Here is a 121,896-nt window from a genome sequence, read left to right on the forward strand (position 1 = left end):
ATTCATCAAACTTTTCAAAAGTTGTTACGAAAACAAACAAAAAAAATTGTTTGGCCCACTGCCATTAATTTTCCCAAAGAGAAAACGGTCTTCTTTTGAACCCTCTTAGTATGAAAAGCGCTAGGTGGCTTTAGTGCGAATAGGATCAAGTTGGCCCCAAAGCATTGCAAATATTGTTTTTGGCTCGGTGTAAATCCGTCCTACCGTTTTTTAAAAAGTGTGATGAAGAAGTGGGTGCCCCGTCAATGCAAAAGAGCTTTCTGGCCATCAGAAGTGCAGCTTTATGAACACTTTGAAGTAACCATGACCACAGGTACCAATTAGGGGGTAGGGGTATTTGCCCCCTCGCACCCCTGCCTTCCCATGGACTATATTATGCGCATGTCCTTACTGGTTAACTGGGCAGCAGGTGAGAGAGAAAGTCAGGGGGGAGAGAAAGAGAGAGAGAGAGAGAGAGAGAGAGAGAGAGAGAGAGAGAGAGAGAGAGAGAGAACGCACGCCCGAGATCCATCAGCCACTTTGAACTTTACCCCACATAGAGTGTGTGTGTGCGTGTGCGTGTGTGTGTGTCGAGGGTGGCCGGGATGACCCCTGTTTCTTAACAGAAGGTGAAATGACTGATCCCTCGCTGGAGGCAGAAGCGTGACCGGTCATTTCACAGAGCCTGACGTTAGAATGATGAGTCACCTGCAGAGTCATCCGCCATCAAGACATTACACATGTGCCCCTCGTGTCCTAGGTGCCGCACTGGGAACTGTGGAGTGGGTCTCCCCCTCATGCACGCCCCACCTTGTATCTCCACTCCATAGCTAGTGTCAAGTGAACACCTTCATTCCCCTCCCCCCCCAGTCCAGACTGTCTCCTCCACATTCACCACCGCAGCTCAAAACGCCCCTCCCCCCTCCCTCCCAGTGGCAGACCCAGGATTCTGAAACGGATCTGAAAGATTTCAAGATTGGAAGCCGAGATGGCAGAAGAGAGTGGATGTTGGCACGATGGCTAGTCTCTGCCCCAGCCCACCCGGCCATTCTGCGTTTTTGTGAGCGAAAATCGTTTTTGTTCCAGGCAGGATCACACGATTTTGGGGATGTGTGGAAAGACGTGACAGAATCGCAAAATATGAATTGTTATAGCAAGCAAACTGAATATCACCCTTCCCTTCCAAATAGACCCTTCTGCCCATTGAGCAGAACTGTCATCAATGTCCTATTTAAATCAAGAACAGAGTGCAACATGAATTTCATTTTCAATTGTTGTTTTGCTGTCACTTGAGATCCCGCCAAATACGGCAGCCTGTTATATATTTCTCCAGGGGAGCCATGCAGCAAAGGTCGACGTTGCTCTGCACGAACAAAGGCGCAGGTCTCCCTCCCACTGGGGCGTACACCGTAAATGGCGAGGGTGCTTATTTTATCCTCATTTACATTGGAAATGATTTAAATCCCTCCTAATCCCGCATTCAAGAGGTTGGAGGATATTATTTTACATGGCACAACATGGTAGCCTCTTAATCCAGGCATGGGTGAGTCATTTTGCTTAAGAGAATGCCTTGCCGTTGATCCCAATGTTGGCATGCATGGTCTACCGGAAGTGACTATGCCCCTCCCCTTTCTGCAATTGGCACAAATGGGCCCTACGGCCTAAAATCTGCTACTCACCCACAGGCAGGAAACAGAAGGCAAACATAGCTGAACAATGAGTCAAAATCGACTCAACTTAGTTGTGAATTAAAAGGGCAAATAGCCTGCATATCTATTCAAACAAATTGAGAGGAGAATTGCCTGGTATTTTGGTGCTGGACTGCCCTTGCGGGTGGGACAAACAATGATATGAAAATTGACATTTCCCCTCTGTGAAGGGTACAGTGAGCTAAACCGTGCTTGTAAACCCTTCTGAGTGGATTACATTCCATAGAACAGGGTATTTGACCCACGTTCGTTCTCAGTCTCGTGGGGATAGCTCAGCGGCAACGTGCTCGCTTTGCAAGCAAGTGGACACGGAGCAACACAGGGTCGATGTCCGCACTTAGAAACCTCTGGGTATTAAGCGCGTTATAAATAATCAATCATATCATTAGAGGGGCTCCCAAACTCCTCTTCTAAATTGAGAGCCTAGTTGCCCAGCGAAAGGCATGTGTCCTTTAAGCAGGCGTTTTCACCCGCCACCAAATTGGTGGCCATCTTAAGAGATACTCAAGGGTTCATTGTTGCACAGGTCTCGCCTTGCCACCTGTTTATATAAGTACCTGCACCACCTCGCCGGGTTGGCTAGTGGTGTAATTGGGCATTGACTTGAATGCTGGGTCTGCAGGCTCCTTATGTCTCCTGGTCTCTCTCTGACTATGGCCACCATCTACAGGCCACCTGGCCAGGCTGCCCTCTTCCTCTCAGAGTGGGCCGACCTCTTCTCTCCTTGCCGCTACCTCTCAAATTCTCCTCCTCTGAGACCTCAACATCGACCTGGATGCTTCTTATCCCTCCACAGGCCTCTTCCGCAAGCTCTGCAACTCTCTCTCACTCGCCATTCTACCCTCTGGTCTGACACACACTGCCGGACACACATTGGATGTTGTCATCTCCTCAGACATCCCTCTTCTTAACCCTCTCACTACCCCTCTCCAGAGGAGTAGCCAGGATTGTCTAACAAGTGGGGCTGAAGCTAAGGTAGTTGGGCCCACCACAGTGACATTAACATCTGCAAATGCCCACACAGTGCTGCCGAGTAGGCATTTACAGATTTTGGGTGGGCCTTGCCTGCTCTGTCTACGTCTCTTCCCTCTCTCTTGGACTGACCACTTTCTTCTTTCCTCTCACCTGACACTCTCTGTCACCCAGGCAACGCCCACCCCAGCACTGCCACCTACCTTCTCAGTCAATCGGCCCATGAAGCTTGTGTCAGTTAATGCCTTTGCCTCTACCTTCTCTGCTCCTCCTACTCATGTGGCTAACTCACACCCTGACACATCCCTCTCTAATCTGCATCTTGCCATTTCCAACTCTCTGCACATCCTTGCCCCTGCCATGAGAATCCATCTGAAGCCTACCTCCAAGTGCAACTCTTGGTATGACTCCGACCTCGCCACCCTGAAACGCAAGTACAGGGTGGCTGAGAGGAAGTGGAGGGTTCCGGGTTCATCCTCTGACAAACTGGCTTGCCGCTGAACCCAGAGGCCCTTTTACTCAAGGTAACATGTCGTACTTATGGATGGGATGGAGAATAACTTTTCAAACTAAATAACAAGACCGACTCAGGAAGTTGGCAAATAATTATGTTTTAATATCAATTGTCTAAAACAAGGAGTACGCCGGACATCAACGGACATCGCACAGCATAATCTCAACACATCTCGTAAAAAATCACATATATATATACTAAAGGTTTGTCATAAGTGACATCATCCTACATGGCAACTAAGAAAACCTATGGGAGATTATAATTGGCTCAAGGGGAATGTCTAAGTATATCTTCTATATGGGATAGGATAGTGATTGGATCTCTATAATCAGGTGGGCACTCATGCCCTCCCCAAGTGCAAGTCATAGTGCAAGTCATCTTCAAAAGTAATTAAAACACAGCATTTAATTGGCTTTTAAGCTAGGCTCTTTGTTATACAATCTTTTACAATTGGCTGGCACGCTTGTTCTCTTCTGGAACATTCAGTGCCCTAGCAGCACTTAAGCTAGTACCCCATGTGCCGGTCGGTGAATTTAACCTCATCTCCCAACCCAATTTCTCTGCATCTCTCATCACTCATGCCGCCTGCCATTCACATTGTCTTTGAACTCTGCCTTGTGGTAGCTTCTTGCCTCTGGGAATAGAAAGGAGTGCAGGCACTCGCTATCTTCAACTTGGTGCACCATGCTCTCCGTCTATTTTCATCCTCAACTCACGCGATCAGAGGCCGAGAATTTGCTTGTATTCTAGCATTTAATAGTCTTTAATGAAGAAACTTGTAGCCCATGGTGTTCCTTCTTTGCAACTTATTAAGGGATGCCTCGGCTTCTCACGTTTTACTGTTCTTCGCAGCTGATAACCAATTCTTGGCTGCTTCCAGTCCTTGAGACCAAGCCAGGCAACCTCTTTGGTCTTTGTTTTGTTTTGAATTCAAACCTATTCTTTGCTGTGACACACATCTCTTTCAATCCGTCTTCTTGCATGGAGACTTGCTTACTAAATTGTATCATCGAATGTCGTGAACTCTATATTCGTATGTTGGCGGCACTGCCTGCAGTATGCATACTACATATAGCCAGCCTTAAGAATACTTAGTCTACTTGCATTACAGCATCTGTACAATTGTAAAATGGCTTCTTTTCTGCAGTGCTCTTCACACATGTAATTTTTATTTCTCACATGAAAGTCTTACTCAATTCTTTATCTCAACATCAGTTTCCATACATTCTGCACGTCTTCTCCTTCGACCATTCTTCCCAGTGCATCACTCTCATCTTTTTCGGGACATCACCAGCTTCTTCTCTTCATGTCTTCATACTTCTTCAGGTGTTCCTCTGAGGAGACCATTGGTCTTTCGGAAATGCTTCTCATGAGACCGTCTCAACGGATACCTCATTCCAAAGACTCTTCACGGTATTGGTATCATTACTGGCGTTGCACATGTGGCAATTTCCGGTTTCCAACATATAGGCAACATAGGCGCGGGGCTTCCTGCAGAGGCATTTGGCTCCTCCTCTTCACAGCCTGCTCCAAAGGCCAAGACGAGATTCCACATCCAAGCACGTATCTCTGGGGCCTCTAAGAGCACCGCCAAACACTTTAAAATCTGCAAGTAGCAGGCCAATCCTTATGCATTCTCCACCTGGCCTGTTCCCTCCCAGGCCCTCTGTGGAGCCCTGGCTTCTCACATTACACCTAAAACTCAGGACATTCTGTCCTCCTCCTCTCCCTCTCATCCTCCTCTCCCTCTCCTTCTCCTTTCTCCTCTTTCTCTCTGACAACACCTGACAATGTCTCTAGACAAGTCTGATCGATGAAAGTGTCATCCAAACACATGCTCCGCTGCTCCTCATTAAGGACCACATTGACACTCTTACTCCAGCCTTGGCCAATTTCTGCAATCACTCTTTCGCCACTGGTCTATTCCCCCTCTCATCAAGCACTCTCTTGTGCACCCCCACCTTAAAAAGCCTTCTGCCGATCCTACCTGTCCGGCTAACTATCGCCCAATCTCTATCACTCATTTCCTGTGCAAACGCCTGGTAAAACTGGCCATCTCCCAGCTTACTCGCCACACTGAACCTATTAGCTGTCTCCATGACCACCAGCCTGGCTTCAGAGCAGCCAGAGCCATGGAAACTGCTCTCCTGAACACCCGTGAAGATCTGCTCTCCAATCCCGACACCAGCACCCCTTCTGTCATCATCCTTGATCTTTCCTCTTCTTGCAACGCCGTCAATCACACCATCCAGATGAACCGACTCCATGAGATCCTTGGCATCACAGATCAGGCCTGGAGTGGCTGACCTCCTTCCTCTTAGACCGACCCACCCAGGTCCACTTCGGTCCTTTCACTCCACCACCTCTCTTTCCACATGTGGTGTTCCCCAGGGCTCTAATCTCCCACCATGGCTCTTCAATCTCTATGTGGCCCCTCTGGCCCACCTGATTGCTACCTTCTCCTCTAACTTCCAGTGTTATGCAGCTGACACTCGGCTCTTTCCAGCTCCCTACAGCCTCTTCTCCTCTCTGGCACATTCCAAACTGTCTAAGCGCGATTCAGGCTTGGTGCGCCTCCAACAATCTCTGCCTTAATGCCAGTAAAACAGAGATCCTTCTCATCAGGACCCCCGCTCTTCCTTCCCTCTCTCACTCTGGCCACCCTCCATGGGCCCTCTTCCCCTGCCTTCCTGTGAGGCAAAAAACCTTGGTGTCATCTTGGACTCCACTCGCTCTTTCTCTCCTCACATCTCTGACATCTCTAAGAAGTCTAACTATCAGCTGCACCTCCTCAGAGGTAGTCTTTCTTTTCCCACTTTCCCCCAGAAGCTCATTGCCTCCAGAGCCCTGATTCTTGATATGTTGGACTACTGTAACAGAGTCTTTCTCAATCTACCTTCCTCCACTCACCGCCCCCTGCAACTAAGCCAGAACCGGACTGCAAGACGTAGCCTTGACCTCAAGACTAGGGACTGTATCTCTCCAGCCCTGAATTCTCTGCACTGGCTCCCGGTGGCTGCAAGGATCAAGTTCAAGACCTCTGCATCATTCACAAGGCTTTCTGGGGCCGGGGCCCACACTACATTCAACAAAATCTTCCTAAATACCTTCCTACTCAAGCCCTTCACTCTGTTTCCTCCAACTCTCTGAGGGTCAGACGCTTCTCCAGGCAGAAGGTGTGGGGTTAGATCTCACGCCTCTGCAGGTGTCTCCCTCTGGAATGGCCTCCCTGCCCCTCCTCTCAAACTTGAGCCGGACCAGCTGACTTTCTGGAAGCAGCTCAAATCTTCCGTTTCTCCTCTGCTTTCTGTCCTCCCTCCCCTGCTGACCTACCGATTTGCTGCACGGACTGATTGCTTGGTTACCCTCAGAGTCTCACTGGGTACATGGCTCCTCATGACCGGTCTCCCCTGCACTGCCCCTGAGCCTGTCACGCACTATGGGCTGTAACTGTAACCTCTACAGTGCCCCGCCTGCTTGCTCTTAACTACAGCCGGGCTGTCCCGGCTGCACTTACTCAGATCAATGCTGCCCTGATTGCACTTTCCCCTCCCCCTTGCACTTCCCCCGTCCCCTTCCCCTGCACTTTGCGTTCCGCACTTACACAATCTAAATGACACAAGGCCTGTGAGATCGTTTGTCTTGTCCTCCCTCTGTACACTCTCTGTGTTGTGGCACCTAGAAACACATGTGTACAGGTGTGCTATCAATGACTTATCATGTTATATCAAGTTGACATTATTAACTCAGTTTGAGTACACCCAATCCGATCAAACCTAATATTGGAAGTCAAACAAGACCCTAGCTAGATCCCGGGGAAGTAGATGCACTCAAGCCGTACCTGGCAGTGGAACAACCACATTGACTAGCACCCACTGAGCTGGATGAAACATCCACGGGAACCCTCTCCTGCTTAATACTCTGTATCACCACAGAGGACAATTTGCTGCTCTATTTAACCACCCTACCGGCCAAGAAACTCACAATCTCCGGGGGCCAATGACCACCAGAAGTCAGAACATCGCATGACTGGAAACAAAGACCCGCAATAGGGCGAAAACTAGGAAACAGGCCTTTTGCTGCTGTGCACCTTGTCTCTGAAACAAAATGCAGATACCACTGGCCCCCTCCATTCTACACACCATGAAGCACCTGAAGACCCCACTCTTCAAAGAACATATCGCCAATCGCTGATTGCTCCTCTTAACCCTACTTCCCCTCTACAGGTGCCCCGCCCAAAGTCCACCCCTTCTTCCCAGCAACCGCTCCTACGGCCACACCCTACCTGTGCTGTAGGGTTCTGCTGCTTTGTTCTAGGTTTGATCTTTATAAATCTTATACTTGCATATAAATATGCAGGTTACATGGATTCCGTGTGCCACCGCAGGAGATTGGGCGTAATTCAGGATGGATTCAGTGCGCCGCTGCAGAATCACATTGGGCCTAATTCAGGATGGATTCAGTGCGCCACCGCAGGAGATTGGGCCTAATTCAGGATGGATTCAGTGCGCCACTGCAGAAAGACATTGGGCCTAATTCAGGATGGATTCAGTGCGCCGCTGCAGAAAGACATTGGGCCTAATTCAGGATGGATTCAGTGCGCCGCTGCAGAAAGACATTGGGCCTAATTCAGGATGGATTCAGTGCGCCACCGCAGGAGATTGGGCCTAATTCAGGATGGATTCAGTGCGCCACCGCAGGAGATTGGGACTAATTCATGATGGATTCAGTGTGCCGCTGCAAAAAGACATTGGGCCTAATTCAGGATGGATTCAGTGTGCCACCGCAGGAGATTGGGCCTAATTCAGGATGGATTCAGTGCGCCACCGCAGGAGATTGGGCCTAATTCAGGATGGATTCAGTGCGTAAATGCAGAAAGACATTGGGCCTAATTCAGGATGGATTCAGTGCGCCACTGCAGAAAGACATTGGGCCTAATTCATGATGGATTCAGTGCGCCACTGCAGAAACACATTGGGCGTAATTCAGGATGGATTCAGTGCGCCACTGCAGAAAGACATTGGGCCTAATTCATGATGGATTCAGTGCGCCACTGCAGAAAGACATTGGGCCTAATTCAGGATGGATTCAGTGCGCCGCTGCAGAAAGACATTGGGCCTAATTCAGGATGGATTCAGTGCGCCGCTGCAGAAAGACATTGGGCCTAGTTCAGGATGGATTCAGTGCGCCACCGCAGGAGATTGGGCCTAATTCAGGATGGATTCAGTGCGCCACCGCAGGAGATTGGGCCTAATTCATGATGGATTCAGTGCGCCGCTGCAAAAAGACATTGGGCCTAATTCAGGATGGATTCAGTGTGCCGCTGCAGAAAGACATTGGGCCTAATTCAGGATGGATTCAGTGCGCCACCGCAGGAGATTGGGCCTAATTCAGGATGGATTCAGTGCGCCACCGCAGGAGATTGGGCCTAATTCATGATGGATTCAGTGCGCCGCTGCAAAAAGACATTGGGCCTAATTCAGGATGGATTCAGTGCGCCACCGCAGGAGATTGGGCCTAATTCAGGATGGATTCAGTGCGTAAATGCAGAAAGACATTGGGCCTAATTCAGGATGGATTCAGTTTGCCGCTGCAGAAAGACATTGGGCCTAATTCATGATGGATTCAGTGCGCCACTGCAGAAAGACATTGGGCCTAATTCATGATGGATTCAGTGCACCACCGCAGGAGATTGGGCCTTATTCAGGATGGATTCAGTGCGCCACTGCAGGAGATTGGGCCTAATTCAGGATGGATTCAGTGCGCCACTGCAGAAAGACATTGGGCCTAATTCATGATGGATTCAGTGCGCCGATGCAGAAACACATTGGGCGTAATTCAGGATGGATTCAGTGCGCCACTGCAGAAAAACATTGGGCCTAATTCAGGATGGATTCAGTGCGCCGCTGCAGAAAGACATTGGGCCTAATTCATGATGGATTCAGTGCGCCACTGCAGAAAGACATTGGGCCTAATTCATGATGGATTCAGTGCGCCACCGCAGGAGATTGGGCCTAATTCAGGATGGATTCAGTGCGCCACCGCAGGAGATTGGGCCTAATTCAGGATGGATTCAGTGCGCCACCGCAGGAGATTGGGCCTAATTCAGGATGGATTCAGTGCGCCACTGCAGAAAGACATTGGGCCTAATTCATATAACTTTTTGGCCAATGCAAATTGACTTTGCACTGGTGCAAAGTGACCTTGGACTGCCAGGAAACAGCCTGTTTCACAGAACGGTGCAAAGTGTATTTTTGCAGTGCAAAGACACTTACTTTGCACTGCATAAATCCACTTTGCACTGCTCTGTGAATCAGGGTGTTTGTTGGCAGTGCAAATGCTAGGAGTGAAAGCCACTCACCCACAAACATTCTTGGGGGGGGTAAGGGGGGTGGAGTGGGAATTAATTCACCCCAAGGAGTCTGCCATGTTCACTTGACCTCAGCCTGCAAGATTTATTTATTGGAGCTGTGTAACCCACCAGTGGTTTGGACATTTGGAGAATGTGTCGCGGTTGTCACCTAGAGCAGTAATAACTACTCAGTCCCACTGATTGCATCATGACGTTCACAGGCGACTGATCTCACCCCAGCTCTCCAAGCCTTTTTTCATGCAATCGACTTTAAGCGGGTCTCCTGATTTCACAGTTCCCAGAGTACGGCTGCTGGTCCTTGCTCTCAAAGAGGCCCATCAGTGCCACCAGAAGCCAATGTCAGACCAGGCCTGGTCTTCTATTCTTCTTATTTTCTGCTAAACCGTCTAGAATATGTATTGTGCTGGAAAACTCTTTGCACAAAGACCCTGGTAGAAATGGCAGCTTATTCTATACGTGTCTTTAAGATAGTTGTTTAAATGTTATTTATCATGTTAATCATTCTTCCATGGTGAGTTCTGATAGTACCAAAAAAAAGCGATGAATGGTTGGCTTTGAATTAATCATAACCACTGACGCTGCTCTGGGCAGCTTTCAGTCCATTATTGTGTCGACCAGTTGCGTCAGCAAAGACGAGGGCCTGCCTCGTGCAAACCAATCTTGCACCTGCCACCGTTGGGTGTAGTCGGGACGGCACTGCTAGTCCTCGTTCCCTTTTCAGGGAAATGAAATTACATGTTTCGGCCATTTTGGGCTTCATCGAGGAAGGACATCTTTTTCAATGTAATAAAGCCGGGAGTATTTCCATGTCTTTGTCCAGCTTCTCATCTGTCATTTGCAGAGAGCCTCTCTCATGGCATACGGTGTCAAAGTAAATCATATACAAATGCACTTTCAAAGACCTTTCATGAGCTTTAAAACACCCCATGTAAAAACAAAACTTTTGTTAATAGTTTTTTGTGCGAAGTGGATTCCATCTCACATTTGCCACCGAGCTGAGCTTACTAGATGACTCCATAATAATGGGGAGACACGGGCAGTCATGAGCGTCCCTTGACTGCCTAATGGATTCTGGGAGATGTAGTTTGTGGTCACATTGTTTGAGCTGTTTAAATCAAAGAACCAGATCACAAATTTGTAAAAATGAAAGGTTAACACTGGAACCTGCATGTTAATGGCATGGGGGCATCTGTAAATAAAAGAGGACTCGTCAGCACCATGGATGTCATGTTTCTAGTGCTGGCAATCATGTCGAAAACATGCATTCTGGGAGTTGTGGTTTTTTACTTCAATCGGAGTAGCCAGTAAGGTACACACATGCCACCATTATCCATTCATTTCAGGAGACAACAGTCCAGTCCTGGTTTTAACTTTGCATTCTGGTACTTGCAGTCTGGGGTTCATAACAGGAAAATCCAGGACTACAAGTCACGGAATGAAAAATGTAAAGTATTAAAGCATCCCGAAGGGAATGGGTAGCGCTGGAATAATGCACGCTATGAATCAAGGAACTATACTTCACAAAAAAAAACTATTAACAACAGTTTTGTATTTAATATGGTGTGTTTTAAAGCTCATAAACGGCCCTTGAAAGTGCCTTGTTATATGATTCACTTTGAGACCGTGGGCACTGAGAGAGGCTCTCTGCACAGGGAGAAGGCGTGCATTTCCGATCAGAGCCCACGTGGCCCTGTGGTGGGGACATTGAGTTCAGCGGCAGGCGCCTTGAACTTTCCCCCACATGCGTTGCAAATGAGCTGTGTGGGAGTCTGGGTGCGAGGGGGGACCTTGGGAAAGGTCACCGAGGGAAGCCACGCTGTAACCTGGGCTCCCGGCGTAGCTGAAAGTAACAGTTGGTTGATAAAGGCGGCAGGCGCGTGGGAGCTCCGGCTGGACGGGACTGTGTGCTTCTCTGCAACCAAAACTACTGTGCAACGTTCACCCACACTCCCTTCTCATCTGGAGCAACTCATTCGCCTCTAAGTGGTTATTGCTTCCAATGTATTCATGTTGTTTTATGTAAAGCGCTTTGGCATAAAGCGCTATATAAAATGTAATAAATACAAATAAGTGCCAAGAGATAATGACGATAGCAGCAGGGCGCTATGTAAAACTTGAGAGCAACACCAACACCAACAAGGCTCTTCTGAAAGCCCACATCTCCTCTCCAGTCACTGCCCGCCTAGATTCGAGTGCCTAGAACGTAAAATGACATGCCTACCCCAAGACCAAACTCCTCATCAGAAAAAAGTGTTTAGAACTGGCTTTTTAGGGCCGGGGGTTGAAGAACATGTGCTCAGCAGCCCTGCAAGACATAAACAATTTTCACGCGTTAAAGGCTTGTATTTGGTGCTAACGTGCATACCCACAATGCTTTGCTCATGTGGTGCTGAAGTGGAAAATAGCCCCCAGTGATGGCTGGTGAGTTCTCCTGCCGGGGCACCCTGCGGTGTGACTAGCCGGAAGCCGGGGGCCTAGTCGCGCAGAGGCAATGAGACACGTCACACTGGTGTAAGTTACACTCCCGAACCGCCGGGTTTCCGGCTGCCCGGTCCTTTTATTACACCTCACGTCCCACTGCGCACGGTGACGTGACGCGTCCATAGCAATGGCTACTGGGTGGAGCTGTGGAATCTGTGAGCCGGCTCAAATGGCTAATTCTACTTTCAGAAAACAAAATTGCTTAAAAGTGACAGATTTTCTTCCAGCTGTCAGAGCAGCTGAGGGGTTAAAAAGATACATAAAAACATCACCAGGCCTGCCCCATGAGGAGCACTCACGTGTGTAGTTATCGCCCCAAGCACTTTCTGTGCCGAGACTTAAAGCACCACTCATTAGTAATACAGGCCTGCACGACCCAGAATGCAAAGTACCGCTGAATACCCCCATCCATTCCTCCGCCCCCCTCAACTCCTTCTTCTCTGAGCTTGGCCATCTCCTACACTGTCTGCATTCCCACTGAACCCCCACCCATCAAATTGACCTTGACTATTCTCTCTCCGACCACTCCCTTACACCCCCTCACACTCCCTCTTGACCTCCATGCCTTCTCCTCTTTCCTCGTCAATCTCACTGTTGCCCCCCTCTCTCCTCCTCGAGACCACTCTATACTGCTCTAAGGATGGCCCCCTCACACTCTCACCCCCTTTAAGCACTGCCATCCCTCTCGCTCCTCCATATACTCAACCCCTCAGACCTAGCATTGGACCACGCCCCAGACCTGCCTTTTCACGATAAACAGCCAATAGTAGCAGTAAACAAAAACACAATAAAAGGTGGCCCGTGGGAAAGGATGGAAAGGGGGGTGTCTGGAGTGGGATGGTAAGGGAGGTGTCTGGAGTGGCCTGTGGTAAAGGATGGAAAGGGGGGTGTCGGGAGTGGGATGGTAAGGGAGGTGTCTGGAGTGGCCTGTGGTAAAGGATGGTAAGGGGTGTCTGGAGTGGGCTGTGGTAAAGGATGGTAAGCAGGGTGTCTGGAGTGGGATGGTAAGGGAGGTGTCTGGAGTGGCCTGTGGTAAAGGATGGTAAGGGGTGTCTGGAGTGGGCTGTGGTAAAGCATGGGAAGGGGGTGTTTGGAGTGACCTGTGGTAAAGGATGGTAAGGCGGGTGTCTGGAGTGGGATGGTAAGGGAGGTGGCTGGAGTGGCCTGTGGTAAAGGATGGTAAGGAGGGTGTCTGGAGTGGGATGGTAAGGGAGGTGTCTGGAGTGGCCTGTGGTAAAGGATGGTAAGGGGGTTGTCTGGAGTGGGATGGTAAGGGAGGTATCTGGAGTGGCCTGTGGTAAAGGATGGTAAGGGGGTGTCTGGCCTCCCATAAAGCGTGTTCTATAGTTTGGACACCTCTGCAGGCTTAGCAGAGGGGGGGGGGGGCGCTCCACTCTAGAACACCACTGGTAGCAGACACAAGAAGGAGGAGCCCCCTATCCGCCCCCTCCCAGGGTGTGAATGTAGCCAGTGATGTAAACAAAGGTAACATGGCTTGTACAAACATGGGAGTCAGGAAAGAACATGCATTGTCAAAGCCACCCCTTTTGGCTTTGATGTAGGCATTGAATAGGCCTTTGCCAGGCACTTTCCTAATGGTACTTCCTGGCCATCAGATGGCAACAGCTGCAGAACTCTGTGAGAAGCTGCACATATGACAGCAGAGCCTGGCAAAGGCACATCTTATACCCATACAACAGCCAAAACTGTTGGCTTTGCCAGTGCTTGTTTTTAGCACAACTTTAGTACAAGGAACAGAGGCAAGGACACACATATTGCTAATATTTCAAGTAGCTGAAGACAAAGTTGGGTAAGGCATTTTTATTGCAGAAGGAGGGAATGTACAGCTGTGATAAAGGCATTGCCTGATTCATGGAACGTTTTCCTATGGGACTGTGCCATTATAAAACACTTCTCAAAAGGCAGCTCAAAAACACTGGCAAGCCCTAGCAGCGCAGGGTTCATGCTCAAAGAGACGGATGGGGGTTAGGCAAGGGCTAGACAGGCAGTGAGTGGGTCGGGCTGGTCCTAGACATTAGCATGGCTATGGGAAGTCAATGGTAACTAAGCAGCCATACAAAATCCAAAAAAATGGTGCCACTCCTCACATCCCATCTTCCTCCTATCATTGCTCCAATGCTTTAGTTTTAAGTTACATCAAACACCACCTAATAGCTAGAAGTAAAAATGGCTGAACTTTAAAGTACTGTATTGTGCATGAATTGCCCGTTACTGCCACATGTAAACCATGTGCGACAAAACAGCATCCAATACGCGTTCCATATATTTTTCGTATATTATTGGCAAAAAGCTACCTAGGAATCTTGCAAATAGAACAACCGAAGACGGTACGCCACAACGGTAATGCTTTAATGATGAGGCTGCAGCGCCCTCTACTGGTTAGAATTCAGATTGCAAGTGTGAATGAAACGGTACATTTGAAGTACAAAGGCAGCCCCCTCACCATCGGGTCTGCAACCTCTGTCTGGCTCTACCGATGGATCATACTAAAACTCCCATGATGAGGGAGGATAGCTCCGGGGCAACACGTTTGTCTTGGAAGCAAGACAATACAGCGCAACACAACTTATGTTCGAATCCGGATCCCTTGCTTAGAAACCAATATCGGGCAATAAGCACGTTATAAAAGAACAATTATAATTATGATCTCGCGATATAGCTTGCTAGGGCCGATGGGAGTTGTAGTTCAAAGCATGTCGAGAGCTGTAATATTCAATTTCTATGGCCTCCAATTTCCAGAGGAATTACACTCACCTCAAGCTTTGCGTTTCCTTTTGTTATTTTACACAACATTTGCACCTTTGAGGGTGCTAATAGCAAGAATACCCCAAAAAGGCTTTGCCGGCCAGTCCCAGCCTGTGGGTCAAGTTATATTGTTGCTCCAAAACTATAAAGCAACATAATACTAATAACAGTGGCTAGTTTTATATTTCCCACAACAAGGTTATTTGCTTCCTGACTTACTCGTGGCATCTTCTTGCAATGTCAATTAATCACCAGCACATCCTGTGTCTGAGGCACTTCTCTGCACAAAGGTTCTTGTGGACATATTGTGTAATGTCGGGCACCCTCCATGGGCACGGGCAAAATGGGCTCTGAGCTTTAGGAGGTTAGCGATAATGTTCAGATGCTGGCATGGAAAGGGGTCGGGCGGAGAGACAGACAGACTGCCTTCATTGGATGGGAGCCAGTTTCGGACTTTTATAGGGAGGCTTCAGGTCAGGGGAAGCTGCAGTCACTTGAAACTTTGATGGGCCGCACAGGATGGGACTACAGGAACCAGTGCCATGGGGGGAGGGGGGAAGTATGTTGGGAGCTGCAGCAACAGAGTGGGAAGCTGGGAGGATAACCACTTACCCCTTGAGCAAAACGTTCCCAAGTTGCCACCGGTTTGCTCCCCACTACTGGTGCCACGAAACAATGTATAGTCAAAAACAAGTGCCAAGGACAAGTATGCTCGTCCTTTTTGCATAGACTTGCGTAATAGCCGGGCACTTAAGTTAAGCGGTCAGCCTAAAGGAATGCTGATGGGAAAATGGCATCATCATCTCCCATCAGCCCCTATAAGGCTGATATCTGGCCCCGCCCCAGCCAATCAAAGAGCTGTGCAAGTGGTAGAGTAGCGGAGCACAGGGTCAGGCAGACGGCAACTCCCCCTGAAAATGCATGCACTCCTTCATCTGGGAAACCTTTGCCCAGAGTCAACCAGGCTTAGGGCAGCACTCATTCTTGAGACAGAGGGTGTAGCTTTTCAGGCAACCCATGCCGTGGGCTGGTTGTGTTGCACAAGCAGGGCTGGGCTAGAGCCACTGGTTTGGCCCTGCCCGGCTCGAGCATTACATGACGTGCCCAGCTCTGGTATTTTAGGCTTTGAAAAGCTGACTAGGAGTCATTATTGAGGGGTTTTGCATTCAGTGGCAGAGAGAGCACAGTGATGAGGCATTGTTCGTGGTGAACCAATGCTCACTTTAATTCTATAGAGTAGCAGCTTACATTGAAGTTCACTATAGTTGGTGCTGCATCTTAGCATCACGTATACACATTTCTACTGGGGGGGTATGCAGGAAAGCTTCATGTACATGCTGGGGTCTGCATTGCAAGGACAGCATGGACACCGCGCTGTGGCAGTTTCATGGGCAAACACATGGGTAGCACCAGTGTCCACAGCAGAGGCCAATAACTGCTCCGTGTCTATAGGTTCGCTGAATGTAAAGGCTGGTAGACAGCTGGCATCACCCATCAATTTTCCCAAAAAAGCGAAAACCGACTGTGGTGCCTACTGAAAATATTAATAACACTAACACTGCCCCCACTTTTCACTGTAATCTTTACAAGCCAGTGAGATCTTTTGTTGCAGCTGATCGATTGAGTGTGTGCGACGGAGTACGGCAGTAGAGGATGGTGGGGTTGCCAAGGGCGACAAATGCAGCATTCAGAAAAGCATCTCCTGGCTATCCCCACTGATCTACATGCATAGGGTGGGGACAGTCACATTCGCTCAGCCCCGGGCTAGTACTGGGGTTCTGAACCTAGCCAATCGATCATTGCACTAGACCGTCTCAATATGGGTAGCCCTAACTATGCTCAGAAACCTGAGAATGTCCTGCAGGGAAATAATAAGCCAGTCTCTCTCACATTGAGAGTGCCCGCAACCCTTTCTAGACAGACCTAAAGGTTCAGTGTGTGGGGTGCATTCAAAGGCCCCAAACAGAAGTCCCTTTCACATGAACAGCAGGATTTTAAACCCTGAAACCAAAACGACTTGGCCTGTTTTTTTGCCAAGTAAAATTGAAGAGCCATGTGGACAAGGGGCCTACCTGTCATTACCAAAGGAAAAAGCAGCATTTGAATTCACAAAAAAGGAAAAATAAAAGATCCCCTTCACATGGAAAACATGATTTTTAAACAGTGACACCAAAATGGCTCGCACAGGTGTTTGCAAATAAAAGCAGTTTCATTGTGAAAATGTATCACTGCTAACAGAAAAAAAATGTCAGGGAAAAGACATGATGTGCGGGTTGACAAAAAGCAATGTATAATAGGTTCCACATACAAAACTCTAATGGCATTTGAAAAGCCACTTTATGTTCATGAAAAAATGTCAGCAGAAGACAAACCCTTTTTGCTGGCTGTATGAAACTTCACAATGAAATCTCCCACTCCCAGACTAGATGTCACATCTCTCATCTAATAACCAACTGCAATAAAGTGTCCTGCTAAAGGTGTCTAAATTCAGTGTTCTCCAGACCTGCTGACTCTGAAGGCATTGACTGCAGGGAAAGTTCATCTTGGAGCATGACTAATATATGTGAAAATGGGGGCAGCAACTTCAAAGAGCAAGCTTCCAATACAAAGAGACAGATAAAATAAAAACTCTGGGTACATGCTGGCCCAGTGAAAACATATGGCTGGAAGGCAGGAGAATTTCCATTTGTTCCCACATGAAGATTCACAATTAATTTAAAAGGACTGTTATCATTTACGCCTTTTTCTCAGCAACCATAAAACGGATTGATTTAATCTATGTACCATTTGTTATGTAATTTCCAAGCGATTTTGGAGTTATACAATTCATCCACTTGAGACTCAGGGAACTGTAATGGCCATCTAAGATGTGTTTCTGGCTGATCTGAACATGTTCCAAATGTGAGAGTTGGTGAGCGGGTGGAGCATAAAATTAGGGATATGGGTAATACGTTACATATCCATAACAGTTATGCTTTTTATGGTAATGGCAGAAAAGTGCCACATGGCCAGGCTACATGGTATGGACTTGTGGTCGGCTCATCTAATTCCCCATGATTAGCTGAAACAGAATATGTACTTTATGGCAGTAGATAGTACAGTAGATAGTACAATTATGAAACTGTGATACATAACTAGTTTTTGCCAAAATTTGAAAGGAGAACAAATGACGATTACAAATGGGAATTACCATATGTTGCTCCCGACCCCTAAACCAATCCTGACTTGGAGGCTGGGTTTGGTAGGAGAGAGAAGGGTAACTGTCGAATCCTAGTGGCAGGAATTATTGCAGGGTACTTCCCCAAGATTGTAAATTGGTGGTGTCATCACTGCTATATAAGGGGGACTGCACACACACAAGGGCAGACATGAACACAGAGAGACAGAGAGGGCTGCTGAAACTACCACCTGACAGCTGTAAGGAAACACCAGAGGAGATTACTGAGAGTGCATCTGGGTGGAGCGGTCGATTTCTAGGAAGGTCTCAAAGCTGCCTGGGGCCTATGGTGGAGAGCGGGAGGCCATCTTTGAAATTGGAGTGACCAGACACCTGCCCTATCTTTACAAAGTGTCCTGAGATGCAGCTTGCTTTCCTGAACTATAAACAGAGGCTTTCTATGTAAGTAGAACCGAGCCCTGGGAAACCAAAAGGTGGGGGAGTCTGCTTGCCTTAAATCCTTTCCCTTTATAGTGGGAGGATGGAGGGATAACACTGTGTAGCTCCTTAGCCTATTTAACTAAAAATATGAATTATATTAATTCCCTTTTCCTTGAATGTTTGATCATTCCGATAATTTGTGTAACGCAGGTTACTGTGTCCTATTTAATGTGTCCATGGTTATGAATTGATTTACAAGTTTTGTGTTTTCAGAGGTGTCAGATACACTGAGGACTTTGGGCTAGAAGACACTTGTGCGTGCAGCGCGCTGGCCTCAGCCTCACAATGTCCTGCTTCAACCACGTCTGCGAGTTCCTTAAATGAATGTTGTTTCACTCTCCTCTACGAATATCAGGAGACCATTTTAATTCACTCACCTGCTAAACTCGCCGAGGGCCTAGCGGTATCACAGCTATCAGTTTTCATACAACCCCACTGGACCTTTACCGCTGCCCCGAGTGTATTGCTCCTTCACTGCACCTGTCAGCATCTCCTGACAGCACTTTATGGAGCCCATGGCGGGGAAGTCGGTATCAACCAGGCTGGGACCATGCAGATACAAGTGGGAGAGTATTGATAACAGGCCTTACATCGGCCATCTTGGTCACTACCCCCAGGCGCCTGTTCACGTGCCCGCACCGCATGTGGGGGATTTGCGCTGGTAACAGTAGAGGCTTTCCAATATAGATGTCTGACTTTGCAAGCAATTTAACATGATGCTGCCATTTTAATTGTGAGAAAACTATGACAATGCATATTATTTGGGAAACCTCGCTGGAGTCTTGCCGCGGCCGGCCACCGGCATAGGCGAGTTGATGGCCAGCGCACACGTCAGCCTGGGCTTGCAGTGGCGCCGCGGCTGCAGGGGAGTTGTTATACGCTTCACACTGTGGCAAGCATTAGCAACCATCCCCAACACAGTAGCACAGAGTACACCGCACGACCTCAGTCACTTAATTTGTTTTTCATGCCAAAGACAGCAGAACAGGAGCGTCGTGCCGAAGAAACCACACGTGCTGCTGCCCTGACAAAATGGAGGAACCAGGCACGTGGTACCGCTTAGCTGTGGCTATGCCCCCTCCTCCGATTGCAGGAAATGCCAGAGGTTGCAAGAGATTGACAGAGGTCGCTGGCCAATCAGCAGAGGTCGCTGAATGATGTCCCTGGGTTAAAAAGATACATAAAAACAACACCAGACCTGCCCCATTAGGAGCACTCACGTGTACAGTTATGGCCCCAAGCACATTCTGTGCTGAGACTTAAAGCACCAATCTTTATTAATACAGGCCTACAAGACCCAGAATGCAAAGTACTGCAGAATCCCCCCCTCCACTGCCCCCCTCAACTCCTTCTGTGAGCTTGGCCATCTCCCTTACATCCCCTCACACCCCCTCTTGCTCTTGCCTTCTCCTCTTTCCTCTTCTAATCTCACTGTTGCCCCCTCTCTCCTCCTCAATACCACTCTATACTGCTCTAAGCATGGCCCCCTCACACTCTCGCCCCCCTTTGAGCACTGCCATCCCTCTCGCTCCTCCACATACTCAACCCCTTGCCCCTTGAGCTATCCCCCCCCTCATCATGGGAATTTTAGTATGATCCACCGGTAGAGCCAGACGTTGCAGACTCTGATGGTGGGGGAGGGGGGGGTGGTGCCTTTGTACTTCAAATGTTCCTTTTCACTCACAGCTGCCATCTGAATTCTAACCAGTAGAGGGCGCTGCAGCCTCATCGTTCGAGGATTACCGTTGTGGAGTACCGTTTTCGGTAGATATAATGAAAGCGCTTCAAACCTAGACATAGCCTGGATATCCGTCAAAGTTGTGCTAATGGGGAGGGGGGCTTTTTAGATGGTGGCACGGACCACAAACAGCTTTTTGTCAATAGCATACGAAAAATATATGGAACGCGTATTGGATGCTGTTTTGCCGCACATGGCCTACAGGGGGCAGTAAATGGCAATTCATGCCCAATGCAGTGTTTTAAAGTTCAGCCATTTTTACTTCTAGCTATTAGGAGCTGCTTGATAATACTATTGCATTGGAGCAATGATAGGAGGTTGATGGGCTGTGAGGAGTGGCCCACGACTTTTGGACGTTTTATGGCTACTTACTTACCCTCCCATAGCCATGCTAATTTATGGCTACTTACTTACCCTCCCATAGCCATGCTAATCCCTAGGGCCATCCCGATCTGTCTATCCCCTGCCTAACCCACATCCTATCGAGCATTGGCATTAACCCCGTGCTGCTAGGGCTTGCCAGTGTTTCTGAGGAGCATTCTGAGAGACAATGGGCCTCATTACAAGGTTGGCAGTCCTGTAAAAACGATGCCTGTACGGGAATACTAGCATCGTTTACCGGACCGGAGCATTACGACCCGCAATGCTGGTGTTACCGGCATCTTAAGAGACCCGCTGTGACTGTGTTCCACCTTGCCGGTATGAGCGCGGACATGCGGCAGGGTGCCAGTAACACCGGCATGCCGCAAGGAAGAGCACATTAGGAGATACACAGACATACAATTCCCGGCATGCAGATGCCGGCAAGAATGGTTACCATGATGCCATTAACACAAGCATTGCGGGGCAGCCGTTAATAAGAATCTGGTGTGCAGAAACCTGCCACAGGTGGCCACAATCAGCACAGGTGGAGGCAATGGAGTCTGGCACAGCACAAAAGGAGCACTCCCAAGCACCACACCCTTCCCAGATCCAAAATGGTACCATTAGCAGTTGCAATACTGGGGTTGGAGGACATACCTGCACTGTGACTACTTCAGCAGGCAGTGAACCAGGGAATGCAACTGAGGTGCAGGAGGAGAAGGAGGGTGAGACTGGACCAGCACATACCAACAGTGCAGGCAGTTGTACCCCGCAGGCAGCTACCAATCCCTCGCCCAAGGGCCAGTCCATTTGACCTAACCCCTGCACAGATCCACACCCTGTACGGCCTGGACAGGGACACCATATGCACAATAGTGGACCTCATCCATGACGACCTGGTGACTCTCATTAACATCCGGACACCCATCCCATCACCCCTGAAGCACTCCCTTGGGCACCCTCTTCTTAAAAAGCCCTCTGCCGACCCGTCCTGCCTGGCTAACTATCGCCCAAACTCCATCACTCCTTTCCTGGGCAAACTCCTGGAAAAGCTGGCCATCTCCCAGCTTAACCTCCATACTGAATCTGTTGGATGTCTTCATGATCATCAGTCTGGCTTCAGACCTGCCAGAAGTAAGTAAACTGCTCTCCTGAACATCTGTGAAGACCTGCTCTCCAACCTTGTTTCCAACACCCCCTGTGTCCTCATCTTGCTTGATCTCTCCTCTGCCTTTGACACAGTGAACCATGCTATCCTGCTCAACCGTCGCCGTGATAACCTGGGTATCACCGGTCAGGCCCTGGCATGGCTGGCTTCTTTCCTCTCTGATCAACCCTCCCAGGTCCAACTCAGGTCCTTCCTCTCCTCTATCTCTATCTCTACCTGTGGTGTTCCCCAGGGGTCTAATCTCTCTCTCTGGCTGTTCAACCAATACCTGGCACTTCTTGCCCACCGCATTGCCACTCTCTGTCCCAACTTTCAGTGCTATGTGGATGAAACTCAGATAATTTTCAGGCTACCTTCAGCCACCTCTTCTCCTTCACTCATCTCCGACTGTCTGCTATCCAGGAGTGGTGTGTCGCCAATGATCTCTGCCTTAATGCCAGTAAGACTGAGATTCTCCTCATCGGCACACCTGCTCCCTCCTTTCTTGACACTCTCTGGCCGGCCTCTCTTGCCCCTCTTCCTGCTCCCACCTGCAAGTCTAAAAACCTTGGGGTCATCTTCGACTCCACACTCTCCTTCTCTCCTCACATCTCTGACGTCTCTAAGAAGTCACACTACCAGCTGCACCTCCTCAGAGGTATTCTTCCTTTCCTCTCCTTCCCACAGAAGCTCACTGTCTCCAGAGCTCTGGTTCTCTCTAGGTTGGACTATTGCAACAGCCTCTTTCTAAATCTGCCTGCTTCTACTTTCCACCCTCTGCAACTCATCCAGAACAGGACTGTGAGACTTGTCCTTGGCCTCAAGCCCAGGGATCGTATCTCTCCAGGACTGAAATCTCTGCACTGGCTCCCAGTGGCTGCGAGGATTAAGTTAAAAACCCTCTGCATCGTCCACAAGGCATTCTGGGGCCTGGGGCCTCAATACCTTCAACTCTCTCTTCCTAAATATCCTCCTTCTTGAACTCTTCGCTCATTCGCCTCCAACTCCCTCGGGGTCAGTCGCTTCTCCAAGCAACACGTTGGTGGTAGATCTCTCTCTCTCTTCGGCTGGGGCCTCCCTCTGGAACAGCCTCCCTTCTCCCTGAAACTTGAGGAGAACCATCTCCAGTTCCCTAAGCAAACCTTCCTCTTGGCTTCTGCTTTCTCTCCCCCTCTGCACCGGAATTCCTGACTAATGCTGAGATTGCACTGGTTACCTGGCCACCCTTCTGATCTCGGGCCCAGGCCCTGCCAGTTGCATGCCTGAACTGCCTCCCTGGCAACCCCTGCACCTGGGGACTGTTTTCTGTATCCCTACAGTCCCCCTACCAGCACTTATGTCTGCACTTACCTTGCACTTGCCACCAGCTGGCCGTTTTTTATTTATCCTATTTATTCTATTATACCATGTACTGCACTTTCCCCTCCTCCTCACCCCCTGCACTTTTCCCTTTCCCCCTTCCCATGCACCTGCACAATCTGAATGACACCTGGCCTAGTAAGACCGCTGTCTGTCTTCCATCTGTTCCCCCTCCCTTGCCTCGTCGCGCCTTGAAACACTTGTGTATAGGCGCATTATAAATGCCATATCATATAATATCCCCCCCTTGCTGAAGGTAGTGTCTGTGCTACACTTCCTTGCCACAGGCACTTACCAGCACATAGCGGGGCAGCTGCATGGCATATCACAACCCTGTATATCACGCATGCTGAACCAAGTGCTGGATGCCCTCCTGAAGCACGCAAGGGACCACATACATTTACCACGGACTGCGGAGAAGGTGAATGCCACCAAAATAGCATTCTATGCACTGGCAGGCATGCCAAACATTATAGGTGCCCTTGACTGCACCCATGTGGAGATGGTAGTCCGGCATGCCGTGGAGGCAGTGTATCGGAACAGGAAGCTCTACCATTCCCTGAATGTCCAGATGGTGTGCGATGCAAGCAAAATCATAACGCATTGCTGTGCAAAATTCCCGGGATCCACAAATGATGCCATGGTGCTGCGCAACTCCACGCTTCCCTGCTACATGGCACGACACGCTGCACAATGTACCTGGCTGCTGGGTAAGTTTAACCACTGGGCTATGAGGGGTGTAGCTTAGGGGTGGGGGGCACAGGCATAGGCAACCTGTCTGCTGGTAGGGCCATGAGGGGTGTTGATTGCCGGGGGGTGAATCACAAGCATAGACAACCTGTCTGCTGGCTGGGCCACGATGTGTGTTGCTTGGGGGGGGGGGTACCACAAGCATAAGCAACCTGTCTGCTGGCTGGGCCATGAGGGGTGTTGTTTGGGGGCAGGGACACCACAAGCATAGGCAACCTGTCTGCTGGCTGGGCCAGGAGGGGTGTTGTTTGGGGGCAGGGACACCAGAAGCATAAGCAACCTGTCTGCTGGCTGGGCCATGAGGGGTGTTGTTTGGGGGGGGGTGGGTGGCACAAGCATAAGCAACCTGTCTGCTGGCTGGGCCATGAGGGGTCTTGAATGGGGGGGGCGGGGACACAGCGTCCTGGGTGCCTAAAACTGTGACCCCAATGAATTCAACAGAATGTGGGACACAGCCAATGGATGCAGATATGGCATGCCTACACAGCTATGCATAAATGGAAGCAACATACACAGTGCGCACACCAGCACATGCACCTGGAACATCATCAGACATGAACCACAGGTACCACAATGCACCACCCTGCAGTCGCAATGCATGAAAAACATAAGCGCAGCAAAGTAAATCATGGGTCATGCAGCCATGCCTGAGCTAAATGCACCTGCCACACAGGGGAATCTCTGTCACTGCACCCAACCACAGGTACATCGCTGACCAGAATACCTGTCCATGCACCAAATGCAATGGCTCAAGCATGGAAACTATTGCAATCATCAATCAGTCACCACCACTAACATATGATCGAGTGGTGCCAGAACCATCCAGAGTACCTCAGCTCCATCATGCCAGTTTGGTGTAAAGCGCTATATAAACAAATAAATACAAATACACCCAGCCATATCGCAGAAACGTTACCCTTTACCGGCGGACCATACCACCAATGCCATTGTGCCAAAGTCATATGGGGGAAGGCGTTGAAGGACATGTACATGGTGACATCAAGTAGTCGAAAGCATGAATAGCAAACCACTGTGTATCATGAAGCACATCAGGCAAACGTGTCACTATGCGCTGTTCATGCATAGGCCATTTTGTTTTGGAACACACCCATCATATGTGAGTACATCATGGACCTTTTAACTTCATTTGTGTGAGTGCTTTATCTGATGGAAAGGTCCCTAAGACGTGAACGGCACCCATCCCCCCAACCATGGATCATCCCTACGTACACTTACCTGGATCTTACTATAAGGAAATGTCAAGTGCAGTCATGAACAATCTGTGGCATGTGACCATGAACACTGTACAGGCCGTGCACACACGGAATGACCAATTTATTCATAAGTCCACTGTCTATTGCTCCCATGCAGGTGATGCTTGGTATCCCCTGAAACCGTGGCTCCTGACCCCCATCAGGCAACCAGTCAACAGGCATGAAGAGGACTACAACCATGCACGCACTTGTGTCACGATTGAGCAGACATTTGGGCTGTTGAAGGCCCGGTTTCACTACCTCAGCAGGTCGGGTGGGGCACTCATATACGGGCTTGAGAAGGTGGGCAAGATAGCGTTGGTATGTGCCATGCTGCACAACATGTGCATTTGGCGCAAATGTACCCCTGCCCCCAGACATGGACCTGATACCACCTGAAGATGAGGATGGGGAAGATGCTGCAAATCAGCCACGGCACAACCAGAATGAAGGACGTGCAGCACGCCAAAAGTTGATTGCGCAATACTTTTGATGGACTGGGAAACACAAGGCACTGGGAATCGGCACACTGGACACTGGGAATGGGGAATACTGGGCACTAGAAAAAATTAAATTGACACACACTCAAGAAGCAATGTCCAGTCATGTGTTTTTCTTACGCACACCAGCTGTGTTAATTAGATGAGAACTATGTACATTTAACATTAATGAACGCGCACCTCTATCCCAGAATATTCACCAACTAACCCCACCCCACAACACCAAGACCCCACACACCCCAACATCCCCACCCCCCAACCCCACTGTTCCCACTGCAACTACAATTCGACTCCCTCCTGAAATGCACAGGTGAGTCTTACTACTAACGCCCCCTTTTCAGAGGAGGGGGTTGAGGGTCTGTGTGGTGCAAACAACGCAGTGACCGACGCACCGGGCTTGTCTGTGTCAAACTTGCTGGGGTGGTGCTTGATGATGAAGCGGGTTGTGGGTCTGTGTGTGCATTCCTCTGTTCAGTCATGGCGACAACCAGCTGGGTGACAGCCTGGGTCATGGCTGCCATCCCCTCCCGCATGCACCGGGCCACGCGGTACACAGCCCGGCTGACTACCCAAGCATTATCCTGCAGGGCTTCCTGCATGGCCCGGCATGTGACTTCACCGTCCGACACATACTGCCTGACCATGTCCTGCATGGCCAGCCGCCCCTCCAGGTCACTGATGTTTGGTGGTGTAGGTGGCTGCATGGGAAGTGGTGTGTGTGTGCTCCCGAGGCTGTATACAGCTTTGGCCATGTCATCCACTGAGCTGTGGCCACCTGAGCCATGTTCCGGTGAGTACCGTGGGGTAGGCAGCATGAGTGGTGTGTTTTCAGGTCTTCATGCTTGCTGTTGCCTAGGTGTCTGCAACCTCCTCCTCCTCCTCCTCCTCCTCCTCCGCACTGTGTTGTGCAGATTGGGCCGCCTCACCCAGATCACTAGTTGCTGTTGATTGTGGTTCCTCAACATCACTGGCCACTGGGGATACCACCTCTTCCACCTGAGGTGGTTCCTGTGGCCAGAAGTGGTTTTTTGGTGTAGGACCTTTGTGCCAGGGATGCCTTTTGGCTGGTGTGCCGCGCTGCCAGCAGTGGGTCTTTGCTGGGGTGCCTTTATGGGTGTCCGTTGTTGCTGCTCGGCCTGCTGGCCAGCCTGTGTGTCCTCTTGGCTGGGGGGCTGTGGCGTGGAAGCTGTGGGATGCTTCTGTCCTGCCCTTGATGTTGAAGGCCCCTGGCTGGAGGCGTTGTCATCACCTCGGCTCCGATGTGCAGCGGCTTTCTTGGGTGTTGGGGTGTGTTCTGACTCGCTGTCTGATCCTGTGCCTGTGGGGGGACAGTGAGGCGGCGCATCAGTCATGGGTCATCGTACATCCTACATATATCAATGCTAGTACATTCCGAGTCCTGTGCATTCTCTTGGACATGTTGGAGGGCCAGGCATGGTGCTTATCAGAGTTGGAGCGGAGGTGCAGTGTTAGAGCATCCATCTGGTGCAGCCATGTTGTGCATGGTCATGGTGGGTGGGTCAAGTGTGCAATCGGCAGTGGTGATGTGTGCACCGTGCCATGGGATGGCACAGTGGTCAGGCCTGCATCTGTACGGTGATGTATATGTGTGTGTGTGCGCATGCAGATGGTGCATGTGCTGGCAATTGGGGACTCATGTGGGTTGTGTCAGTGGGGTTTGTTAGGTGTGTTCATGGCAGGGATATCAAGGTTCTGTAGGGGGTGACTTTAGGTGGGCAGTGATGGGGCATGTATTTGCTCTCATCTACTTGCCATATGAACGTCGCAATTGAAGTTGGGGTTGAAGGTGTGTGTTGTGACTTCGGTATTAGGCTAAGGGTCCCTCACCATCATCGGCCGATGTTGGGACTCCCATCTCTGCGTGACCAACACCCTCGATTGCCTCCAGGTCCATCACCATGTTGCACGTCTCCTCCCATGGTGCAAGCTTTATTGGGGATGGTGCTCCTCCTCCTGTGGCCAGCCCCTGGCTGCGATTGGCAGAGAGGATGTTGCGGACCCACAGCCGCAGATAATCCCACCACTTTCTGCAGTCACATACGGTGCAGGGTGTTGTCCCCACCGAAGAAACCTTTTGCACCACCTCCTCCAACGCAGCTTTCTTGTACATTTGTGCTCCCCGGCACAGGTCTGCGCTGAAAACAACGTCAGCGTGTTCCACCAGGGTATCTGCTAGCATATTCAACTCCATGTCGCTGAACCTTGGCTTTCGCTGACGCACTGTGCCTTTCCTTGTAGCCATGTTCCTCTGCTTGCTTCCACACTGCCCAGGTCTATGGTCCATGTGCTGTAGGCTGAGGATTGCAATGGATTGCATTTTTAAAGATGGCGGCCGGTGCATTTCCCGTTCCGGCGCAGTGACGTTGATTCCGGTGCCGGTATTACCGCATCGGCATGCTGGTGTTTACTGCATAATCGGTGCGGGTGCCGGCTGCATCGTGGATGTCGGTGTTGAGGGTTTGGGGGCCGTTACCAACATGGCAGTGCTACCGTTACTGGAATGCCGGAATACACGTGCACACTCACTCGGAATCTACCCTATATTCCGGCAGCAGTGCTACACGGACACGGTAAGACCGGCATGCCAGTAATTTGATTTTTGTACCGGCAAACTCGTAATGAGACCCAGTGTCTTTATCACAGTAGTACATTCCCTCCTTCTGTTATAAAAACGCCTTACCCAATGTTGTCTTGAGTTACTTGAAATATTAGCAATATGTGTGTCCTTGCCTCTGTTCCTTGTACTAAAGTCATGCTAAAAACAAGCATTCGCAAAGCCAACAGTATTGGCTGTTATATAGGTATAAGATGTGCCTTTGCCAGGCACTGCTATCATACAGAGTTCTTCATCTGTTGCCATCTTATGACCAGTAAGTACCATTAGGAAAGTGCCTGTCAAAGGCCTATGCAATGCCTACATCAAAGCCAAAATGGTTGGCTTTGCCAATGCATGTTCTTTCCTGACTCCCATATTTGTACAAGCCATACTATCTTTGTTTACATCACTGGCTACATTCACACCCTTGGAGGGGGTGGATAGGGGGCTCCTCCTGTTGTCTGCTACCAGTGGTGTTCTAGAGCGGAGCCCCTCCGCTAAGCCTGCAGAGAGGTCCATGCTAGAACATGCTTTATGGGACGCCAGCCACCCCCTTACCATCCTTTACCACAGGCCACTCCAGACACCTCCCTTACTATCCCACTCCAGACACCCCCTTACCATCCTTTACCACAGGCCACTCCAGACACCTCCCTTACCATCCCACTCCAGACACCCTCCTTACCATCCTTTGCCACAGGCCACTCCAGACACCTCCCTTACCATCCCACTCCAGACACCCGCCTTACCATCCTTTACCACAGGTCACTCCAAACACCCCCTTCCCATGCTTTACCACAGCCCACTCCAGACACCCCCTTACCATCCTTTACCACAGGCCACTCCAGACACCTCCCTTACCATCCCACTCCAGACACCCTGCTTACCATCCTTTACCACAGGCCACTCCAGACACCTCCCTTATCATCCCACTCCAGACACCCCCTTACCATCCTTTACCACAGGCCACTCCAGACACCTCCCTTACCATCCCACTCCAGACACACCCCTTTCCATCCTTTCCCACGGGCCACCTTTTATTGTGTTTTTGTTTACTGCTAATATTTGCTGTTTATCATGAAAAGGCGGGTCTGGGGCGTGGTCCAATGGTAGGTGTGAGGGGTTGAATATATGGAGGAGCGAGAGGGATGGCAGTGCTCAAAGGGGCGAGAGTGTGAGGGGGCCATGCTTAGAGCAGTATAGAGTAGTCTCGAGGAGGAGAGAGGGGGCAACAGTGAGATTAAAAGAGGAAAGAGGAGAAGGCAAGAGCAAGCGGGAGTGTGAGGGGATGTAAGGGAGTGGTTGGAGAGCATATAGTCAAGGTCAATTTGATGGGTGGGGGTTCAGTGGGAATGCAGACAGTGTAGGAGATGGCCAAGCTCAGAGAAGAAGGAGTTGAGGGGGGGCGGTGGAGGGGGTGGGGGGAGATTCAGCAGTACTTTGCATTCTGGGTCTTGTAAGCCTGTATGAATAAAGATTGGTGCTTTAAGTCTCAGCACAGAATGTTCTTGGGGCCATAACTGCACATGTGAGTGCTCCTCATGAGGCAGGTCTGGTGATGTTTTTATGTATCTTTTTAACCCAGGGACATCATTCAGGGGTCGACAGAGGTCGCAAGAGCGACCTCTGCTGATTGGCCAGCGACCTCTGTCAATCTCTTTCAACCTCTGGCATTTCCTCCAATCGGAAGTTTGGGGCGTGGCTATTTTGTCAGAGTAGCAGCACGTGTGGTTTCTCCGGCACGGTGCTCCTGTCCTGCTGTCTTCGGCGTGAAAAGCAGGTTAAGTGGCTGAGGTCATGCACCGCTGCAGGCCCAGGTTGACGTGTGCGCTGCCCACCAACTCGCCTGCGGCGGCAGGTGGCTGTGGCAGGACTCCAGCGAGGTTTCCCAAATAATATGCATTGTCGTAGTTTTCCCATGATTAAAATGGCAGCATGTTAGGCACAGTTCGAATGCAGTATCCTCTGGGAACACTACAAACAACTATGACTACAGGTACAGGCAACCCAACCTTTGGTATAAGCTTGTACTACACAGTTTTGGTAGCGTGTTGAGCAGCCAGGCTTATCTCAAGAGGGGAAATGTGAGCAGTAGTGGAGTTACACAAACCTTCACAGTTACAGGTATTCAAATAAACTCTTACACTCAAGGTTTCTTGCATAAACAATGATTAATTTATTTATCAGTCAGTTATAAAGCCTTCTTTAGAAGAGACAAATGTAATAGTAACACACAAATACACTTCAATGCTGTACACTCCAAGTGTCTAAATCAGACAAGACTCTTTTGGGATGGCCTACAGACACAACCTACACCCACAGGTGACTTCAGTAACAAGGGTGCTATTGACATTAATATCTTACTGTTGGCATTCAGAACACTCCTAAAAGTTGGTAAAAGGCAAAGGTTATTAGAACGCAAGAGATCGCTAATATTCTTAAGCAGGGCAAATACTTTAAGATCCTCTTAGAAGAGTCATACAACTCAATAGGCTAAGCCAAAGTCAATAGGCAAAAGTCTTGTATAGGAAGAAGCACTTCAGGTAAGTAAATGGAAAAGTCTTTTCACAAGTTCTTAGGAGTCTTTGATAAAAAAGAAGAATCAAATGTAGGGCCACGATCTGATTAGACTTGTGAGTTGCAGAAGTTTCAGGCACTTCCACAGTAAGAGGTAAGTTCTCTTAGACTTGTTTTACAGTACCTTAGCAATGAAGAAAAGATGTAGCTGATGACTTCTGACCCTGAGCAGCTCTGCAAACTGTTCCTGGGCCTCAGTCATGGGGACAAGAGGGAGTACGTCGGGGTACTCCTGCACTGCACTGGCTGTGTCAAAGATGGCAACCAGAAAACTTAACTGTCAGTGGCTGTTTTGCGTTTCAGCTCCTTGTGGTACAGCAAATAGCAATAAGCGCATTCCTGGCTGTCAAGGTGGACTTTCCTCACATCTAAGGTCCAGCACTCAACTGAGGGGGGGTTACGGTTGGTTAGTCCTGCTTTGTGGGAGTCCGGAGGATCTTCCAAAAGCTTTAGGCCAGCTTACAAGCAACACACACAATCGGGTGTCCCTCTCCCTGGCTCTACGGTTTCCTGCAGCAACTCTGAGGAAATTCAACCAGCTCCGAGATGGGTATCCAGGTGGCTTACTTGGGAGTTGATTGGTCCCACCAACTCAAAAGGGAGAAGTCGTCCTTGTAGGGCTTCTCTGTCGATGCAAACTTGGCAAGTAGTTACTGCAGTAGGGCTTCACCGGGCAAACCAACGGTCCAGGAGTTGCAGCAGTCCTTCATCGGTTCCTTCGTCCAGTGGTCAACTCTGCCTTCCAAGCCAAAAGACTCGCCTTTTATTCAGTTCACACCCATTCATTCCAGCCTAGCTGTCACTCACCCAGCAGGGTGGCTGTCCTTGCCGGCCAGTCAGCCAGCCCATCAACACAGAGTGCATTTGGGTCTCCTAGGAGACTAAGCACAGGGAGTTTCGGGCACTTCCCTCACTTCCTGCCTACCCCAGACACTCGGGTGCCAGAGGCGGGTTTCTCTGCCAAAGGGCAAATGAACAAAGAAACCAAACCTGGTTTGGCGCACAGAGAAACTGTCTAGGACGACCTTTTCACAAAGACCTGGTGAAAAAAGAAGACTGGGTACCATTTTAGCAAAGATGGCTCGATGCCATTTTGAAAAAGATGGCTCCCGCAGTTAACGTTACCGGGTCTGCGAACGGTTGCGGTAAATGCAAACCTAGGTAGTTCAAAACGGAAACCACTACCACCAACCAGTCAATTGAGGAAAGGGTAACATAAAAAAATGTACATGAGCGTTTAGACACAGGGGATGCTAAGTAACCCCTCCAGCACTCTATTGTACGATAGGGTGTGCTGGGTCTAGCAAGTACAATGCTAAGTAAAGTCAATTTCACTTTACTGCTCTGGGAATCCCAGAGAAGGTATTTAAACCTTGGGAACTCTAAAAGACTTCCCCTGTGCGACTGCACTGAAGGTGCTGTGTGACACAATGTAAAAGATGATGCCTATGGAGTTTGTCACACTCCATAACCAAAAGAAGTAAACACAGAAAACAAAATAGAATTAAAAGTACAAAGTCCCAAAGTTCAGCAAAAGAGCTGGGGGTCTCTAAGGTAGAGAGGAATTAGCACATTTTTGAGAATTCTCCCGAACATCCATGCAGCATCAGGCCTGTGCATGAATAAAGCCTGCACTGCTGCCGTCCATGTGGCATCAGGCCTATGTGTGAATAAAGCTGGCACTGCTGCCATCCATGCAGAATCAGGCCCATGTGCAAAAGAAGCCTGCACTGCTGCCATCCATGCAGCATCAGGCCTGTGTGTGAATGAAGCCGGTATTGCTGCCACCCATGCAGCATCAGGCCTGTGTGTGAATGATGCCTGCACTGCTGCCACCCATGCAGCATCAGGCCTATGTGTGAATGAAACTGGCACTGCTGCCACCCATGTAGAAACAGGCCTATGTGTGAATGAAGCCTGCACTGCTGCCATCCATGCAGCATCAGGCCTGTGTGTGAATGAAGCCTGCACTGCTGCCACTCATGCAGCATCAGGCCTGTGTGTGAATGAAGCCTGCACAGATGCAGTGTCAGGCCTGTGTGTGAGCAAAACCTGGATTGTTGCCGACCATGCAGTTTTAGGTCAGTGTGCGACTGGAGTTTGCACTGCGCCAACCATGCAACTTCTGGTCTGTATTAGAAGGAAGCACACACGGGTGCCACACATGCAGCATCAGGCCTGTGTGAGATTTAAGAACAAACGGTGCCATACGTGCATTATAAGGTCAGTTTGTGGGCGAAGCATGAGCTGTTATCCCTGTGCAATATCAGGCATGTTTGTATGTGTGAGAGCAAAGCAAGAGAGACAATTGCATTGCCGCTGCACATGCCGTGTCATGTCTATTGTGTGAATGAAGCTTATAGTGCAGCTGCACACGCCGTGTCATGTCTACTGTGTGAGTGAAGCTTGCACTGCTGTCGTCCATGCAGCATCAGGTCTATATGTGGGTCAAGCTTGCACGCTGTCCTCCTTGCTTTTCATTTTGTTTCTGACCCTTATGTGACAAATTTTTTAATTAAATTAAATAAATTGTGAGTCATTCGTATATTTCAAAAATGTGCTATGTTTATTTCAAACTGTTTACAGTTATGATTAATGTTACTTTATGTCATTAAAATGAAAATATCTGAAATAGGAATGATAGAGTTTCAACGCAATATTTGATGCCTTTTAAAGCCTATGCCACTTTAATTTCCTTGTTTTTTTTCTTCAAATGCCCTACGCAGGCCTCGCCAGAGTCGTTCTGAGCTATCAGGGTGACTTCCTTACCACGAGTGAGTGAAGTCACATGAACAGCACGCCCCACGGAGTCCACTGTCTCAAATCACTGAACTAATAGGGTGGCAGTGACCATAAATCCATCAAACTACCTCCTCTGCGATTAGTCAATTGGCACTGCCCTCGGTGCCCTCATGAAGCCCACATTAAAAGTGCACAATATTCGATATCAAAGCTCACAGAAATCTCTCCTTCCGATAGAAGTTGAATGATTTATTAATTATATCTCTACAGCGCTCCCCTCCACAGCTGGGCTTCTTGGTGCTGTCCACCTTTCTGGTAAAGAGTACGACTCTGACTACATCTGAAGTAAATCGGGAAGGGGCTGATGGGACATTCCGGCATCATAGGACATGCCGGACTGTTTGCACCTAGAGTTTTCTCTCAGGATTTCGGAGGTGTCTCTGCAGCCTGGACTGAAGATTACACAGCTAGCCACTGGAAGCCAGGGTAGGGAACTGAAAAAATGAGTAGTGACCACCATCCTTGGTGCCCCCACATCACTGATCATTAAGTCGCCGTTCTCCTCTTCCTTAGGGTACTATACTATTATTATAACACTCTGCAACCCGTCCACCTGCCCAACCCCGACCACCAGACAACCTAACAGCTCCTTAGATGCCGTCGGCAATGCATTCTTAATATGTTCATGTAATGGCAAAAAAACATTCTGCTGCAGGATTCTAACACCTGGATCCTGAACTCTATCATTTTTGATGCCAATAGTTGAAGATCATTATTTATCAATACTTTCTTAACATTACCTACTATCATTGTAATTGGCTATTTATAACGCGCTTACTACCCAGAGGTTTCTAAGCACGGGTATCAAGCCTGTGTTGCTCCGCCATTGCCCTGAGCTATCTTCCCGGCCTACAGTAATTCCAAACCACATCAAAAGGTTATATCATGGACCTGGAGCACCATGGAACATTTTCCCCACTCCCAGTGGCAGGTCAGGACTCTGTAGTGGACCCTGTGCTTCCTCATTCACGCGCTCGCTCAGGTCCAGCGAAACACTGACTTATGCCAATATTTTTCTCTTCTTAAGGAAGCAATGGAGATGCTCAGGAAAAACACTGAAAGCCTAGGGGGCATTTTGGCAGTGAGGCAAGACAACATATTTAACCTTGGAATGGGTATGTAATGTGTACACTGTGCTCAGAGAGACAAAGCTTCACCTCACTGATGAGGCCCAACAAGGCTGAAACACGTGTATGGGGTTGCTTTTGGTACCCTTGTTCAGAGAGGAATTGCCATTGCATTGCGGTGCTGGACTGCCCATGTGGGCGGGACAAAGACTGATATGCAAATGGATATATCCCATCTGTGAAAGGTACAGTGAGCAAAAAGCGTGTGCTGCAAACTCTCATCTCAGAACAGGTCATCATGCCATGTTCTTGTGGAGAGGAGCGCCTGCTACCTTCTTTGAAGTACATGTTGGGGAAGGCTGGCACTAGGTTAGAGCCTCACATTCTGTTTATGATTGACGTCCCCTTTATCAGTAGCTATCCAACTGAGTCCCTTGGCTGTGTACAAAATAAGGGCAATCACTTTAGTAGCCTGGTAATCCAGCCACTCACACACTATCCATCTTGTTCCCTAGCCCTGGAGGTCAGTATTTATGGACTCCTCTTGTATACGCAGCGGTAAATTAATCCAGATTAACAATTACATGGGTGTTCTCTGTACAGATAAAAATCACAGTTCTTCCAGTAATACAACTAATGTTTGACAATTTTTTCCATGTTGTAATCTTTACGGATCATGCTGTCCAGGAAATCCGGTGCCCAGTCCCTCAGCAAGAGAGGGATTTTGGTGAACCAGTATTGAAAATACACTTCGCGTTGACGTAACGCTCCTCCTTTGATGATCGCGAGGGCGCACTCTTCTTTTGAGGCGGGTCGAGTGTCAATGCTATCAGCGACTATACTCAAAGCTGAATCTGAAGAAGAGGGAAACAAAGGTAATATGAGTGCAGTCAAAGACGTTTCCATCATACGTTTTATTTGAAGCAATCCATCATCATCATCACAAGACTCATTCTCCTACTGTTCACTGGCGCGCGTAGGTAAGTATCAACTCTTTGCCAAGGATCAATTTCAGTATTGGTCACACTGGCTGGGGCCAGTGGGGCCACTGGCTGGGGCCTCCCTCATGAACAGCCTCCCTGCCTTCCTGAAACTTGAGGAGAACCATCTCCGGATCCGGAAGCAGCTCAAAACGTCCTCTTTACTTCTGCTTTCTCTCCTCCTCTCCCCTACTGAATTCCTGGCTGATACTGCACGGGTTACCTGGCCACCCTCTGATCTCAGGCCCATCTCCCCTCCCCCGCCATTTACACACCTGCACTGCCTCCCTGGAAACCCCTGCACTTGGAGACTGTTTTCTGTACCCCTACAGTCGCCCACCAGCACTTGACACCTGATGTCTGCACTTACCCTTGGACTTAAGATCAATGTCTCTGTCTTCCCTCTGTTCCCCCTCCCTTGCCTCATCATGCCTTGAAACACTTGTGTATAGGCACGTTATAAATGCCATATCATATCATATCGCTTTCACTGCATCTAACAACCAAATCATAGTATCTTCAGTATGCAAGGGGTTTGGGTGATAACATTTTAATTGTTCATGGTGCCTGCAAGGCAGCATGAGAGGTCCTGCACCTGCACACCCATACAGACTAGGGGGTTATTTAATCATGGTTATGGCCATGGGTAGAGGAGGAATGGTGTTCACAGGAGAAATGGTTCTTTGATGAACCACACAAACATTTACACTCCGACAGCAGGTAAATTCAAATGAGCAACAGGTACATTGTAGGATCAGTTACAAAAAGATTTGAACGGAATGTTAATGCATGGATATACAAATGTTTTTTTAAGTACTGTGACGATTCACGAGGTATCGTCAATGCTACCCAGAAGGGAGCCCTTTCCTATGAGGGTAGAGAGGTTAGGCCTCTACCCAATAGTCCCCATAGGGGTGCTAATATGCGGGAGGACCTCATAGGGAGGGACTCCCCCTACTGGGGATAAGGACGTCCACCTGGGGAAAAACCTCCTTACTACCACCACAGCACATAAACCCTGACCCTAATGGTTACCCTTTTCATCCACCCTTGATAGTAGAACCATGTGCTACTGTAAACCCATGACAGTGACAAGTATAAGACTTACTGAGATGAAGAAGAACGTGAGATGCATATGGAGTAACCAGATGAAGAGTCAGCCAAGTACTGTAACGAGGTGGCTCACTGGAGGCATGAAGCGTGTCTTAGAGACTTTTATAGATAGTATTGCCGTTAGGAGAGGGCAGCGTTAACAGTATAAACAGGAAAGCGGAAATTGACAAAGGAGATCTCATTGCGATAGCCAGGTGTATATGAGTGAAGCCCAGCAATTTCAAAGTTGGAATGCTGCAGCTGGAGCATTCAGGTCTCTCCAGGAGTGAGAGAGGAAAGGCAGGATGTTTCCAGAATGTCCTGAGAACCAGCAGGGAGCCAACTCACTTGGTGGTGGTGTGACCACTGGAAGATGGACAATTAGGTCCAGAAATGACACAGAGACCACAATCTTGTTGCCGAGCCACTCAGGAAGCGAGAAGGAAGAGTGAAGCACCCGAGGCAGAACCAGAGCCATATCCCCAAGCCACAGGTAACAGGAAAGGTGGGAAGGCCGGGTGCGGTCCAGGAAGAGGCACAGCTCACTCTGAGTGCATCAGGAGTTATCTCCCTCATCGCAGAGGCCAAACCCATGCCACTGCTTAAGCAGAGTACCTCAGGAGTCAAATCTCTCATTGCAGTGACCAGGCCAATATCACTGCTCCAGCAGAGTGCAACAGGAGTCATCTCTCCCGTCACAGTGGCCAAGCTAATACCAATGCTCCAGCAGAAGTAATCGGGACGCATCTCACTCGTCGCAGTGGCTCAACCATTCCCACTGCTGAAGTAGATGTGTGAAAGGTTTACAAGAAAGATAGAGAGGAGCATGGAACATATACTTATCATCCAGACGTTAAAGGGAAGCCTAACAAAGCCATGAGCTTTTCTACTTCCTGGAAAGAGTTGACGGATTGATGCACGCTTTCTGTAAACGTGCTGAAGGATCGCCATGGAGAACTCTGAAAAAGGAACCAGTGAAAGGGAGTCGTTCCCCTGGCCCTGTTTCGAAGGGACACTAAAAGAAATACTATTAAGGGAAAACTGAAGCAAGACACCAGAAGAAGGGAGTCATTCTCCTGGTGTAGGAACTTTTGTTATAAACTTTTGGTTTAAGTGTTAGGGTTAGATTGCTAAGTTTCTAACAGAAGACGAGGAACATATTTTTTGGGCGTCCTGACAGGTCACTAAATGTTCCTAGGTTGAGGCAGTTCAAGGCCCTTAGAAGTAGGGAGAGGTAGGTTATTTTCCTTCATAATATAAATTTGTAGCCCAAAACATGACCTTTCCCTGTCAGTCTCCTTCTTCTAGACCCTCACAGTACATGCACATCATTACATACATGAATTCCCAATCGGACTCTTCGCTCCAGCAGCGATCGACTGGTGGTGGTCCCAAGGTTTCACCTTCAGAGAGTGGGTAGCAAGACCTTCTCTGAAGTGGCAGGTAAGCTGTGGAACAGTCTCCCTCTTAAACTCAAGTCCGTTGAGAATCACTTAACCTTCCATCACCTACTTAATTGCGGATTCTCCCTTGCTTGTTGTGGCTTGCTATGTACATCCCACGCCAAGATGTCTTTGGGTGTATGTGCGCGTTATAAATTTACCTAACATAACATAACATATCATCTACAAGACCTTTACAATTATGGCATGGACTACATGAAACAGAAGGAACATGGCACCTAACAATGGCCACTGTGATACTCAAAGAAAGGTTTTCTCGGCCATCCTACAGCCCTCCACTAAGGAGAGTAGTAAGTCACATAGGAAGAGCTGAGATGGTGGGAACCGTCTCCATCTAATAAGTGCTCCAATGGAGGTCAGCTTATGCTATCAAGACCTCCACATCTACAATATACTTTATAAGAATCAAAGAGCACGTTTCATAATCTGCTGGCAGCCAAGATGGGTACTGTCTGGGTACCAGAGGTCTCACCAGGGTACTTCAAAGACCACCCTAACCTCTCAAAAGAAATAAAATAGTAGGAAAATAATTAGGGATGAGCAGGATCCCACATGAACACACACCTGGAGGCCCTCAAAGGAAGCACACTACTTCCCAATTTAGCAATGACACATTAACCACCTTGCTAGCAACAAGGCCTGTCCTATAAGAACATTCTATTTTGATGAAGTTGATACTCGCATAACACTACACATGGTGTTGTCTTGATTCAGACGTTCCGGGGCAATTGGCTGGTGGAAAAACACACACTGACACAGAGGTCACCATGGCCATTTGGTCCCCAGAAGAATGAGTGGGTTGAGAAGAGCACTGACTGCCATATGACTGGACGTTTTGTGCTTTGGCACTTTTGAAGCATCTTCTTTGCGCTAGATGGAATAACCAGTAAAATATCTTAGGCCAAATAACTGGACAAACTGAAGAAAGATGGAAAATACTGCTTTAATTCCAATGAAAGAAAGCAGGGAGATATAACAGCTATCAAAAAAGAAGCATGAGTATTCACATCATATTTTGTTCGGTGATGTCATTCTACGTGGCATTGTACAAAACCTATCGGCCGGAGGTATTGGATTAGGGTAACATGTCTACTTACAGAAACATATAAGTTTTAATATTTCATTGGCTACCCCATGTCTGTAGGACATGCCCTGAGCTACTTCTACATACGCCATATTCTGATTATAGCAGAGAATATGGCAGCTGACTAGTAAAAGCAACATTGTACTTAAAAGTGTGTGGCAGGCTCTCTAATTGGCTAGCACCTGTGAGAAACCTGAAGGGGTCTCATTTGCTAGTGAATAGGAGGTCCCTTTAACTGAATGCAGTGGAGACAGACCCCCCCCCCTCACTTAAACCAAGCATAGAAAAACTTGGTGAGGTTATTACTGCCTTCAAATATGAAGAAAACTAGAAATCATAATGCTTCATAGCACAAGTGCTGTTTACCGAGTTATGCTAATAAGGAAGAAATCCAAAAAATGAGGGAAAATGAATTAATTATATATTTAAAAATCCATATCCAGGATAAGCAAGAAACCTTTTTTCAATTATGTAAGAATAGTTTTTTTTAATTGCAAAATCACCTTTGAGAGATAAAATCTTAGGATAATTATGTTTGAGGTAACATTTTAACGGTTTTCAGAAACATCTTTAGTCACTCCTGGGGAAGCCCCTTAAGATTTTTGGTTCAGGATAAGTAATGTTTTTAAGTGTAATATAAGTAGTTTAGGAAGAGTAACAGAGAATGAAAAATAACTCAAGACGTTGAGCGTTAAGGAGTTATTGAAAACTTGTCTTGAGTGTTGCCAAACAAGTAAGAGTTATTGTGAGTGTGGCCGCGATAAGAGTATACGCCTTATTCCTAGATTTTAAATAATGCTAGAAGAAGCTTGAACCCATAGCCCCATAAGCGGGATACTAGGAGACAGTCCCATCTAAAGATGGTTCCAATGGGGTTAGCTTAAGTTCCATGTCAGGAGCAATTTTTAGTAAGGCAAGAACAGGTCTTAAAGAGAAGACTGTTAGAGAAAAATATATCTGGGCGGCCAAGTGTGTCGTTTGTTTGTTTATGTGTCATGTTTTATGTCCCAATGTGTGCACAGTACATTACTGGTTATGACTAAGAAAAAGAAAAATGCATTTTCAAATTGATTTAAAAATGTGGCGTTTAGCCAAGATTTAAAAGTGATCAAATGTAAAAAAAATTCAGAGATGAATAGATACTATAGATAAAAGTAAACAGATTCGCTGTGTTTTTATGTAAAAAAAAAAGACAAACCCTTGTGAGATAAATACAAATTGCGTGGAAGGAACTGCTTCCCTTTAAGTTTTTATAAAATATTGAAGCCCAGCAACTCTGGAGTTAAATTTTTTGATTTTCTAACATTAGACAAAGTAATTTACGACATACACCGCAGAAAACCTAATTTGGGTGATAAAGATACAGTAGCTGGAAGGGAGTGGAGTTTTAAAAAAAAAATAAAAAAAATGAGTGAAATGAAAGCATGCATGAGCACGTTTGAAAAAACACGGTGTGGAGTTGCAAGCAGTTAACGAGGTCAGGCCCTTCAGAAAGATGATAGGCTTTGTACGACAGAAAAATTGCATTTGTTTTATAAATGGTTCTTGAACAAAGAACTAGCATGGGGAATAAAGCGCGTAACGTGGCGAATGTTCAAAGGACATCCAACTGCTATGCAATGGAAATGAGATAAGGCAGAGATGTGAAGCTTACAATGGAAATGAGATAAGGCAGAGATGTGAAGCTTGCCTTTAAGAAGGAACTGAGGGGTTGATGAGATGGTCTTTTAAAATGAGAAAGCTTGTATTGATGGAACACTGGGCTAGAAAAAATGTATGCTATGTTTTGAAGCATGGATAAGGCTATGTGGTGTTCGTTTCATTTATGGTTTTAAGAAAATTGTGTTGTTTAAGAATTTATAAGGCATTTGGTTTAGAAATGATGTGTGTGTGATAAAGGACACTTGTGCAGCTGCAGGCAAAGGCTACAGCTGATTAAGATAGAGATGTTTTTGATGACATATATATTATGTTTAAAAAATTGGAAGGCATGTGGACATGAAGTCAGAGAAAAGGTGCCCAGGAGCACACAATGTGAGAGAGATGTAGCTGAGATTTAAATGGTGTTTCATGTGCAGAATGCAGTAGACGATGCATACAGTATTATTTTTGCATATAGGTTTTTAAAATACTTTTTAAAGTCCATTTTGGTTCGAATCGCTACTCTCAAATATTAAAAATTATCTACACAGTGCAAGACAGCCCCATCCAAGAGCCATCTGAATTTTGTGCTTCAAAATCATTATCTTAGTTTTTTTTCACATTTATTTATAAGTCTAATTTCTTCAAATAATTGGAAAGTGCCACTATTGAGTGCTGGAGTCCTATCGGAGTACAATCCAAAAGGACATGCAACATGTAAGGTATCGACGGAGAGTCCAAACAGGCAGGGAAAGAGTTGACTAGGGCAAGATTTTGCCCTAAATAGGAAATGTGTGCATTTAAAAATGGGGCCAAAAACACACCCTTCTTGTAGGCCACGTCTCGTCTGTAACTATCGTAAAAAATTTCCGTCTCTATCGAGTCGGGTTTCAAATTTGATATCTTCATGCAGATGAGCCAAAATATTTAGTAGCATATAATAGAATATTTATACCAATTACTCAGCACAGGTGGGTTAACACATAGATGACCATGCCCACAGGTATTCTACAAGGCTATAAGAGAACAGGTGTGATAACAATTTTAAACTTCATTCCTGGTGCCTTTGCCATCATGATGTAGGTTCAAACAGACCATCGTCCAATCAGCAACACTCTTTCGTTGAAAGTTTCAGTTAGTGGACAATGAAACCTCTCTATTCACAGTTGAAATCTGATTGATATACATTTTTAGATCATCCTTTGCAAGTCTAATGTTGCTTAGTCCTTGACAGGTCATATCAGTGGAATAGAATTAGTCAGACATTTTAAAATCTTCAAACCTATAGATGGCATAGCTGTGAAGGGTCAGAAATGCGAGACGGACACAAAGGTACAGTTTTCCCACAAAGTGCCATTTAATTCAACATTAAAGGGTAAGACAAACACCTAATTTTCCCTAACCTAACCAGAAGGTCCATGTCTAACAAACTAAGGCTAAAGAAAAATGACCTAGTGTCCAAAAAGCATCTGTCCCTCACAATGAAATATACAACAACATTATACAAGGTTAGTTTGGCAGTCTTAAATCCCACAAGGTAATGTACCAGTTCAACAAAAAGATTGTCAGAAGGACTCCTTGAGCAGGGAGGATTTCCCTTCCCCTGGATCAATTCAAGACTCTCTATAGCAAAGTTCAAGTATAATAAAAAGTTCATATCAGCATAGCTTACAAAGGACCTCATCAAAAGTCTGGCGGTAATCGGGTGCTTTTTTCTCTGAGCAGAAATAGCGTTACCGCCATGACCCGTGGTGCAAATAGCGCTGAATCACAACATAGCAAGCATGTGCATCGGTCCCCGGTGGTAACGCTATATGCGCCAGGCGGAAATAGCGCCAAAACACGAGCTACCGCTGAAAAACCGGGCACAAATAATCACCTGTGGCCGGCGCTACTAGCACTAGCTAGAAATGCATCACCCCCGGGACGGGAAGCACTGTGGTGGCCATTTTGAAAATCGCAATCCATGAAATATCAGAGTTTACTGTAGCCATTGAGACCAAATAACCAGATAGAATGGCACAGGAGGTCAGGGGCAAGGCTGCCCAATATCTGATCAGAAAACCCAAATTTACTGAGGGTAGCTAGTGGTGCTTGCTAATGAGATGGTAGCACAACACGATGAGCTATATGGGTTGAGGCAGCATAAGACATCCGCACAGCGCCGGACAGCCATCAGGCACATGACCAGTGAGAAGGTGTCAGCAGTGTCTAGCGTCCCCCGGGACGGTGAAGACTGACACAAACACTGGAATGACCTGCGGGTCAGGATCCAGGGACTGCTCTCCTTGCACCGGCAGGAGAGCATGGCCACTGGCGAGGGACTGTGGCCCCAGTCAGACTAACCACATGGCAGGAGAAGTGCAGCTCTGTGTTGGATTTCGAGGCTTTTGAGGGAGCCGCAGGTGCAGAGGCGGGTGACAGCAGTCAGGAGGCAGAAGGTGAGTGAACCCCCTCCAAACAAATGTGCATGCAACAATGATAGCCTAGTACAGGATGGTCCAGTGGACACACCCATGAGCAGGGCATTGCGGCACGGTGCAGTGAGTGGGTGCCACATCAGCCACCTACCGAAGCATCCATGTGCCAGTGCACCAAGGCCACCCCTGTGAGTCAGAACAGTGGGGAGGGCAGCCAAGGGACCCATCCAAGTGCGATTCAACACACACCCATGGCAGAAGCAAAGCAGTGCCCCATAGGGACCTGCCAGTGTCATGTACTCTGCCTCCCAGCGCCGCAATGTAAATGGCAGCCATGGAGGTGACGTGGGTCCATGGGGATCAGAAGCATGCATACCTGACAACATCTGCCCCAGCACCGACATCTTCCATCCAAACACTGGCCAAATGCAAGCACCCTTAGAGACCCCCCAATTCTGCACCCATCTCCATCAATGTGAATCCACTCGCAAACACCCCTGACCAAGACTGTCCATCTGCATAATTGCCCAGGACCGTACTCATCACCATGTATTGAATGCCATGCATGCCAAAACACATGGGGAATGAGACCTAACGCCATCACCTATGTACCCCTACAGGCACACAAGCAATGCCAGTGGCACCTGAGGACGAAGAGGCGGCTGGCTCATCTGTAAGTGTGATGTCCCGGCACACAGACACCACCACCACCCCGCAAAGGGGCAGACATGCCACACATAGGCAGAAGTCGGAGCAAGCCACTCCACATTGTAGCAGGAGCAGGCCCAGACCCCGTCAAGCCCATCAGGAGCATGCCCACCCCAACCGATAAAACATCTGCTGCTGTGGACACCAGCACAGAGAAAGCGCCATACAGTCAAGCAACATTGGAGTACCATGTCAAAAGCAGCCCTCACACTGATCATGCGGCAGTGCCAAGAACCCCTGTGCACAGTCTCTGCCAGCAGCCTCCCACTACACCAGAGAGCCCTCCACGCCGCCGGCGATTGTCAAAGCTGGAACAGACACTGAAACACACTCCTTTGGCTCCCCTGTCGCAAGCCCACACCAACAGCACACCCCCTCACCACTGCCGCAAACAGCTACAATCAGCATGCTGATAGAGAGGCTGGGGGACATTGAAGAATGCCAAAGGGAGATGGAGGCCACCGGCCACACCCACGCCGTCCATTTGCAGGCTATTAGCGATGTAATCCAGGGAGCAACACGCAGGATGGCGCGTGACAATGCGAGGACCCAGAGGGTCACAAACCCCATTACGGTTGCACTGAAGGCATACAGACAAAGAGTGGGCAAATGACTGAGGGCGTCTCAGCCCTTGCAGAGGCCATCTGTCAGAGCAATGAACTCCAACGGCAACAGCTCCAGGGGGCTTGCTCCATCCATTCCTGTTCTACTAGGCTTAGCGAGGAATCCCAGGAGAGCACTCCTAGGCGTCATTCCCTGTGCCAGCTGCGTGCCAGATCACTGACTGCAGGGTGTCGGAGGAAGAGGGCACGGCCACGGTAATGGACATGCCACCATTAGGCCTGAGTGGCCATGCCATGAACTCGGAGTGCAAGGGGAGGGGAGACTGTGTGCTGGGGTGTTGTGGTGGGCGGGGAAGGGGGGACTGTGTGATGGGGTGTTGGCGGGGGGAGGGGGGACTGTGTGCTGGAGTGTTGGTGGGTGGGGGCAGGGTGTCTGTGTGCTGGGGAGTTGGCGGTGGGCAAGGGGGGTGATAGTTGGTGCACGAAGTTAGATAAAGGTTTGTCGAACATCATTCTTGCGTGGATGTTCCTGATTGTGTTCATGTGCAGTTTATTCACAGTGGTGGAAGTGGACAGAGGCAGGGTATTGTACTAGAAAAAATGTCTATTAGTGCCTGCTGGGCCAGTCTTCCTTCCCTCCTCACATCATCCCTGGGAGTGGCTGATCTGGCTCCTGCCTCATGCTTTTCAGCTGCGTCTTCCTCCGGGTGTGGCATGTCCACATCAGGGGGTAGTGGTACATTTCTCATCAAGCCAATGTTATGTTGCATTGTGCACACCAGCACAATTTTGCCCACTTTGTCAGGGGCGTACATTAGGGCACCGCCAGTGTGATCTAGGCACCAAAATCGTGCCTTGAGGAGTCCAAAAGGTGCGCTCAACGCACACACAGGTCCGGCTGTGGGCATGGTTGTAGGCGGTCTCGTGTGGTGTCCGTGGGTCACGCACAGGGGTCATCATCCATGACAGCTGCGGATATCCAGAGTGACCTGCATGGGGTGGCATACAGGTACACAGTGGTCGGTGCAATGGGGAAACTACTTAAGGGTGGAAACTAGGAGAGAGGTAATGGTAATGGTGGTGGTGGAAGTACTGGTCGTTGGACACAAGAAAAAGAGCTGCTCTGGCCCTCTAGTGAGGCACCCTCAATCCCGCCATGGACAAAAAAAGGGGGGAGAGGGGGGTTTGCTTGGGGGTTTCTTGTTCCCTGGGGTTGCCTGGCTGTGGACAGGGAAAGGTGTAATAACTGTCTGGGAGGGGGGAGAAAAGGGAGCAGAGTTAGGCTCTCTGCATGTGGGTGATTATGTACCACATGCAGTGTTAGCACCAACAGCTTGAAAAAACAAACAAACAAAAAAGGCCAAAAAAAGAAAATCAAAAAGCAAATGGGGCAACCATCATGGTGGTGAATCAATAACGAGAGGGGGATTGGATCTCGTTGTTGTAGACAAAAATGGTTTTGGCTACCATGTGCAGGTCAGAGACATCGGGATTTCCGTGGAGACTTTATTCACCCTGATGGCTCAAAGAAACTCTTTACATGTGGGTGGTTGCCCATAGAAAAACGTAAGTAAAAGCTGGTTTTCCAGTCAAGTGTTCTGTTTGTAGTTAAAAAACGCACAGTCCCACTAGTCCCTGGGACGTGCTGGTAAACCCATTCAGGTCTAGGTTTGAAAAACAATTTTTTGGTACCCTCCTTTTGGTCTTGGGGGTGCCGTGTGTTGTCGTGGAGGAGCCACAACAGGTCTGGTCGACCGGTTTCCATGGTTATAGATAGTTGAGAACCATCTTCTTCAAGACAATAGAGTTCTTCATGTATTGATCAAATCATATCTGTCCTCATAGTAGGACAGCAATAGCAGGCTGCGTTGAATCCTGAATGGAAAACAAAGGGAGGATCTGCAGGGCAAGCTGTCCAAATCTGAATCTGAGTGTAAGCGTAATGGAGGATCCACAGGGCAAGCTGTCGGAGTCAGCACCTACATCGGTGGAGCGCTCCACCGATGTAGGTGCTGACTCTGACAGCTTGCCCTGTGGATCCTCCCTTTGTTTTCCAAATAACATTGATCTTCTACATTGATACTTTTGGTGGGCTTCTCTCAGTCAAGATGCCAAGGATTACGTATCCTCTTGTACTGTCTGTTTGCAGACTAAGACCTCTCGCCATCACCCTCCCAGAGATCTGGTGTGCATGCCGCTGCCGGATACCCCATGTCAAGTGATTTCAACAGATTTTATTGTGTATCTCCCGATTTCTCATGGCTGCAACGCCTTCATGAGTAGCGTTGATACACTGACTAAGATGGTGTTTTTTGTTCCTTTGCCAGGGGTTCCTTCCGCAGCCAAGATGGCACAGGTGTTTATTGACCATATTTGTTCTCGTCATGGGTTGCCCGATAAGATCATCTTTGACCGGGGCCCCCAATATACTTCCAGATACTGGAGACATGTTTGTGAGATCCTTCAGATCACACACGCTCTCAGTTCTGGGTACTATCCTCAGAAAAACTGTCAGACTGAGAGCCTCAATCAGACGCTGGAAGGATATCTTCAATGCTACATTTCTGCGGCTCAAGATAATTGGACTGAGCTCCTACCATTGGCTGAATTTGCCTACAATAATTCAATTCTTCACTGAAGACTATTCCGTTCTTCTGTTCTTATGGATATCATCCTTCTTGTTTCCCTAGTAGTGGTCCTGTCAATACCCCTCTTACTGATCTAGACCGTCTTGTCTGCCGTATTCAACAGGGTCACGAGGTGGCCAAGGCAGCGCTTTTGAAAGCCCAAGATTGCATCAAGAAGCAAGCTGACCGGCTTCGCTCACCCATGCCGGATCTTAAAGTTAGGCACTGTGTTTGGCTGTCTTCTCGGTTCTTACCTCGTCATTTGGTGCCTTCAAAATTGTCCCCCAAGTACTTTGGGCCTTTTCGCATCCTGGACAGGTGGGGTGAGGCTGCTTTCCCTTTACAGTTGCCTCCTTCTTGGTCCCGTATCCACCCCGTGTTCCATGTCTCTCAGCTCAAGCCAGTGGTTCTGGATTTTTTTTTTTTTCCCGATGGGCTGGACCTGTCCTCTGCGGCCTCGGGTCCTGAATATGAAGTGGCTGGGATTTGTAATTCCCATTATCGTAGGGGCATGCTTCAATACCTGATCGATTAGAAGGGGTACTCACCGGCAGATCGCTCCTGGGAACCTACGTCCACTGTCCATGCCCCTCAACTTGTACGCTGTTTCCATTTGTTTCAACCTGGCAAGCCCGGGGGCATACTGTCATGCAGAGATGTTTCTGATGGTCGCTATGGCACCGTTGGAAACGCATTTCTCATACCTGGTTACAGCCTCCCAATATGGTGTCTTCTGGAGCAAGCAGAATTGCAGCCTGGCAGGAGTCATGTGATAGCTTGACTTCGCCTCCCTTCCTGAGGAATGCATTTCAGTCTATGGAACCTGGAAATCGCTGCGTTGCTACATTCCTTAGCGAACGCTCCATGAGTTTGTATCTTTCTATCCTATGTATGCCTTTGTTCTGTATTCTTGAGCTAATCTCTTTCTATTCAATCTGTAGAATTCCACCATACACATGATCGCCGGTCACTCCTTAACTGCAGAAATCCCCCACGACCCTCACTTCAGGTAGAGCGTCGTTAGGTTCCCATAGTACCTATTAGCGTCCTGACGCGCATTGATTTATTCATTCATTTGTGCCACAGACACCCCACGAAGTACCGAAGAGAATTGTTATCGGCAATATCCCGACATAGCAGGCAGTCTGCTGTGCACTGCGTCGTACGCGACGGTGAACAGGAGCACAACAAACCAGCAACTCTTATCTATAAGATGGTGGGCATCTGAAGAGATGAGTCTCCCCCTCCGGAACGTTCATCTCAAGGCTGTCATGAATCGGCAATATCAACCCTTCTGGTCTGCTAGGTCCCTCAGTCAATAACAATTTACTCCGCTCCCTTTCAACATGGCCGACACCAAGAAATGGCGTGGTCTAGTCTTTCTGTTTCCATGCACATGTTTCCTTAAAAACAGACACGCCCCGCGCTTCTGCAGGTCTCTACCCTCCGCTTGCCTGCACCTTCTTTCCGGCAAGTTTTGTTCTAAGTTCCCAGTCCTTTACCTTTGTGATCCCTTGTGCCCATCCTCTTATCCTTCCCGGTCTCCCTTCCTCTCCCCTTCGCGTCCTCCGCATTCGGAGCCTCGTTACCTTTTTCCTTCCAGACCTGGTTCCGTCCCGGATCCACCCAGGAACATTGAATGCCTTCCAAGTCCCGGAGCTGCCGCGGCCGGGAGTCAGAAACCAGTGTGCTCGCCGTAGCACAGCAGACTGGATTCAGAGGATTCTAGACCTTACCTCTACAAGTGACACTCGTCCAGGAAAAAGAAACCCGCGAACTCCAAGAAGAGATCCACAAGAAACAGGTGAGCCACGAATCCAAAGACTCGGATTCTGACAAAGGCTTACGGATCAGCTCCACAGGGTATGTCCATTTCATACAATCCTTTCACTCACTTTCACGTGTGTTAGACATCTCTTTCTCACGATTTCGTATGCACAGGAAAGAAACCTGCAGAAATACTTTCAAAGCTGCTCCCATCCACGAGTGCTCCTTCTCCCGAGTACACGTTCTGAGCAACTCCCTAATACAGGTCTAGAGGTACAAGCACTCCTAAAGAGAATTATCCATTCTGCTCTATATCTTTCCTTTATTCTTTACGCATCTTTAATCATCTCTATTCTATATCAATACAGCAACTTCCTGATAACCAAGATCCGCTGCTATACCACACCGGCGGAAGAGCTTTTCATCCGCCAAAGAACCTACACTTCCAGAGCTCGCGCTCAGGGTTTTCTTCCCCAGAGGGTTTCCCTGAGAAGCCTGTGTCCCTGCAGCTGTTGCCTGGCGCAGGGGCATAGGGTTTTTAGGGGGATTCTTTATCCACACGCAACTGTCTCCGATCCAGGCTCTCCTTAAGGTGGGTTCATCACAGTGTTTATTCAAGTTATTACAGAAAGAGATCGGCACCCCTGCTCGCTGTTTAGCGAAGAGCTTAACACGCAGAGAGTGGTGCAGGAGGAACGTAAAGATCTGGAGGGAGAGTATTTAGTGATAGCAAGTTGTAGGTAGTGTGGTCCCCAGACAGCCTTGTGGATGATGCAAAGGGATTTGAATTTGATCCTTGCACAGCCAGGAGCCAGTGAAGAGTTTTTAGGGTTGGAGAGATGCGGTCCCTGGGCTTGAGGCCAAGGATAAGTCTTACAGCCCTATTCTCGATTAGATGGCGCGGTCATAGCGAGGCCGAGGGTAGATTGAGGAAGAGGCTGTTGCAGTAATCAAGCCCAGAGAGTGAAGCATTTATTTATTTATTTATTGTTTGCTTGTTAGGCATTTATACAATAAAAAAAATACTATTTCAAAGCGTCCCACAGGGCAGGGAGGGAGCAAGGGTGGGGAATACATAAAAAACACAATATTTGAGAGGAGAGGGGTGGTAGCACAAACCTACTATGCCTTGTCAGTATTCAGAATGTGAAAGTGCAGCAAGGAAGAGGGAAGAGGAGGTAAGTGCTGTGGAGTCCGAGCTCATGGGTGAGCCACATATGAAGTGCTATGATTGTTGAGTGCTACACAGACTGACACAGCAGGAGAGGTGTAAGTGCAAACTTCCAGGGTGAAGGGTGTGCAGATGCAAGTGCTGTGGAAACATTGTGGAAACATTTGCTGTGCAGAATTGGTGTAGGAAGTCAGGGCCCATGAGGATACATAAGGGCCCAGGACACAGATCGCAGCAACTGTGGAATTAGCAGAGGAAAGAAGAAAGGAAGGAGCAGGAAAAGAGGAAAGTCTTAAGGAGCTTCCGGAATTTGAGAAGATTCTGCTCAAGGTGCAGAGGGAGGGGGAGGCTATTCCATAAGAGGGAGCCCGCAGAGGAAAGTGAACAACCACCTACTCTCTGTTTAGAAAAATGCTTTACACACAGAGTTTGTGCCAGAGGAACGTAATGGTCTAGAGGGAGAGTAATTAGTGAGATAAAGTTCAAAATAGTTTGGTCGCCGGGCCCAGACAGCCTTGTGGAAGATGCAGAGGGATTTGAATTTAATTCCTGCAGCAACCGGGAGCCAGTGAAGACTTTACTGCAGAGAGATGCAGTCCCTGGCTTAAGGCCAAGGATAGGTCTTGCAGCCCTATTCTGGATTAGCTGGAGGGGTGCAGAGTGGAAGAAGGTAGATTAAGGAAGAGGCTATTGCAGAAGTCAAGCCTAGAGAGAACCAGGGCTTGGGTCACATTGAGCCTCTGAAGGAAAGTGAGAAAAGGTCAAATTCCTTTGAGAAGGAAGAGCTGAAAGTGGGACTTCTTGGCAATGTCCTGAATGTGAGGGAGGAAGGAGAGAGAGGAGTCGAAGAGGACTCCAAGGTTTCTGGCTTCAGATAAAGGAGAAGGGGGAGAGTCCATAGAAGATGGACAGAGTGAAGAACAGAAAGAGGGAGCGGGAGTCCCAATAGGAAGGATCTCAGTCTTGCTGGCGTTGAAAGACAAAGATCATTGAAAGTACACCAGGCCTGTATGGCAGATAGGCAGTCAGGAATGAAGGAGGCAGTAAGAAGAGAATATTAGGGAAGTTTGAAGAAGAGTTGTGTGTTATCTGCATAACACTGGAAGTTTGGGAAGAAGGTAGAAATGAGGTATGCAATCGGAGCAAGGAAGTTGTTAAAGAGACAAGCGGAAAGGTTGGAGCCCTGCAGGACGCTGCAGGTGGAAATAGAGGTAGAGGAGGATAAAGAGCCCAGGGTAACCTGGGATGGACAGTCACTGAGGAAGGAGGTCAGCCAGTCCAGTGCCCACTCCAAAATACCAAGGGTATCGTGGAGTTGTTCTATGAGGATGGAATGATTGACCATATCAAATACAGAGGAGAGATCAAGTAGAATGAGAACAGCTGGAGAGTTGGAGTCAAGAGATGCGATCAGTTCCTCACAGGTTTTCAGGAGAGCAGTTTCTGTGCCTCTGGATGTTCTGAATCCAGATTGATGGTCATGGAGGCAACCGACAAGTAGAGTGTGCAGGGTCAGTTGGGGGAAAACCAGCTTCTCCAAGAGTTTCCCAAGGAAGGGGTAATAGATATGGGGCGGTAGTTGGCTGGACAAGACGGGTCTGCAGAAGGTTTTTTAGGGAGGGGGCACACAAAAGAGTGCTTGAGGGAAGAGGGCAATGATGCAGTAGCAAAGGAGTGGTTGCTGAAATCAGCGAGTGAAGGGGAAAGGCAGCTGATGTTTTCTTTAATGGTTCTGGAGGACCAGGGGAAAACTTGTTTGGAGGAGACCCTCATGGAGCGGACAACTCTGGTGACCTCATCAGTTGTGATAGGAGAGAAGGAGGAGAGAAAGGCAGAGGGAAGTTGGGAGGCAATAGGAGGCACGGGTGAGGAAAAAGGGGTGGAGAGGCACGCAAGGGTGCTCAGGATGTCCTGGGTTTTTGCAGTGAAGTGTGGGGCCCGTGCACTGCAAGGGGCCTGAGAGGGAAGAGGGGAGGAGGAGAATGCAGAAGGGGTGTCTAGTTCCCTGCATATTTTGAAGAGTTGAGCCGTGTTGTTGGATGCACCAGAGATGCGAACCTGGATATGGGCCCTTTTCTTGGTGCGGATGGAGAGTCTGTATTGCTTTTGTATCAGGTGAGAGGCCAGTTTGTCAAAGAGTGAGCCGGAGGCCTGCTACTTCCGTTCTGCAGCTCGGCACTTGTGTTTCAGGGCTGCAAGTTCATAATCGTGCCAGGTGTTACGCTTAGAGGCATGTTTCGGGCAGACACTCATGACTGAGGCAAGAATGTCAAGGGTATTAGAAATGGCAAGATGGAGGTTGTTGAGAGTAGAGTCAGAGGTAGAGTCTGGAGGAGGGAGAGAGGGGGTCAAGGTAGATGCAAAGGCAGCAACTGACACTTGTTTCATTGGATGGATGTTCGTGAACGAGGTTGGCATGGCTGGGGTGGGTGTGGTTAGAGGGCCAAGAGGACCCAGGTGAGAGGAGGGGGTGATCTGCCCAGGGGAGTAGGTGGTGAGAGGGGAGGATAGTGAAAGATCACTGTGGATGTGGGTATCAAGAGTGTGTCCAGCTGAGTGGGTAGGACCAGACGGGACAATGGGGAGTAAGTGAGGTGCAGGGGTCATGGAAGAGAGTGGATGCCGTGATTGAGGAGTCAAGGTGGATGTTAAAATTGTCCATGAAAAGGTATTTAGCGGTGGTGGTAAACCATATTTGTATAATACCATCTGATTATGAACATTGGCCTAAGCACATTCGCATTGTACAGAGAACCGCATCTAAAATGCCCTGAATAGAATTGACCAAAGCCGCCATCTTAGAAACATCCCCCATTTTGATTCTAACCCCTGCTGTCTGTCATGAAATGATTAACTGTGTTTTCAGCTGCCACTGAGCAGAGTAACCTTTGAGCCTATGTCAATATTAGGGCTGCCAACAGCAGAATGTTTGTTCTGTGCAAAGAGACCTTGTAATCAAGATGAACTGCCATTCAAAGTGTTATCTGTGTCTACAGCCTCATTCTCATTTAAACAATCGCACACAATGCAAAGTAACTAAAGCAGTGTGCTTTGGGTGGAATCCTTTATGCACATCTCTTGGAACAGGACTTGTCCTAAAGCTCAGTGAACTAGGAAAGATCCACACAATGCTGACTACAACAATGTTTGCCAGCATTGCATCGTTAAGGGCAAGACAACATGTCAAAAGTGTAAACCAATATTGTCATACTTGCCATGTGAACTGGGCATGGCACCTATTTTGTAACTTTTTATTTTGGAGTTGGGCTGGGCAATGACCGGGACTGGGTATAAATAAGGCATGCTTTGTAATGTTCAGGACTCTCTCCCCTCACTGTGTCTGCTGGTACACACTACGAGGCGCTTGAGAGCCAGATAGCTATCTGCTTTCATATTTGTACCGATACAGAATAAAAGTTATACTTATATAACTTTGACTTCGTGGCTGGAGGATTTCATTTTTGGTGGTACAAAGCCTCGATATTCCTTGCTGATCTATCAGTGGTTGTGAAAAGAGAGGAGGAGAAATCAGCCCATTCAGAAAGGAACATGTTGGTATAGCCAGGTGGCCTATAGATGATGCCAATGGTCAGGTCAAAGAGGTGGGAGAGATGACTAACTTGCAGACCAGGCTCTCGAAGGAAGTGTAAGGATGGTTGGGTATGAGGGAAGAATGGACCCACTCACAGAAGATAAGAGCAACCCCAATGCCTGCGCGGTTAGGGCGAAGATTGCAGATGATCTTGAAGACATAAAGGAGAAGGAAGTCAAAAGCAGTGGCTGAGCTGGCCTTGAACCACGTCTCAGTAAGAGCAAGGATATCAAGGTCGAGCTTTGAGTGTGGCTAGATTTAAGAGAGCTCTACCTTTGAAGGGTTTCAAAGGAGGGGTACAGGGCCGTGGTACACCAGTCGGATGGGTAGGCCGAGAGAGTGGAGGAGGGGCAGCAGGAGTAGGGAGGAAGTTAATGAGGGATGGCAGGTGCCGTCAAAGAGGAGGAGGTTCGGTTGAGGACCCTGAACCAAGATAGTGCCAGTGTGATAGACATTAATAATACACCTGAATGATGCAAAGCCCACCAAAAGTACTTCCCATTTGGTGCCACCATTAATGGGAGAGGATGCAAGAGGTGGGAGCGTAGAGATGAGATGAGTTGTCCATAGGTTTGGAGAAGGGACAGGGAAAAGGACATCAGTAAAGATCTTTCTGGAAGTTGGGCTGACACAGATGTCTGCGATAGGTAGTCTACGGCTAGTGGTCGGGATATCTTTTTTATGCTTTTTTCTTCCAGAGTTTGTGAGAGAGGGAGGATAGGTCATAGTATAGCAGTTAGAAAAGATGGGGGAGATGGTGAGTGCCATAGTGGTGGAGGAAAGGTCTAAGACAGAGGAGGGCTGCACAGCACAGTACAAGCATAACTCACCAGGTGCCGTAGTAGCCGAGGGAAGCAAGAAGCAAATGCACTGGAAGCAATCAAGGCACACAAACCATATTATAGGGCACCTAAATTCTATATTTTTATGTAAGGTGCTCTAAACACACAAAACATAATTGGCTGCACAGATGTAAAGGCACCTAATCGAATGTATCCCTTTTTGGGAGAGTTGCGCCCAATTCACATCAGTTAATTCGTTGGGTATTCAAAATAGTCAATTTCACCTAGTGGTCTCCTTCGGAGCGCCCTTGGGGTCACCTGCTTCAGAATTCAAACAACCCAGAGACTCCGGGTCACTCCTCCAATTGTAGAGGTGTGTGGCGTCCTACCTATACCCCGATGGGTTGAATAATTTCAAAACACTCAGGTGGGACTAACACCTGTTTTTTCTAGTCTAGAAAGACCATCAAAACCATACGGCATTCATAATACAGTATCCATTAGCTTACAAGGCAGTGACCAATGCACCATTCATACGACAATTATTACCAATACAAAATTATATTCAAAATCAATTATACTATTTGTTAAAAAATCATTAAAAGTACACAGTTTTATTCAAATTCAATTGAACACACTGTAGTTTAAAAAATAAGACTTACAATTCATCAATATACCAAATTCATATAACGTTTAAAACCAGACACATTAAAAGACATTAACAAGTGACTCATTTCATGTTCTGAACACCCTTAGTGCACAAATACAAATGGGTGATAGGAGGGGGAACTTTAAATTAATATATTATCCTCCCTATTTTCATGCTCGACATGTTTCAGTTATCCGGCCCAATAATGGCAAACTTTCTTCAGGAGATTGTTCTTAATGTCACTTCTGAACCATTCTAAACTGACTTGTTACCAGTGCAGTATTTTTCTCTTCCACTCTATGACAATAAAAAACAGGGTACCATTAGCATCAAATGCTGCTTAGTATAAAGTAGGGGGGTTGGGTCATTCCATCCCCCCTTATCGCTACCCTCACTCTAAGTGGGTATCTCTAATTCCAGAAGAATGCTGTCGCTGTTTCAACAGGTCCTTCCCAAACCATCTACACATCGTCAATATAGCAAGTCCATTCTTTTATATAATCCATACAGAGACCATATAAAAGAATGGGCTTGTTATATTGTCGACGTGTTGATAGTTTGGGAAGGACCTGTTGAAACAGTGACTGTATTCTTTGAATGGCTTAACACAAAAATACCACACCTTAAATTCACGATGGCCCAAAGTAATCAGGAGATATATTTTCTAGATATAACAATCTATCATGAAGAATGTAAACTATTGATAAAACCCTATCACAAACCAACAGATAAATAATCCCTTTTACAATACACTAGCCACCATATCAAACATCTAAGATAATTTACCATTTGGACAGTTTCTACAGCTAAAACGAAATAGCAGCACTAAGGCTTCTTTTGAACAGGAAGCAGAGTCACTTTCAAAGGGTACCACAAAAATATCGTGAAAGAAATCGGCAAAGTGGGCATTTAATAGCCACCGAGAAGCATTGCTAGAGAGGACAGCGAAACCCCTCATAGATAACAAATTGATTTACGTGTCAACCTATACAAATCTGAGTTTTAAGATTCATAATATTATGCAGAAAAATTGGTGAGTGTTTGAAAATACACGAATGAAAGAACTTTTTGCATACCGAGTACATCAATTGTAAATGTATGTCGGAGCAGGCTAGGCCCCAAAAAGACCAATGAAAATACTATCCAAAATGTTTGGGGGTTGGACCCTATCACAGGACATTTTCCCGGTGGGAAATGTGAGGTGTGCAAACACACCAACAAATCTAAACCTGTGGAAATTGGATTGAGTAGACCATGGATACAGAAAGGTCTTACCAATTGCAACTCAGACCATGTTGTTTATATGATCATATGCCCCTGTGGACTCTAGTATATAGGGAAGGGTATCCAGTCTTTGCATCAAAACATTTTTCATCTTAACATTTTTCCTCAAATATTTTGCAACAAAAACATTTTCATCTAATGCATTTTTGTGTTAATTTTGTTTGCGAAATGTTTGGGGTGGGTTTTTAAGGGTTATAAATGGGGGTTGCCCCCCCCCAAAAAAAAAGAAAATGCATTCGATGAACATTTCTTTGTTACAAAATATTCAATGGTAAAATGTGTAGATTAAATATTTTCGATGGAAAGACATGGAACCATAGGGAACACTAACAGAAAAATAAAAACATGAATTACGGAACACACGAGCTGCCTGAGTAGTGTGAGCCCCCTTGTACACCATTTCACTACCAAAAAACATAAATGGGACGATTTCAGGTAGACTGTTTTACAACAGATCCACGGTGAGAATATTGGAATCAGGGAGAAGATGTTGATACGAAGAGGGCAAAAAGTCATCTTCATTACTAAAAGTGACAACAGAGGTCTGAATGAAGAGATTGAGTGGAATAAAATATAATTGTCAGTGGGACCCAGTAGACCAGGCTTAAGCAAAGGACGGTGCACTGATCCATGTGTGTTTATTCCCAGTAAGGATCCCTAATATCAATACTCCTGATTGTAACAAGACACAAGATCACACTGCCTGGAATCGGCCATCCTCTATTGGGGATTGCCTAGACTAAGCTAAGTGAACATGGCCCCATTGGGTTTCAACTTGAGATGAGGAAGTCGGCAAAGAGGTAACTGTTTAAAACCTCTGCAGATTAATTGGGTTTAGGGACAGACGTGGGATATTGAAGTTGAGTCCTTTTATTAACTACTTGGGTACATCACCCAACCTCATGGATCAATGCATGATATTAAACCACGAATTGGGAATGCGAGACCTGCACCAAGATGGCTGCCAGGGTGGAACGCAGCGACAAAGAGTATGGAGTTAGACCTAAAATAGGACAGAACAATCCCAGCGCCTGTAGAAGACTTGGGTACCCAGCATGCTGCACATCGGCCACAGGTGTTGGACCCGCTCTAAGATGGCTGTGATTCCAGCCACAGGACCATAGAGATCCGGGAGGGGTTAGAAGAGAAACAGTGTGGGCTAGAAGGAGACTTCCGCCCACACAGTAAAGGAATGATGCGAAGCAAGTGTTTTTGAAACTCCAAGCGGGATCCGACTCCGAATTATGTAAAGGTGAGGATTGTATCCGGTTTGAGCCTTGAGTGCTGAACTATGTTGCACTATAGAATGAACATAAATAGGAGACCTCTCTTTGTAGTTTAGACAAAGGCTAACAAGAATCATTACAAAGAGGTGACAACCCGTCCCCACTAGAGACCAATTAGAAAGGGAGAGACAACCTCCCGATTGGAGATTCTGCTGAAAACCCGTAAAAGGTATGTTCACTGAGGAGACAGTGCACATGTTTAAGCCTGGGTCACTGCAATTAGAGATACCCACTTAGTAGTCCAATTTTTTGATTATGTATTACAGGAGTTGTGAGCAAGAGAGTTAATAGTCGAGGAAGCCTGAGGCTACAGTGAGTGCTAGAGTCTACCTGACAGGTATTTACACTGAGTAAGGGTCGTGAGGAGGGGGGGGGGGATGACCCAACCATCCCTACTTTATACTAAGTAGCATTTGATGCTAATAGTACCCTGTTTTTTTCTTGTCGTGCAAGAGAAAAAGCCTGCAGTGGCAACAAGTAAGTTTAGTATGATTCAGAAGTGACATTATGATCAAGCTCCTGAAGAAAGTTCACCATTTTTGGGCCGGATAACTGAAACATTTCGAGCATGAAAATAGGAAGGATAATACATTATTTGAAAGTGCCACCTCTTATCACCCATTTGTATTTCTGCACTTAGGTTGTTCAGAACATGAAACGAGTCACTTGTTAATGTCTTTTAATGTGTCTGGTTTTAAACGTTATATAAATTTGGTATAAATTTGGTATATTGATGAATTGTAAGTCTTTTTCATAATTACAATATGTTTAATTGAATTAAAATAAAACCGTATTTTTAATTTTTTAATGATTTTTTAACAAAATATATAATTGATTTTGAATACAATTTTGTATTGGATATAATTTTCGTATGAATGGTGCATTGGTCACTGTCTTGGAAGCTTATGGATACTTTATTATAAATGCCGTACGGTTTTGATGTTCTCTCTAGACTAGAAACAATAGGTGTTAGTCCCACCTGAGTGTTTTGAAATAAGTCACCTGCTTCAGGCCAACTCTGTGGCATGCCTTGGCATCTCCCTCTGACACGCTGGTGCTTCTGCAGTTCTCTGCTGCGCCTTCCATGCTTCTGCCAATCTGCTGCTGCTGCACTGCAGTTCCTCAAAGGAGCTCTGACCGCTCTGTGTGATCTCTGGTGCGTCTCCCGTACCAGAGCAATCCACAGCATGTCAGGAGCTCCTCCTCCACATGGTGTAGCTGGCTTCAGAACTGCTTCTCACTGTGCAGTCTCTGCATGGTCACATTTCCCAAACATCTACTGGGTCTTCCACACTGCGTCCTTCTGCCTCCACGACTACACAATCAGCTTTTGCTTGTCCTTGCACCTAATGTCCATTTATACTTTTAAGTATCATGCTCGGGTGCTTTCTCTCTCAACAACTAGACCACTCATGATCTTTCATCAACTCCAAGTCCCTCTTCCTTGTCCAAGTACTATGGGCATTATGGGACTTGGAGTTCACAATTGGTTTTAAGTCAAAAACGTCAGAATATTTACAGTAAGCTATTGAGGCTTCAGGGATATTAGGGGAATCACTTAGAGAGGTCTCCCATTACCCTTGGCATGAGTTCCCTCCCAATTGATCCTCCCGCATAATATGATCCCCAGCATCAGGATCAGGTACTGGCTGCCTTTCCCTGGCCACTTGAGAGGAGGCCCATTTCAGGATCTTAGGGATGATCTCACTAGATTCATCACATAGCCTAAAGATAAAAATAATAAAGCTTCATCTAATAAAATAGTCCTAATCAAATTTGAAGCAAAATGTAGGACCACCAAATCAATGCGTGATTCAACAAAGAATTCCACCTGGAGAAGAACCGATGAGGATAGCAATAAAAAAAAAAGTGATCAGATCAGATGAGGATCTCTTAAAAAAGTGATAGTACATTCTGCCTACTTAGCATGTCTTGGGAGCAAGAGACAAATAATCTTTCCAAACATACACAGAAGTGAGTTGCCCCTTTACACACAACATGTCTATCTCTCCGTGTAGGGCTGTCCTGTATATTTACCCAATGTGAGAGATTAATTCGGGTAATGACAGTATGGAACATCCTTGCCTTGTTCTCGTCATCTTTACATACAGGCTGACCATCTGTTTCTGGTTAGTCACAAGGGCAATATTAAGCAATTTATCAGACAATTCCTCACTACAGGTTGATGGGCCAATAAGTGGAAGCTGTGATAAAGATGATGAGAAGACCTTTTATGTTGTTTTTGAAGGGATAATCCTTTTTTTTCCTGTCTGAAAATTGAGGGATTTTGAAGTTGATGTCCTGCCTGCCACTCCCGAAGCATCTGCAGTGGAGTTATCCAATGAGTTTGTTTCCACAGCTTTTATCGAAATATCTTGGTTATCACCAAAGTCATCTTTTTCTGGACTATTATCATAAAAGTCATCATCCTCCATAGTAGAGTGTTCCAGAAAAAATACTTACATCATGGGAATTCGCTATGGGTTGCTGATTCGCCAACGGCTTTAAAAAATGTGTTATTGAATTTTCCCCCGTAGCCAATTTTGTAGTTGGAATCGTGCCTTTATTTTATATTTTATTTGTATTATTATTGTTTTTTAAATTTTTGCACCAGCAGAAAATTGGTCATTGACTCCCAGGGTATTCGGTCTTGCTTTTGTTTTGAGTGAATTTGCTGCAAGGTCTATTACTTCGTCTCTAGTACAGAGGGTGCGACTTCATTTTCTTACACATTTATGAGAACTTTTATTTTTAGTTTTTGAATATTCTTTCTGATTTTTCGATTTCTTTAATGAGGATTTCAAGGAAGACTCATCTGGAGAGGGATTGCAGGGTTGAATACTAGTGAATATTATAACATCACTTATTATCATGGGGTGAATCCTGGGCTAATCATCAATTTTATCTTGATTTTGAAAATTACAAATGATTGGCTTCCCGTTGATGTTTAGTGTAGTAGAATTAATAGTTTAATGTGATTCACTTCTTCTAGCACAAATAACGCCCTCCAAAAATACAATTTTAGAGTTCATTTGAGTTATAATACGTTTTTGATCTTTGAAATCTTAATTTATGTTCTCGTATAATTTGACCAAAGAATTCATAATGAGGTTTGGAGCAAAAATGGCAGAATTTTCCAGCTGTGGGGCTTAAGTACAATTTATGCAAAAAGTATCTGTGTCACTAAAGGTTGGTAAGAAAAAGCTGATGTCTCAAATGTTTCCGAAGACTCAGAAGCATATAAAGAGGGTGATCTGGTCAGAGAATCGTCCACGTTTTTAGGTGTGGACTCTCTTACAAAACAGATTGAATAAAGGAGCCTGGGTCTGTAGGCATAGTTTGACTTTCATTATCATCAGCTTTATTTAGTTCATGTTTCATGACCTCAGCAAAAGAAATGCTCACCTTGTTACTGTTGGCCTACAAGGTAACTCGACACCTTCTAAGATAAAGGCATCCCCAATATCATTAGTACTATCTACGCCATTCATATGCACTAAGGTGTTTTTCAGGTACACCGTTCATTCATCGTCCATTTTGTTTCGTGGAACTTTTTCCCGAAAAATGTTGGCTGATAACAATGAATTGAAAAATATGGGGTGAGAGGTGGGGGGCTAAGAATACATGAGGGGTAGGGGTGGTGGGAGGATAGGGAATACATACAGGGGAATTGAGGTTTTGGGAGGGTAAGCCCCAATAAAAAAAAGAAAATTCTATGAGTTTTTTCGGCGAAAAGATTTTGGCAAAAAACTCTGCAAAAACAAATCTGGGGAGGGATGAACAAAGAACCGTCTTTCGAGGCCCCCTGGTTATTGCAGCCTCCTTTCATGGCCTCAGACGATAGACAGACAGGGTTGGGCATTGTTTCCCGCACAATGTGATTCAGTTTTGAATTTATAAACGGATCTGGTGTAGGAGCCAGAGCTGCAACAGCTTTGCTTCTTAGAGCATGCATCCACAAAAGGATGCCGAACTGTGTGGCAAGTAGCTCTTATGAGAGTATGATAAAAACACTAAGTTCATTCAACCTAGCAATCCCGCAGAACAAGCAAAAGAAATTGAGCAAGCGAGAAAAGCAAGCATGATTGTGCAGGAGCGAGACTAGGCAGAGGCTGTACAAGGGGTGGCGCAGCAGGACAGGGCAGGTTCACCCCTTTCTTTGAAAGTGATAATACCAGCAATAGCGGCACTGACACTACTCACAGCTCCATTCACGGTTCAACATTCCAACTACAAAGTTCAGCAGCAGTCTACAGCTCCAACTACAGCTTCACGCTGCATAACCGCTACAGCCATAATATATTTGCCAGCATGTCCGATTCCAATCTGTAGGTGCTTGTCATGTCCTGGTTTTTTCTTTGCACTCTGGGAGTTGCAGTCTGAGTTTTATAATGGGAAAAGTGGAACTAAAAGTACCAGGATGCAGAGAAAAAACTGGGACTGGATAAGCAACTACAGATTGAGTGGGGTATGCTGGCAAGTAGGCCACGATGACACAGCTGGGAACACCGTCTCTTGCTTCTGCACAGAATGTTTGCAACGCTCACAGCGAGTGAGGAAAGGACCTCGCTGCATTGAGCACATCAAGCCGCACCTCCTACACCAGTCTGCGAGGCTGCTTCCAACGCTTGTCAGTTCTCCCAAAACGGATTTAGCTCCACCTGCTCAACGGTTTCTACAATACATTATAAGCTTACACAGTCTTTTCTTGCTCATCTCTGAAAGTTATGTTTTCCTATTTTTACAATTCATATTCCATCAGGCAAACTAGTTACTAAATGCGAAACCCCAAAAAATACTGGATGTCAGCAGGTTACCCATTGTTGCCCTGACCTGCCCTGCATTACTGTCAGTATGGATCATTGTTGGGTACTCATTACGAGGCCCTCCATATATTTTGGACTACAACTCCCAACACCCCTAGCCAGCACAGGCAATGGTGAAGTATAATGGGAGTCAGAGTCGAAAATATCAAGCGTTTTTGAAACATACTCTTCATAGATGTTATGTTAATAAATAATTTTTAAAACTTAATTTTAATATTGTAACAATCTTAAAACAATTAATTCAGGTATGAGCCAATACAAGTACAAATAGATTATGAAATTCCAGCTCGTTATTCTATGGATTCACCTGCACACTAGTGTAGTGTGTAGAGAAGGTGGAAGTAAAAGGAGAGCTGGAAAATGAAGGGGGTAAAAGCAGAAGGCTAGTCACAGGACTACATCTAGGGCCTGATTCATGGAACGTTTTCCTATGGAATTGCGCCATTATAAAACACTTCCATGAATCAGGCCCATCATTTTTACCTGTGTCTTCTATGATAGACAATCTCCATTCTACAACTTCAAATTTGACTAAACACATTTCAACATCGGGTTGCCTCCAGATTTAGAGCCTCAGTAACACACTTTTAGCACGCAAATGTGCACAAGAAGCTATTGAGTTTCGTCCTCTGGTACTCTTGTGTGCAAGTCCTCAAATCTGTGCATGATAAATACTTCATATATAGGAGGACTAGTTCCTCCTGCACCCTGGTTGGCCTTACCTGTATCAATATAACTCAGGACACATAGAGTGATGGACACGTTGGTCTTCTGAAAGTAAAACTCCTGCCGCAGGGAGCTGAAGAACCCATCGAGAGCAAACTTGGTGGTTGAGTAGGGAACTGTTAATGGAAGGCCCATTTTACCTAAAGAGAGATAAATGGCATGTACCACATCAAAGAAGAGAAAAAATCATGATAATCTTGCTTTGTACATGATCTTGTTACAGTCATCATGAGATGGAAAGCCACAGACACAGATCTGATTCCAAGTCATAGCTCGCGAAATAACTAAGATGCAATTTGCGGGCTTCTCTCTGAAAATCATCAGAGACCACTCAAGGGCAGATTATTCTTACAGTGCACAGGCGTTTCGCCTCTGATCCCTACTTAGACACATAGGGCCTCATTCCAAGTGTGGCGAACTGGAAACAAGGGTGCCGTGGCATCGGCGGGTTGCCGCTGACCTCGGAATGAGGGACGTAGTTTTGGGTGCAGCCAAAAGGCTATAATAGCCTGCATGGAGGATTCTACTGAAACGGCTATGCACAATTGCGCTTTTAGATATATAGGATTAAACACCTAAATACGGGCCAGAGAGACCGCAAAAGTGAGATTGCAGTGTTACTGGAAGGTCAACCTGTCCCCTGACACAAACTCCATCTTTTAGGCCTAGGTGCTGCACTTTTGAAGTCCACGCTCTACCTTCCGCTCCTTGTTTCATCGTGAAGAACGCCCTTCAAGGTTGCAACATGACTCTCATAATGAAGACCTTGTGCAGCCTCAGAAGCTGGTAGTTGTGGCCATTGGGGATCGGGGAGTCACTCTATACTGTTCCGTGTGAGAAGACTTTGGGGCGTGTTGGATTCAGTAGGGTAGGCCTCTAGGAGAAAGGAGCAAGGATTCTGGCCCCTGCCCAGCGAATGTCTGACAAATGCCTTCTTGGCCTTGCCCATGATGGGAAAAAGTTCCAGCAGGCCACTGGGCACAGGAACTCAGTGTGTTGGGGTTTTTTAGTTATCTCTCAACTTACATACCGAAGAAAGTGAAATGGTTGACTGTGGTCCTCAAATTTCAGGATAAAGCACAACTCTTCGACCCAAAGGTCTTGCTTCTTGCCATTGATGGCAGGAGAGCGATTCCCAGATGTAAAATTGCTGGGGTGTTATTGGTCCTGAAGAAAGTGACTATCTGTATGTAACTGAAACCGGTTCACCTGTTTTGCGGATATCCTTTTTTGACTTATGCTACAAGTATACCACATTTTAGTTTATGTTTTTATGGGTATTGTCGCATGAGACTGCTTTATTATTGTGTGTACTAATCATATGGATGCGCACTTAGGGGTCAGTCGAATAAATATAAAAGTCCCTTCTTTAATGGTCGATGGGTTGGTTTTTTTTAGTTGTTTTTGGATATATTTCATAACCAGTTGGTATCAAGTTGTTGGCTGGCTAGATAATTAGGTTGAGTTTAGAGGAGGGATATATCTCCTTGAATCTTAGTTCTTCCCTTAGGGACAGTGATAGGTTTAGCAAAGGGTTGGAGATTAATTCCAAGCCGTAAAAGGGATTGGTTTCAGTTCTTGGGTCACCTGTGTGTGGTATAAGATCTCCAACCACCACTTAGTACACATCTAGACCCCACTACAGACATCTGCCACGGGTGTAGCTTTTTGCACCACGACTGAGCGAACCACGACTAAGCTCTCCTCTTTAGACCTGTTACTCTCTCCTAGATCAGTGGCTAAATAGACCTAAAGTGCATTAATCCATCAGATCTTGGGCCCTTCTGTATGAATAACATTCTAATGACACGCCACGCATCACAAATTGAAGCGCATCCATTGAAGCCTGGATGGCGAGCACACATACCTACAGCTGAACCCAGCAAAAAAGGAATTTGTCCTACTCAGTCACCCCTCAAAGCAGTTTACCATTCATGGGTGGATAAATGACATGCACCTTCAAAGTCAAATTACTTGGGGTCACCATAAAGAGCACTCTTTCCTTCCAACAACATATCAACAAAAAGGCCCAAACTGCCTGGTAGCTGCCACCCCTCCTCCTCAAGATAAAACCCTTCCATCTACTGGAAGACCTCAGCAGCACAGGCCAGGCCCCGGCAATCTTCCACATTGATGGAGGAAACACATTGATGCCGCCCAACACGCCACGGCATGACTTAAAACATAAACAAGAAACTACCTATGAGTAAACAACCGCTCGAAGGCGTGTGTCAAAACTGGTGTGCATGGACAGAAGGGAGGAAAAATTCCTTCTCCTTCTACTCTCTTGCCTACTGGAATGCCATAGTGGTAGGACCCCAGAATTTGCTCTTGCAATTCAAGAAGGAACTCAAGCACTTACTCTTCAACTAATGCCTTTGGTGCCACCTGGGTTTTTTCATTCCTGCATCACAACCCACCACCATGGCTGGAACATCTCATGCCACATATTGTAAGCCCCCTTGCTTACCTCATATACTACCTTCAATGGCATGTGCAAGGCTCTGTTGCGCCTGGCTAGTTTTGCTCTATGCAAATCCCCCAATACAAATACATACAAACACAAATGAACGGTTCACTAACGGTGCCTCTGGGCACATTGACAGTTCAATTTCTTCAATATCTGAGTCAGACTTACCAGCCACCGACGAGATGACAATAATGCTACCACCACTTTCCTTCAGCATCGGCAGCGCTGCCACAGTCATGGTGGCATAGCTTAGGAGGTTAATTTCTAGAAGTTTCCGAATGTGGCCAACATCGCCATCGAAATAGTTGAAGTAGGTTAGTCCTATGTGATTAAGGATTAAGAAATCCAACCCTCCTGTAAATAGAGACATGAAGCTCATTAAGACCTAGATTATGAGCTTAAAACGTTACCTTTAATTATATATGTGCCCCCCCCACCCACAAGCAGAGGAAAAGTAGCAGCAATTCAGTGCATTACACAACCACCCAAGATGAAAATAGGAGTTTACTCAGGGTTTTAACCAACAACCGCTCGATTATTTCTGTTGGCAAGAAGGCAGAAAATATAAAGTACATTCATAATTGGAACCTAGGGAGCAAAAGACTAACATAGATTGACAATTATTTAATGTATCCCTTTAAGCTGTGGGGTCTGAGACGTGCTCTCACTCTGCATGATGAGTGATTAGCTTGCATTCAAATTTATCCAGAGAGGGTATGTGTGATTTATCATCAGAATGGTGTGATGCTTTAATCGGTTTATGCTGGTTCTCAAACATCCACACACCTGCCCAAACCTGTAATGGTAGAGCTATTGATTGCAAAATGCATACTAGAATGATTCCACCGACACCTCACCTAACCCAAGCCTTCCATACGGTGTGCAGTCAAAATATCGGAAAAAAAATGTCGAAAGAAAAAAAATTTGCGTGTAAAAAAAAAGGTTAAAAAAAAAAAGAAAAAAAGGGGGCTTGGGGGGAACACCCCATTTCGAATAAAAAACGTAATAAAAAAGAAATTCGACTTTTTTTTCGACATTTTCTTTCTCAATATTTTGACTTTCAACTTTTTTGTTTTCGATATTTTGACTATAAACCCTTCCATACATTTGCCACAGAAGTCAATTACTCTTAAAATGCTCCCCCAAGTTCATTCTATGATCACTGCAAGCTGACGCTGCTATAGTCAGAAGGTTGGGTAGCATCACCCAGGTAAAACCCGCATTCTACGCCTCCCCAACTAAGTGGCTGCAGAAGATGGAGAGCCTTCACTGCTGCCTTCTTAAGGCACCATGATGGACCTAACTTGGGATTTGTCATGTTTTCTCTCTGAATCAGTCCCTTAATTAATTGCTAATTTCCTTAAGATCCATCGGGGCTGGGAAATTTCATATCTTATGATCGATATTTAATACATGATGTGCTGCTGTGCTTGCCCGCTAACAGTTCACATGTATTAGTAACACACATCACAAGCCACTCACACAGCCCGAGCACCACTCTCCCCACGAAGCCCACCCTTTCCTGAACTACCCTGCAAAGGCATATTTTATCCCGCCAAAGTATTCAGAGCTCACCGCTAGTGAGTGTATATCTAGCAATGCCATCTAGTGATGAGCGCGTATCCTTATACTTTTAGATACACAGAGGCGTGCAAAAACGACAATATTTCACCATGCAAGGAATAGTATCATTTGGGTGTATTGTTAGTGTGAAAAGGCAATAGGTCCAATAATGATCAAACAGAAGTCTAGTCTAGACAGAGTTATGTGGTATTGCACATTTCATGTTCAGTTCATTAAGGACCATCCAGATTACTCTCATTTTCTTCACCATTCTTCCAGGGGCTGTGCCAGTATTGGTCCTGATGCTAAGGATATGTGTGATACTCATAGAAGGGAGGAGTTCACTAATTTCCCCAAAAGGAAGGACATTAACAATAGTCCAAAAGTCCTAGTTCTGAGAAGCTGAACCTGAGAAAAAATTATTGATTATTCCTGCTTTATCCAGACTTATATGATATGATATGATATGGCAAGTGTTTCTAGAAACACAAGTGTATCTAGGCGCGACAAGACAAGGAGGGGGAAACAGAGGGAGGACAAAACAACAATCTTACTAGGCCTTGTGTCATTCAGATCGCGCAAGTGCAGGGAAGTGGAAGGTGAGATGTGCCAAAAATGGGGGGAATGGGAGGATGGAGAAGTGCAGGTAATCAAAAAGTTCAGCCAGCGGGTGGCTCAGTGCAGGTAATAGAAAATGCAGTCAACGGGAATCTCATAAGTGCAGAGGGAAGGGACTGTAGGGTTACAGATACAGACCACAAGAGCTGGGGGAGTCAAGAGGCAGTGCGAGGTGCAACAGGACATGCAGCGACCTGGGCCCAAGTTCAGAGGGTGGCCGCATGGACCAGACGGGTCATCAGTAGGGGAGTGGAAGCGAGAAAGAGAAGAGGAAGGTCTTGAGTCGCTTACGAAACTGGACATGGTTCTGCTCAGGTTTGAGAGAGACAGGGAGACTTTTCCAGAGGGAGGCTCCAGCCGAAGAAAGAGATCTTCCCCCAACTCTCTGCTTGGAAAAGTGACTGACCCTCAGAGAGTTGGAGGTGGATGAGCTGAGAGCTTGAGAAGGAAGATGGTTAGCAAGAGAGAGTTGGAGGTAGTGCGGTCCTGGGCCCCAGAAAGCCTTGTGTACAATGCAAAGGGTCTTGAACTTGATCCTTGCCAGTGTTGGATTGGCCCATCGGCCTTTCGGCCATGGCCGATCCGAAAACACTTGGAGGCAGGCGAGGGGCCAGTTTGAAGCCCACGCCTGGGCCGGTTTAATAGTGTGCCGTGGTGTTGAGCACCGACTCAGGGCTGGCTGCAGGGCCTGCAGGCAGCGAGACACCATAGCGCCAGCCACCAGATGAACTTTGCAAGTGAAGTGTTACTTTTTTACAAAACGTGTTTTTAAAAAAAAAGTAACACTTCACTTGGAAAGTTAACTTTGGGGCCATGGCCCATGGTGCATGCCCGTCGGCTCTGCTCAGTCAGCTGCAGGAGGTGAGCACGAAAGAGAAAGACCGACAGCAAAACAGGCTTCAGAGAGAGGGGGCTTTCGACAGTCTAGTAGGAGAGAGAGGGATATAGAAAGAGAGAGAGTTGATCAGACAGAACAGGGAGCACACGACAAAAAGGGGAAGGGAAGGGCACCAACAGAGAGGACCCGAGGAGGAGGGGGCGAGAGTTTGCGAGGAAGGAGAGGGCAGGGTTCGGAGAGAGGAGGATCGAGGAAAGGATGAGCTTGGGAGAAATCTGTCCACAGGAAAATACACAAGCGACCACAGAGCCAGATCCTCCCGGGCGCAGAGCTGCAGCCCACAGGCATAGACTGCAAACCTGGAAACTACAGAGGCCTTTAATGCAAAAAAGGGGCAGAGTCTGCAAACTACGATCGGCACGTGACTGAAGAGACCTGGAAGCTGGAGACCGTGGCGATGACGATTGGAGAGCAGAGGCTGCAGAGTGTAGACATCAGAGACAGGGACGTCATTTGGGGGTTACCAGGGGTCGCAACTGCGACCCCTGTGGTCCGAACCACGACCCCTGCCATCTGGCTTGCGACCCCTGTATTTTAAGGATATTATTATAATTTTTTTTTGCAAAAATAAAAATAAAAAAACAGAAGCTGTGGGCTGCCGACAGTGGCATAGCGGGCGCGGGGCCAGGGTGGGTGGCGGCGTCTCACAGACAGCAACAGCAGTGAGACAACCCCATTTCAGTGGGTGACACCAGGTCTTTCTACAGTCTAGCAAACGCAACTGTAGCCAGGCCTGACTGTGTCAAGGGGGATGGGCCAGGCCAGGGACCATTGGCTGAAGGTTAAAATTGTTACAGTTTGCTCTGAAGATGCCGGGCACAGAGCTCAGTTGAGCTCTATGCACGCATCTGCAAAGCAAGCTGTTACAATTGTAACCGTCAGCCATGCTCAAGCACAGAGCAGCGGGACCCATGGCATTGGTGCCCCCTCCTCCCCTCTGCACTGAATCCACAGCTCAGATGAAAAAAAAAAACAATTAAAAAAGAGACACCCAATCTGGTCAAAACTAAGCAATCCAGAGGGCCAGAGCCAGACACACTGGCACACCACCAGCGCTCAGCCACCCATGGGCCAGATACTGTGAGATACCTACACCTGTAGCTTCACAGCTACCCACAGACAGTGCTGCTGCATCACGTGGCTAAGCAGTGTTCACTTAGGAAGAGACACAGACTGCAGGCAGCAGATCCTCGCTGCCAGTCTGGACCAAGCAACAGGAAGGCTTGGGCCACCTGCATGATAACAGGTACGAAGTGCGCAGAACTACTCAGGCTTGAATTTTGGCAGGTTTGCTTGCACTCCCAGCAGTCTCCTGTTTAAATCAGAGTCCAGTTCCATTTTGAAGTTCTGAAGTGGCAAACGTACATGTAAATCCTCTGCTGTGCACATGAAGCTGGAGAGGGCCCTTGCTTTTGAATTCAAAATGTTTATATTTTTTAAATGTTTGCATGTATGCGAAGCACCCATTTTCTACTATCACCCGATTAGGCTGGGCGTCACTTCCCATTATGCATTTTAATAAACACCTCGAAGTTGTATCCTTAACAAGATTAAAGCAGGGCACATGGGTTTGGCAAAGGGGTCCCTAAAATGCACTGCCAATACTCGACTACACTGATTAGAAAGCGATAGAGCAGTTCCTGCCCATGAAATCATGGCTCTTGCATGTGAGACTTCCTACAGAGCCATTTAATTAGAGGAGAATATGGTGAGGCCTTTTGGGGTGGAGCAATAACACTCCTGCGAAATGTGTAGGCACTGCCTTATTCCTTTTCATGCAGGAACACACAGCGATTGGCAGGGGTGACTTTTGATCTCCCGTGTGAGCAATGTTCAAGAGGAGACACTAGTGATTGACTTGTGAAGATAATAAAGTAGTTTTATACTTGTGCGTACAGCTCCTCATCCAGCTGCTGACAGGTGCGCATCGTGGTAGTCGCCTGTGACTACTCTGTCAGGAGTCGCAAACCACATTGGCAGAGACGTTGCGCACAGAATCAATTTTCTGAAGTAGGTACATATTTATATTTAAAGTAAACAATGGAATAAGCGTGCAATACCTTGCCATATTATTCTAGGCATTCGAAAATGATGCGACAACCAGCACCCACAGAAGCGTATGCTTATTGACACACAGGGCCTAATTTACAAATTGTTTTTCAATGGAACAGCTTCATTGTAAAAACGCTTTTGTAAATAAAGCCGCTGCACACACACTAAGCTTTCAGAAAAATAATTTTCAACATTTGAAAAATAACCTGAGCAGAGATGTTCCTACGATGTTGCTGGCAAAGTATTATTTATTTATTTATTTATTCACATTTGTATAGCGCACTTGCAGCCCATGGGCATCGAGGCGCTGTTACAAGTAAGTGTTGGATTCTTAATTCAGCAGATATGCATGAGACGAGAGGTCTTATGGATACATAATTACAGGCATAGTTACAAGTGAAGAATGATAATCATAATACAGTGACAGAATGCAGTCAGGTACTTTTCATACAAAGAGCTTGGTTTTAACCGCTTTGCGGAAGGCTTGGTGGGATTCAATCATTCTGATGTGAGGTGGCAGTGCGTTCCAGTGGGTGGCGGCCCGCGTGGGAAAGCTGGCACCACCGGCGCGCACCTTGCGTGATTTGGGCACCTTTTAAACTCCAGACTCTGTATCAAAATATTTCAAAATATACCTGCAGAATTAAGACCATGTGCTTACGCATTCATGCAGACTTGTGGGGAAGTGTCCTATCTGGGACTGGACTATATCTCACTTTGAAGCCTGGCTGTGGCACTGGTTTAACACGTGCAAACTATTTGTTTTGCTGCCAGCCTCAAAAAACACCCCTCGGTACGAGGGCGGCAGATCGTACGCCATCCCAAAGCATTTGACAGACACAACCCATCTTCTTCCTGTACCCTCGACTTGTGCCCTGCTTTTGGTGCACTGAGACTTGCATCCAATGCTTGTAATCGTGTTGTATACATGTCTTCTTATTGTGTTAGATGTGATAAGTGTCCGGTGTTAATGCGAGGACGTTGATTTACAGAGACCTGTAAGTCCCAATAAATCAGCTGAAGCTGAAAATGTATTTTTCTCGAATCTGTGGAAAAAGCAGTTAGCAGCGGTCCCTGTTGCTGCGTGTTAATAAAATATACACGCGGCGTGGAACGTGAGGAGATCGCATGTTGTATGCATGCTGATATGGGTAATGGCATTTGTTCTTTTATTTGATTTTAGCTAAGTAGGTTATGCTATTGGAGGACTGCGGCTTTTAGTGTTTTGTGTTTTTTGTGTGACACCTGAAGCAGTAACTCATGGTGTCACCACCACCAGCCCCCCCATCCTCCTCCAGGAGGGGGTGAAACCATGAGTTACCGCACTGGGTGTCACCAATATACACAGCACAAAAAGCCAGCAGTAGCACATGGCACACTCTGCCAGCAGGGAGGCACAGTAAACATTGCCATCAATGAGGCATAGCTCTAAGGCCCAGCTGTGCAGACACACAGCATAGTCTGCCATAAATGGCACAAGACACACACTACCAGCAGAGGCAGATACTGCATCCTGTTAGCAGTGACACATAGCATAAGGTGCTATGCAGGCACATACTATTCCATGCTAGGAGTGACACACAGTAAAAACGGCCAGCTGTATTACCCAGTATATAAAGCACAAAGCGACACATGGCTCACTGTTCTAGCATGCACTGTTTTTTAACAGCAGCAGCATTGGCAACCAGCACAACGTGACAACATCTACCAGTGACACACTCTGTCAGCAGACACGACAAACACTGCCAGTTTAATGCATTAGTGATGCGATCTAAATATGTTGCTCATTTGTATCTCTTTATATGGTTTCAAATATACTGTTAATTTTGCTTCGAGAAAGTGGTAATTCCGATGTGTTACATTGTCTACATTCGAATGCACTTTAATCTTTGAAGCAGCACGCGTGGATGGGCACAGCGGGGCACACACTAGCCATATAACGTTTTGGGCTGCCAGCCTGAGCCCGGGCAGGTGGGAAGATGACGAATGAACGGGTTGTTCCCTTTCAGTGTTATTCTCGCTGTTGCTCTCAAAGTATTCCTTAATTAACTTGGCAATTAAGAGAACACACCCTTTTGGCTAAGTGGCACAGTTAGGATTTGATCCCAAGTCCTCAGTTTTGAGAATGGCGGATTTAGTCATGTAGTCAACCTCTTCTGGTGCGAGGTCAAATTACATCACTTCCTGTCATGTCACTTGGGGCGGGGGGCAAATTACATCACTCCTGGTGATGTCATCAGGAGGTCAAGGGTCATGTGATGTCAATTCCACTACCCTGGCATTTTGGTGAAATGACGTCCCTGATCAGAGACTGCGCAAACAGAAAAACAGACATTCAGGGGAGAAGACGCAGAGACTGTAATTAGAGAGTGCAGAAATGGCTAGAAGGCAGTGGAAGCACAAGACTGGAAACCAGAGACAGCCGGCAGGCAGATCGTCAAGGTGAGTGCATGCCGGCTCTTCCATTCACATGTATGGGGGTGGAGTGCCATTTCTGTATGTCACCAAACGTGGTTCCAATTATCAATGAACGCTGGAAAGGGCGCTGGGGGGACGTAGTGTGCAGTGTTTCCCACATCTGAACATCCGTGTTGCCTGGTTTATCATGGGCAAGCTCATTTCCCCATGCCACCCCAGAGTTTGTACCCACCACCCCTAGAGGGATGTGTGCTAAATACAAGTGGGCAGTTGGGCATGTTCTCTGAAGTAAGGGGCGTTGTTTCTCTGGTGGGCAGCCAGGCCCCTTATGGGTCCCCAGTGGTCCCACAGCACATACATGGAGTTTTGTAGTGGTGGAATGACCATCACCCCACAAAGCACTGATATACATAGTCGGGCCTGTCAAATTCTTCTGGTTTTGTGGTGAGGGCGCCTTGAAGCAGGCTCTTAATGTGGGGGCTTAAGTTCTGTTCATTGCTGGGACACGGTGCACAAGGTGCACTTTTCTCACTTTTGTCGGAACACATAAGCGTTTAATTGACATGGTTAGACGGTGTGTTTGCCAGCCCTCTCCTCTCTTGTTTCCAGCTATGCCCTGTTTTGGAGGCCGTGGATGGGATCTGCGACGGACACCGCCAGCCAGCGACAGAAGCTGAACCAGTCGGTAAGTGCGTCTATCCTCCAAACTTTGCTCTGCTGCTCTGCCTTCTTTTTTATTTTGAATGAAGGCAAATAATAAGTGAGTGCTAAAGATAGTTTAGTGGGTTAACTGCTGGTCAAATTGGCTGATAGCAAATGGTTAATAACAGCAAGACTGGTTATTATAGCGCTTTGAAGATAGAGAATATATGGATCATTAAGCACTATATAAATCACTAATATGTTAATGAACAAACCTGTCTTGTAGTCACTAAGATCACGCTACACCTTTACCACACATGAAGACATGATTTACCAACCTTGTTTCAACTGGGTTTTCCCATTGGAAAATGTGTTTGTAAATCAGGCCCGCTACTTTCATAGATAGTGTAGAATGCTGTGGTTAGTCTCTTTCAAATGGCAGCTTGTATGCATATTATTTATGAAGCACTTGTAAGCTTTATAAGGGGAATAGCCCAGGATCACACAACTTGTGCAAGCGTGAGGCCTGTGGTTAGCGGAGGGCTTCAGTGCCACCAGCGTGCTTTTACAAGAAAACACACATAGTGTTTATTTACCCAAAGCGCTTGCTGGTGGACTCTCGGAGTTTCCCAAAATACGAATCACGTTTTTATTGTTACATTTTTTTATTTTTTTGCCTGTGTATGATTTCTCGTGTTGTGGTCCTCTGTGTCATTCCTGGTTGTCGGTCGCTTCTGCATTTTGGATTTGGTCCGGAAGTGGGTGGTGAAGTATGACAGTTATTGGGGCGTTACCCTTAGCTCGCTTGGTCTGCTTTCATTGGCAGAATACATGTGTGCCACACCTAACGCCCAGCCCGTCCATCTTAGGTTAGTGATGGACCTCCAGACTTCACCTCGGCCCCTTCATGGTGGGGAATGTAAACCAGCTCTTGAAATTGCGGCTGACCGGTACTTCACACTATGCTCTCAAATTATATCTGTGGAAAATACTCTTTGCATGACCACGGTACCAAACTAATACATAAGAATATCAGCGCTTACTTCACTTGCCCGCCTCCAGTTTTTCTTAATAATGGCTACTTGTACATGTGGAAATTTGGACAGTACCACGAAGAGAGTGGATTGTTTTTCGGTGCCTGGTATTTACCTCTCTAAAGCATTCCTGTTTCTATAACACTTTGTGCCTGCTTTGAAAAAACAAAAGCACGCAAGTCGAGTGCAAAGTTTGATGCTAAGGCTTGATTAAAGAGAGCTCAAAGAGTTCCCATGAGAAGGTGCTTTGGGCAGGAAGCAGCAAGAACAGGGTTGGCGATTAGCATGGAAATGGGCAGTCGCCCGCACTCCGAATGCCGCTGCAATGCCAGCATCGGAACACACGACAAGCCCGCTGGCCTCTGCTGCCCATCCACCGACCAAACAACTCAAAATGTGCTTGTAGCGCATATTGCCACCATCGGACTTGCCCGCACTCCGAATGCTGCTGGACCCACCTCCGCCAAGCCCCCCAGCAACCCGTACATGCAGTTGACCACCCACCATCTTATCCCAAAATATCACTCGCCAGCACATCACACTTGCAGGCTACTACCCACATGCAACCAGAAGCTCTGCAGCAGCATGGCACATACCACGAGACCAGGGCCCCGCATCATGGCCTTCACCTGTAAAGTCGTGAATTGATGTGATTCACAGATGATGATTTGAGGGCCACTTTTATTGAGGCGAGGGTGGGCCACTTTTTTCAGGCGAGGGGTGGGCCACTTTCTTTGGGGTGTCCGGGCCTATTTCTTGTACCAGTCCGACCCTGCTGGGAGCTAATTAAGAGATTTCAGTTCTGGAGAGATACGATCTCTGGGCTTGAGGCCAAGGACAAGTCTCACAGTCCTGTTCTGGATAAGTTGTAGGGGACGGAGACTAGAGGCAGGAAGATTTAGAAAGAGGCTGTTGCAGTAGTCCAGCCTAGAGAGAACTAGAGCTTTGCAGACAGAGAGCTTCTGGGGGAAGGAGAGGAAAGGAAGAATACCTCTGAGGAGGTGTAGCTGATAGTGTGACTTCTTAGAGACGTCAGAGATGTGAGGTGAGAGGGTGGAGTCGAAGATGACCCCACGGTTCTTAGCCTCACAGGTAGGAGAAGGAAGAGGGCCCAAAGTGGGTGGCCAGAGAGAGAGAGAGGAACATAGGGAACTGTGTTCCGATGAGGATGATCTCAATCTAACTGACATTAAGGCAGAGATCATTGGCGGCACACCACTCCTGAATTGCGGACAGACAGGCTGGAATGAGAGAAGGAGTAGAGGCATCCAATCGGAGCCTGAAAGAGAACTGGGTTTCTTCCCCATAACATTAAAAGTTGGAGCAGAGAGCAGCGATGGAGTGGGCAAGAGGTGCCAGGTATAGCTTGAACAGCCAGGGAGAAAGCTTAGACCCCTGGGGAACACCAAAGTTAGAGAGAGAAATAGAAGAGAGGAGTGACCCCAACTGGACCTGGGAGGGTCGATCAGTGAGAAAGGAGGGCAGCCAGGCCAGGGCCTGATCAGTGATACCCAGGTTATCATGGAGGCGATTGAGCAGGATGGCATGGTTAACTGTATGAAAAGAAGAAGAAAGATCTAGGAGAATGAGGACAGTAGGAAGGTTAGAATCATGGTTAGAGAGCAGAACTTCACAGATGTTCAGGAGAGCAGTTTCCGTGCTTCTGGCTGCTCTGAAGTCAGACTGGTGGTCTTGGAGACAACCAACATATTCAGTGTGAAGATTAAGCTGGGAGATGGCCAGCTTTTCCAAGCGTTTGCCCAGGAAAGGAGTGATGGAGATCGGGCGATATTTAGCCGGGGAGGAAGGATCGACAGAGGGCTTCTTTATGAGGGGGCACACAAGGGATTGCTTAAGGGGGAGGGGAAGGTCCAGTGGCAAAAGAGTGATTCCACAATTTGGCCAAGGCTGGAGAAAGGGTGTTGATGTGGTCCTTGATGGTTCTGGATGAACAGGGAAGATCCTGTTTTGATGAGACTTTCACAGATCAGACCTGTCTATAAATGTCGTCAGGGGTGAACAAAGGAAAGGAAGAGAAAGGAGGAGGAGAGGCAGCCACAGGCAGGCCAGGAGTGGAGGAGGAGGGGGAAGAGGAAGAGAGGGTGGACAGGATGTCCCGAGTTTTAGTGATGAAATGAGAAGCTGAGGCTGTACAGAGGGAACAGGAGAGGTAGAGACTGCCGCAGGATTGGCCAGCTCCTTGCAGAATTTGAAGAGTTTGGCCGAGTTGTTAGATGCCGCAAAGACGTGGGCTTGAATGTGTGCTCACTCCTTGGCGAGGACTGGGAGTCTGTACTGCCTTTGGAGCAGGTGGCAGGCCAGTTTGTCAGCGGGTGCACTTGTAGCCCTCCACTTCCTCCCAACCTCCCTGCACTTACGTTTGAGGGTGACGCAGCAGAGATGTACCAAGAGTTGCACTTGGATGTTAGCTTCAAGCAGATCCTCATGACAGGGGCACGTATATCAAGAGGAGTGTCAGAGATAGAAAAATGAAGGTTAGATAGGGCTGTGCCAGGATGTGAGTCAGCGAAAGGTGCAGAAGGAGGGGAGAAAGTAGCAGCAAAAGCCTCAAATGACACACGCTTCATGGGCAAGATGACAGAAGGTAGGTGGCAGTGCTGGAGGCAGCTTAGTCTGAAGGGTAGAGAGATAGAGATGGGAGGAAGAGAGTGATCACTCCAGGAGAGAGGAGTGGTGAAAGGGTTGGAGAGGGGGAGGTCTGAGGAGATCAGAACATCCAGGGTGTGCCCTGCACACATATATATATATATATATATATAGAGAGAGAGAGAGAGAGAGAGAGAGAGAGAGAGAGAGAGAGAGAGAGAGAGAGAGAGAGAGAGAGAGAGAGAGAGAGAGAGAGGTTGAACGGTAGAGGCGAGGAAGGAGGAGGAGAAGTCTGCGCACTCAGAGAGGAAGGAGGCCACCTGGCCGGGTGGCCGACCGATAGTGGCCACAGTGAGAGAAAGGCCAGGAGACTGCAGACCAGGTATTCAAAGCAGGAGCCGTCCTGCATAGGAATGATAGAAGCAGGGATCCACTCTGGCAAGGTCAAGGCTACACCCCCACCAGGACGGTTGACAAAGGTTTAGAATTTGCTTGTCCCCCTCTACAGGACTGACTTGCCACTGTACTGAAGCCCAAGACATGAGAAGGTCATTTTAGTGTCATTGAGGTTGTACATACCAAGTACCTTCTCCGCCTCCTTCACCACCCGTTCAGCAAACTCCATGTTGTCCATACTTCCGGCTATGTACCGAGCAGATGCCGCCCCTAGCTCGAGGCATTTGGATACCACCTGTCAAAGAACGATCAAGAATTATGAGAGATGAACATCTGTTGTGCTAAGATGTACTTTGTGGCTTCTTAAATGTTGCAACAATTTGGGGATAACATGACCACAAATGAACTCTTGTATTTCTATTTGTTTTATTTGTAACGCGCACCATCAGGCCCGGAGGCATCAGGGCGTAACTTTAGACATGGTTACATAACGCGCATACATATATTCAAACTTTAGATACAGTGCAAAGTATTAAGAGCATACAGCAATATACATCATTTACAGAGTAGAGATTAGAGCAGGCGTTTTACTGGGACAAGGGCTCCCAGATACATAAGAAATCCGAATTTCAAGGCTGATTGAAGAGCCAGGCTTTTATTTTGGACTTGAAGGCACCAAAGCATTCTTCTGATCTGATGGTGAGGGGGAGGGCATTCCAAATCTTGGAAGCTAGGACGGGGAAGCTTGATCCACCCGCATTTTTGTAGTTTGAACCTAGGGATAGTTAAAGAGTGGGTCTGGGCGGTTCTTTGAGGGCGGGTAGGCACGTGGCGGGATAGCCGGCTGCAGAGATACGGGGGGGGGCTTGGTTGGTTTCAGTGAAATTCTCTGTTTGACAGGTAGCCAGTGTAGATTGGATCTAGATTCCGAGATGTGCTGGTTTCGCGGGATGTTTAGAGCCGCTCTAATGGCGTTGTTCTGGGAGATTTGCAATTTGTTCAGATTCTCTTGGCTGGTTACCATAGTCAATTTTGGCCATGATGAGGGTTCTGGCAAGTCTGACCGTGTTTGGGGTGGTCAAAAATGGCCTACAGGCTGCAATGAGTTTGCAGGTGTAGGCTGAAGCAGATCTGACTGCATTTGTCTGTCGGGAGAGGGATAAGGTGGCGTCAAGGTAGACACCTAAGGTTTTAGTGTCTTTCGAAACTTGGATGGTGTTGCCATCGATGATAAACGATTGGAAGGACGGCTCAAGTTTACTAAGGCGTTGCGTGGTGCCCAAGATGAGGATCTCAGTCTTGTCATCGTTGAGACATAACTGGTGTTGTGCCATCCACGCTTGGATGACCAGGTAGACGTCATTCAGGGCCTTATTGTCAGCCTAGTGGTCTCCAGTGATGGGAATGAGTATCTGGGTGTATCAATCAATCTATTGTTTCAGATAAACTTAACATTCTATATGCTGATCTTAACAGGTGGAATTGTGCAGGTATGGTACTAAAGCTAAAACTGCACTTGTGAAAAAAATGTATTCTTTCAATGTATGCTGGCACCAGGAGAATAGTTGCCATAGTGACAGGCACAGGATAAGCTTTGATGAGATCACAAGAGAGAGGCAGGGGGTTGGGCTTGGATGACCCTGGGTGCTGGGGTTCTCTGCCCACTCTGTGATGCTGGTGGCATACAGCGAATGCTTGATGGCCCTAATCCCACCACTAGCCTCCATCAGTGCATGGACATCCCAATTCTGGCACAGAAAGTGTAACTTAGATTTCGAAATGAGGAGCTTGAGGACTTCAGAGCTTGCCACCCACGCGCTGCACGTTTTCACTAGCAAATGTCACTTAGCAGCCCAGAACAGGTACTTGAGCGCTGCTTGGGGGGCCACTGCATAGAGTAATGCAACGAATCATACTATTTTAGGGGAGACCAGTATTCTGCACAACACAATGATGCAGTCATTGAGTCAGGCAGCTAGAAGGGAATTGCAACCGGACTGCAAAATGGCGGATAACCTAGGTGTTTGGAGCTGAGGGGCAGTGCTCTTCACAAGTCATCTCACATGGGGAAACTGTAGCCTACCCAAATATACACCAATCAAAAAGTCAGCTCCTAAACCAAGCACAGCGGCCACTCATCTCACACTTACAGGACCAATTACAACCCGCGCTAGAGTCTAAAAAGCAAACGGCCAGAGGGGAAGCTGGAAAGCAAGTGAGGAGGGGAGAGGGGTTGGAGTGAAGGAAGGGAGCAAACGGGAGCGGTAGGACAGCAAACATATAGAGAAGTTTGAGAATTCCTTTCGGAGGAGAGTGTGGGAGAACATTCTGGAAGGAAGGGCAAAGTCAAGAAGGTGATTTAAGATCTGGGCCAACAGGCTGTTCCGCAGCTGCTAGAGAGTGGCTGGATGAAGGCCCAAAGATATGCTTGAGATGCACACTTAGGATTGGTGACGGCTACTCGGGGGTCAAGCCCTAAAAACAAAATGGGGAGACTCATCATCATCCTCATCATTAACTTTATTCAGAAAATAAATCTCCATTAAAGTACAAATTGCACAATACAAAACATTCAAAACAAAATTTACATTAATATCCACATCGTTCTTGATGTCATAGAATTATTATACACAGAGTATATGTACAATAATAAAACCAATATTGACTTGACATTGCTTTTTAAAAAATCAACTCTCGTATTGAACATGTGATCTGATGATCGTCATGCACATGTATCTTTCTGTCTATAGAGAATCGTAAACGATCACTTCGTCCTTGTAAAAATCACTATGTGATTATACACAAGTAATAAAAAAAAAAATATTGACTTATATAGATCCACCCTTAGTATCACACACACATGTATCCCTGCCCATCCTACTGCTCTGTCAAAATAGTACCTCTTCTAGCCTCTAGCATTCTCTTGTTAAATGCAGAGCTTAAAAACTTAGAGACTGCTAACACATATGCAGTTGGGTGCAATATTTCAAGGCTGACGGGATTGATAGCTGGGCTAGGTGGCTCCAAACCGGGGTGAGCCAACGCACCCTTCCCGGCAATGAGCCCTACAAAAAAAGAAAAGCTGCAGCTCATCCTCATGCCCCTTGCCATAGGGAGGGACGTGGAACAGGACCCACTCTTCCACTTGGCAGATCCATGGGCCAATGGGATTATGCCTAATCAAAACGTTTCAAACCAGCTTTTTAATTTCACTACCATCTGGAGGTCCAGATATACTTTTGACCCCCAGACGTCCTTAACCTGCAAATAAGCCCTAGCTTTTTCCCCATTAGGCAATAATCAACCATCAGACTCATTAACATACAATTGACTGCGGTGTCACCAGAAATTAGCATATCAAAGGGCCCTCGGATAAATGTGTGGGGACTTCATCCACCCGCATGTACCCTCGACTTGAGCCCTGTCTCTACTACAGTAGTATGCAGCAAGGCAATGTCTGTATTTACCAATGTTATTATGGTCCTTCTCTGCCAATTCACAGATCATTGTTGCACGTTGTGTACAATGTAATGAGAGAGAGAGAGAGAGAGAGATTGAATCACTCTGTGGTCCATGTTTGTATGCTGTGTTGTGTCCAACGCCTGACCTTGTTGGACGAGCTTATGGTGCTGGGAAGTGGTGTCTAGTGGAGGAGCCCTTGAGGGCTAATGCGAGAACTCAATGACCCCAGCAGCATCCAAGAGAGAGAAATTGTCAAGAAAGAAAAATGTGAGACAGTATTAAATCCCAGAGACTCTGAGTGGTGTTTGAAGCTCCTGTGAGACAGCCTTGAACTAACAGGAGAGATGAAGGACTTGGGACCACTGTCCAGAAGGAAATTAAGGCTTTGGTTCTGTGCAAGGCAGCTTGTTAAACTGTTCCTAAAACTGTTGGTTTAGTCAACTCCTCATCCCTGTTGTGAAAATAATAAACTGAGCAGAAAACTTCAAGTTGCTTTCAAGCGTCTGCAGAACCCGTGGCCGGTTCATTTCCCTTCTGCAACAATGCATTAAAAGAATAAGCTTTTGCACCAGAGCAGTTTGCTCCATCAGGCTAAAAACATCCATAATTAGACTTGAACTGGTGTAAAATATCTGTAAGGAAGCTGCTAGTTTGGCAAGATGTGTGAAGTTGGCAATGCACCCTGCAGTCATCAACAATTCTATGCTTTGCCCACACAGTTTCGGGAGAGGGGGTATGGCCACTAAAAATGTCCGCATTAGGAGTCCTTCTAGATGGTCTCAGTTACAGATGCAATTATGCGCCTATTCTCAAGGCATTCTCTTAATATAGACTTTGGATGCTGACAGAAAAGGGAGCTGAGGAACAGGATTAGGGAGCTATTAGTGATCGTTTGAGGTTAAAGCCTCTTCCTCGCATCCTTCGAGGATTTCTTTCAATTTATGCAAGTTCTCCCTCATTCATTTTCCTAAATTCTATCTAGTGAAAATGGTCCCCGCCATAACTTTAGGTTGGAGACCATTTTGGTCGACTTGCGTCTATATCTAAACTCTTTGCAAGCGACGTCTCCTACCTGCAATTCCAGGTTGTGCCATTAGGCATGAGTTTGGTTTGACATCATTAGCCACGGTCGTACTCTGGTCTAAATTGTGTCTACTTCGGAAAATTGTAATTCCTACAGACAACTAATTGTTGGGACTGGGGACAACCGTTATCAGGGAATGCCATATGACCCCGTTCAATACACTTCACCCCTTCTCCAATACTAAATCCTCATTCCCCCTCTCTACATAAAGCCAACTGGCTCATTACAGCTTTGCTGGTGCCGTAAAAGTGCTGGTAAAACTGCTGGTAATTCCGGCATCAGCACTTTTACTACACCGCCAAAACAACTTTGCAGGCGGGGCACTGATTTACCGCCAGCCAAGAGATGGAGGTAAATCTTGCTCCACTGGCAATTAAATGCTGGAATTACCGGCACTGGTAATTCAGGTGCTGGGAATTTTGACAATCCCCTCCATGGAGTCCTTTCGGACTCCATTGAATGGGCATTTACCGGCATTCCAAGTGGCAGAAAAGGTATTACCGTTTTGGTAGCTTTCAACCTGATTTACCGACAGGATATGACAAAACTGTAATGAGGCCCAATGTATTTTGTTGTCAAGTCAATCACCCCAAAATATGTGATATGAATGAAATAGCAGATAGAACAAAGTATCATGCATATGGTATTGAAACTGGTACTGTGAAGAAGAAGAAGATGACCGGGAGTTCAAGGATCACTCTAGAGTACTAGAGTGAGTGGTCTAGCTTCTCGAGGCAAGTGATTGGTCGAAAACAGTACAACAATCCCATGCAGGATTTTGAAAGAAGCTCATCTGGGACGCTGGTGTGGAAGACTCTGGTGACGGAGAGCGATCCTCGGAGGATGAACAGCAGGAGCCATGCACTGGAGGAAAAGGAGAACCTGAACGTGGTCCAAGAAGGAAGGACTACTTGGGATGCTGCCGATAAAATCCTCTGGGCGCCCCAGGACCCAGCAAAGTGTGAGAGAGTGATAAAGCGCAGCCAGGAAGAGTCAGACATCTGCAGAGCCGCTGCAGACTCCGCCAGTAACCCGAACGCTACCGCAGCCTCGAAAAGGGATGCAGCTGCCCGGTTAATGCCGGTACCTACAAGGAAGAAACAAACAGGTACGCGGGTTACCTGAGAGGTGCTAGAGGTCCGGGGAAGCAACGAGGTGAACACAGAAGCTGGAAAGAGAGAGTATGGGATCATGAAGTATATAAGAGGTTGAGACAAAAGGGTCTGGGACCCTGAATGTGAAAGAAATAAACCAGGAAGAGTTGTATACTTGGCGGGGAAGGGAGCCAAGCAGACACTATGCTACACTGTCATTCTGGGACCCGCAACCATATGAGAAACCAAAGTTTGAAGTGACCAAGATTAAGAGGGTCTGGGAGCCTGAGAGAGAAAGAGACAGTCCATGAGAGGACACTTGCTTGGTAGGAGGGTGAACCAAGCCATTTAGAATATTGCAAGTCTGGGACCCTCACCCATATAAGAGGTTGAGAATAAGAGTGTCAAGAACCCTGGAACTGACAAAAGGAATCCTACGCTTCATAGCGAACTGTGCCAAGTTGGTAGGATAAAGAAGCGTGAACCCGAGAAGCATTTCCTTGTGAACTGCCCAGCGACATTTCACCAAAAGGGAAAAAAGGGCTCAGGAGCCCTAAAGGAATGGAAATAAGATAAGAAGAAGTCTAGAGGCAAGGAGCACAACCCTAGCATTGGAATCTTGTATTTCTGAACATTATTTTCTATCACTATTTATTACCAGAGAGACTGGGAACTTTTCTGTTGGTTTAAACGACCACGAGCACCTTTACTTTGAGAAGGATTATCCTCACGCCTTTGCTTTAGGTTATCAGTGCTAGGGACAGAGGGAGGTTTTGAGACATGACACTGGGCCTCATTACAAGTAAGCCAGTACGGAAACAATGGTGGCGGAAAATCCGCCGCCCCCGTTGTTTCCGGACCGGCTGATTCCGAGTCCTGCAGGCGGGAGGTGTCACTCCCACCAGGTCTGACCTGGCAGAAATAACACCACCCGCCGGCAGGCGGACATGGAAACACTGGCTCCGTCATAGACAGAACTGGTGATTCCATTGTCCCCATTCCCATGAGGTCCTATTGGACCCCATGGGAATGGGGATTTACAGAATTCCGCCTCCAGGTTTTTCCGGCACGGCTACCGCCGGACTCGTAATGAGGCCCACGGACTTTGACAGTTTCACTCTTTTCCTTTGAGGAAAGGGACACCCCTCTTAGCTTTAGGGGTAGAGGAGCATTGTTTCAACCCTTTCTTGATTAACAAAAGTCTATTCCCAAAAATAAGCCACCATTGTGTCCGAGCCTTACTTCTGCACCCTTACAGCTCCTAGACGCTGTATAGGGAATACAAGCGCTTACCTGGAAGGAAAACAGTGCTGTCTATATATTTCATCCCATGTTCGTAGAGTAGAGGCTCTGATGTATACCTAAGGTTCAAACTCAACCAGCTTCCGATCTTGGAAAGTTTTTGTCCAAGGCTTAAGATACCCAAAGATGAGAGAAGTTACAGACTTTGGGCCTCATTACACGGTAGGTGGTAACCATGGCGCTATTAGAGCCATGGCTACCCCTTACCGGCTTCTGGGTCCGAGTTGGCGGTAGGGGGACTTACCGGGTCATTCCGACCCTTGGGGACCCGGTAAGTCCCCATGCCAAATACCATTACCCATTCCCATTCGAGCCCCAATAGGGCTCAATGGGAATGGGGAAAGAGCTAATAACGGTACTGCAATTTGCGGTACAGTTATTTGCTCTGAAGTCCCTCAGCGGATCCCTTCCTTAACGTGTGGTCTGACCACACGTTAAGGACGGGACCCGCTGAGGGACCTCGTAGTAGGGCGGTAGGGGATTACCGGCACCGGTGCCCTTACCGGTGCCGGTAATCCCTTACCGCCATCCGTGTAATGAGTCCCTTTGTAAAAAAAATGGGGCCGTGAAGAAACACTAAAGCATCTTGTTCTTTCGTGTGAAGCTCCTGTATCTATAAAACACAAGCATTTTAGATTTTTGAATGGATACCTATTGGTGCATTCTGAAGATATTCTGTGGTCTAATTGGCTGATCGGGAATGGCGCCTCAATTGCTGGATTTGTATTGGTTCCTATTGAATCTGTTCAGTATTTTAAAAATCCAAATTTAATCAGGGATGTGATGGCATCAGACCTTGAGATGATTTGATTGAATACTTATCTGTTTTATATTTGATCATATTTTTACTGTTATGTAATTACTCTACTCAAATCATGATAGATATTTGATGAAATGCTTAACTACTTTAATTGTTTTATATAATGTTTTCTGTACATATTTTGTTACTTTACATATAGTGAAAAGGTTTATATAATCAAACCAACTCATTAATAAAAAAGAATAAAACAAATAGAGAAAGTTGACAAGGATCACACAGTTTGGCGCAGTGAAGAAGCTGTAATTAGGACACGTCTCCAGATGCAATGATGTGAGATTGAGACAAAGTTCACCCTGTCGATATGTGTCTGAGCTGAATGCGGCGTGCCCCTTTTTGCTCAAGTTTATCACTTACCTTCCTCAATTTCTCTTCAGTCCTTGCTGTGATGACGATGTGGGACCCCATTCGCGCCAGGTGGTATGCCATCTGCTCCCCAATGCCAGAGCTTGCCCCTGTGACAATCGCCCGCTTCCCTTTTAGCATCTCTGTTGGACAAGACATGGTTAACATTGGTATTTCGGACGTGCAATCTCTTTCTACAGGATTTGGGTACATTTCCTCAATAAATCATTAAGCTCATTTCACTCTATCAACGACTGACTCCATAAATTACTGAGTTTCACCCTCATGACACAGTTTGCATACAAATTCTTTGCAGCATGCACGGAACACGATGAGCTAACTTTCAGACTTATCATATTGTACCTAATAATGCAGGTTTTAGACCTGAACTGCCCTGCTCGATGAGCTTTATTAATATTATCAATAGGAAAATTTCTGGAAGGGAGGTAAAATACCCTGTATTAGCACATGGAAATCGTTACTGGCGTCCTCTGAGCCAATCAGAATGTTTAGAATGCAGTCAATAACTACGTGTGTTGACTGCATTCTGAACCATCTGTCTTCAAAAGCCGATCGGAAAACAGCAATGCAATTTCCTGGCAAGATATTTTTCAACAAGTCTCATCCTCTCTGGGAGGACCTTTTTTTGCAACATGCTATTTAACACACCAAAGAAAAACATTGGGAAATGCTCTCACTTGAAACACTTCGGGTATAATTCACAGAAGCGTTTTATAATGGCAAAACCCCCTTGGAAAACGTTCTGTGAATGAGGTCCTTTATTTGTACATGACCCCTAACGCATATCATGTTAGCTGGTCAGATAGCACAGCCAGTAGAGCACTCGCTTTGAAATCCGTGCAGAGCCGACGCAGGTTTCGAATCTCAGCAGGGCCAAACTCAGCTTTCATCCTTTTGAGGTTGTTAAATGAGCACCGCACACTGTGGGTAAGCAGCGCTCAGATACCTAAGGGTTTGTAGCGCTATATAAAATGCAAAAAAATAAATAAATGTTAAACCTGTTTCAGTTCAACCAAGTTGCGATTAAAATGCTTACCTTTTGAAGACAACCATGTTATTTACATACTAGAAAATAAAACCACATTTAATTGACTAACTCAGTTTGTTTACTTTAAGCAACATGTTTTAACTTCAGCACCAAAACTTCAAACCATGAACTGCTCCTACCACCATGCGCTAATAACCTTATAGTACTCAGGAGGGTTCATTATTGTTTGGGATAGTGATCTGTCGACTTATGGCACTCCCCCTCCCTCAGACAATAAGGCTATAATAGGTGACCAATGTATCCATAATGTGTAGAAGCAGTTTGCAAACATATGTAACGTTGAGAGTTATTTCTACTGCGCTAGTCACCACCACCAGCCTGTGAAATCTGTCTGCAGCACCTGAAAGTATGGGGGCCGTTTTTGACATGTTACTGATACTACCCCAGACCTTCTAGCTACTCTGCTGTATTTGCATGTCGGGGAATCTGATAGACTTAAGTGGTTAGCTATATGTGAAATGTTGGGGCAAGGTTGGGTTAGAATGGCACAGGGTTTATTTATATGAGCTGCAAAGATGTCATGTGACCACAAGCTAACTCATGGCTGCCAGTGGCACACATGACGTGAGGCCACTTTACAGCCAGAGAGTTAAACTATGTAGTCCTCTAGGTGTGTTACTTCTTACTTTCAGATCGTTATCCTTATGGGGCATATCTTACAAAAAAGCTTTTGAATGACAGCCTTGCCGTGACAAAAAACAAAGCATTATGAACAACTTTCACATTCCCCCCACATCCCTCTTTCTCTTCCGAGTACTTGCACATGAGCAGGATGCGTCACCCCACACATAGGTACTGTGACGAGAAAGATCAGGACTTGCAGTAATTTTTGTTACTCCAAGTCCTGTTTGTACTCATCCCACTTGCACATGAGCAGGAAGCGTCACCCTACACGTAGGTTCTGTGATGAGAAAGAGCAGGACTCGCATTAATCTTTATTGCTTCAAGTTCTGATCTTCCTCCTCCCTGTACTTGCACATGAGCAGGATGCGTCACCCACATGTAGGTACTGTGACGAGAAAGAGGACTTGCAGTAATCTTTATTACTCCAAGGCCTGCTCTTCCTCGTCCCAGTACTTGCACATGAGCAGGATGCGTCACCCCACATGTAGTGTCACAATGGTGCCACTAGTACACCAATTGGCACTCGTAGTGGACTATTGTGGACTCATTCATCTCCATAATACTCCCTGGACAATACCTATTCATATTTTGTCCTTACTTTCCCTTTGCAAGACTTTGGTACCTTCTTATTTAATTTCGCAAACTACATGTCCCATAATGCACCTTGTGGCAGTTCTCATTTCCTGGTTATTCCTAAGCATCAGTGTTGGACCCACAATCCCCAGAAACCCTAGAGATCAGTGCTACTTTCACCTTCCCAGGACGAGGGAGGGAGGAAGGAGGCAGATTACCTTCAGGTGTGCTGTTCCAGGTGCTGCTAATTAACCTGCATCAGCACAGGGCAGGGCAGTATTTAAGCAGCAGCGTACAGGAGCACAGGTCTCTTGCATTGAGTTTGCTCCCAGCCCTTTTTGCCTAGAGCCACGATAGTCTGCTGTTTCCTGTTGCTGTCAGATCCTGCTCCTGTTCCTGTTCCAGTGCCCAGTGCTCCCTGCCTGGCAGCCCACCAATCTCCTCTGCCTTCTGCCCTGCTCCTCTGGGCTCCCTGCCTTGCAGCCTGCTACTCTCCTCTGCCTTCTGCCCTGCTCCTCTAAGCACCCTGCCTTGCAGCCCGCTACTCTCCTCTGCCTTCTGCCCTGCTCCTCTGGGCTCCCTGCCTTGCAGCCTGCTACTCTCCTCTGCCTTCTGCCCTGCTCCTTTGAGCTCCCTGCCTTGCAGCCTGCTACTCTCCTCTGCCTTCTGCCCTGCTAAGCTTCCCGCATTGCAGCCCTGCTCCTCTGTTGCAGTCATTATTGCAGTCCCCTGCTCTCTTCTTCCTATTATCTGGCTCCCGCTTGTTGTTCCTTCTTCCTTGCCTGCAGTCTGTTTCCCTGGCTTTAGCTTCCAAGTTCCAGTCCTGGGCTTCCTTGTATCCGTCTTCTGTCCAGCCCTCGTTGGCCCACTTCAGAGCTACACTTTCCCTGTTATCTGTCTTCAGTCCTTCCCCTGGTTATTCTAGTCCAGATTTACAGTCTGCAGTTCCCGTCTCCTGTATTTTTGCAAATTGGTTCTTTTTTTACTTGCTTTTCCCCTTCTGAACCTTGCTTACGTTAATGCTGATTTTTCCCTAGTTATTTTAGTTACCGTTCTTGTGCTTCCGTTATTCCTTTGTTCAGAGTTTGGCTGCCGGGGTTCCCAGCAGGTAATCTCTGCCCCTTTCCTGCTCTTGTTTACTTGTAGTTTATAGTGAATTAATGTAACGATGTGTCGCGTTGTGTTCCCTCAGAGGGCATCCGCTGTACGTTCCGGCTGGACCCATACCGGCTTGTCTCGTGTAAGTACACTCCTTGTTTGCGCCTTAGGGTCCAGACACAGAAGCCACTCCTGCTTCCCCTTTCCATGGGCTTGCAAGGAGTGGTCCAGACACAGAAGCCACTCTTGCTTCCCCTTTCCATGGGCTTGCAAGGAGTGGTGCCTGTAAAAGTAACTTACACAAAGGCATTGAGCTTCCCTTATATCTGTGGTCAGTCTCTAGTCCAACCGGTGTATACACCCCTAGTGGGATTCGTCATTGTTTGTCCAGTGCATGGTTCTCATCCCTTTTTTGTTCACCATTGAGATCCGTCCTTTCTTCCTGTTCCGTCGTTCTGAATTACCTTGTCTATCTTCATTCTTGCTGTATGCGCTTACCTGCCCCCTTGCATCAGCACATCCACCCAAAACCTACCTGGGTGCCCTGCGCAACATATGACATGCAGCTACTGTGACGATGAAGAGCAGGACTCACAGTAATCTTTATTACTCAAGTCCTGCTCTTCCTCGTCACAGTCCGTATGTAATGTTTAGAAATATAGCCTGCTAACCCCATGCTTTTGAATGCACACATTTTAAATCATTGTTCTATTATTCACCCCCTCCCGCCCCCCCCCCCATACTTTCTGAATGCACCTGCCCACCACCTCCATTTTCTTAAATCGGAATACGGACATGCTTCTCTTACATTTGGTTTAAGGGTGACACTATAGTTATGAACCTAAATATTGCATATTAAGTGACTAAAAAGAATGAAAAATGCTAAAAGACATTTCAAAATGAAAAAGGCAGCCAGGCTTTTCAATTTAGAATGTCTTTTCAGTGTATATTGGATAGGGTCATTTAAACACCCTAATGCGAAGATGAGCATTGCACACAATAAAGGGCCGACCCCAGAGGCAGCACCCACCTCTCCTGAGTTGAAGGTAGTAGTACCCCTGATGTGGGTAGCCAGCTATTTAAATTGGGTGAACGCCTTAGTAGAAATACTTACATGCACTGCTGACATGTAATAATGTGTTCATATATAGTGCTTCATGCCAGATTCCTCTGGCCTCTAAGTGCTGCAATAACTGGTGTTTTTATGAGCCCATGTTACTGAAGGATGAAAAGCTGAGCGGGCATTTCCACAGGATTCGATCCTGCCATGTGCAGGCTAGCCCCATGTCAGAGAACAGGGCTTTATTTACAGACTTATTCAATGGCTTCTGAGGGAGAACTCTGGTTCATACAACCTTTCCATGCAATATAATTCATGTAGTTCTTGGTCGCTTTGTTTTGCTAATACATGTTATATCTGTCATACAGAAACTGGCATTTTTACATGCACCTTACTCTACATGCATTGTTATCAGGCTGCCTGTTCAGACTCGCTACCAAATGACAAACAGTGGCACTTCGAGCCTTGCGACTTCAGATTAAGGGGGTGGGCGTTTCTAAGGTGGCGCAAATCAAAGATGTTGAGTGTGTAAACTGCCCCTGATCATGTTGTGGTATTACCTAGGAAACGTCGACATTTTTATTTATTTTTTGCCCCATGCCCTCGTCATGCTTCCTGATGCTTCCTTTTGTGGGAGAACTTTTATCCAGGTTTTTTAAATCTAAAGTACTGCTGAAAGTCTGGAATTTCTTATAAGAAAAGAAAGGGAACATATTTCTCTTTGAAGCATCTTGTGTGTCTGAGTTTGCGGTGTCCTGTGTGCCTGGGTGTGCATGTATGCCAGCATTGTCCATTCCATTCTGCAGATACTAGTCCAGTCCTGGTTTTGACTTTGTATTCTGGCACTGGTAGTCTAAGATCACGCCCCATTATAAATCCAAGACCATCAGTCCCAGTAGTCAAAGTTAAAACCAGCACTGGACTAACGTCTTCCGAATGGAATAGATAATGTTGGCATGCATGGGTATGCTGGGGGCTTGTGTAATGTGTAGGGTGTATTCTGGAAGTGCGTTTAGTGGACCTCCTTTGTCCCTCTGATGAATCCATGTCCATAGAACTATGAAGGTTGGGATACAGACAGGCTGGGACCATGGCCCTCATTACGACCCTGGCGGAAAGCGACTGACCGGAGCGCCACAGCGGAAATAGCGTTTCCGCCATTGCACGAAGGAGCAAAGTGCGGCCCATTCCGACCCATCGGGCACGAGCACCACGGCATGGCGGAAGTGCAAAGTCCGCGATGGCGGAAATGACCCCAAAACGGCCCACACCGCCGCCGTACGGCGCCCTAGGTGCAATACCGCCACCCCTCTTAGCGGTCACCGCAGTGTGCGCCTCCCGGAAAGTACGGTGGCCGGAAATATACGGAAACGGAAGTAAAAACATGGGCCCGGAACGGGAAACATCCCGGCGCACACCTATAAATACACTAAAACCACACAACCACTAAAATCACTACCCTGAAACACACCCCAACCCGTCAACCACCCTAGCGAAACCAAGAATAATGGGAAAAGCAGCGAAGAAAGCGTGCGACCGCAAGCGGCAAGTCCACTTCTCCCGCGAGGAACTCACCGTGCTAACAGAGACCCTCCAGGAGAATGCTGCCGTCGTCTTCTGCACGCAAATGACCAGGACGGCACTCGCAAACAAGAAGGCCATATGGGCTCTGGTGGCACAGCGGGTAAGTGCGGTGGGGACCGCACCCCGCACCCCACAGCAATGCCGCAAGCGATGGGACGACCTGCGGATACGCGTCCGCAGCATACTCTCTGCCAACCGCAACATTGCCACAGCCACCGGGGGAGGTCCTGAATCACCCATCAAGTTGACCCCCTGGGAAGAAATCTGTGCCTCCACCATCGGAATGGAGAGCATAGAGGGAGTCGGAGGGATGGAGAAAGGAGTGCAGACATCCGAAGATTCAGGTAGGTGGGCCAGATAAAACAATGCCAAATCCACACAGTCCATCCATGTGAAGTACCATGCGTCCACATAGTGCAACAGAAACACATGTCCAGGAGAACGTCCACACACATCGGCCTGCAAGCGCACGTTAAAACCCACAATAAATACATAAATAATTAAAACCCCTAATACACGCACTACACGTGCAGCAGGCACACCCTAACTGCAGGCTGCCAGACAACTGCACCCTCACTCCACACACAAATCAAAGCACCTCCAAGGCCCCGACCCAAATCACCCTCAGGTACCACCCCAATGCATGTGATACAATGCCATTCCAATTCCCACAGACCCATCAATAACCCTCGCCCTCCTTTACTCCACCACAGGGTCCGATCCAAACGACGAGCTACAGGACACCCCTACCAGCACACCTGCAAAGAGGGCCAAGACCAACGGCCAGAGACCCTCCACCTCAGCTGCACGCATCAAGACACGGCAGCAGCACAAATCAGGTGGCAGCACAGAGGAGGGAACATCAACAGGCACCCCAGCAGCCAGCATGCCCACAACACCACCACCACAGGTCCCCCCAATGGATGCCACAGAAGGCACTGCCTCTGGTGGCAGCAGCACCATAGGTGACACCCCATTGATGGCAGCATGCTCGGACACAGAAAACGGGGATGCCGAAGTCAGATCCATCCATGACCTGTCCCAATCCCCCTGTCTGTTCCATCCCGTACAACATGAGGATACCACGCAGGGGCACCCACCAGACGACGACTGGCCATCCCCCACAAGCCCTGTGGCAAGGCAACATGAGGACAACAGCCCCTCTGTGACACCCCCGCAAATGGCCATGGCCCAGCAGAGGCAACAGTCCCTGGACAAGTTAATCGAACAACAGCAGCAACTGGCCACACTCCTCAAGGACCATGCCGATGAATGTGGGGGCACTAAGGCAGACATAGAAACATCAACTGAGACACTTAGGGCAGAAATAGAGAGAGGTACAGAGACGCTAAGGGCACAAATGGAGAGAAGCACCGAGAGCCTGAGGGGGGAACTGCATGCGACGTCCAAAGACGTATGTGCCGAACTTGCCGCAGTGCGCCGTGTGCTCACTGAGCTCTCGCAAACCCTTAGGGACATGCATGGACGTGAGCAGGCAGACACATCATCCGTTGCAAGTTCCGTCCAGGGCAGCCCCCAACGTAGATCTGGAAGGAACCTGCGCTCCACAGGCAGGGGTGCCCCTGATACCCGCAGAGGGGGCTTGCAATAGCGACAGCCCACCGACAATGAGCATCTCTGGACACTGGTGTTCGGGGGGGAGGTAGGAGGGTGGAGGGGGTGTGTTGGGCTCACTTGGGTGGCGGGTCGATAGGGTGTTCAACATGATATCACATATGCCATAAAAAGTGCACGATCAACCAATGAGAAGTGTGGACATTGATCTTTGTGTACTAGGCCATCATAGGCGCACAGTCCATATTGTGCATGTCCCAGACACACGCAGTGCCACGAGTCCCGTGTCCATGTATCAGCCACCAGGCGTGAGTGCTAGAAGCATGCATCTATGAGATGCTGACGAATGTCACGGGCCTCCGGTGCCTCGCAGACTCCATGAGGTGCTGCCACATCCCCACCCTCATCATGACCATCATCAGGTGCTTGCAGTTCTGCGTCAGGGGGCATGGGCACATTTCTACGTACGCACATGTTGTGGAGCATGACACATGCCATGACCATCTTTGCAACCTTCTCATGGCGGTACAGGAGTGCCCCGCCAGACCTGCTGAGGCAGCGGAAACGAGTCTTCAGTAGGCCGAATGCCTGTTCAATGACTACACGGGTACGTGAGTGGGCATGGTTGTAGTCCTCCTCATGCTGGTCCCGTGGGTTCCGGACTGGTGTGAGGAGCCATCTCTTCAGTGGATATCCAGCATCACCTGTATGTGGACGAGAAACGTATGATGTGGAATGCCATTGATACGTACGCACACCCCCCCCCCTTCCTGGCAGGTCAATGCCAATTCACATACCCCACATCATCATGCATGTAATGAGACTCACCGAGTAGCCAGGATCTGTTCCCTGCGTGTCGCTCCATGTAGCGTGGTATTGTAGAGTTCCTCAAGACCATAGAATCATGGGTTGATCCAGGGAATCGGGCACAACAATGTGTAATGATCCTGTTGGAGTCACACACCATCTGTACATTCAGGGAATGAAATTGTTTTCGGTTGCGGTACTGGGCCTCCATGGCATGTGGGACGACCAATTCAACATGGGTGCAGTCGATGGCACCAATGCAACCCGGTATGCCGGCAAGTGCATGGAATCCCACTTTTGTGTTGGTTATTTCCTGCTCCGAGCGTGGTAGAGAGATGTAGTCGTCTGCGTGCTGCAGGAGGGCATCGAGCACTTGCAATAGTGTCCGTGAGAACAGTGGCTGAGAAATGCCATGCAACTGTCCGACTGTGTGCTGGTAGGTGCCTGTGGCCAGGAAGTGGAGTACAGACACCACCTTCAGTAGGGGTGGGATGGCGGTTGGGCTATCTATCATGCTGACAAGGTCAGCCTGTGTCATGTCCACAATGGCGGCTATGGTGTCCCGGTCCAAACGGTAGAGGGTGTGGATCTGCTCATCAGTGAGGTTGAACGGATGTGCTCGGAGGCGTGGGATTGCGGGCTGCCTGCGTGGTGGTAGTGGCTGTGCTGGTGGGCCTTGCTGGCCCTGCCTTGGCCTCCTCCTCCTCCTGCGTCTCCTCCGTGCGGCCGGTTGTAGTTGGTGTTCGTCTTCTTCTTGGAGTTGGAGCACTTGCAGTGCTATCAGGTCCCCCAGGGCCAACATCGCGAGTCCTGCCGGTAGCATTTCGGTGTGGTTGTGGGAGGAGACTGGCTGTGCAATTTATGTGTTTTCAGGCTGTATGGCCTCCACCTGTGGTGATTGATTCCACCTGTGCAAACTGCTCTCCCCTTTGGCCGAGCACGTCCCGCGCACAACGCTGCAATTCGGGGAATTGTATCTTGCTATTACGATCATGTATTAGTACCCGATGGCCGTGTAAGATTGGTTGATATGTTCATTCTGCTGTGGTCCCATTGTTTCACATACTATCTGTGCAGTCGCGATCTGACTTGTGAGGGGTCAGTGGAACGTAGTACTCGAGTAACGGTGGGCCCTCATGCATCACTGTACCGAGTTGCAACGACGGGCGGGGCGTCCCATTCGTGGGTGAAGGCAGTTGCCATTTTCACACACAGCCGCACTCGATGGAATAATTAGTGATTTCAAACGGCCACAGATGCCTTTTCGACGTGATGTTGCAAATGAGGAATTCGAGGGGCGGCGCTTTCGGTTTCCAGCTAGCGCCGAGGAGATGCCCACAGGTCTGACTGCAAATGTAACGTTCTATTGTTCTATGTCCTTGGGACAGGGGCCATGGCGAGGGAGCAATGATTGATATGAATAGTTGGGGATGCGCAATAGCTACGTGGGCGATGAGGCCGTCCGTTCCCAAATACATGGTACTTCACAACACTGGATTTACTCGCTGGGGCACTGTGGATTTAGCAGGCTGCATAACGCACAGACTCAATGGATGTTTCTAATGTTATGTGAGTAATTATTCAGGCATTTTGATCCCGGGATGAGGGAATGATGGATGGATGCATGGGCAGGTGATTTGATACAGAGTTTGCCATGTACAGGGCTTCTTGGGATCTATCCGCCTCCCCTACGCTATGTGATGCAGGGCTGCCATAGTGGGACCATCGTCCATCTGGCCTTGTTGAGCCCTCCCTGTCTCGAGGCGCCCTCAGACACTTGTGTCCATGCACGTTAACATTCCCATCTGATGGAATCTGTTTTGACAGACGCATGCACAGGTACACTCGTTTGTGATGGTGTTTGCACCTCGATATAGATGGTTATGAGTCGCAAGTGGTTTGGGGGTGGTGATGATCCTTTTGAGTGGGCTAGCATGCATATGGCTGTGGATTTCGTGTGATCATTGAAGTGAGTTGTTGGAATGTAGTTCTGATGGCCATTCTGTTCTTTTTGTTTTCTTTTGGTTGACAGGTATCTCCTCCCCTTTTGCCACTGCCATCTGTATGCCACTCCTGCAGATGGCTTTTACTCCCGACACCTGCTGCTTCGTGTGAATCAGTGGAGCAGCATTATGATCTTATGGGACGATCGCCAATGGGCCACATGCCCTTACGCAGTACTGGTGGCTCGGAGCAACATTTCGGCCTTTCAGCTGGACTAGTGCCTCCCCATTGGGACGGCCCTGCGGTTCTGTGCGCTTCCATGTAGCCTTTTCGTACGTGAATGTGGCTCTGTGTACCATGGGGGTACAGGGCGACACACAGGTAGTGGCTGGTCATTTCTTGCGGAAGCAGCCCACAATGGTGAATGGTGTTTTGGAGTTCATGGCCTGATGGCTGTATGGGCTTGGTGATTTTGATGTGCATTAAATTTCTATTCTGATTTGGCCCGTGTAGCGTTCTTCTTTGCAAGTGATGTGGCATATGCCTATTTGGGGGGCGATGTATTGTGAGGAGATCTGCACTGGGTTCCAGCTTCGGAGTTTGGTTGCGTGGTACTGTACTGGGCGCGTTTGCCTACGGAGCCCGTGAGGTCAGGGATGGGGGCTGCCAATATGACAGTTTGAATGTTGTCATGCTCAGGGGCGGGGGATTGGGTTTTGTGTAACAGATGCCGGTCGGCCAGGTGGACTGGTGTAATGATGTGATTTTCGGAATGTTGGTGGTCACTGGTGCCTGTGTTTGCGTGCGTTTCTTGGTGGGGGACTGTGGTCATGTCCATTGGGATGGCTTCTGTATTCGTGCCATCTGTGCCCTGCAGCTCCCATTGGCCCCTCTTGTGTTTCTTTTGTTCGTTGGCATGCATGGGTGACTTGTACATTTCACTGGTTGCATTGTGGCTTCATTGCACCTACGGGGAGTTGTACTTTGTGGGCAGGGAGCGGTGTACAGGCACTCAGTGGGGCCGTTTACGGTTGATTCGCGATGCCGTACTTCTCGCCATGGCGGAATGGTACATTGCGCCATGCCTGATGGCGTTAGGTACATGTCCGCTTGGGTCGGAATTGGCGTACCGTTGCACCATGGTGGTGTTTGCGGTTTGGCATGGCGCGCGCGCGCGTGCTTGGTGCAGTTAACGTTGGCGTTCACTTCGGTGTCGCTAATGGCTTCGTACTTTGCGGTGACGGGTCATAATCGCACCGAGCGCTATTCGATGGCGGTATTGCATTTCCGCCATCGTTTTTCGATTTCCGCCAGGGTCGTAATGAGGGCCATGTCTATGGGGGGTTTCTTTCTTAAGAACCCATGTCTGTCTTAAGAACCCCTACCAGCAAATCCCTGTACCATGATAAAGACCCCCTCCCCCACCCTTCTGCATAACATATACCATCGACCAAGGCAGACCATTACACTCCCGGTGAGTACCCCAAAGTTCAAAATCACCCTCTTGTGCTATTGAAGCTTTCTCTGTTTGGGGTACATGCAGTTTCACAAAAGGAAATGTCCCGAGGCCCTTGGAGTGTGTGGAAACGATGACTGTGACGGGTGTCCAGTCAAAGTTTTGAAACAATAGCTTCGAATGCCAAAAATTAGTGCCGAAAAAAAAAAAAATCGAATTAATATTTTTGTATATTAAAGTTTTTTTTTTATTTCGTACAAAAAAAAATTGAAACTTTTTTTGCCACTTTTGTGTCCGAACTATAGGCATTCGAAACTTTGGCATTTGAAACTATAACTAGGGACCCTGTGACGGCTGCTAACAACCTCAGGGTTCTTCTGCCTGTCCACTTCGGGGCCAGGTTCCTGGTGTGCCTGAAAAATGCCGATCTGAGCCATTGTGCAGAGTTATACAAAATGAAAGGGTCAAGATCAACAGTCTTCCCAAAATACTTCTTCCGAGCAACACGAGATGTCATATAAGTGGGTCCTGTATAGTGGGATTTCTAGAAAATAAAGTGGCTTCTTGGCACTAGGTCGTATATTTGGGGTAGTAGGAGCAGAGGGAGAGGAGTGCAGACTTGAAAGTTCATTGTCACGGTGAGATTTTATTTGAGTTGGACAGGATGCTGTTGAATTCTCGATTAGCACCCACAGCAGCGCTGGCCAATGGGCCCGATCTTGCCCGGTCCAAGATCCGGCATCATGTCTCCCTGGATCTTGGATCCGGCCTGCCTCAGCCCTGAATGGCGGGAAAGAGTAGGATGTTGGTCTGGAGTGGGGGGGCAGAGCCGTGCACAATAGATTGCTGCCATGTGTGACATGCTCTTCTGGCTCCACCCCCCTACCTAAGTCATATGGTGGCAGCCATAAGGGTTTCTTATGGATGGGCTGGGGCACTGCAGACCGCTTCGCCATTCCAGGCTCCAGCACCCAAGAGCAGCTGGTAAGTTCCCAGCATGCCTGCAGTACCCCGCACCTCCTCCCCACCTCGTCGTGTTAGGTGTCTAATCTGCTCTGTGCACTCTAGCACGTATGGCAGACTACATTACCAAGCTCCCAGCTTCGCAAGCGGACAGAGACTTCCTCGTTAGCACATGGCTGTGCTTTAGCAAGGCCTCTCTGTCCCTCGGCTAAGCTGGAGCCTCAGTGATCTAATCTGCTCTATGCACTATAGCACACAGAGCAGACTACAATTTTAACCATTAAAATGTTGGGTGAGGTGCCATATACAAGCAGGTAACTCTCTCCTTTACGCCTGAAAGTAACCACTTAAGAACTGCAGTGTGAATGAATGGTCTCCTGTCCCGCCTACCCTTCCAACCACTCCCCTGACATGCAACTACTAACATTCATGACCATTTCAATTGCCTAAAAAAGTATGCTTACGAATGCTACCAATGAAACATTTTACATTAGTAATTGCAGGTCCTTTGTAAACTGTGAAGCTGCACACACTGATTAGACATATTTTCAGTGGAGCACTGCCAAAGAAGTGATTTAACGTGGAACTGATGTACAGTGTGGAGTTTGGAAAGAAGCAGCATGAAAGAAATTGCACCATTTTTAAACTATTATTTTGAACATTTCCTTTGTGCAGAGTTCAACTGCCAGCTCTGCTCCCTCTGAACTCCGCCTCCTCCAAACTACGCCCCTCCTCCAAAACCTCGCCCTTGTGGGATCCCCCTGTACATTTTTTTCCATTTCCACCACTGGCACCCAGGAGGTCTCGTCACAGAGCCTCCCAACTAATCAAGAAGCTCGGCAGGCAGGCTATACCTAACACTACTGCCCTTGTTGCAAGCCTCCTGGGAATTGAGAGACCACAATCTTCCCTCTTGAGCAAAAGCCTTTCTTCACCTGCACCCCCTTTGCCTTCCCACTTCTACCTCCTGCACCTACTCCCCTCACCCACCCAACGCTTGCCCTAACCAGCTCATCCCTCTCGTGCTCTGGGAACACTTGCCGTTCCGGCCTCTTCCCCTCTGCGGCAATGGCTGGCATGGAAATGTAGAATGGACTAACGTACCTCTCTTCTTCCTATGTCCAGGGAGGCCATTTCGTTTTTGCTGTTTTTTTGTTGAGGCACGTCAGCTGGCCATTTTCTCAATTAAAAAGAAAAAAAGCAACTATTAGCACCCGTACATCATGCCATGGTGCTAATAGCTTAAAACCTTTGGGCCTGTAACTCAGGCCCACGGCCATTACCTAACCGGTAATAGCCCCACATCAGGGTGTATTGCTTAAATAAATGTTAACAAATTGCCTTTTCAGGTACATGTTGCTCACACAAACCTGAAATGGGAGGTGGTGGGGGTGGCAGAGAAAGGTGTTATTGATGTGGGGATTCAAGCATATGCAGTCCTTAAACCTCACATTAGGAGTAAGTGAAGGATCCAAATTGGACACCTGTGATTTTGGTGGCTATATGGACCACAAGAGTGATGCTCCTTGGCACACTAAGTGGAGTCCTCTCACGCGCATGGATAGATGTGGGAGTGCAACATGGTTATTAGGAAAGATTTCCATTCCATGTGTAATTTTCCCACCAGTTGTGTACCCACCAACTTTTTGCTTTGGTTAAAACACCATAGTCTAACTTTGCCAGTGGAGCACAGCCTTCTGCTGCACTCCCCTGGGCTTTCCGCTCACTTCTTATGGGGAAACTGACATGCCCTTAAAGACAGTCAGTACTGGAAGACTTTGTTTCCCTTAGTACTTGTCAATGTTGCAACTTTTCTGCAACTTGTAACAAGTGTACAATGTACCTTACATTACAGTGCACTTGGGTCTTCCTGTCATTTCCAAAGGCCCTAGATTCGAAGGATTTTTTAGAAGTGCAGATGTGCTTTGGACAGGGCTGGTGGCAGCTCATCATTTCACATATTTTGCACTCTTTCTTGTCAGGTAAAATGCGATTACCGCGTTTGGCGTTGTTAGGTGGCCTGGCTCCAAAATGGCCACGCCACAAGGTTCTTTGTCCTGTCCTTTGGCCATCTAGCCCCTTCACCTTCCCCAGGTCCAGCCGACCCGGGTCAGTCCTTATTTTGGCATGCATTTTTTGTGGGCTTCTGCATGTCTTGTGTGCACACCCCTAGGATGTAGGCTGGAACGTCTGGTTCCAATATACATCCTGGGTGCCAGAGAGTCTGGTGTGTTGTGAATGCCTGGGAACACCGTGGTCCATGATTGGTCAACGTATAGTATGCCTGTATGTGAGCAGATCTCCCATTGGGTCCTCTTCGGTTTAGCGCGAAGGAGATTTTGGATAAGAGAAGGCTCCAAACACCCATACCATGTCGCTCTCTGGAGTTCTCACTGAATGAAGGATAGGATCCAAGTATCCTGAAACTAAGAAGCCGAGTCTAGGAACCGCTGGTGACCCGCTGGAAGGTTTGGCACCCTGATCCTGCTGTCGTTCCGTGGGACCCCTCTGCATCTGGTTGTTCTAGAAGGTCTGCAAAGGTGCTTCGACCCATTGGAATAGTGGGACCAACTATTCTCGGCACCTTCATCAAATCCTGCAAGTAAGCCTTTTCATAAGTGTCCCCAGGCCAACCACTAGGATGACCAGCTTGCACAAGACTTTTGCCCCGATACCGCAGCCGTTTTGAGGAGGCCCTTGAAACTTGGTACATCGCAAGCTCCCGGTTCACAGTACTCTCACACCGAATCTCTTACATTTGGTGTTCTGAGGTCTGGAGTAAAGTGAGTGCGCCCGAACCCGAGTACACACGGTTACCATGTAGCACAGCCGTGGTGACGAACTTTGCAAGTTCATTGCAGCTGTGGTCCTCTGTTCCCTGAAGCCTGCTACAGTGGAATTTACCTGGTCCATCCACCAGGAGCAGATACATTGCCACTGTCCTGTAGGGGAATCAAAGTTGTATCTTCATCGCTGAAAGCCACAGAGCCGCGAGATTGCCGCATTTGAGCCTGCAACCAAAGTGGACTCCACTGCCGAAGTTTGGTCTGGCTTGCGCAGGGGGTCTGTGAGTAATTGCAACCCTAACCGGTGGCCCCTGGGGCATCCATCCATTTTTACGCCCAAGTGGCCCCCGAGAGCCCCTCTCCTTTCCACTGCTAGTGCGAACTAGCAAACTATTCCCAACTCTTGGAATCGACTCTACCCTCAAGTGGAGGCCCTCCTCGAATAGTGGGAACCTATTCTACATCGCCTCACCCACTTTCCTGAGCTACTATATCCCCTACAAAAGAACCTGCTTTGCCCATTTGAAGTATTGTGTGAGCCAGCATTGCAAGTACATTTGAGCATTAGGCTCCCCTCATTTTAGGGATTGGACTGCCTTTCCGTTAGGACTGTGTTTGATGCAGAAGGGCCTAAAAACTATTTGCACTGCCTGCTTCCTTCCCTGTTTAGGTTGTGGTGCATTCATCCTTTAGACCCCTTTGGTCTTGTATATATGTGTATAGATAGGATTGTATTGGTTTAATAGTACTGCTGGGATTTTCTTACTGTGTGGTAAATTGCAAAGGTCTTGGAATAAATGTATTTGTATTTTTGATTTATATACACCTGACTGGGAGTGATTTGTAAGTGTTTTTTACTCTGTGTGCTCATTGTAGTCTTTCAGTCACCCTCACCCCTTCTGATACCTAGTCTTGACTGCCGCCAATGCTACCTTGATTGGTCTGGCTTGTCCAGAAGGTTACCCTGTTCCAAGAAACTAGGCTGGCCTTTTGAACCTGTGCCCAACAGATCAGAGTTCAGAAATCCGTCTTAACAGTGGTGGCGTGATAGATTAGTTAGGAGTGATTGCTTTGAGGCGTGCTCTATGTAAGCAGCAAAGCCGCTGCCGTGTTTGTATGCGTTTTATATGTGGTATCAGGTAATAATGTCCCCATGCATAATGTTGCCGGGAAAAACCATTGGAACATTACATTTGGTGACATTGTGTATGGGGACGGGTTGTTGGCATGTCCCCTGCTCCCCTTGTAAATGTAATAATGTCTCTGCAACAAACTGCAACATTTTTGTCAGGAGACATTTTTGCGGGGACATTATTACATGGAACCCTATATGTATGATACATGGAGTGCAAGCTGGAGGAGGGAGCATGAAAACAGGGTTCCTTATTTGGAGGGGAGGTTGGTTACTGAGGTGCAAGTCTGGGTTATTGAAGTTCATGCCTGGGTTTTTATGAACCATGTAAGGTTCAGTAGGTCCCAAGCCGAGCTAGGTGTCTCTGTGGTTACCCTAGGGTAGCCATTTTTTGTAACTAGTGCAGGTGTGCATTTTTCCAGTTCATATTGAATGGGAATTCTTTTTTATTTGTATCGTTATAGGGTTAGACAATTTTTGGTCAAAATACAAAATACATAATAGATATCACAATTCATAAACAGTTTGTTAAAAAAAATAATTCATTTCATAATCTAAAATAAATCATCCTTAAAATGTTGAAGATAACCAGTCATCAAAAGATTCACTCCATAAGAAAACATTATGGCCTGCCAAACCTTTGGCACAGACACCAGTTCATATTGAAGCAGTAATTGCTCAAAATAAAATGCTTTAATATCCCCACTTGATCTCCTTGAAGACAAAATCTGCAGGTCCTTTCACCCCGGGTACATTGTCACTGGCGCCTGTAATTTCCCTTGTAGGCAAATGATTTGGTCTCCTGCGCATATTATGGCACTCCATTTAAGACCTGGTGATTTCAGTAAATACGCAGGAATCGCCCAATATGGCCTCACAGCCAAGAGAAGATCCCCATACCGACGGCATGGCCTGACCTTCTCAATGGTGTGGATCCAATCAAGTTTGAAACTTTTTTATTTTTTTTTGCTTTCAAAGGGGTTCTTATGATCACATCATTTGATAAGGAATATTCCATACGTATGTTATCACATTCTTTCAGCCATACATTGAGGGAAGGCCAATACGCCTTTTCTGATAAGATTTTCAGTTCCTGCTATATTTTACCTCCTCTGCTCCTGAGGTCTTACCTAATAGCAAAAGGTTTTTCCATAAAATTATTGAATTAACTGAAGACATGTCCAACTCGTACTGGATTACGGCCGCTGGAACACCACTAGGTAATTTCAGGCCCTTACGGCAGAAATAACCCTCTAGCGCAGCACGGCCACTGGTTATTGGCAAGCAAAAATTCTCCACACCATACCTTATGACAGGCAAGACTTTCTTCTAATAAAATTCCAACGTCGGGACAAGGGAGAATTGACCAAACCTACCCTTTATCAAAGTTACTTGGGCTGCTAATGCAGACATTTTTGACAGATAGTGAGCAGCCCATTCATTCTGTGCCCTAATACCTGCCAAAAAGATCCCCAAGTACAAAAAGCTTGAAACGGACTCAAGTTTGGCCGACCCCCAAATTCCATACAAAGGACTTATACTTTTGCCGCATTCAGGGTCTGAATTGAAACACCTTTGATTTGGAGGCCTTTATTATCGGATATCGTGATAAGTTTGAGGGGAGAAAAACGAAATTGAGAAATTACCCAATTCTTTTGACGGAAAAACAAAATACTTTTTGCTTTTGTAACTTTTTTTTATAATGCGGGGGGGGGGTGGGAGTCCCTCTGCACTCACCTCACCCCCTAACCTATACCCTTACCCCAACCCCCACCTAATATTTAACATACATTTACTAAAATACCTATTTTTGATCAAATAAATTGGGTAATTTCCCTTTTTTTTGTATTCGGTTATTTGTACAGATTTGTTTATTACCTGTTTTATTCGACCTGGCATATACTTCCAATATACACTTCCAATACCCTCCGTTTACATTCTAGACCAATTGGAGTTTAATCAAACATTGCCCGGCCATCCACATATAACAAATAATGCAAGTGCGATGTTAGCTTTCCCTGCTGATTCAGCCGGACTCTAACAGTTGTTTTTGTATGAAATGCTATAACCATTTGAAGTGAACTTTCCGGGACAAACCCACTCTTGCAACTTACTCCACAGAAGTTGACGTTCTACGCTATGCAGGGCCATGGTGAACTCTATAAAGGTTATATAAATCGGTTTTGACTTCACCATGGACTCCTGCTTTGACTAACCCAAAATAAAGGCGTTTACATTGGTAGCTGTACCCTTACGGAAACCTGTCTGAAACAGGTCAAGTCTACCCACCTTTTTTGCCCATTCGGTTAGCTCCCTTAAAATCAGGGTTGATAAAATGTTCGCAGGAATGTCCAGTAATGCAATTGAATGGTAATTGGCAGCTATGGTTTTGGGCCTTTCTTATGCACTCGCACCAGAGTAGATTCTGTCCAGGATCTAGGGAGGCTTTTGGACACCATAATATCTTCATAGATAGTCATTAGTATTCCGACCCAGAGGGTAGGATCTTCCTTCAAAATAACATTCGATAAACTATCTGGCCGGGCTCTCGCAAGTTCTTACTATGAGTAATGATGCGTACATTGTCGTCTTCATCATAGTTCAGATGCCGTGGAACAGTCCCCACTTCAGTTATTGGCGTTCCCCCCCACACCCTCCTTCTCCCCTATATACGTTAGAGAAGTGATCAATCCAACCCGATTCTGAAACTGGTTTCAACTGTGGATAAGGAACAGATTTTGCAACCCGATTGATCATCCTCCCAAATTTTCGGGAATCGCCTTCCACAAATCTGTGCTAACATCCTACATGAATCTCTCTGCAGCATATTGGTCACTCTCGGGTATCCATGATTAATTCGCATTCTGAGGATCTGGAAGTTTGTTATAGGTGAGGACCGGTTAGGGTGTCTGGTGATTGGCCGGTGGTGAATGTTGGTGGAGATATATGATTCTGTGTCATGCCGCCGCACTTGTTGACTAGGCAGTCCCTGTTATTTCGTGTTTATTTCTTTGTGTTTGTAAGATAGATCAATGTAAAATGGGCGGACGCCTGTTTTCTAGTTTCTCTATATTTCTCCTGTTTCAAATATATAGGGCACGACTACAAGTTTGGCGGCAGTGGTAAAACACCTTCCCATTGCTGTTACCTGGTGTTTTAGCGCTCTGCCAAATTATGTGAGTTTTGTTAGTGAAATTTATTTTACCAGCTGGTTTCATGTGGTAGAGGTTACTGCCACACAGAACCAACACTGCATGCTGTGATTACTGGGTTGCGAAATTACTGCACAGGGTAATTACTGGATCGCTGTGGAGTCCTATGGGAATCCAAAATAGGGAATAATGGTATGAACCGCATGACTCGAAATCATGCAGGCAACCTTGCTGTTAGGAAAGTCTCTCTTTTAGGCAACTTTTCTTCCATTTCAATGGACTCCCAAACGTTTTGCTTTTGTTTTACACCTTGTCCTGACTTCTTAGAGTGAAGTGAAGCCGTTGCTTCCCTTCACTGGCCTTTTGCTCATTTTTTATGGGGAAACTGACTAGTCCTTCAGACTGTCAGTACAAGGAAACTATGTTTCCCTTTTGACTTGTTATCTGTGAAGTAACTTTTTCATATTGCACAAAGCATCTTTCAATGCAGTATAATGTGGATACTTTTGTATCACCCTAAACTTACACCAACGCGATTTTGTGTACTTTAAAATGTGGCCTAAGAAAAGCTGGTGGCAGCAGTTACATTTCTGATATAATTTTATTTCGCTTTTTCACGTTTACTCCGTTTGGCTACTAACAATGGCTAGTGTTCCAAGATGAATGTGCCATGAGGGTTTTCAATTGTTCTTCGGCCATTTTGTTCTTTGGCCTTTTTCCTGCCATCCGAGGTCAGGAATTCCCATTAAATGGTCATGAATTTGCCCAGGAAAGCTGCAGTTTTCTCAGGCTGGTGCATGCCATGTGTGCTTGGGCTCAGGAAGTAGGCTGGGACTGTCTTGTCCCAATCCAGTGGTAGAGGTGTACCAAAAAAAAAAAGAGTGGAACTGTGGTCTCGGCAGGAGAGAGGATGGGCAGGTGCCTTGCAATAGCCCAAGTGACTAGTAACGAAGGCTCCTAACTTTGCACCTGCACAGGGAGATGAATGCACAAATCCTCGATATAGAATGGTGAATATGGTCGAAAAAGTAGAGGATTGGTAAACAGAAAAAAATAAAAGTATTGGAACACTGCTCCCGCTCACTTTGATAATTGTCCCAATCCACTTACTGGTGCCAGTATGTCTAGTGTACATGCATGAGTCGGCACCACAGTGGTCCTGACCACTGCTGGTGTGTATGCGTGGGCAGATATTTCTAGTGGAGGGCTGAGTTTGATCACGCACCTGAATTTAGAATAAGAAGAGGAGTGCTGCAGCCATTCCAGCAGAGCACAAGAGGAACCATAGCTGTGCAGATGACAAAAGACCCGAGAACGAATCCTGAAGAGGCCTGACAACCCTTCTTGCTGCTGATCAGGTGAAGCCCTGCTGTACTACTTGATCTCAGAAGACCCTTGCTGGTGCTTGAACCCTTTGGACTGGTGAGAGCAACTGGTCTCCACGACCTTCGCAGGAACCTGCAACCTAGAGCCTTCGGAAGTGTCCCTTGGTCACCCGATGGACTGACCAGCTCCTTTTTGGGCTGCTGTGCTAGAAGCGTTGCTGATCCGCGTTTTGGCCCAGAACTTCGTTGGTCTCCAGCTACTCCCACAAGTCGCCTTCATACAATGTTTCAGTGTCCCAGCATTGAGAGTCCTGTTCTGGAGGAATTCCTTTGTTCGCGACTACTGAGATGCGTGCTGTCGCCAGTGTGCGGTGACTGTCACAGGAAACGGCAATCCCCAGTCTGGTAGTGTCCTGAAGAATAGTGGATCATGCCTGCTGCATTTCTCCACTGGAAAGGGTTGCATTGAGCTCCTGGACATGACCAGAAACTTGCTTGCACCTGCAGCATTTGGCCATCTTTTACTGGATCCAATGGCGGGAAAACCTAACATCAGTGACTCCGAATCCACCTGCCTGGTCCTTTGGGAAAACTGGAGTAAGGGCGGTGCGTAGACACAATACTTAACAGTGCGCCTACCTTGTCAATTATTAAGATTGTGGAGAATTTTGATTTATATTGCATTCCATTGCTTTTTAAACGTATATTGAAAAAGCTACTCTTGAAGACAGGAAAAGTACTTTACTCGCCTGTAAATATCGTTGAAAGTTTTCTGCATCAATCTTCAAACCCGCAGGAACATTTCCAAACTTTGACCCAACTTCTAAAAGGTACTTTGTGAACTTTGTGTGCACAAGAGCCCCATTCCTCTCAGGGTTAGACTTATAAGTTAGGGTTTCTATTCCGGTGGACTGTTCCCTTCCAAGTACACGGTGAGCTGTATACATTGTGTTAACTTTGAGTGTATATGTTTTATATTTAGAGTGTTGTGTGATAATCTTACCGGCTGTAGTGCGTGTGCGAAAAATGAGCTGAAAAGAACATGGTGCAGACGCATGGCCATTTTGGACATTCACTTCCATTACCGCAATGAAAGCCTGCGATTTCCTGGGCTCAGTAAGGAAACGTGCATTTCTGCAGCAGATGCAAGGTCACATGATGTCATCTGAACTAACTGTGGAGAATAGTTGTATTGTCCACTGAAGGACGAGCCAGAAAGGGAGTCGGAGCTGTCTGCAGGTGCTGTGATAACGAGTACTGGGAAAGAAGGCAAGGAAGAGAAGCTGGGTTTTTCCACTTCTAGCTGGAATTTTCCACTCTTGGCGCCTCATACTTGTCTGCTTTTCGGCCGAGGACACTGTGGTAACCATTGAGGGGCGGGGATTTCCCCCGTAAAGAGAAGAGGTATTCCTCTTTGGATGACGGATAGAACTGGACCGTGGTTGGTGCACTCTCGCTTAGAGGGAGGACGCTCCACTGCATACTCTGCTAGTACGAGTGATCTCTCTGCCTACCTGCTCTGGAACTAAGCAGTGTTGTGGTGGCCGAGATGAAGGTGTCTTCTGCAACCATTCTAACGGTGATGCTCTTTTTCTGTGCTTTTGTTTAATTGACTCGATGTTATGTCTATTAGTATAAACAAGTGGCCTATAACAAGCCCTTATATAACCAACGGTTTATGTGTGATCTGAGTCAAATAACTTGTTTTGTCAGGGTCTGCGGGGACGTAATTCGGGGATCTCTATGCGTGGTCCAGAAAAAGCAAGACACCGGCTTGATTCATTTTCTTAGTGTGATAATAAATAGGAGTATTTTTGTACTTATTGTCTAATTGCAATCATAGTATATTTCACTGTGTGGACTCATTGTGGACCCCTGACCCCACTCACCTCTCCTGAGACAGACCCTTGACCACTCGCCACACTCACTTTGAATGATTGGCTAAACTCCCAGAGTTCCCAATGTTCACTATAACTAGGGTGGCCTCCTAACATCTGTCCACCAGGCCAGATTTTCGAAATCCATCTTAATAAACTTTTGTTCATTACTGCATGCAGTAACAGTGAACATGTTTGGAAGGATTACCAGGGGTAAAACCTCCAAACTCGTGATCAAGCCCATGGTACTACATCAATAAATTGCTAGCTTTTCGACAAAGTGACATTGATTTGCACCCAGGCGCCTCAGAGTTAGACAAATTGTGTGATATTGGGCACAATAACTCACCTGGCCTTGTCTCAGTTGCCTTTTTCAGGTACAAAAATGTGCCATGGTTTTAAAATGCAAAACCCCTAGTTTTAACAGCTTTACGTGGCCATTTCAATCTATGGGTTGCGGGTACCAATACCTTGGACATATTGGGCCAATGCTTCTCATTTCTCCTACTACCCGTTCTCATTTCCTTTGGTCAAGATCACTTTGAATGCTGGTACTTGTAGTTCTACTTTATATAATGTAAGTGTGCGCCTTCATGACTGTGCACAGTGATGTAGTCCAAAAACTCAGGACTGTGTAAACGATGAGTGTTATGGCTATGAGGTCCTGTTGAGAAACACATTAAGCTACTCAGCTGTCGTATAGTCCTATTAATTTAATTACAACTGCAGCTGTTTTTAAGTTCAGAGTGATTTGGTTGCTCTTTTTCTGCTACAGGAGCACTGCAAGAAAGCTAATAATAAAACATACATCCCAACATGCCCCACTCCCTTTCGGAGATTGTATTCCAGTCCTGGTTTTAATACTGCATCCTGAGACTTGTGATGCAGAATTTCTCAATTTTAAAGCCACAACGACAAGTCCCAGAATGCAAAGTTAAAATGGGGACTGGACTGGCATCTCCCGTCTGGAATGGACATTGACATGTATCGAAAATGCTAAACCCATTCTGATTACTGGTTGGAAAAATGTTCCCGCAACAAAAACAAAAAAACAACAACAAAAAATTATATATATGTGTTACACATTGAAAATCATTTGAAGTTGCCTGTAAAAAAGAGACAGATTGCAGAATACAAAGTTCAACAACTCATGCACGAGTTCTGGAATGTTCAGGGAGGCCGTGGCCATAAACCAACATGACTACACTGCATTAGCCAATCAGGAGGCAGCTGAAATCGAGAATTTAAACAAAGAGACCTGTCCCCTACCTTTAATGTAGTGCTGATGATTTAACGGGCGTGCCTCTTCATAATAAAAGCCCAAACGAATTGGCTTGAGTGACTGATAGTCATGCCAAAATAAAAGGGACACATATGTCTCGGAGGATAGCTCAGGGGGCAACGTGCTCGCCTTGAAAGCAAGACGACACGAAGCAACACAGGGATTTCATTCCCGGGGTTCGCGTTTAGAAACCTCTGGGTATTAAGCGCCTTATAAATAACCTATCATATCATGCAACCCGCAGTTCACACACACATTTCAGCAGCAAGCACTTCACCCACTGAGCTACCTGGTGACACTTCTAATAGTACACGTATAATCGGAAAAGTGAACACCGAGGCTGTGGCCACAAATTCAGAGAGGCGGAAATAACGAGGGCATGGAAGACCTACCCGGTTTGAAGTCGTCTTGCCCGGTGTAGAAATATACGGCCAGGGCGATGCCCGCAGAGGCAACGAGCAGCTTCCAGAGGAGGGCCATCTTGAAGTTTCCCCAGGGGGTCCAAAGGACGGCGGGCGATAGTCAGCTAAATGCGGGAACTGCACATGCAAAAGTGAGAGAGTGAAATCACAGTGACATCTCCCCCTCCGACCTTTCACCAGAGTTGGCTGCAGTTCGATGTCTCCCCTCCCCCACCCCCCTTTCAAACTGGCAGAAATGCGTGGGTAGACGCCCCTTCGGTCTGCCTCGCCAATGCCCACCCACCTGTTGTGAGCACTGTGGGGATCACACGGGTGCAGGCTGGAGCAGCCGCCGGGATCTGCCTCTGCATACGAGTTCCTGGCACCCGGGGCTGGCAGAAGCAGGCACTGCTTCCTTCTCCGTCCAGGGCCAGGCAGGCCAAGGGGGTGTGGCGATACGGGGAAGCCCCGCCCCTAGGAGGAAGAAGCCCGCCCCTCCGCAGCTCGAGGTCCAGACGGATTGTAATCATTGCTGGAAAAGGCAAACAAGCATGAACAAAGCCAATAGTTTCGTGCTGTTGAGTGGTGAAAACCTTTTATATGACGCCCACGGGCATACAGGAAGACGGGGATATGTGGAGTGGAAAGCAAGTTGATGAAGATTGATGAGTAGGAGTGAGGGAGAATGTGTGAACTCATGTTATTTCATTTTTGCCCACATCACTGTGATGTCCATGCTCCCAGCCGAGGCGTCGGTGGGAGACAGGGTTGTAAGGCCTGGGGCTTCCAGGCCGCGTTGCGCAGCTCCAACGGGAGCAAAGAAAACACGGACGCTGCTGCGTTGCTGTTCTGCCCCGGAACTGCTCTAACTGAGCGGGGGCGGTGCTTTTATTATTAACGCCTTACGTCACCGCATAGCGGGACATAAGGCAGATATAACATTCCTCCTTTATTATAACCAAAACATTAACAAAAACAGATGCGACATTGGGTAGTGTTTCTTGCAGTGAGTTCGGTAGTCACTCAGGATGTTCTGCTACCACTCCTGAGACTGGTTGGGGGCCGGTGCGCAGTTCTTAGCTCATAGCGTCCACCCCTAGGTGCTGTCCCCTGACTCCCCTCGGGTTTCTCACCTTCATAGTTCGGCTCACCCAGCTCTGCTTCACTCGGCAACTCTTCCACTCTGTCGTCGAGGGACATTTCGCCTTCCTGGTGATTACTCTCCTCTCCCCTCAGCTGGTCATCTTCTTCTTCGTGTTGTGGTGTACCATCCATCCATAGATCTTTTGGGACTGTCTGCAACCAAGACGCATTTCTTGTGACTTGTTTCTGTCCCCTCCTGGCTGTTATCATGGTCCCGTTCCTTTGTGTTATAGTCCATGGAATGGAGTCATACTGTGTGTCTAGTTTGGACTTGGATGGGTTTCTCACCATCACCACTTGGTCGCCTACTCGGTGGCGGGACCTCTTGGCATTCCTCTTGTTGCTTATATGATCGTTAGCCACGGTTCTTCTCAGTTCAGTGCGTACCCTGTCGTACGTGTCCGGGCTTCTGCTTGGGTGATGTGGGATGGATGAGTTAATGATGGTTCCGAACATTATGTCCGCCGGTGGTATCCCTGTGGTGCTGTGTGGTGTTACCCTGTAATTCCTCAGGAATCTATAAAGGTCCACTCTCCAGGGGCTTGAGTTTTCGCACGACAGGCGCAGGACTTTGTTTATTGTTCGCATGAAGCGTTCCACGTCGCCGTTGGCCTCTGGCCATCTTGGCATGATGTGGTGGTACTGAATGTTGAGTTCGGTTAGGTACTTTCCGAACTCCTCTCCTTGGAATGGTGGAACTTTGTCACTCCGAATCCGCCTTGGGAGGCCGTGAGTGGCGAACATTTTTTCCATTGCTGGCATGACCACCTCCGCCGCTGTGCAGGTCACAATTTTGACTTCTGGGTACCTGGAGTGGTCGTCAATCGCCACCAATAGGTAAATGCCTTCTTGTATCTTACAGAAGTCTATGCTGATGGCGTCCCATCTTGAGGACCCTCACTCCGCTGACGGTATGGGCTCGGGAGTGGGCGGCGCCCCCGTTATTTGGCAATGGAGGCATGTGTTGATCAGTTGCTCCACTTTTCCATCGATCTGTGGGAACCAGACGTTGTGTCTGATCCGGGCCTTGGTTCTTACCATTCGTTGGTGACGCTCGTGTGCCAGTGCCACGATTCTATCCTGCATGCTTGTTGGGATGACGATGCAGGTTCCTCTTAGAATGAGTCCTTCTTCCGTGATTGATAGGTCTTGTCTCACTGCAAAGATGCCAGTTAGGAATTCTTTGGCCTTAGCCGTTCGATTGTGGATGTTACGCAGGAAGGACTTCAATTCCCCCGAGATGATCGTGTCTTTGACTAGGTCAAAGCACGGGTCGGCTTGTGTGGCCTCTACAATGTCTTCAAGGCCGATGGCTCTTTGCTTCATCGTATGGATCACCTGGCAAATGTGTTCCTCCATTTCTTCCGCTGCGTGTATCTCCCCCAGTGTGGCTGCTCACGGGTGTATCGATTGGAAGTCAGCTGGGTTTCCACTGCCTAGTTGATATGCTAACTCAAAGTCATATTGTTGTAGGTGTAGTAACCACTTTCCTATCCTGGCCATAGGATGTGAGGATGAGCCAGTGAAGATGGGGAGCAGCGTTTTGTGGTCCGTGTAGGCCCTGAAATTTTGGCCATAGAGATAAAGATGAAAATGGCGGCAGCCCCACAGCACTGCGATCGCTTCTTTTTCAATGTGGGAGTATCGTTGCTCCGTCAGCGTCAGGGCGTGGGAGGCATATGCGATCGGCATTGACTCTCCTGTGTTGCCCACTTGTATGAGGATGGCTCCTAGGCCCACTGGGCTGGCATCGACATACAGCTCGGTCGATAAGGTGGAATTATAGTATGCCATGGTGGTGTCTGCCGAGAGTGATGCCTTGATTTTTTTGAAGGCTTCTTGGCAGGCGGGGCCCCACGCCCATTTTGTGCTGGCCTTTGTTAGCTCCCTTAATGGTTCTGACAGCATCACCAGGTTGGGGATGAACCTCTCGCAGTAGGTTGCCATTCCTAGGAACCTGCGTACCTCTGTTGGTGTCATGGGGGGGTGAGGCGGCTTGGATGTCTGCTAATTTTTGGGGATCCGCCGAGATGCCTGCACTGTTTAAAGTGTACCAGAAGAAAGAAATCTCTTCTTTTAAGAACTCGCACTTTTCTTTTTGGATTGTTAAGCCTGCATCCTCAAGCCTGGTGAGTAGCAGGTGAAGCTGTCATATGTGTTCTTCCGTGTTCTCTGCATGTAAGAGAATGTCATCACTGACGTTTAATACCCCCGGGATGCCATGTATCACCTCTTGGATCGTTTGCTGAAATAATTCAGCTGCAGAGGAGATCCCGAAGCTGAGCCGCTTGTATCTGCGTAGGCCAATGTGAGTTGAAAAGGTCGTGATGTACCTGGAATCACGGTGAAGTTTCAGTTGGTGATACCCGGCATTGAGGTCGACTTTTGCGAATACCTTTGAGCCTGTGAGGTCTGCTACTATCTCATCAAGGGTCGGGGTGATGTGACGCTTTTGTTTTATTGCTGCGTTAGGGAGGCATATATCAACAGATATTCTCAACCTTCCTGGGTTGTTTGGGTTTCTTGGTGACGACCAGGGGTGACACCAATGGTGTGGGTCCTGTCACTTCCTTAATGATGCCCGCTTCTCGAGTGCCCGGAGCTCTTTCTCAACCTGCCCTCGTATGTGAAATGGCGTTCTTCGGTGTCGTACTGCTCGTGGTTGGACGGACTAATCGATTTGCAGCTTGATGGACTTGCCCTTTAGGCATCCAATCCCCTTGAGGAGGTTCGGGTATCTCCCTAGAATGCTGTCAACGTTCTGTGGCTTGGTCACCTCGCATATGAAGCTTACGATACCGAGGTCCTCTCCTGCATCTCCGCTTAGTAGACACTCGATTCCGGCGTTTACAACATAGATTTTGGACTGCAGCGATTTGTCACCCTTGCTGAGTGTGGTCCAGTAGCAGCCTGCTATGGGCAGTGGAGTTTTGCACCCATACGCAAATAGCAGTTTTCAGGACTGGCAGGGGCTGTAGTTTACGGAATGCGGTCAGCGGCATGACATTTAGGGATGCCCCAGTGTCTATGGTCATTTGCGTGTCTTGTCCTTGTATGGCTATTTGGCATTTCTGCCTTCTCAGTTTCCGTTTAGGTGTGGTGTCTCCGTAGTTCAGTGCTGAGACCAGGTACGCTTTCTTTCCTTTTCTCATTGCTTGTTTGCGGCCCCTTGCTGGGATTGTGTTACATCGTCCCCTTCCTCCTCGGTCGATGAGTTCGCAGTCTTGACTCGGCGAGCACTGACCTGTTTCTTCTTCTTTCCCGAGGTTGAGGTCCTCTCTTGTGGAGTCTGGGGTTGTTGTGTCAGCCCCGATGATCGGCAGTCCTTGGCGTAGTGGTCTTTTCTGCCACATGCTGCACACGTGGTGCCTTGGGCCTGGTAATTTCGTCTGCCATGGCAAGGTCCTCCGCACCACCCATATTCTGTGGGTCCCGGGGTCCTCGGTTGCCATCTTGAGTGTGCATTGTTACCACCAGCCTCTTCCTTCGTGTATGGACGGTTCGTGATTTGGGCCACCGTCGCTGTCATGAGTGCCGGTTGGAGCTTCTGCATGGTAGTGCCCATGTTTGCTGCTCTGGCATGTACCAACTCTCTCTGGCGGCCAAGTTCCAGGATTCTGGTCAGAGATTGCCTTTTTCAATGAGCACCATCCTCCTCAGCTTTTCTATCCCATTAATGATCTGTCGTCGGATTTCCTTTTCCACGTTGTTGAATTCTCATGAGATTGCGAGTTTCCGTAGCCTGGTGTGATAGGCATCCAGTGTCTTGTCCTCTAGCTGAATGGTGGTACAGAATATGAATGTCTCATAGTCGGGATTGAGCTGCGGCATGAAATGGGCCATGAGCGCGTCCTTGGTTTGTTGGTAGACATCGAGACCATCTACTATTGCCAGCGAGTTGTATATGCGTAGGACCTCATCCCCAACATTCAGTACGACGTGCAACCTCAATTGCCTTGATATGGTTATGTCTTTGCAATCCATGGCCATCTCGAATTTTTGCAACCACAGCTGCCACCGGGGGCCAACCGATGACGGGTCGGTGTATGGATCGAAAGGGCCAAGTGCGATTGACGTTCCCCCTTGTGGGCGTGCTTGTGGTGTGGATGGTGACAAATTTGCAGCCATTCTGGAGGGCGTGCTAGGCCTGGGTGTCGAGCTTCCTGTCACCATGGTGCATAGCTCCGGTGCTTGCCTGTGTGCACTTGTTGAAATGCCCCCTCACCTTGGTATTCGCAGCCCAGCTTGGTTCCCACGTCGTGCGGTGGAGGTGTGGGTTCGATGCTCTTGCCCGTCTTCCTTTTCCAAACAGATGGTCCTCAGAGACGCCAGCCAGTTGTTCCTGGGCCTTCAGGTTTGGATGTGTGGCCACTGTGTCCAAGGTACTGGAAAATATGCCTGTCAATTCCAGTTCATTTGCATGGTTGAAGAAGGGAGACAGGGAGGCGAATGAGAAGAAGAAAAAAAAATATTTTTGAAAAAATGTTTATGGTGGGGGATGGGCCCCCCACCGTGCTTCCAAAAATTGTGCCCTTGCCAAGTGCTCAATTAGCTGGGTGTCGTGTGCGTCGTACGTTTCACTTTCCTCGTCGCCAATGTTATGTCCATGCTCCCAGCCGAGGCGTCGGCGGGAGACAGAGTTGTAAGGCCTGGGGCTGCCAGGCCGCGTTGCACAGCTCCAATGGGAGCAAAGAAAACACAAACGCTGCTGCATTGCTGGTCTGCCCCGGAACCGCTCTAACTGAGCGGGGGCGGGGCTTCTATTATTAACACCTTACGTCACTGCGTAGCGGGACGTAAGGTGGATATAACAATCACCACCACCACATCAAGCGACAAGCAGGCACCTGTCTATGCAGAGCTGAATTGCAACCCAGATGTGACATGGCAGCCATACCCCCTGTGGAGGCTGAACAGAAATGAGGCCAGGGGGAGTGGGAAAGGGGGAGAATGGGAAAAGCCAGGGAGACAAAAACATCCACCCCAAAATCAGAGGCATAATCTACTTGTCGATGCGGGGGAGGGGCAGCCTTTTTCCCAGGTAGCAATGTTTGTTTTAACATTGTGGCTCAGTAAAAGATGCAATGCCAGAGTCAGAAAATGTAACCAACCTGGCTTTGCCACTGTAGGCCAGTCTAGCCACGTAACAACACTTCTAACGCATGATAAGTGTTATCAAGAGGCTAGTCTGGCATTACAGTGTAGCCAGACTATTATTTTCTTACTGTGGCATGACATTTTTTGCTGGACATCTATAAATGTTATTACCTGGCTAGCCTGGCATTTTGGTGCAGCCATTCTAGCCATGTATCACAGTAGCATGACATTTTTTATTACTAGATATTTATGATCAAGCAAACAAAATAAGTATTATTAATTGCTGGAAATGTTTTCTTATTGTAGCATTGCATTTTAATTAGCAAAGTCAGCAGGAGTGTGTTCTTATGTGCAGGTACTTGCATGTATTGGCAGAGCCAGCTTGGGCACGTTTTCTTACAGTATAATGTATGGTATTAAGCAGAAAGCAAACTTGAGTATGTGCTTATATGAGATGCTTAATGAACATGCTTTGGGAAATGTTCCTGCCCACTGTTGGAGACTTGCATCTATTGCATTTTTTATTACATTACATTATAAAAACTGATTGCAGGCTGTCTGTCTTTTGACCCAGCTTTTAACAGAAGATGTGCTACATAATGCCTGATTAACCCATTATGAAAACCTTTTGGGGGGAATAACCACCCTGAATCGCCTTGATTGTTTTTGGGTCCCCCAATAGGCCCGTAGCTCACGTTTATTTGTGGCAAATATTCATTCACAAATTGCCCCTGACAAGTAGGGACAGGAGAGGAATGTATTGTTTTTAGTATTTGAACCAGAACAAAAAGGTAATCAAGAGAAGGGATGAGAGTGCCCCTTATTGGCCAGCAGAGCTTCCATGTAGAATAAATATAAGGATACATGATTGAGTAGGAGTGAGGTAGGAGATGTGTATGAATGAATATGAGGACAGATGATTGAATAGGAGTGAGGGAGAAGATGTCTATGAATGACTGTGGGGCAGATTATTGATATAGGAGTGAGGGAGGAGATGTATATACATGTATTTGAGGACAGATGATTGAATAAGAGTGACAGAAAAGATGTCTATGAATGGATGTGGGAACAGTTGATTAAATAAGAGTGAGGGAGTTGTCTAAGAATGAATGTTGGAGAGATGATTGACTAGAAGTGAGGGAGAAGATGTCTATGAATGAATATGGGGCAGATGATTGAATAGGAATGAGGGGGAGATTTATATTAATTAATTGTATTGCAGATGATTGAAAAGGAGGGATGGAGAAGATGTCTATGAATGAACTTGAGGACAGGAGATGGAATGGGGTGAGGGAGAAGATGTCTATGAATTAATATGGGATGGATTATTGGACAGGAGTGACTGAGAAGATGTCTGTGAATGAATAAGGGGAAGTTGATTGAATAGGAGTGAGGCAGAAGATGTCTATGAATGAATATGGGGCAGATGATTGAATAGGAGCGAGAGAGACTATGTCTATGAATGAGATGGGGCATTTGATTGAATAGGAGTGTAGGAGGAGATGTCTACTAATGAATGTGAGGACATATGGTTGAATAGCAGTGAGGGAGAAGATGTCTAAGAAGGAATGTTGGAGAGATGATTGACTAGAAGTGAGGGAGAAGATGTCTATGAATGAATATGGGGCAGATGATTGAATAGGAATGAGGGGGAGATTTATATTAATTAATTGTATTGCAGATGATTGAAAAGGAGTGATGGAGCAGATGTCTATGAATGAACTTGAGGACAGAAGATGGAATGGGGTGAGGAAGAAGATGTCTATGAATGATTATGGGGTTGATGTTTGAATAGGGGTGAAGGAGAAGAAGTCTATGAATTAATATGGGATGGATTTTTGGACAGGAGTGACTGAGAAGATGTCTGTGAATGAATAAGGGGAAGTTGATTGAATAGGAGTGAGGGAGAAGATGTATATGAATGCATATGGGGCAGATGATTGAATAGGAGTGAGGCAGAAGATGTCTATGAATGAATATGGGGCAGATGATTGAATAGGAGCGAGAGAGACTATGTCTATGAATGAAATGGGGCATTTGATTGAATAGGAGTGTAGGAGGAGATGTCTACTAATGAATGTGAGGACATATGGTTGAATAGGAGTGAGGGAGAAGAAGTATATGAATTAATTTGAGAACAGATTGTTGAATAGGAGTGAGGGAGAAGAAGTCTATGAATGAATATGGGGCATTTGATTAAATAGCAGTGAGGGAGAAGATGTCTAAGAATTAATAGGTGGACATATGAATGAATGGAAGCACTAGGTGATGTGTATGAATGAATATAAGGACAGATGAATGAATGGAAGCGATGGAGAAGACATCTACGAATGATTATGGGGCAGATGATTGAATCGGTGTGGGGAGAAACTGTCTATGAATGAATATGGAGCAGGTGTTTAAATGGTAGTGAGGGTGAGATGTCTATAAATTAATTTGAGGACAGATTATGGAAAAGGAGTGAGGGAGAGGTTTTCTATGAGTGACTATGGGGCAGATGATTGATTAGGAGTGACAGAGAAGATGCCTGTGAATGAATATGGGGCAGATGATTGAATAGGAGTGAAGGAGGAGATGTCTATGAATGTATTTGAGGGCAGATGATTGAATAGGAGTGACAAAAAAGATGTCTATGAATGTATGTTGGGACATTTGATTGAATAAGAGTGAGAGAGAAGATGTCTATGGATGAATATGGGGCAAATGAGTGAACAGGAGTGAGGGAGGAGATGCCCATGACTGCATTGGAGGACAGATGATTGAATAGGAGTGAGGGAGAAGATGTCTATGAATTAATATGGAATAGATTATTGAATATGAGTGACGTAGAAGTGTTCTGTGATTGAATAAGGGGTAATGATTGAATAGGAGTGAGGGAGGAGATATCTACCAATGCATTTGGTGCAGTTAATTGTATAGGAGTGAAGGAGAAGATGTTTATGAATGAATATGGGGCAGATGATTCAATGGGAGTGATAGAGGAGATGTCTATGATTGAATTTGAGGATAGTTGAGGGAATATGAGTGAGGGAGAAGATGTCTATGTATGAAAATGGGGCAGATGATTGAATGGAAGTGAGGGAGAAGATGTCTCTGAATGAATATGGGACAGATGATTGATTAGGACTGATGGAGAAGATGTCTATGAATGAATTTGGGGCAGCTGATGGAATAGGAACGAAGGAGAAGATGTCTATGAATGAATATGGGTCTGGTGACTGAATAGGAGTGAGGCAAAGAAGCCTATGAATGCATATGGGACAGATGATTGATCAGGAGTGAGGGAAAAGATGTTTCTGAATGAATATGTGGTGCGGCAGATGATTGAATAGGAGTGAGGCTGAAGATGTCTCTGAATGTCCAAAGGGCAGATGATTGAATAGGAGTGTGGGAGGAGATGTCTATGTATGAATATTGGGCAGATGATTTAATAGAAGTGTGGGAGGAAATGTCTATGCATGAATATGGGGAAGATGATTGAATAGGATTGAGGGAGAAGTTGTCTATGAATGATTATGGGGCAGATCATTGCATAGGAGTCAGGGAGAAGATGTCTATGAGTGAATATGGGGCAGATGGTTGAATATCTTCTAGGGAAAAGATGTGTATGAATGAATATGAGGACAGATGCATGAATGGAAGCGAGGGGAAGATGTGTATGAATGAATATGTGGACATACGAATGAATGGAAGGGGGAGAAGATGTTTATAAATGAATGTAGGGCAGATGATTGAATAGGAGTGAACAAGAAGATGTCTATGAATGAATATAGGGCAGATGTTTGAATAGGAGTGAACAAGAAGATGGCTATGAATGAATATGGGGAAGATGATTGAATAGGAGGGAACAAGTAAATGTTGATGAATGAATATGGGGCAGATGATTGAATAGTAGTGAACAAGAAGATGTCTATGAATGCATATGGGGCAGATCATTGCATAGGAGTCAGGGAAAATATGTTTATGAATAAATATGGGGCAGATGATTGAATAGGAGTGAACAAAAAGATGTCTATGAATGAATATGGGGAAGATGATTGAATAGGAGTGAACAATTAAATGTTGATGAATGAATATGGGGCAGATGATTGAATAGTAGTGAACAAGAAGATGTCTATGAAGGAATATGGGGCAGATGATTGAATAGGAGTGAACAAGAAGATGTCTATGAATGAATATGCGGAAGATGATTGAATAGGAGTGAACTAGTAAATGTTGATGAATGAATATGGGGCAGATGATTGAATAGGAGTGAACAAGAAGATGTCTATGAATGAATATGGGGCAGATGATTGAATAGGAGTGAACACAAAGATGTCTGTGAATGAATATGGGGCAGATGATTGAATAGGAGTGAAGAAGAAGATGTCTATGAATGAATATGGGGCAGATGATTGAATAGGAGTGAGCAAGAAGATGTCTATGAATGATTATGGAGAAGATGATTGAATAGGAGTGAACAAGTAAATGTCACTGAATGAATATGGGGCAGATGATTGAATAGGAGTGAACAAGAAGAAGTCTATGAATAAATATTGATAGCTTATTGAAGAGGAGTGACAGAGAAGATGTCTGTGAATGAATATGGGACAGATGATGGAATAGGAGTTAGGAAGAGGATATCTATGAATGAATGTGAGAACAGGTGAGTGAATAGGAGTGAACAAGTAAATGTCGCTGAATGAATATGGGGCAGATGATTGAATAGGAGTGAACAAGAAGAAGTCTATGAATAAATATTGATAGCTTATTGAAGAGGAGTGACAGAGAAGATGTCTGTGAATGAATATGGGACAGATGATGGAATAGGAGTTAGGAAGAGGATATCTATGAATGAATGTGAGAACAGGTGAGTGAATA

At 47.1% G+C, this 121,896-nt stretch overlaps 1 protein-coding gene across 1 annotated transcript; it reads right to left on the reverse strand.

Annotated features, from left to right (window-relative positions):
- Positions 1-33,299: 33,299 nt before the first annotated feature.
- LOC138520873 (11-beta-hydroxysteroid dehydrogenase 1-like) lies at positions 33,300-111,634 on the reverse strand. Its single transcript, XM_069633280.1, has 7 exons — positions 111,101-111,634; positions 110,788-110,934; positions 86,101-86,231; positions 78,168-78,279; positions 65,925-66,110; positions 63,283-63,426; positions 33,300-35,479 (listed from the first exon to the last, which is right to left on the reverse strand). The coding sequence occupies exons 2-7, from the start codon at positions 110,873-110,875 to the stop codon at positions 35,259-35,261; spliced, it is 882 nt and encodes a 293-aa protein (XP_069489381.1). The 5' UTR covers positions 110,876-110,934; positions 111,101-111,634; the 3' UTR covers positions 33,300-35,258.
- Between the last annotated feature and the right edge of the window lie 10,262 nt (positions 111,635-121,896).

The sequence above is a fragment of the Ambystoma mexicanum genome, chromosome 13 (genome assembly GCF_040938575.1).
Source record: "Ambystoma mexicanum isolate Mex_15411 chromosome 13, UKY_AmexF1_1, whole genome shotgun sequence".
NCBI lineage: Eukaryota > Metazoa > Chordata > Amphibia > Caudata > Ambystomatidae > Ambystoma > Ambystoma mexicanum.

What these genes read in the sequence shown, in the direction of transcription:
- LOC138520873 (XM_069633280.1), bottom strand. Translation starts at nt 110,875, where the DNA reads ATGGCCCTCCTCTGGAAGCTGCTCGTTGCCTCTGCGGGCATCGCCCTG. An exon ending in GCAAGACGACTTCAAACCGG is followed by an intron (nt 86,232 to 110,787) that starts GTAGGTCTTCCA and finishes CTTGTCCAACAG; the next exon opens with AGATGCTAAAAGGGAAGCGG. An exon ending in CCTGAGTTATATTGATACAG is followed by an intron (nt 35,480 to 63,282) that starts GTAAGGCCAACC and finishes CCTCTTCTTCAG; the next exon opens with ATTCAGCTTTGAGTATAGTC.